Source organism: Pseudophryne corroboree, chromosome 11 (genome assembly GCF_028390025.1).
Source record: "Pseudophryne corroboree isolate aPseCor3 chromosome 11, aPseCor3.hap2, whole genome shotgun sequence".
Classification (NCBI taxonomy): Eukaryota; Metazoa; Chordata; class Amphibia; order Anura; family Myobatrachidae; genus Pseudophryne; species Pseudophryne corroboree.
The window spans coordinates 133,513,414-133,657,592 of NC_086454.1; the positions used below are offsets into that span (position 1 = coordinate 133,513,414).

Consider the following 144,179-nt stretch of genomic DNA (forward strand, 5'->3'; position numbering starts at 1 on the left):
TCTTATGGCACACTGACCATCTATTCTTATTACACAGATAATTCAGTGCATATAATCCAGCATGCAATTGTAGGTGTTTGTGTAATGATTCACTGAAACAGCCCATCCTACTTAAAGGTGGGTACACACTGGCTGATATATCACGGGTCCGTCGGCCAGTGTGTACGGCCGATATGTCTGTGAACTCCGCCATTCACAGACATATCGCGTCGGCCCCGCAGTACAGCCAACAGCCAATATATCTACCAGTTCATGACGTCAGTCCCCGACGGATCGGGCACTGTGTATGCTCAACACACTGCCCGATCAATCAATTGATCTATCAGATTCAGGCAAAAGATGTTCCCCCTAGAAAGCAGCAGAATGCTGGAATGTTAGGAAAGAGAATACAATGTGTCATTTACCACATAAAATGGTGCATTTATCACTGATGATAGTTCACTTATAAAACAAAGATTCTCTCAGTTCTGACATTTGTACAACTGGTAAATAAACAAAACTCTAGTAAATAAAAATCTGTGAACTCATTCTGCAAACAAACATCTCATTTCCTCTGGTGTCCAATACTTTGTCCAACTCAGATGCGGCAAGTAGTGAGAAAATACAACATACTTTGAAGGAAGCACATGATTGGAGGATCCATGGGCCACCTATATAGAGAAGATGCAAACAAATCCTTGTGTCTCGTATTGGTATATAAAGCATGGTGTGCAGTATCCCTCTTGTTACAGGTCCAATTCTGAATTAAAATAACAATTGAAAAAAACCTTTTACACAAGATCCAGCAACTTTTCTGTGCTCATTTGGGATCACTCTGTTTTCCCGCCTATGTGCTCTAGAAAGATTTTTTCCGCATGGTGGAGATATTCTGCTGTTCTGCGAGTCACAGCATCTCGTCTGTCCGGGCAAGGATCATCTGGCGGAAAAATATATATATATATACTGGGTAATGCAAAGAGCATATGATTAATGTTCTATTGAGCAATCAGTCAAGTCAGTCTGTTATAGATTCTAGAAATACATTTATAAAGACAATGGGTGTTCCACAGCTGGGAGATACATCACATGGAGCCCCTCTATATGCAGCAGGGAGATAAATCACATGGAATCCCTCTACACCCAGCAAGTAGAGACATCATATACGGAGCCCCTCTACCAGCAGCTGGGAGATACATCACATGGAGTCCCTCTACACACAGCTATGAGATGCATCCTGTATGGAGCCCCTCTACCAGCATCTGGGAGATGCATCACATGGAGCTACTCTACATGCAGCTGGGAGATACATCACATGGAGCCCCTCTATATGCAGCTGGGAGATAAATCACATGGAATCCCTCTACACCCAGCTAGGATATACATCATATACGGAGCCCCTCTACCAGCAGCTGGAAGTGGAGCCCCTCTACAGCAGCTGGGAGATGCATCACATGGAGTCCCTCTACACCCAGCTATGAGATGCATCATATATGGAGCCCCTCTACCAGCAGCTGGGAGATGCATCACATGGAGCCCCTGTACATGCAGCTGGGAGATACATCACATGGAGCCCCTCTACACCCAGCTTGGAGATGCATCATATATGGAGCCCCTCTATCAGCAGCTGGGAGTGGAGCCGCACTACACACAGCTGGGAGGTACATCACATGGAGCTACTCTACACGAAGCATCACATGGACACATGGAGCCCCTCTACCAGCAGCTTGGAGTGGAGCCACTCTACACGCAGCTGGGAGGTACATCACATGGTGCCCTTCTACCTTGATGGGCACGAAATACTTGTACACGACTAAACATACATGTGAGCACCCTCTGTGTTTGGATGTGTAAGGAAAAGAGATATCAGTCAAACCTGATTTAAATATTTTAAAGACACCATTAGATGTGTCGCAGCTGTTTGTGAATGTAAGCATACATGTGTGCAGAAATCTCTTCTGATATACACAAGGGTGAATCTGTATTGCTTAAAGATCCACACCCCATCCTTTGGAAGATTTTGACATCCACAAGGGGATTACGTTATCCATGTTGAAAGGTTCTGTCCAAATAGACGGACACACATTTTTGTCTGTTTTTCTCTTTTTATCTTTACAAGGATCAAAAAGGACAATAGCGCTACGGATTATGCCATTGACTCGGACGACTGTAAAGGATTTATCGTATGGTTGAGAGCTTTACATGAGACTGAATATCTAGTTGTGTGAGCGCAACAAAGGGTTATATCTATCTTTTTTTGCTTGTATTAACGACTGGATGTGAATGGCGACACATTTTTGAGTATTTACCCATTGTAGCTGCTCCTGAGTGCGCAGGTGTTTTATTCTCACTTTCTGTGTTTGTTAATACACTTAAAAGTACCATTACTTCTACTGTATATAAATATTTGTAGACTTTTTACATAATTCACACTGGCATAAATAGGAATTTTTGGTTACCTACCGTTAAATCCTTTTCTCGTAGTCGGTAAAGGATGCTGGGGTCCACATTAGTACCATGCGGTATAGACGGGTCTACCAGGAGCCATTGGCACTTTAAGACTTTGAGAGTGCAGGCTGGCTCCTCCCTCTATGCCCCTCCTACCAGACTCAGTCTAGAAACTGTGCCCGAGGAGACGGACATCTTCGAGAGAAGGATATAACACAGATAGTGGCGAGAGTCATACCAGCTCACACATACAAGGCACATCAAGCTAACTAGCTTGAAAAACTCAGCAACTGCTGAAACATTACTTACCAAGTAACAATGCAGTACACAACTAAACAAAGTTGTACTGAACCAGATAACGGTTGCAGGAAAACGAAGCGCTGGGCGGGCGCCCAGCATCCTCTACGGACTACGAGAAAAGGATTTACCGGTAGGTAACCAAAATCCTATTTTCTCTTACGTCCTAGAGGATGCTGGGGTCCACATTAGTACCATGGGGATGTACCAAAGCTCCCAGAACGGGAGGGAGAGCGCGGAGGCTCCTGCAGAACTGATTGACTGAACTTCAGATCATCAGAGGCCAAAGTATCGAACTTGTAGAACTTAGCAAACGTGTTCGACCCAGACCAAGTTGCAGCTCAGCAAAGTTGTAACGCCGAAACACCCCGGGCAGGCGCCCAGGAAGAACCCACCTTACGAGTAGAGTGGGCCTTAACAGATTTTGGACACGGCAATCCTGCCGTAGAATAAGCATGCTGGATAGTGAACCTAATCCAGCGAAATATAGTCTGCTTTGAAGCAGGACACCCAATTTTCTTGGGATCATACAGGACAAACAAAGAGTCCGATTTCCTGTGACGAGCAGTCCTCTTCACATAGATTCTCAAAGCCCTCACAATCAAGGACGTTGATGAAATTGAGGAGTCAGTAGCCACTGGCACCACAATAGGTTGGTTGATATGAAATGCTGATATGAAGAAACCGCTGACGTGTCCGGAGCTCAGCTCTATCTTCGTGGAATATCAAGTAAGGGCTTTTACAGGACAAAGCCCCCAATTCTGACACAAGTCTAGCAGAGGCTAAGGCCAACAACGTGACCGCCTTCCATGTAAGAAATTTGACCTCAACCTCCAGTAGAGGCTCAAACCAGTCCGACTGGAGAAACTGCTGTACAAAGGAAGGTTGGATGTGCAGAACTCCCTTCAAAAAGGTCTGAACCTCAGGGAGAGCAGCCAATTGTTTCTGGAAGAAAATGGACAGGGCCAAAATCTGGACCTTCACAGATCCCAACCTCAGGCCCATATCCACACCTGCTTGCAGGAAGAGGAGAAAACGTCCCAGTTGAAACTCCACCGCAGGAAACTTCTTGGACTCACACCAAGAGACATATGTCTTCCAAATATGATGGTAATATTTAGACGTTACCCCTTTCCTAGCCTGTATCAGGGCAGGAATGACCTTCTTCGGAATGCCCTTCCGATCTAGTATCAGGCGTTCAACCTCCATGCCATCAAACGTAGCTGTGGTAAGTCTTGATAGGCGAACGGCCCCTGCTGCAGCAGGTCCTCCCGAAGAGGAAGAGGCCTCGGCTCTTCCTGCAAGAGATTCAGAAGGTCCGTGTACCAAGCCCGCCTTGGCCAGTCTGGAGCAATGAGGATCGCTTGAACTCTTGTTCTCCTTTACGAGCTTTAGAACTCTTGGAATGAGTGGGAGTGGTGCACACGTACACCGACTCGAACACCCACGGAAACACCAGTGTGTCCACTGCCACTGCTTGTGGGTGCCTCGACCTGGAACAATAGCGCTGAAGCTTCTTGTTGAGACGAGAGGCCATCATGTCTATTTGGGGTAACCCCCAAAGGCCTGTTATTTCCTTGAACACCTCCGGATGGAGACCCCACTCCCCAGGATGGAGATCGTGTCTGCTGAGGAAGTCTGCTTCCCAGTTGTCCACTCCCGGAATGAAGATTGTAGAGAGCGCCAACGCGTGTTTTTCTGCCCAGAGGATGATTCTCGTCACCTCTGACATCGCAGCTCTGCTTTTCATTCCGCCCTGTTGGTTTATGTAAGCCACTGTCGTTACATTGTCCGGCTGTACTTGAATGACACGATTTCTTAGAAGATGGGCCGCCTGAAGAAGACTGTTGTAGACGGCTCTTAGTTCTAGGATGTTGATGGGCAGGCCGGCTTCCAGACTTGACCACCTTCCTTGGAAGGTTTATCCTTGAGTGACTGCGCCCCAGCCCCGGAGGCTCGCATCCGTGGTTAGAAGGACCCAGTCCTGAATCCCGAACCTGCGGCCCTCCAGAAGGTGAGGCAATTGGAGCCACCAGAGGAGTGAAATCCTGGCCTTTGGCGACAGACGAATTCTCTGGTGCATGTGTAGATGAGATCCTGACCACTTGTCCAGGAGATCCAGTTGGAAGGCCCGAGCATGGAACCTCCCGTACTGGAGAGCCTCGTAAGAGGCCACCATCTTCCCCAAAAGGCGAATGCATTGATGAACTGACACCCGGGCTGGCTTCTGGACATCCCGGACCATTGTTTGTATCACCAACGCCTTTTCCTGCGGAAGAAACTCCCTCTGCACTTCCGTGTCGAGGATCGTCCCCAGAACAGAGACAACCTCCGGGTTGGTTCCAAATAAGATTTTGGAAGGTTCAGAATCGAACCGTGGACTCTGAGTAGGCGGGTTGTGAGTACAATGGACTGCAACAGCTCCTCCTTGGACGATGCTTTTATCAGTAGATCGTCCAGATACGGAATGATGTTTACCCCCTGTTTTCGGAGTAGAACCATCATCTCCGCCATTACCTTGGTGAACACCCTTGGTGCTGTAGAGAGGCCGAATGGCAGGGCCTGGAACTGGAAATGACAGTCCAGTAATGCAAAACGGAGATAAGCCTGATGCGGTAGCCAAATCGGAATGTGGAGGTACGCATCCTTGATATCCAAGGATACTAGGAATTCCCCCTCTTCCAGACCTAATATCCCCGCCCTGAGAGACTCCATTTTGAACTTGAACTCCTTCAGAAAAGGGTTCATTGATTTTAGGTTCAGAATGGGCCTGACCGAACCATCCGGTTTCGGTACCACGAAAGGTTCGAATAGTAACCTGTGGCTTGCAAATGAGGAGGTACTGGCACAATGACCTGTGCCTCCACCAACTTCTGGGCCGCTGCTTGTAGGACAGTCCTGTCCGCCAGAACTGGCAAGCCTGATTTGAAAAATCGGTGAGGAGGGAGATTTTGAAATTCCAACCTGTATCCCTGGTCACAATATCTGTCACCTAGGGATCCAGGCCGGACGATACCCAGACGTGACTGAACTGTCTGAGCCTTGCTCCCACTGGCCCCACCTCCAGGCCACGCGGTCCACAGTCATGCGGAGGACTTTGGCATACTGGAAGCAGGCTTAGTTTCCTGGGAACCTGCCGCAGCAGGTTTCTTGGATTTAGCTCGACCTCCCCTAAAGAAGGTATTGGACGGTTTGGCCTTTCTAGGCTTGTTAGACCGAAAGGACTGTGATGCTGATGAAGAGAAGGATTTCTTCAGAGCAGGTGCAGCTGAGGGAAGGAACGGAGACTTACCCGCTGTAGCCGTGGATATCCACGCATCCAAAGCTTCTTCAAAGAGAGCCTGACCTGTGTAGGGTAGGGACTCCACACTTTTCCTGGATTCTGCGTCGGCCGACCACTTGCGCAGCCACAGTCCCCGACGAGCTGAAACAGACATGGAAGAGATCCCCGCAGCCATGGAACCCAGGTCTTTAATGGATTCTACCATAAAACCTGCTGAATTGTGAATGTTACGCAAAAACAATTCAACATCACCCTTATCCATTGTATCCAAATCCTTAAGTAAAGTGCCTGACCATTTTACTATAGCTTTTGCAATCCATACACTAGCAATAGTGGGACGTAATATGGGCCCTGAAGCTGTGTACATTGATTTAAGTGTATTATCAATTTTTCGATCAGCCGGCTCCTTTAAGGCGGTAGATCCCGGAACAGGTAAAACCACCTTTTTGGAGAGTCTGGACAGAGATGCGTCAACAATTGGCGGGATTTCCCATTTTTTCCTATCCTCCTCAGGGAAAGGAAACGCCACCTGTACCCTTTTAGGGATCTGGAATTTTTTCTCAGTGTTTTCCCATGCTTTCTCAAATATAGCATTTAATTTCTTTGACGCAGGAAAGGTTAGCGAGGCTTTCTTATTTTCAGTGAAAAAAGCCTCCTCAACCTGCTCAGGTGTTGTATCATTAATTTTCAATACATCCCTGATAGCCTCTATCATCAATTGCACCCCCTTCGCAAGAGAGGCAGACCCCCGCAACACATCCCCAGTACCGTCTGTGGTATCAGTATCGGTATCCGTGTCATCTTGCATGACATGAACAAGCGCACGTTTGTGGGGGTATATAGCGGAGCGTCCTGAGGTACCAGAATCGGGCCATACTGCCATAGAGTTCTGTAATACCTGGGTTGCGGATTCATCTATCTGAAATCTGAGAAATCCAAGATTTGATAGGAAAACCACTCAGGTTCCCTTGCTGGAATCTGTGCTAAACCAGTGCTATCCTGATTACATGGAATGGGATCATCCTGGGAGGACATATCCTCCGCAGCATATGACACAGTGTCCCTGGACATGGCTAAAGGAGACCACAAAACACCACACACACACACACACACACACACACACACACACGGGAGGGCAGACAGAGTTTGACCCCCAAGAATGGCAAGAGAGACACAGAGATTGGAGCCAACCCACACACAGAGCTTTTAACCAAAGGGAGACCCTTTGTCAGTGCTGACTGTGCACCTTAATAGGATACACAGTCATACTGCAGCCTTCCCCCCTTCTACAACCCCATGGTACCGTGAGAGATAGCTGGAGTTGCTGTGGAGGGACCTTCTTTCTCCTGATCAGCGCTGTGCAGGCAGGAAAATGGCGCTGTTGTGTCCCCTCTGAGGAGAAGCTCCGCCCCCAAAATGGTGCTGTCTTCCCGCTCTTCATCTGATTATACTGGCCGGAGGATTGATGCTGGCTGAGATCCTGGGATCCCGACAGGCTTTGTGACCAGTGTAGGGTGTAAGCGCTGGCCCAGGGCGCCCCTACAACGCGCCGCACTATGTACTGCTGAGCCATCCCGGAGCGCCCCTACCCTGCTGCCAACTTCACACCGGCCCTCCGCTTGCAAGGGGGGTTGGTGTCTTATTTGCCACAATCTTCAGCTCTGTAAGGGGGTGGCAGCATGCTGCTGGGGTGAGCGATCCCCTGTGGCGGGAAGCGATCTATCCCCTCAGGAGCTCAGTGTCCTGTCAGCGGAGTAAGTGGCTCAGACCCCGCAGGGAGGACACGACTCCCCCCCTTAGTCCCACGCTGCAGGGAGGCTGTTGCCAGCAGCCTCCCTGTAAAATAAAAAACTCTAAAATAACTTTTTTTCTAGAAAAGCTCTGGAGAGCTCCCCTAGCTGTGACCGGCTCCTCCGGGCACATTTTGAAACTCTTAAAGTGCCAATGGCTTCTGGTGGACCCGTCTATACCCCATGGTACTAATGTGGACCCCAGCATCCTCTAGGACGTAAGAGAAATTATAATTGACCTATATGTAAATTGATAAATAACTATAAGGCCCTCTTCTGTAACGGAGTAGGCAGGGAGCATGGGAAACAATAGGGAGCAATTAGCCAATAGGATTATGTTCCTGTTGGCTGTGTGACTGGGCATCCTAGATCTAGACTCCACCTCTAAAGCAAAAGTGATATAAAAAAAAGTTCAGAATGGTGGGATATTTGCCATTTAATATTAATGAGGGACAATCCAATCTCCTCAAAGAATAATCAACCTGAAATCATTAAAAATTTACCTTTCACTCCTTTTAATAAGATATCCACTGCATTTCGGAAAAGCCTGAAGGCTTCTGGGTAATCTTCAGCTAACTCTCTCTCCATTGCTCTCTGGACTTCGCATGTAGCTTCTGAGATGTAAGACCCTTCTTGTTCACCAAGAGAAAGGGAAGAAGTCAGCCCCTCCCCTTCACACTTCAGGGACAGCAGATTCAAAGAGGTATCCAATTCTGCAGATGCACCATCTATATTTGTAACAAAACATACTCTTAATGGAATCATACACAGTAACTATATGGTACATTAGAGGTAGGAAACCAGTCTTTCTCCAGCTCCTGTGGAGCTATGGAACAAGTAGGGCTATAACTAGGGTAGTGGAACCACCCAAGAACACGCCTAACTTCCTATCCAGCCCCCTCTTATGTGACAAAACCAACTGTGTATAAGATGCATACACACGCTGAGATATTGACTATGCCCAATTTTGACTATGCGATTTCCCTTGATCTCCCCAACAGCCCAGAAACACCAATATTGTCTATACACACAATGGAGGTAATTCCAAGTTGATCCCAGCAGGAATTTTTTTAGCAGTTGGGCAAAACCATGTGCACTGCAGGGGGGGCAGATATAACATTTGCAGAGAGTTGGATTTGGGTGGGTTATTTTGTTTCTGTGCAGGGTAAATACTGGCTGCTTTATTTTTACACTGCAATTTAGATTGCAGATTGAACTCACCACACCCAAATCTATCTCTCTCTGCACATGTTATATCTGCCTCCCCTGCAGTGCACATGGTTTTGCCCAACTGCTTAAATATTTCCTGCTGCGATCAACTTGGAATTACCCCCAATGTGATTTTGGCTATGTGTGATTTTGACTATGGCCGTTTTTGTCCACACCCGTTGAGGCTTTTCAACTGTGTGAACTGGCTCCTCCCTCTATGCCCCTCCTCCAGACCTCAGTTTAGAAAATGTGCCCAGGAGACTGGATGCACACTAGTGGAGCTCTACAGAGCTTTGCTGGAAAAAGACTTTCTTAGGTTTTAATTTTACAGGGAAGCTGCTGGCAACAGCTTCCCTGCTGCGTGGGACTTGGGGGGGGGGGGCTGGGGAGTAGGAACCAACAGAACACCATTAGCTCCTGAAGGGTACTGAACACAGCCCAAGCCTGGCCTGCGTTCACTCCCACAGCACTGCTGCCACCCCCTAACAGAGCCAGAAGTCAGAAGGCTGGTGAGTATATTACCGGAGTCCTGCAGAGAGGGGATCCCCCGGTCATCGTTGGCAGCATACAGGTACACGCGCAGTGGCGGGACACTGCGCGCCATGTCTCTCAGCACAAGGGTACAGAGCGCGGGGGGGGGGGGGGGGGGGGGGGGGGGGCGCGCTCTAAGGGCATGTTTTAAAACCTTACTCTCACTGGCAAAAAGGGTACATACATGTACAGCCGCTGATGTGTCATCCCCAGCCAGTATAAATATTACATTGCTGAGGCTGAAGGGCGGGGCTTCTCCTCAGACTTGCCAGAACACTCACTGGGTGCCATTTTCTTCTGCAGAAATTCCAGTGTGAAGCTCCTGAACGCTGTTTCTCCTCATGACAACGCTGATACAAGTACAGGGTGTTATAGAAGGGGCAGAGAGTGTTCATTATAATTAGGTCTGTGGGCCTATTATTGGTATATGCGCTGTAAGTGGGTAATATTTCCATAATTCACAATAAGGGTCTGTCCCCAATAGCGTGTGTGTGTGTGTGTGTGTGTGTGTAACATGTCAGACATGGTATCCGTTCACATGGTCGACCATGTTATGGTCGACAGTCATTAGGTCGACCACTATTGGTCGACATTGACATGGTCGACATGGACACATGGTCGACACATGAAAATGGTCGACACATGAAAGGTCGACATGAGTTTAACTTTTTTTTCTTTTGGGGAACTTTTCCATACTTTACGATCCACATGGACTACGCTTGGAACGGTAAAGTGTGCCGAGCGAAGCGAAGGCACCATGCCCGAAGCATGGCGAGCGAAGCGAGCCATGCGAGGGGATGCGGTGCACTAATTGGGGTTCCCAGTCACTTTATGCAAAAAACGACACCAAAAAAAGTAAAAAAAAAAAAAAACCTCATGTTGACATTTTCATGTGTCGACCATTTTCATGTGTCGACCATGTGTCAATGTCGACCATGTCAATGTCGACCAATAGTGGTCGACCTAATGACTGTCGACCATAACATGGTCGACCATTCATACCGGAACCGTCAGACATTGGGGAGGGTTCTTTCCAGGAAGAACACATTTAGATACACAAGAGGGTAATGTGGTGGCCCTTCCCTCTCAGAAGGAGCCGGAGTGGGTGAGAATGTTGCAAAAGAATATGTCAATGCTTGCAAAGAAATGCTCTGAATCTGAACAACAGGCTAAATATTGGAGGCAGTCTATGGAGGATGCACGGTTTACTGACCACTCCATATCATCCACTCGGGTCCCATCCAGTTCCCAGAAAAGGTCTCTTGCCCAGATAATGCAAGGGGACACAGACACAGATTCCGACTCTGATGTCGACACTGGGGATTTGATAGGGGTAGACCCCAAATTAGCCAAAAGCATACAATGTATGATAGTTGCTATAAAGGCAGTGTTGGAGTTTCCTGAAACAACATTGGTCCCTGAGGAAAAGGATTATTTTAAATTAAATAAAAAGCAGGTTGTGACTTTTTTCCTCCTTCAAAGGATTTGAATGCGTTCTTTGAAGAATCCTGGGGTAACCCAGAGAAGAAATGTACCCTTCCCAGAAGGATACGTGTAGTGTACCCTTTCCCTGAGGAAGACAGGCACAAATGGGAGACTCCCCCAATGATAAACACCTCAGTTTCTCGGCTGTCTAAGAAAATTGTTTTTCCTGCCCCTGGTTCAGCCCCTTTAAAAGATCCAGCTGACCGTAAATTAGAAACAACCCTAAAGTCCATATATACGGCTATACAGTGCTCAGGCCCACCATTGCTTGTGCGTGGGTAGGTAACGCTGTGGAAGAATGGTCTGACAACTTGCTTGTTAACATAGACACAGTTGACAGGGATGAAATAGTCCTAACTCTCGGCCATATCAAAGATGCTGCAGGTTACTTAGTTGAAGCTATGAAGGATATTAGGTTGCTGAGTTCAAGATCCTCCGTTATCGCGATTTCAGCCCACAGGGCGCTATGGATCCGCCAACGGAATGCTGATGCGGAATCAAAAAAGAACATTGTGGCGCTTCCTTACAATGGAGAAGCCCTCTTCGGAGACAAGCTGGATGCCATGATTTCAACAACTACATCAGGCAAGTCAGCATTTCTGCCTTCCGCAGCTGCTCCACCTAGGAAAGGATTTCATTCTCATATGATGCAATCCTTTCGGCCCAACAAGTCCAAAAAGGCAAAGGGTACCCCCTTCTTCGCAGGAAGAGGGTGAGGAAGGGGCAAAAAATCTACAACACCATCAGGCTCGCAGGAGCAGAAGTCAACAGCTACTTCTGCTAAAACCTCAGCATGACACTGGGGCTCCCCTGCGGGAGTACGATCGGGTGGGGGCACGTTTACTGTCTTTCAGCCAGGTCTGGGTTCACTCAGATCTGGATCCTTGGGTATTGCAGATAGTATCCCAAGGGTACCAATTGGAATTTCAGGACCTTCCCCCAGGCCGATTTTTCAAATCTGCCTTACCAGCTTCTGTTCAGGACAGAGCAAAAGTGCTGAACGCAATACAGAAATTATGTCAAGACAATGTAATTTCTTTAGTTCCTGTGTCACAACAGGAAAAAGGGGTTTTATTCAAGCCTGTTTGTAGTGCCGAAACCTGATGGCTCGGTCAGACCGATTTTAAACCTAAAGACTCTGAACCTTTATTTGAAAAGGTTCAAATTCAAGATGGAATCCCTGAGAGTGGTGATCTCCAGCTTGGAGGAAAAGGAATTTCTGGTATCAATGGACATCAAAGATGCTTATTTACATGTTCCCATCTACCCGCCGCATCAGGCATACCTGAGGTTTGCGGTGCAAGACTGCCACTACCAGTTCGAAACATTGCCTTTCGGGCTCTCCACGGCTCCGAGAATATTCACCAAGGTGATGGCGGAGATGATGGTTCTTCTTCGCAAGAAAGGAGTCAAAGTCATCCCATACTTGGACTATCTCCTCATAAAAGCGAGATCCAGGGAGAAACTAGTGCAGAACATTGCACTATCCCTGACGGTGCTTCAACAGCACGGTTGGATCATAAACCTTCCAAAATCACAATTGGAACCCACAATGAGGTTATCATTTCTGGGAATGATATTGGACACTGAAGCACAGAAAGTATTCCTACCGGTGGAAAAGGCTCTGGAGATCCAGAGGATGGTCAAACAAGTTTTAAATCCAGCACGCATATCGATTCATCAGTGCATCCGCCTGCTGGGGAAGATGGTAGCGGCCTACGAGACTCTACAATTTGGCCGATTCCACGCCAGGGTGTTCCAATTGGACCTACTGGACAGGTGGTCCGGATTGCACCTACACATGCACCGGAGGTTAATCCTGTCAACAAAAGCCAGAATTTCACTCTTGTGGTGGCTTCAAAGTTCTCACCTCCTGGAGGGACGCAGGTTCGGGATTCAGACTTGGATCCTGGTGTCCACAGATGCAAGCCTCCGAGGTTGGGGAGCAGCCACGCAAGGGGAAAGCTTCCAAGGACGATGGTCAAGTCAAGAAGTACTCCTTCACATAAACATTCTGGAATTGAGAGCTGTGTACAACAGCCTTCATCAAGCGGCACACCTTCTTCAAGGTCGTCCCATACAGATCCAGTCAGACAATGTAACGGCAGTAGCTTACATAAACCGCCAGGGCGGAACAAAAAGCAGAGCAGCAATGGCAGAGGTGACAAAGATACTCCTCTGGGCAGAAAGACATGCAAAAGCTCTGGCGGCAATTTTCTTTCCGGGAGTGGACAACTGGGAAGCAGACTTCCTCAGCAGACACGATCTCCATCCAGGAGAATGGGGCCTCCACCTAGAAGTCTTGGCAGAGGTAGCAGATCGTTGGGGCGTTCCTCAGTATAACCCACTGAGCACGGTGTCACATATTAAAGCATACATCCCAATTTTTCACATTTATCATTGCTACTATATGAACACACAATATAAACACATACAGGCATAATGGGGGTAATTCTGAGTTGATCGCAGCAGGAACTTTGCTAGCAGTTGGGCAAAACCATGTGCACTGCAGGGGTGGCAGATATAATATGTGCAGAGAGAGTTAGATTTGGGTGGGGTGTGTTCAATCTGCAATCTAAATTGCTGTGTAAAAATAAAGCAGCCAGTATTTACCCTGCACAGAAACAAAATAACCCACCCAAATCTAACTCTCTCTGCAAATGTTATATCTACCCCCCCTGCAGTGCACATGGTTTTGCTCATCTGCTAACAAAGTTCCTGCTGCGATCAACTCAGAATTACCCCCCATGTGCCTAAAAAATAAGATTTTACTTACCGGTAAATCTATTTCTCGTAGTCCGTAGTGGATGCTGGGGACTCCGTAAGGACCATGGGGAATAGACGGGCTCCGCAGGAGACATGGGCACTTTAAGAAAGAATTTAGATTCTGGTGTGCTCTGGCTCCTCCCTCTATGTCCCTCCTCCAGACCTCAGTTAGAGAAACTGTGCCCGGAAGAGCTGACAGTACAAGGAAAGGATTTTGGTAATCCAGGGCAAGATACATACCAGCCACACCAATCACACCTTATAACTTGTGATAAACTTACCCAGTCAACAGTATGAACAGCAACAGAGCATCAGTTCAACCCTGATGCAACAATAACATAGCCCTTATTGCAGCAATAACTATATACAAGTATTGCAGAAGAAGTCCGCACTTGGGACGGGCGCCCAGCATCCACTACGGACTACGAGAAATACATTTACCGGTAAGTAAAATCTTATTTTCTCTAACGTCCTAGTGGATGCTGGGGACTCCGTAAGGACCATGGGGATTATACCAAAGCTCCCAAAACGGGCGGGAGAGTGTGGATGACTCTGCAGCACCGATTGAGCAACAATAGGTCCTACTCAGCCAGGGTATCAAACTTGTAGAACTTTGCAAAAGTGTTTGAACCTGACCAAGTATCAGCTCGGCATAGTTGTAATGCCGAGACCCCTCGGGCAGCCGCCCAAGAAGAGCCCACGTTCCTAGTGGAATGGGCTTTAACTGATTTTGGCAGCGGCAATCCAGCCGCAGAATGAGCCTGCTGAATCGTGTTACAGATCCAGCGAGCAATAGTTTGCTTTGAAGCAGAAGCACCCAGCTTGTTGGATGCATACAGGATAAACAGCGACTCCGTTTTCCTGACTCTAGCCGTTCTGGCTACATAAACCTTCAAAGCCCTGACCACATCCAGTAACTCGGAATCCTCCAAGTCACGAGTAGCCACAGGCACCACAATAGGTTGGTTCATATGAAAAGATGACACCACTTTTGGCAGAAATTGTGGATGGGTCCGCAATTCTGCTCTATCCATATGGAAAACCAGATAGGGGCTTTTATGTGACAAAGCCGCTAATTCTGACCCACGCCTAGCCGAAGCCAAGGCTAATAGCATGACCACCTTCCACGTGAGATATTTTAACTCCACCGTTTTAAGTGGTTCAAACCAGTGTGATTTCAGGAAACTCAACACCACGTTAAGATCCCAAGGTGCCACTGGAGGCACAAAAGGAGACTGAATATGCAGCACTCCCTTTACAAACGTCTGAACTTCTGGTAGAGAAGCCAACTCTTTTTGAAAGAAAATGGATAGGGACGAAATCTGGACCTTTATGGAACCCAATTTTAGGCCCAAATTCACTCCGGACTGTAGGAAGTGGAGGAAACGGCCCAGCTGGAATTCCTCTGTAGGAGCATTCCTGGCCTCACACCAAGAAACATATTTTCGCCATATACGGTGATAATGTTTAGCTGTCACGTCCTTCCTAGCCTTTATCAGCGTAGGAATGACCTCGTCCGGAATGCCCTTTTCTGCTAGGATCCGGCGTTCTACCGCCATGCCGTCAAACGCAGCCGCGGTAAGTCTTGGAACAGACAGGGCCCCTGTTGCAACAGGTCCTGTCTTAGAGGAAGAGGCCACGGGTCCTCTGGGAGCATTTCTTGCAGATCTGGATACCAGGTCCTTCGTGGCCAATCTGGAACAATGAGGATTGTTCTCACTCCTCTTTTTCTTATTAGCCTCAGCACCTTGGTATGAGAGGAAGAGGAGGAAATACATAGACCGACTGGAACACCCACGGTGTCACCAGGGCGTCTACCGCTATTGCTTGAGGGTCTCTTGACCTGGCGCAATACCTCTGTAGTTTTTTGTTGAGGCGGGATGCCATCATGTCCACCTGTGGCAGTTCCCACCGATATGTGATCTGTGTGAAGATTTCCTGATGAAGTCCCCACTCACCCAGGTGGAGGTCGTGTCTGCTGAGGAAGTCTGCTTCCCAGTTGTCCACTCCCGGGATGAACACTGCTGACAGAGCGCTTACGTGATTCTCCGCCCAGCGAAGAATTCTGGTGGCTTCTGCCCTCGCCACTCTGCTCCTTGTGCCGCCTTGGCGGTTCACATGAGCCACTGCGGTGATGTTGTCTGACTGAATCAGAACCGGTTGGTTGCGAAGCAAGTGCTCCGCTTGACGTAGGGCGCTGTATACGGCCCTTAGTTCCAGGATGTTGATGTGAAGGCAAGTCTCTTGACTTGACCACAGACCTTGGAAATTTCTTCCCTGTGTGACTGCTCCCCACCCTCGGAGGCTAGCGTCCGTGGTCACCAGGATCCAGTCCTGAATTCCGAATCTGCGTCCCTCTAGAAGGTGAGAACTCTGCAGCCACCACAGGAGTGACACCCTGGCCCTGGGGGACAGGGTGATTAACCGATGCATCTGAAGATGTGATCCGAACCACTTGTCCAGTAAGTCCCATTGGAAGGTCCTCGCATGGAACCTGCCGAAGGGAATGGCCTCGTATGATGCCACCATCCTTCCCAGGACTCGAGTGCAGTGATGCACTGACACCTGTTTTGGTTTTAATAGATTCCTGACCAGTGTCATGAGCTCCTGAGCTCTCTCTATCGGGAGATAAACCCTTTTCTGGTCTGTGTCTAGGATCATGCCTAGGAGAGGCAGATGAGCTGTAGGAACCAACTGCGACTTTGGAATATATAGAATCCAGCCGTGTTGCCGTTACACTTCCAGAGAAAGTGATACGCTGTTCAGCAACTGCTCTCTTGATCTCGCTTTTATGAGGAGATCGTCCAAGTACGGGATAATAGTGACACCTTGCTTCCGCAGGAGCATCATCATTTCCGCCATTACCTTGGTGAATATTCTCGGGGCCGTGGAGAGACCAAACGGCAACGTCTGAAATTGGTAATGACAATCCCGTACCGCAATTCTGAGGTACGCCTGATGAGGTGGATAAATGGGGACATGAAGGTATGCATCCTTTATGTCCAGAGACACCATTAAATCTCCCCCTTTCAGGCTTGCGATGACCGCTCTTAGCGATTCCATCTTGAACTTGAACCTTTTCATGTATATGTTCAGGGATTTTAAATTCAATATGGGTCTGACCGAACCGTCCGGTTTCGGGACTACAACATGGTCGAATAATAACCCCCTCCTTGTTGAAGGAGGGGAACCTTGACCACCACCTGTTGAAGATACAATTTGTGAATTGCAGTTAACACTATTTCCCTCTCGTGGGGGGAAGCCGGCAGGGCCGTCGGTGAGGGGGCATCTCCTCAAAGTCCAGCTTGTATCCCTGAGACACAATATCTATTGCCCAGGGATCCAACAGGGAGTGAACCCACTTGTGGCTGAACTTACGAAGGCGTGCCCCCACCGGGCCTAGCTCCGCCTGTGGAGCCCCTGTGACATGCGGTGGATTTTGTAGAAGCCGGGGAGGACTTCTGTTCCTGGGAACTAGCTGTGTTGTGCAGCTTCTTTCCTCTGCCCCTGCCTCTGGCAAGAAAGGACGCACCTCGGACTTTGTTTCTTTGTGTTCGAAAGGCTGCATTTGATAATGTCGTGCTTTCCTAGGCTGTGCAGGAATATAAGGCAAAATATCAGAATTACCAGCTATAGCTGTGGAGACCAGGTCCGAGAACCCTTCTCCACACAATCCTCAGCCTTCCATATGCCTCTTAAGTCGGCATCATCTGTCCATTGCATATTCTACAGGACACGTCAAGCAGAAATCGACATAGCTTTGACTCTAGAACCCAGTAGACTAATGTCTCTTTGGGCATGTTTTATATATATATCTCTTAAGACAGCATCTTTAATATATATATATATATATATATATATATATATATATATATATATATATATATATAATATAAGAATTTACTTACCGATAATTCTATTTCTCATAGTCCGTAGTGGATGCTGGGAACTCCGTAAGGACCATGGGGAATAGCGGCTCCGCAGGAGACTGGGCACAAAAAGTAAAAGCTTTAGACTAGCTGGTGTGCACTGGCTCCTCCCCCTATGACCCTCCTCCAAGCCTCAGTTAAGATACTGTGCCCGGACGAGCGTACATAATAAGGAAGGAACTTGAATCCCGGGTAAGACTCATACCAGCCACACCAATCACACCGTACAACTCGTGATCTGAACCCAGTTAACAGTATGATAACCGTAGGAGCCTCTGAAAAGATGGCTTCCAACAATAAACAACCCGATTTGTTTGTAACAATAACTATATACAAGTATTGCAGACAATCCGCACTTGGGATGGGCGCCCAGCATCCACTACGGACTATGAGAAATAGAATTATCGGTAAGTAAATTCTTATTTTCTCTGACGTCCTAGTGGATGCTGGGAACTCCGTAAGGACCATGGGGATTATACCAAAGCTCCCAAACGGGCGGGAGAGTGCGGATGACTCTGCGGCACCGAATGAGAGAACTCCAGGTCCTCCTCAGCCAGGGTATCAAATTTGTAGAATTTAGCAAACGTGTTTGCCCCTGACCAAGTAGCTGCTCGGCAAAGTTGTAAAGCCGAGACCCCTCGGGCAGCCGCCCAAGATGAGCCCCCTTCCTTGTGGAATGGGCTTTTACAGATTTTGGCTGTGGCAGGCCTGCCACAGAATGTGCAAGTTGAATTGTACTACAAATCCAACGAGCAATCGTCTGCTTAGAAGCAGGAGCACCCAGCTTGTTGGGTGCATACAGTATAAACAGCGAGTCAGATTTTCTGACTCCAGCCGTCCTGGAAACATATATTTTCAGGGCCCTGACTACGTCCAGCAACTTGGAGTCCTCCAAGTCCCTAGTAGCCACAGGTACCACAATAGGTTGATTCATGTGAAACGCTGAAACCACCTTAGGGAGAAATTGAGGACGAGTCCTCAATTCCGCCCTATCCGAATGAAATATCAGGTAAGGGCTTTTATAGGATAAAGCCGCCAATTCTGATATGCGCCTGGCTGAAGCCAGGGCCAACAGCATTACCACTTTCCATGTGAGATATTTCAAATCCACTGTGGCAAGTGGTTCAAACCAATGTGATTTTAGGAACCCTAAAACTACATTGAGATCCCAAGGTGCCACTGGAGGCACAAAAGGGAGGCTGTATATGCAGTACCCCTTTGACAAACGTCTGAACTTCAGGCACTGAAGCCAGTTCTTTCTGGAAGAAGATCGACAGGGCCGAAATTTGAACCTTAATGGATCCTAATTTTAGGCCCATAGACAATCCTGCTTGCAGGAAATGTAGGAAACGACCCAGTTGAAATTCCTCCGTAGGGGCCTTCTTGGCCTCACACCACGCAACATATTTTCGCCAAATGCGATGATAATGTTTTGCAGTTACATCCTTCCTGGCCTTGATCAGGGTAGGGATGACTTCATCTGGAATGCCTTTTTCCTTCAGGATCCGGCGTTCAACCGCCATGCCGTCAAACGCAGCCGCGGTAAGTCTTGGAACAGACAAGGTCCCTGCTGGAGCAGGTCCTTCCTTAGAGGTAGAGGCCACGGGTCCTCCGTGAGCATCTCTTGCAGCTCCGGGTACCAAGTTCTTCTTGGCCAATCCGGAGCCACGAGTATCGTTCTTACTCCTCTCCTTCTTATGATTCTCAGTACTTTTGGTATGAGAGGAAGAGGAGGGAACACATATACCGACTGTCCAGTTTCTTGTTGAGACGGGACGCCATCATGTCCACCTTTGGTTTTTCCCAACGGTTTACAATCACTTGGAAGACTTCTGGATGAAGTCCCCACTCCCCCGGGTGGAGGTCGTGTCTGCTGAGGAAGTCTGCTTCCCAGTTGTCCACTCCCGGAATGAACACTGCTGACAGTGCTATCACATGATTTTCCGCCCAGCGGAGAATCCTTGCAGCTTCTGCCATTGCCCTCCTGCTTCTTGTGCCGCCCTGTCTGTTTACGTGGGCGACAGCCGTGATGTTGTCCGACTGGATCAATACCGGTTGACCCTGAAGCAGAGGCCTTGCTTGACTTAGGGCATTGTAAATGGCCCTTAGCTCTAGGATATTTATGTGAAGAGACGTTTCCATGCTTGACCACAAGCCCTGGAAATTTCTTCCCTGTGTGACTGCTCCCCAGCCTCTCAGGCTGGCATCCGTGGTTACCAGCATCCAATCCTGAATGCCGAATCTGCGGCCCTCTAGAAGATGAGCCTTCTGTAACCTACACAGGAGAGATACCCTTGTCCTTGGAGATAGGGTTATCCGCTGATGCATCTGAAGATGCGATCCGGACCATTTGTCCAGCAGATCCCACTGAAAAGTTCTTGCATGGAATCTTCCGAATGGAATCGCTTCGTAAGAAGCCACCATTTTTCCCAGGACTCTCGTGCACTGATGCACTGACACTTGTCCTGGTTTTAGGAGGTTCCTGACTAGCTCGGATAACTCCCTGGCCTTCTCCTCCGGGAGAAACACCTTTTTCTGGACTGTGTCCAGAATCATCCCTAGGAACAGTAGACGTGTTGTTGGAATCAGCTGTGATTTTGGGATATTTAGAATCCACCCGTGCTGACGTAGCACTACCTGAGATAGTGCTACTCCGACCTCTAACTGTTCCCTGGACCTTGCCCTTATCAGGAGATCGTCCAAGTAAGGGATAATTAATACGCCTTTTCTTCGAAGAAGAATCATCATTTCGGCCATTACCTTGGTAAAGACCCGTGGTGCCGTGGACAATCCAAACGGCAGCGTCTGAAACTGATAGACAGTTTTGTATCACAAACCTGAGGTACCCTTGGTGAGAAGGGTAGATTGGGACATGGAGATAAGCATCCTTGATGTCTAGAGATACCATATAGTCCCCTTCTTCCAGGTTCGCTATCACTGCTCTGAGTGACTCCATCTTGAATTTGAACCTTTTTATGTAAGTGTTCAAAGATTTTAGATTTAAAATTGGTCTCACCGAGCCGTCCGGCTTCGGTACCACAAACAGCGTGGAATAATACCCCTTTCCCTGTTGTAGGAGGGGTACCTTGATTATCACCTGCTGGGAATACAGCTTGTGAATAGCTTCCAATACTGCCTCCCTGTCGGAGGGAGACGTTGGTAGAGCAGACTTCAGGAACCGGCGAGGGGGAGACGTCTCGAATTCCAATTTGTACCCCTGTGATACTACTGGCAGGATCCAGGGGTCCACTTGCGAGTGAGCCCACTGCGCGCTTAAATTCTTGAGACGGCCCCCCACCGTGCCCGAGTCCGCTTGCAGAGCCCCAGCGTCATGCTGAGGACTTGGCAGAAGCGGGGGAGGGCTTCTGCTCCTGGGAAGAGGCTGCATGGTGCAGTCTTTTTCCCCTTCCTCTGCCCCGGGGCAGGAACGAGCGGCCTTTTTCCCTCTTGCCCTTATAGGGACGAAAGGACTGGGTTTGAAAAGACGGTGTCTTTTTCTGCTGAGAGGTGACCTGGGGTAAAAAGGTGGATTTTCCAGCCGTTGCCGTGGCCACCAGGTCCGATAGACCGACCCCAAATAACTCCTCCCCTTTATACGGCAATACTTCCATATGTCGTTTGGAATCCGCATCACCTGACCACTGTCGCGTCCATAACGTTCTTCTGGCAGAAATGGACATCGCACTTACTCTAGATGCCAGGGTGCAAATATCCCTCTGTGCATCTCGCATATATAGTAATGCATCCTTTAAATGCTCTATAGTTAATAATATACTGTCCCTATCCAGGGTATCAATATTTTCAGTCAGGGAATCCGACCAAGCCACTCCAGCGCTGCACATCCAGGCTGAGGCGATCGCTGGTCGCAGTATAACACCGGTATGTGTGTATATACCTTTTAAGATATTTTCCAGCCTTCTATCAGCTGGTTCCTTGAGAGCGGCCGTATCAGGAGACGGTAACGCCACTTGTTTTGATAAGCGTGTGAGCGCCTTATCTACCCTAGGGGGTGTTTCCCAACGTGCCCTAACCTCTGGCGGGAAAGGGTATAGTGCCAATAATTTATTAGAAATCAGCAGTTTTTTATCAGGGGAAACCCACGCTTTTTCACACACCTCATTTAATTCATCTGACTCAGGAAAAACCACTGGTAGTTTTTTCACACCCCACATAATACCCTTTTTTGTGGTACTTGTAGTGTCAGAAATGTTCAATGCCTCCTTCATTGCCGTGATCATGTAACGTGTGGCCCTACTGGACATTATGTTTGTCTCGTCACCGTCGACACTGGATTCAGTATCCGTGTCAGGGTCTGTGTCGACCATCTGAGGTAACGGGCGTTTTAGCGCCCCTGACGGTGTCTGAGACGCCTGAACAGGCACTAATTGATTTGTCGGCTGTCTCATGTCGTCAACAGTTTTTTGCAAAGTGCTGACATTGTCACGTAATTCTTTAATTACTACCATCCAGTCAGGTGTCGACTCCCTAGGGGGTGACATCACTAACACAGGCAATTGCTCTGCTTCCACATCATTTTCCTCCTCATACATGTCGACACAATCGTACCGACACCCAGCACACACACAGGGAATGCTCTGATAGAGGACAGGACCCCACTAGCCCTTTGGGGAGACAGAGGGAGAGTTTGCCAGCACACACCAGAGCGCTATATATATACAGGGATAACCTTATATAAGTGTTACTCCCTGTTATAGCTGCTGTATTTATATATTAGCTGCCAATAGTGCCCCCCTCTCTGTTTTACCCTGTTTCTGTAGTGCAGGACTGCAGGGGAGAGTCAGGGAGCCGTCCTTCCAGCGGAGCTGTGAAAGAAAATGGCGCTTGTGTGCTGAGGAGAAAGGCTCCGCCCACTTCACGGCGGCCTTTTCTCCCGCTTTTTTCAGGAAACTGGCAGGGGATAAATGCATCCATATAGCCCAGGAGCTATATGTGATGCATTTTTTTTAGCCATATAAGGTTTTTATATCGTTTTTATTGCGTCTCAGGGCGCTCCCCCCCAGCGCCCTGCACCCTCAGTGACCGGAGTGAGAAGTGTGCTGAGAGCAATGGCGCACAGCTGCAGTGCTGTGCGCTACCTTATTTGAAGACAGGAACGTCTTCTGCCGCCGCTTTCTCCGGACCTCTTCGCTCTTCTGGCTCTGTAAGGGGGCCGGCGGCGCGGCTCCGGGACCCATCCAGGCTGAACCTGTGATCGTCCCTCTGGAGCTAATGTCCAGTAGCCAAGAAGCCCAATCCACTCTGCAGTCAGGTGAGTTCGCTTCTTCTCCCCTTAGTCCCACGATGCAGTGAGCCTGTTGCCAGCAGGACTCACTGAAAATAAAAAACCTATTTAAACTTTTACTTCTAAGCAGCTCAGGAGAGCCACCTAGCTTGCACCCTTCTCGTTCGGGCACAAAAATCTAATTGAGGCTTGGAGGAGGGTCATAGGGGGAGGAGCCAGTGCACACCAGCTAGTCTAAAGCTTTTACTTTTTGTGCCCAGTCTCCTGCGGAGCCGCTATTCCCCATGGTCCTTACGGAGTTCCCAGCATCCACTAGGACGTCAGAGAAATATATATATATATATATACATATATATATATCTCTATCTATCTATCTATCTCTACATATATATATATATATATATATATATATCTCTCTCTCTATCTCTATCTACATATATATATATATATATATATATACATACATACATACATACTTACTAGGGTCTCAATCTCTGCTGATAAGGTACCTGACCACGCTGCCACAGCGCTATAAACCCATGCCGACACAATCGCCGGTCTGAGTAGTGTACCAGAATGTGCACGCTATCTGCAGGATCCATGAGGATAGCTGTTACGTCAGGGCTACCTTTTGGGCAAATGTGACACCCTAGGGGAAGATTCCCATCGTATCCTGGCCCTAGTAGGGAAAGGATACTCCCTGACAATTCTTTGTGGGAAACTGCAGTCTCTTGTCTGGAGATTCCCGCTCTTTTTCATCATGAGAGGAGGGAAATTTACCTCAGCTTTCTTCCCCTTAAACATGTGTACCCTTGCGTCAGGGACAGACGAGTCATCAGTGATATGCAAATCACCTTTTATTACAATAATCATATATTGAATACTTTTCTGCCATATTGGCTGTAACTTTGCATTATCGTAGTCAACACTGGAGTCAGACTCCGTGTCGATATCCGTGTCTATTATTTTGGATAGTGATCATTGAGAGACTCTGAAGGTCTCTGCGACATAGGGACAGACATGGGTAGATTCCCTGTCTGTTCTCTAATCTTTTGTGCAATAAATTCACCTTAGCACTTAATTACACATATCCAAACAGGTGTCGGCGTTGTCGACGGAGACACCCTCACACACACATTTGCTCCATCTCCTCCTTAGGGGAGCCTTTTACCTCAGACATGTCGACACACACGTACCGACACACCACACACTCAGGTAATGCTCATCTGAAGACAGTTCCCCCACAAGGCCCTTTGGAGAGACAGAGAGAGAGTATGCCAGCACACACCCCAGCGCTATTAACCCAGGAATAACACAGTAACTTAATGTTAACCCAGTAGTTGCTGTTTATATTGATTTTTGCGCCTAATTATGTGCCCCTCCCTCTCTTTTTACCCTCTTCTACCGTGTAACTGCAGGGGAGAGGCTGGGAAGCTTCCTCTCAGCGGTGCTGTGGAGAAAAAACATGACGCTGGTGAGTGCTGAGGAAGAAGCCCCGCCCCCTCGACGGCGGGCTTCTGTCCCGCTTAAATATACATTTTCTTGGCGGGGGCTCATACATATATACAGTGCCGCGCCTCCACCCCCCTGCCTCATGCCGTGAACATCTCAGCTTTGCTTGCATACTGCCATCAGGCTACCTCCCACTTACCTGCACTTCTTGTCATCTGTCTGTCGCCCCTCCCCAATAGATTGTTAGCTCTTCAGAGCAGGGCCCTCTTTCCTCTTGTTATCTAAGCCCTCGTCTCAACACATTTCACTCACAGCTCTCCCCTACTCAACGACCATCTTTATCCTGCTAGTAAAGGCTCATCTCCATCTATGGCCACCAGACTCTAGTAGTACGATGATCACTCCCTCAATACTTACATCTTAGCTGTATTATGTATTGAGAATGTGTGGTTCTCTGTTACCTGTACTTTATTTCTGTTATTTATCTACTGTAATGCAATGTTTTGTCCCCTGTACTGTCCTTTGTACGGCGCTGCGAAACACATGTGGCGCCTTATAAATAAAATGTAATAATAATAATAATAACAACTGTATATATGCACACTTTTGCCAAAGAGGTCTCCAATTGCTGCCCAGGGCGCCCCCCCCCCTTCGCCCTGCACCCTTACAGTGACCGCAGTATGTGGGTGTAGTGTGGGAGCAATGGCACACAGCTGCAGTGCTGTGCGCTACCTCAGTGAAGACTAGAGTCTTCTGCCGCCGATTTCGAAGTCTTCTTGCTTCTTTCACCCGGCTTCTGTCTTCCGGCTCTGCGAGGGGGACGGCGGCGCGGCTCCGGGATCGGACGACGAGGGTGAGATCCTGTGTACGATCCCTCTGGAGCTAATGGTGTCCAGTAGCCTAAGAAGCAGGACCTATCTGCAGAGAGTAGGACTGCTTCTCTCCCCTCAGTCCCACGATGCAGGGAGTCTGTTGCCAGCAGAGCTCCCTGAAAATAATAAAATTTAACAAAATACTTTTACAGCAAGCTCAGGAGAGCTCACTGAACAGCACCCAGCTCGTCCGGGCACAGATTCAAACTGAGGTCTGGAGGAGGGACATAGAGGGAGGAGCCAGAGCACACCAGAATCTAAATTCTTTCTTAAAGTGCCCATGTCTCCTGCGGAGCCCGTTTATTCCCCATGGTCCTTACGGAGTCCCCAGCATCCACTAGGACATTAGAGAAATGGGAAAAACTGTGATGTATGTTTTAATACGTGATGTAGTTTTCTGATATGCGATGTTGCCTACTAGATAAAGAATGAGCCCGGTAGAACGGAGGACACATTTTTATCATGTAGCTGGGAGGATGTATTACCACTACTATAAAAAGTACGGCTGTACAGGATGAGGCCACACCCCCTGACGAAGTCTATGATGAAATGCGTTGGGCGTGACTTACAGACGCTAGACGCGGTGATGTTGATCCGCTGATTCCTATGTGCGGGAAGTCTAACCAGCGACATTCGATATAAACAGTGAGGCAGCGTGTGGATGTATGCTATTCGGAGGCTGCACCAATACTATTCGCTTAGCAATCCATTACGGAGATGTATGTGTGCTTTTATTTAAACTAAATGTTTTTATGCTCTCCTACTCACAATTGTGTCTACTATCTGTATATATACAGTATATCTACACACACACTATATAGATATATATATATATAGATATATATATATATATATATATATATATAGATATATATATATATATATATATATATATATATACAAATATGTAATGTCCGCACTCACAGCAATCAAAGTCACCAGGGGGGTGCTCCTCAGGGAGGCCCAAATCAGGACATCCACATATATCAGGTGTTTTTCCAGACAACAAATCCAGAATAGAGGGCACTCACCAGTTCAATTTCAATATAAAGGATTTAATGGTACATCAGAGCCAATTCATACTGTCGACGTTTCGGCTTAAGCAAGCCTTTCTCAGGACAACCAAAGAGACATCTGCTCAGCACACCAAGAGTAAGTATACTGACAACCTCTCACGGGCTCCCCTATATACTGCACACAATCAAATAATTACCTTAATTACCGGAAATGAATTCACCCATTCACATACCATAAGTCTACCTTGTTGTATGACTCAATCACCAACCATCTATAAGATGCTCATCATGTAATAATGGTATTGGATACATGACTAGTGAATACGCATAATGCACATATACTGATAAGATACCAACCGTTGTATAATGGTTAGCAATAATCCACGAGGCATCATCCTTGCGTTCCACCCGCTTCCCGGAGTCTCTCTCCCCTTCACATGCGCAACGTCATATCCGTCGCGTCATAGCATATGACCGGAAGTGCGGTCCATGCGTGTCATAGCGGGGTTTTTTGCGTTCCAGCTAACGACAACCGGAGGGGCTTAACATATTACTTCTAATCTGTGCATCATACATAGGTAGAGATATCCGGAAGTATCCGAACCTACTGTAGAGTGTGTCTTACAAAATATAGAAGAGCCCATAAGCCATCACCACACCACATTAAAATACTCATCCACCTCCCATATTAGACTGTCAGTCACACCATCATGGACCCAATGGGACCAAAGCTGTGCGCCGGGCAATCAATATGGGGCAAACATTTAAAAAAACTATAAATAGTTAAATAGATTATTTATCTATACTATAATGTCAACTTACATAATACATCAAATAATATAATAATATAGTAGTATTTCAGTGTATCAATGCACTTCTCGTTAAAGATCAACCAAGATAGGACACCCTCTGTATGTGTCCAGATTTTTAATGTATAAAGGATTTTAATGGGTTGTTCTCATTTAACCCACGCGGTACGACAGTGTCCAATGTATAGATCCACCGCGCCTCAAGTTTCTTCAATGCAAGTACACGGTCGCCACCTCGCACCAATTCCGGGACTTGGTCAATGACCATACATCGTAAAGACGAGACCTGGTGGTTGTACTGGAGGAAATGCTTCGCCACTGGTTTATCGGTTTGTTTCGTATCAATTGCTGTCCTAATTGAGTATCTGTGGTTAGCCATTCTGTCCCTGAATGACCTGCTTGTCATTCCGATATAATATAAACCACAGGGGCAGATGACCACATAGATAACAAAGGCACTCGTACAAATCTCAAAGGGAGCGGCCCTCCAATGAGAGCTTACCGAAGGGGTCCAAATCTGCGCCAGTTGCTAATGCGACCTATGATGCAACCAACCAAGACCCCTGCACATTGGTTGAGATCAGGGAGAACTGGCTGCTTTAAATGCAAAGGTTGCACAACCTGTAACTCGATGATCAGTGGAAAGGACATCAGACATCCACATAAGGGAACCAAAATTAAAATCCGCTACAATCTCACTTGTACGAGTGCCTTTGTTATCTATGTGGTCATCTGCCCCTGTGGTTTATATTATATCGGAATGACAAGCAGGTCATTCAGGGACAGAATGGCTAACCACAGATACTCAATTAGGACAGCAATTGATACGAAACAAACCGATAAACCAGTGGCGAAGCATTTCCTCCAGTACAACCACCAGGTCTCGTCTTTACGATGTATGGTCATTGACCAAGTCCCGGAATTGGTGCGAGGTGGCGACCGTGTACTTGCATTGAAGAAACTTGAGGCGCGGTGGATCTATACATTGGACACTGTCGTACCGCGTGGGTTAAATGAGAACAACCCATTAAAATCCTTTATACATTAAAAATCTGGACACATACAGAGGGTGTCCTATCTTGGTTGATCTTTAACGAGAAGTGCATTGATACACTGAAATACTACTATATTATTATATTATTTGATGTATTATGTAAGTTGACATTATAGTATAGATAAATAATCTATTTAACTATTTATAGTTTTTTTAAATGTTTGCCCCATATTGATTGCCCGGCGCACAGCTTTGGTCCCATTGGGTCCATGATGGTGTGACTGACAGTCTAATATGGGAGGTGGATGAGTATTTTAATGTGGTGTGGTGATGGCTTATGGGCTCTTCTATATTTTGTAAGACACACTCTACAGTAGGTTCGGATACTTCCGGATATCTCTACCTATGTATGATGCACAGATTAGAAGTAATATGTTAAGCCCCTCCGGTTGTCGTTAGCTGGAACGCAAAAAACCCTGCTATGACACGCATGGACCGCACTTCCGGTCATATGCTATGACGCGACGGATATGACGTTGCGCATGTGAAGGGGAGAGAGACTCCGGGAAGCGGGTGGAACGCAAGGATGATGCCTCGTGGATTATTGCTAACCATTATACAACGGTTGGTATCTTATCAGTATATGTGCATTATGCGTATTCACTAGTCATGTATCCAATACCATTATTACATGATGAGCATCTTATAGATGGTTGGTGATTGAGTCATACAACAAGGTAGACTTATGGTATGTGAATGGGTGAATTCATTTCCGGTAATTATTTGATTGTGTGCAGTATATAGGGGAGCCCGTGAGAGGTTGTCAGTATACTTACTCTTGGTGTGCTGAGCAGATGTCTCTTTGGTTGTCCTGAGAAAGGCTTGCTTAAGCCGAAACGTCGACAGTATGAATTGGCTCTGATGTACCATTAAATCCTTTATATTGAAATTGAACTGGTGAGTGCCCTCTATTCTGGATTTGTTGTCTGGAAAAACACCTGATATATATATATATATATATATATATATATATATATATATATATATATACATATATAATGTACAGTGCATCCGAAGAGTATTCATAGCACTTCACTTTTTCCACATTTTGTTATGTTACAGCCTTATTCCAAAATAGAATAAATTCATTTTTGTCCTCAAAATTCTACTCAATACCCTATAAAGATAACGTGAAAAAAGTTTTTTTTTGAGATTTTTGCAAATTTATTAAAAATAAAAAACTAAGAAAACACATTCAATTAGGACACTTTCTACAGATCTTACACAGTTTACAATTCACATATACATCAACTGCCATAATGTAGGTGACCTTTAGGACTAGGCTTAGCTGCACAATTGTGACATCAGTGTTACTGCTGACATCACACAGCTACTTATACAGCTGCTGAAGCTCCTGTGTACCAGTCTTCAGACGCTCTAGTTTGAAAACACATCTTGTGTTATTTTCTCTGAGAGCCCTGTTCACGTCTTCTGACAAAACATGGGACATATGAGGAGAATGAAGACACTGGAAAAAAAAGGAGATTTATGGTAGATTTACCATTGTTAAATCTCTTTCTGCGAGGTACACTGGATTCCACAGGGAATAACATCGGGGTGTAGTGTTGGATCTTGATCCGAGGCACCAACAGACTAAAGCTTTGACTGTTCCCAGGATGTATTGCACCGCCTCCTCTATAGCCCCGCCTCCAGGCACTGGAGCTCAGTTTTTTAACCAGTCCAATGCAGTAGCAGGTAAGAGAGACGGTAAATGTTAGACACATAGAACCACATTCTCACGACAGAAGGGACTAGCGGCTAATGCCATACAAACCCAAAGAAGCTAAGTGTGTCAGGGTGGGCGCCCTGTGGAATCCAGTGTACCTCGCAGAAAGAGATTTAACAATGGTAAATCTACCATAAATCTCCTTTTCTGCAGCGGGGTACACTGGTATTCCAGAGGGAATAACATCGGTGATGTCCTAAAGCAGTTCCTCATGGGATGGGACGTACTGTAGCGGGCACAAGAAAAAGGTATGAAGTTTGCCCCATCTTTACCCCTAAATAAGTTTAGCACGTTCATAGACTTGCAGAAGTTTATCAGAAAATTAAGTTTAACATTTTTTTTTTTATTAGTAAGGGGACAAAGGATGTAATAGAAAAATAAGAATTTACTCACCGGTAATTCTATTTCTCGCAGTCCGTAGTGGATGCTGGGAACTCCGTAAGGACCATGGGGAATAGCGGGCTCCGAAGGAGACTGGGCACTCTAGAAAGATTTAGGACTACCTGGGGTGCACTGGCTCCTTCCACTATGACCCTCCTCCAAGCCTCAGTTAGGACACCGTGCCCGGACGAGCAGACATAATAAGGAAGGATTTAGAATCCCGGGTAAGACTCTTACCAGCCACACCAATCACACCGTACAACTCGTGATACTATATCCAGTTTGACAGTATGAAAACAACTGAGCCTCTCAACAGATGGCTCAACAATAACCCTTTTGTTAACAATAACTATTTACAAGTATTGCAGACAATCCGCACTTGGGATGGGCGCCCGGCATCCACTACGGACTACGAGAAATAGAATTACCGGTGAGTAAATTCTTATTTTCTCTAACGTCCTAGTGGATGCTGGGAACTCCGTAAGGACCATGGGGATTATACCAAAGATCCCAAACGGGCGGGAGAGTGCAGATGACTCTGTAGCACCGAATGAGAGAACTCCAGGTCCTCCTCAGCCAGGGTATCAAATTTGTAGAATTTTGCAAATGTGTTTGCCCCTGACCAAGTAGCTGCTCGGCAAAGTTGTAAAGCCGAGACCCCTCGGGCAGCCGCCCAAGATGAGCCCACCTTCCTTGTGGAATGGGCATTTACAGATTTTGGCTGTGGCATGCCTGCCACAGAATGTGCAAGCTGTATTGTACTACAAATCCAGCGAGCAATAGACTGCTTAGAAGCAGGAGCACCCAGCTTGTTGGGTGCATACAGGATAAACAGCGAGTCAGATTTTCTGACTCCAGCCGTCCTGGAAACATATATTTTCAGGGCCCTGACAACGTCTAGCAACTTGGAGTCCTCCAAATCCTTAGTAGCCGCAGGCACCACAATAGGCTGGTTCAGGTGAAACGCTGACACCACCTTAGGGAGAAACTGGGGACGAGTCCTCAATTCTGCCCTATCCATATGGAAAATCAGATAAGGGCTTTTACATGATAAAGCCGCCAATTCTGACACTCGCCTGGCTGAAGCCAAGGCCAATAACATGACCACTTTCCACGTGAGATATTTCAGATCCACGGTTTTTAGTGGCTCAAACCAATGTGATTTTAAGAAACTCAACATCACGTTGAGATCCCAAGGTGCCACAGGAGGCACAAATGGGGGCTGAATATGCAGCACTCCTTTCACAAATGTCTGAACTTCAGGTACTGAAGCTAGTTCTTTTTGAAAGAAAAATCGACAGAGCCGAGATCTGTACTTTAATGGAGCCTAGTTTTAGGCCCATATTCACTCCTGCTTGCAGGAAATGCAGAAAATCGACCTAGTTGAAATTCCTCTGTTGGGGCCTTTTTGGCCTCGCACCATGCAACATATTTCCGCCATATGCGGTGATAATGCTTTGCCGTAACATCTTTCCTGGCCTTAATAAGCGTAGGAATGACTTCTTCCGGAATACCCTTTTCCTTTAGGATCCGGTGTTCAACCGCCATGCCGTCAAACGCAGCCGCGGTAAGTCTTGGAACAGACAGGGCCCCTGTTGTAGCAGGTCCTGTCTGAGCGGTAGAGGCCACGGGTCCTCTGAGAGCATCTCTTGAAGTTCCGGGTACCACGCTCGTCTTGGCCAATCCGGAACCACGAGAATGGTGTTTACTCCTCGCTTTCTTATTATTCTCAATACCTTTGGTATGAGAGGCAGAGGAGGGAACACATAAACCGAGTGGTACACCCACGGTGTCACTAGAGCGTCCACAGCTATCGCCTGAGGGTCCCTTGACCTGGCGCAATATCTTTTTAACTTTTTGTTGAGGCGGGACGCCATCATGTCCACCTGTGGTTTTTCCCAACGGTTTACCAGCATCTGGAAGACTTATGGATGAAGTCCCCACTCTCCCGGGTGGAGGTCGTGTCTGCTGAGGAAGTCTGCTTCCCAGTTGTCCACTCCCGGAATGAACACTGCTGACAGTGCTAGTACATGATTCTCCGCCCATCGGAGAATTCTTGTGGCTTCCGCCATCGCCATCCTGCTTCTTGTGCCGCCCTGTCGATTTACATGGGCGACTGCCGTGATGTTGTCTGACTGGATCAGCACCGGCTGGTGTAGGAGCAGGGATTTTGCTTGACTTAGGGCATTGTAGATGGCCCTTAGTTCCAGAATATTTATGTGAAGGGAAGTCTCCTGACTCGACCATAGTCCTTGGAAGTTTCTTCCCTGTGTGACTGCCCCCCAGCCTCGAAGGCTGGCATCCGTGGTCACCAGGACCCAGTCCTGTATGCCGAACCTGCGGCCCTCTAGAAGATGGGCACTCTGCAGCCACCACAGTAGCGACACCCTGGTTCTTGGAGACAGGGTTATCAAGCGATGCATCTGAAGATGCGATCCGGACCACTGGTCCAACAGGTCCCACTGAAAGATTCTGGCATGGAACCTGCCGAAGGGAATTGCTTCGTAAGAAGCCACCATCTTTCCCAGGACCCGCGTGCAGCGATGCACTGATACCTGTTTTGGTTTCAGGAGGTCTCTGACTAGAGATGACAACTCCCTGGCTTTCTCCTCCGGGAGAAACACCTTTTTCTGGACTGTATCCAGAATCATACCCAGGAACAGTAGCCGTGTCGTCGGAACCAGCTGTGACTTTGGGATATTCAGAATCCAGCCGTGCTGGTGCAGCACCTCCTGAGATAGTGCTACTCCCACCAACAACTGTTCCTTGGACCTCGCTTTTATTAGGAGATCGTCCAAGTACGGGATAATTAAAACTTCCTTTCTTCGAAGGAGTATCATCATTTCCGCCATAACCTTGGTAAATACCCTCGGTGCCGTGGACAGTCCAAACGGCAGCGTCTGGAATTGGTAATGGCAATCCTGTACCACAAATCTGAGGTACTCCTGGTGAGGATGGTAAATGGGGACATGCAAGTAAGCATCCTTGATGTCCAGGGATACCATGTAATCCCCCTCGTCCAGGCTTGCAATAACCGCCCTGAGCGATTCCATCTTGAACTTGAATTTCTTTATGTATGTGTTCAAGGATTTCAAATTTAGAATGGGTCTCACCGAACCGTCCGGTTTCGGTACCACAAATAGTGTGGAATAATAACCCCGGCCTTGTTGAAGTAGGGGTACCTTGATTATCACCTGCTGAGAATACAGCTTGTGAATTGCCGTTAGCACCGCCTCCCTGTCTGAGGGAGCAATTGGCAAGGCAGATTTTAGGAACCGGTGAGGACGCCTCGAATTCCAGCTTGTACCCCTGAGATACTATTTGCAGGATCCAGGGATCCACCTGTGAGCGAACCCACTGATCGCTGAAATTTTTGAGGCGACCCCCCACCGTACCTGGCTCCGCCTGTGGAGCCCCACCGTCATGCGGCGGACTTGGAAGAAGAAGCGGGGGAGGACTTTTGCTCCTGGGAACCTGCTGTTTGTTGCAGCCTTTTTCCCCTACCTCTGCCTCTGGACAGAAAAGACCCGCCTTTTCCACGCCTGTTTTTCTGGGTCCGAAAGGACTGAACCTGATAAAACGGCGCCTTCTTAGGCTGTGAGGGGACATGGGGTAAAAATGCTGACTTCCCAGACGTTGCTGTGGAAACTAGGTCCGAGAGACCATCCCCAAATAATTCCTCACCCTTATAAGGCAACACTTCCATGTGCTTTTTAGAATCTGCATCTCCTGTCCACTGGCGAGTCCATAAGCCTCTCCTAGCAGAAATGGACAATGCACTTACTTTAGATGCCAGTCGGCAGATTTCCCTCTGTGCATCTCTCATATATAAGACTGAGTCTTTTATATGGTCTATGGTTAACAGGATCGTGTCTCTGTCTAATGTGTCAATATTTTCTGACAGTTTATCTGACCAAGCAGCGGCAGCACTGCACATCCAAGCTGACGCAATAGCTGGCCTAAGTATAATGCCTGTGTGTGTATATACAGACTTCAGTATCGCCTCCTGCTTTCTATCAGCAGGTTCCTTGAGGGCGGCCGTATCCTGAGACGGTAGTGCCACCTTTTTAGACAAACGTGTGAGCGCTTTATCCACTCTAGGAGGTGTTTCCCAACGTGACCTATCCTCTGGCGGGAAAGGGAACGCCATTAGTACCTTCTTAGGAATTACCAATTTTTTTTATCAGGGAAAGCCCACGCTTCTTCACACACTTCATTTAATTCATCTGATGGGGGAAAAACTACGGGTAGTTTTTTCTCTCCAAACATAATACCCTTTTTAGTGGTACCAGTAGTTATATCAGAAATGTTTAACACCTCTTTCATTGCCTCAATCATACAGTGAATGGCCTTAGTGGGCATCAGGTTTGACTCATCGTCGTCGACACTGGCGTCAGTATCAGTGTCGACATCTGGGTCTGCTTGAGGTAGCGGGCGTTTTAGAGCCCCTGACGACCCATGCGACGCCTGGGCAGGCACGAGCTGAGAAGACGGCTGTCCCACATTTGGCATGTCGTCGATTTTCTTATATAGGGAGTCTATACGTGCACTCATTACTTTCCAGAAGCCCATCCACTCAGGTGTCTGCCCCGCAGGGGGTGACATCCCTTCTAAAGGCATCTGCTCCGCCTCCACATCATTATCCTCATCAAACATGTCGACACAGCCGTACCGACACACCGCACACACACAAGGAATGCTCCGAATGAGGACAGGACCCACAAAAGCCCTTTGGGGGGACAGAGTGAGAGTATGCCAGCACACACCAGAGCGCTATATAATGCAGGGACTAACTGAGTTATGTCCCCTATAGCTGCTTTTTATATTATATGTATTGCGCCCAAATTTAGTGCCCCCCCTCTCTGTTTTTACCCTGTTCTGAAGTGTAGACTGCAGGGGAGAGCCAGGGAGCTTCCTTCCAGCGGATCTGTGAAGGAGAAATGGCGCCAGTGTGTCTGAGGGAGATAGCTCCGCCCCTTTTCCGCGGCCTATTCTCCCGCTTTTTTCTGGATTCTGGCAGGGGTATTTACCACATATATAGCCTCTAGGGCTATATATTGTGGTATTTTTGCCAGCCAAGGTGTTTTTATTGCAGCTCAGGGCGCCCCCCCCCAAGCGCCCTGCACCCTCAGTGACCGGAGTGTGAAGTGTGCATGAGGAGCAATGGCGCACAGCTGCAGTGCTGTGCGCTACCTTGGTGAAGACTGATGTCTTCTGCCGCCGTTTTTCCGGACCTCTTCTTGCTTCTGGCTCTGTAAGGGGGACGGCGGCACGGCTCCGGGACCGAACACCAAGGACTGGGCCTGCGGTCGATCCCTCTGGAGCTAATGGTGTCCAGTAGCCTAAGAAGCCCAATCCGGCTGCAAGCAGGCGAGTTCGCTTCTTCTCCCCTTAGTCCCTCGCTGCAGTGAGCCTGTTGCCAGCAGGTCTCACTGAAAATAAAAAACCTAAAACTATACTTTCTTTCTAAGGGCTCAGGAGAGCCCCTAGTGTGCATCCAACCTCGGCCGGGCACGAAATCTAACTGAGGCTTGGAGGAGGGTCATAGTGGGAGGAGCCAGTGCACACCAGGTAGTCCTAAATCTTTCTAGAGTGCCCAGCCTCCTTCGGAGTCCCCTATTCCCCATGGTCCTTACGGAGTTCCCAGCATCCACTAGGACGTTAGAGAAACAGGTGAAACTCCATTTAAACCAAAGTCTGTCTTTAATCCCACATTCATGAGAGAGAACTTTTTGGAGACTTTTCTGAAATTGGTGTCGGATGACATTAAAGAGATGGATAATAAGCTACCAAGGTATAACTTAACATTCAAAGAACGTCAAGCACTTAAGAAATTGCGTGAATGCGAGGATTTGATAATAAAGCCGTCCGATAAGGGGGCGGTATAGTCATTATGACAAAAGAGAACTATAATAAAGAAGTCCTCCACCAGTTAAATGATGGTATAACGTATCATAAATTAAATACTGACCCAACAGAAAGGATTTTACAGAAGTCGGAAAATCTGTTGGAGGAATATTTATTTTAATGGAACTTTGGTAGAGAGGGACACTAAATTCCTACGTATTGAGGAACCAATGATTCCAGTTTTATATATCCTGCCCAAAATTCACAAGGATCCAAAGAACCCCCCTGGTAGGCCCATAGTTTCGGGGATTGGCTCCGTGACCTCTAATCTATCGGAGTTCATAGATTACTACTTGCAACCCCTAGTAGTTAAATACCCATCGCACCTTAAAGACACAAGGGCCTTCCTAAATACATTAGAGACTATACAATGGGAAGACGGTAATATTATGGTGACAGCTGATGTACGTTCATTATACACTATTATCGAACATCAGATGGGTCTTGCAGTGGTCACTAAGGCTTTGGCAGATAGTGGATTAAAAGAATCCCTACAAGAGTTTATTTTAAAGGGTGTTGCATTTATTTTAGAAAATAATTATTTTTCTTTCGACGGCACATTCTACTTGCAGGACATTGGCACTGCCATGGGCACTAGGTTCGCTCAGAGTTATGCAAACATTTTTATGGGACAGTGGGAGGATTCCACGATTTGGAATCAATGTCCCTTCGGAGCAAACCTAATGTCCTGGAAAAGATATATAGACACCGTCTTTTTTATCTGGAGAGGTGATGAATATAATCTTAAATAATTTATTAATTATCTTAATTCTAATTCAGTTAATATATTTTTTACATTTGAAAGCAGCTGTGAAAGTATTTTTTTTTTTTTTAGACATTATTGTTTCTATTAAAAATAAAATAGAAACAAAAACTTTTATCAAACCCACTGTCAGAGACTGGGTGAGTGTCAGAGACTTGGTGCAGAATCTGGAACGTGGGGTCAGCTACCAAGTAGTTGACGTTACTCAGAACAGAGGCGTGGAGTCTAACACGCCGAGAGGTTTTCACCAGGGAACCCCACAAGGGATTATGGGCTTCGCGGCTCCCGACGTGCAGGTCGCGGCCCCCTGTCTGGGTCACTTGATACCTGAATTGGACTAGAATTATGTCAGAGGTGTTGTATGATAGTCCAGATGTATGTGACAAACCGCAGGGGTACGCAGGAACAAACAGGAACTGGAGAAGGTGGCAGGGTGCACACAGCCAGATGGTATACTGGGGCCGTGGAGATGGGACAACAGCAGGAACTCTAGGCGAGACACAGGAGGTAGCGGTACACGGACGTACTGGGGTACAGACACTTGGAGGCAGGGTAACGGTAGTCAGCAGACTAAGTTCGTCAGCAAGATGGTGAAGCTGGAATTCAATGCAGGAACAAGGCAAAACCCATTGGACAGATAGCTGGAACCAGAGACATGAACCATGGAGCTGAACACATGAAGCATGAGCTATAACTGGCAATTCATCTTGGGATTGAGAGGCTTAAAAGAACAAGCTGGACCAATTAGCTGAGAGCACCAGACAGGCCCCCCAGTAATTGATATATCATGCAGCTGCAGTGCACACTGAGCAGGCTGACAGACTGAATAGTAGGATTCAGGTGTCACAACTGAGGGCCTGAGCTGACGGGAGGCAGCCTCAGTTGTAGGGGCTGAGATGTACCGGAACCTGGGAGGTTGTATCAGACCCCTGGACATGTAAGTAACATGAATAATAACTGCCCGAAGGCGTGACCACGACAACTTAGATAAAAGTCAATGATGTTTATTATGACAACTCCGCAACACAGCAGCAGTAAAAGAAAACGTAAAAGTCAGCAAATAATAAATACAGTTCCTGGGTACTACAGGATGGCAGGAGCCACAGGGCACTGGTAGTGTGAGATAGTTCTTATGATCTTCTAGATGGAAAGTCCTTACCAGGCCCGACTGTAGCAATGGAGATAACCCAGGATTGTGCCAGCTGGTGTTCCAGGAAAAGCTGGGTTGCTGAAGGTAAAACAGCTGCTGTGGATACTGGCTGGAACCAGACTGTTGTTAGCACGGAGTGGATACTGGCTGGAACCAGTTAAATAATAAATGAACTTGGGAGCGATGAAATATGAACTGAAATGTAGAACTTGAGAGCGGAGAAATAATAATACCGGTGGAGAGTGGTAAAGTGTAGAAAGGACACCGGCCCTTTAAGGGAAGCTGTACTCTGCTGGAAGCTGAGCTGGAAGCAGGGATTGTTGTAGCTGGAAACAGATGAATCCACAATGGATTGGAGAGTCAGGCTACACCGCAGGTGGAATGCTGGTGCGGGTCTCTATGGTGGAAGTCTTGAGACAGGAGCTGGAACCTGGAAGACAATCACAGGAGAGAGACAAACAGGAACTAGGTTTGACAACCAAAGCACTGACGCCTTCCTTGCTCAGGCACAGTGTATTTATACCTGCAGCAAGGAAGGGATTGGCTAGGCAATTATGCAGATTAACAATACTGACAACAGATTGGAGGAAATGATCAGCTGACAGAATCCAAGATGGCTGCGCCCATGCAGACACTTGGAGGGAAGTTTGGTTTGTAATCCATGTGGTAATGAAAACAGTAATGGCGGCGCCGGCCACTGGAGACAGGAGACGCCAGGCTGACAAGTGCACATCCAACCACGCGGACACAGCGGAGGCCGCGGCTGACGTAATCGCCACTCTGACACTCTGCATGCAGAAGCTCAGGGACGGCGGCGGAGGCCGCGGGAGACGCCATGCCAGATGTAATAAGGCGTTACTGTGACAGCGTCTCAGAGAGACAGGAGAGGATGCAGGAATGTGAACATTAGGATAACAGATGGGATCCGGTCCTGGAGCGCTGAGCCAGCCTTAGGAGGCATCTGATGGGTAAGAAATGGCGTCCAGATACCCGGATCGTGACAGCACCCCCCCCTTTAGGAGTGGCCCCAGGACACTTCTTTGGCTTTTGAGGAAACTTGGAATGGAATCTCCGGACCAAGGCAGGAGCATGGACATCAGACGCATTGGTCCATGAACGTTCCTCAGGACCATAACCCTTCCAGTCAATAAGATATTGTAGTTGACCGTAACGGTGACGTGAGTCCAGGATCTTGGCCACTTCATACTCAACGCCTCGTTGAGTTTGGACTTTCGGAGTTGGAGGAAGTGAGGAATGAAACCGATTCAAGATCGGCGGTTTCAACAGGGAAACATGGAATGTCCTGGGTATTTTTAAGAAGGGAGGCAACTGGAGTCTGTAAGCAACAGGATTGATGACTTGTTCAATCTTGAAAGGACCGATATAGCGAGGTGCAAACTTCATACTGGGAACTCTTAACCTCAAATTCTTCGTGGATAACCATACCCGATCACCCACCTTGAGAGCAGGAACTGCTCGACGCTTCTTATCCGCAAACTTCTTGTACCTGAACGATGCCTTGAGCAGAGCTGATCGTACGCTCTTCCAGATATTGGCAAACTGATGCAAGGTGATATCCACTGCGGGAACAGAAGTTGCTGGAAGCGGTTGGAACTCAGGAACTTTAGGGTGGAATCCAAAGTTAGTGAAGAATGGTGTTGAAGCAGATGAAGAATGATACTGGTTGTTATGACAGAACTCGGCCCAGGGAAGTAATTGAACCCAGTCATCTTGAGAGGAGGACACATAGATGCGGAGGAAGGCCTCCAAGTCCTGATTCACCCTCTCGGTTTGACCATTGGTCTGAGGATGGTAAGCCGTGGAAAACTTTAGCTTGACTTGGAGGACTTGACATAAACTTCGCCAGAATTTGGCTGTGAATTGAACTCCTCGATCTGAGATAATTTCTTCAGGAAGACCGTGGAGTCGGAAGATCTCTTGTATGAATACTTGAGCCAACTTGGAAGCTGACGGAAGACCGGTGAGAGGAATGAAGTGTGCCATCTTGGTGAACCGGTCAACTACCACCCAGATGGTATTGAACTTGTTGCACATGGGTAAGTCTGTAATGAAATCCATCGACAAGTGGGTCCATGGTCGACGGGGAACGGATAGTGGAACCAGTTGCCCCGCAGGCGACTGGCGGGATACTTTATGTTGGGCACACTTTGGGCAAGATGCAATAAACTCCAAGACGTCCTTTTTCAGAGTTGGCCACCAATAGGACCTAGAGATAAACTCCAGGGTTTTTTGGATACCTGTATGTCCGGCAAAACGGGAAGCATGGGCCCAATGCATGAGCTTCTTCCTTAGCATCGGCTTCACAAAACTTTTCCCTGATGGGGGCGTAGAGTCCATCCCTACCGTGGAGAATGCCAACGGATTTATAATAGGATGCTTGTCTGAAGACTCTGACTCATTTTCTTGCTCCCATGAGCGGGAAAGGGCATCGGCCTTGCGATTCTGAGAGCCCGGACAGAACTGGAGTTTAAAGTCGAACCTGGAAAAGAAAAGTGCCCATCTGGCCTGACGAGGGTTGAGACATTGTGCGCCCTTCAGGTATAAAAGGTTCTTGTGGTCTGTAAGTATGGTGATTAAATGAGAAGCTCCCTCCAACAGATACCTCCACTCCTCTAGAGCGAGCTTGATGGCTAGCAACTCCTGGTCGCCAATGGCATAGTTGCGCTCAGCTGGGGAGAACTTCCGGGAGAAGAAACTGCAAGGATGTAAATGGCCATCTTTAGCCCTCTGAGATAACACCGCTCCTACTCCAACGGAGGAGGCATCCACCTCTAGGATGAAAGGAGAGTCGATGTCAGGCTGTTTCAGGACAGGCGCAGAGATGAACCTCTGTTTTAAAAGATGAAAAGCTTGCATGGCTTCTTCAGACCACTTGGACGGGTTAGCACCCTTCTCGGTGAAAGCAGTAATAGGCGCCACAATGGTGGAAAAGTCTCGTATAAACTTTCGGTAATAATTGGCGAACCCTAAGAACCTCTGGACCCCTTTGAGGGTTAAGGGTACCGGCCAATTCTGAATTGCTTGTAGTTTCTCAGGATCCATCTCTAGTCCGGAACCGGACACAATGTACCCTAGAAACGGAATGGACTTGACTTCAAAGACGCATTTTTCTAATTTGCAATAGAGATGATTGACACGGAGACGGGACAGAACCTCTTTAACCCAAAAACGATGTTCCTCTAAATCGTTGGCAAAAATGAGGATATCGTCTAGATAGACCACGACATGACGGTATAGAATGTCTCTGAAAATCTCATTGACAAAATGCTGGAAGACAGCTGGAGCATTGCTCAATCCGAAGGGCATGACGAGGTACTCATAATGTCCGTCACGGGTGTTAAAGGCGGTCTTCCACTCGTCACCCTCACGGATCCGGATGAGATTGTATGCACCTCGCAAGTCCAGCTTTGTAAAGATGGTAGCTCCGCTAACTCTGTCAAAGAGCTCAGTAATCAGGGGTAAAGGATAACGGTTCTTGATGGTAATGTCGTTCAAACCTCTGTAGTCGATGCACGGCCGCAGACCACCATCTTTCTTTTTTACAAAAAAGAAGCCTGCGCCGGCTGGGGAAGAAGAAGGTCGAATGAACCCCTTTGCTAGGTTCTCTTTAATGTATTCCTCCATAGAATGCGTCTCAGGCAGAGACAACGGATACGTTCGGCCTCGAGGTGGAACCTTCCCTGGAACGAGATCAATCGGGCAGTCCCATTCTCTATGAGGAGGAAGGATATCAGCAGAAGCTTTACTGAACACATCCGTGAAATCTTGATATGGAGGAGGTGGAACATCAGACGACCTGGGGGAGGAAGAACAGACAGGCAATACTTTAAACAAACATGTCTCTGCACAGGAGGAACCCCATGCCAGGATTTGCGTAGTCGTCCAATCAATTGTAGGATTGTGAAGACGGAGCCATGGAAGGCCCAGGACCACAGGATGTGTGGCTCTTGGAATCACTAAAAGTGAAATAAGTTCGGAATGAAGAACTCCCACTCTCAGACGAACTGGTAGAGTCCTTAGAGCAATAACAGTATCAAAAATTTTACTGCCATCCACGGCAGTTAAGGAAAAGGAGGAAGGAAGTCTCTCGGTGGGTAGGGACCACCGTTTAACATAGGCTTCAGTAATAAAGTTCCCAGCTGCTCCGGAATCAAGGAGAGCAATGACGTTCCGATAACGTTGAGCAACTTGAAGCAAGACTGGGAGATTACAATCATGAGGAGATGGAGAGGAGATCATTACTCCTAGCCGGCCCTCTCCTGGGCGAGCTAGGGTTTGGAGTTTTCCCGGACGTTCGGGACAGGCATTGATGGTGTGAGACGGAGCTGCACAGTAAAGACAAAGAGACTCAGAGAGACGTCTTCGGCGCTCAGCAGGAGTTAAACGGGAACGGCCAATTTGCATGGGCTCATCTTTAGATGGTGACAGTTGACGAGGAGGAGGAGCAGAAGATTTTGGAGCAGATGATCTTCCACGCTCAGTTGCTCTCTCTCTGAAACGTAAATCAACTTTCGTGCAGAGTGAGATTAGCTCATCTAACTTAGAAGGTAAGTCTCTGGTAGCTAACTCATCTTTAATAAGCTCAGATAAGCCATGCCAGAATGCAGCATACAGGGCCTCGTCGTTCCATGCCAGTTCGGATGCCAGGATCTGGAACTGTATCAGATATTGTCCTACAGTACGTGACCCCTGGCGTAAACGGAGAATCTCGGATGAAGCTGAGGTTACCCGGCCTGGCTCGTCGAAGATGCGCCTGAATGTTGACACGAATGCAGTGTAAGAAGATAGCAGGGTGTCGGACCTCTCCCATAACGGTGATGCCCAGTCAAGGGCGGAGCCACTGAGAAGAGAGATGATGTAGGCAATTTTTGTACGGTCACTGGGAAAATTGCCAGGTTGTAGCTCAAACTGAATCTCACACTGGTTGAGAAATCCCCTGCAGAATCTTGGAGATCCGTCAAATTTTGCTGGCGTTGGAAGATGAAGACGTGGAGCAGAAATGGGTAAGGTGGGTGGGGTTATAGCTGGAGTCACTGTGGTTGACGCACCAGATGCGCCTGATCCACGGAGAGTTGTCTGAATCCCATCCAGCCGAGTAGAGAGATCCTGGAGACAGCGGATGATGTGGCCCTGTGCAGCCTCCTGATGTTCTAGTCGGGCTGCCAGTTCTTGCATCGGCCTGGCCGCTTGATCCTGGTCTCCGGCTGGATTCATTAGGTCAGTGCTTACTGTCACAACTGAGGGCCTGAGCTGACGGGAGGCAGCCTCAGTTGTAGGGGCTGAGATGTACCGGAACCTGGGAGGTTGTATCAGACCCCTGGACATGTAAGTAACATGAATAATAACTGCCCGAAGGCGTGACCACGACAACTTAGATAAAAGTCAATGATGTTTATTATGACAACTCCGCAACACAGCAGCAGTAAAAGAAAACGTAAAAGTCAGCAAATAATAAATACAGTTCCTGGGTACTACAGGATGGCAGGAGCCACAGGGCACTGGTAGTGTGAGATAGTTCTTATGATCTTCTAGATGGAAAGTCCTTACCAGGCCCGACTGTAGCAATGGAGATAACCCAGGATTGTGCCAGCTGGTGTTCCAGGAAAAGCTGGGTTGCTGAAGGTAAAACAGCTGCTGTGGATACTGGCTGGAACCAGACTGTTGTTAGCACGGAGTGGATACTGGCTGGAACCAGTTAAATAATAAATGAACTTGGGAGCGATGAAATATGAACTGAAATGTAGAACTTGAGAGCGGAGAAATAATAATACCGGTGGAGAGTGGTAAAGTGTAGAAAGGACACCGGCCCTTTAAGGGAAGCTGTACTCTGCTGGAAGCTGAGCTGGAAGCAGGGAATGTTGTAGCTGGAAACAGATGAATCCACAATGGATTGGAGAGTCAGGCTACACCGCAGGTGGAATGCTGGTGCGGGTCTCTATGGTGGAAGTCTTGAGACAGGAGCTGGAACCTGGAAGACAATCACAGGAGAGAGACAAACAGGAACTAGGTTTGACAACCAAAGCACTGACGCCTTCCTTGCTCAGGGACAGTGTATTTATACCTGCAGCAAGGAAGGGATTGGCTAGGCAATTATGCAGATTAACAATACTGACAACAGATTGGAGGAAATGATCAGCTGACAGAATCCAAGATGGCTGCGCCCATGCAGACACTTGGAGGGAAGTTTGGTTTGTAATCCATGTGGTAATGAAAACAGTAATGGCGGCGCCGGCCACTGGAGACAGGAGACGCCAGGCTGACAAGTGCACATCCAACCACGCGGACACAGCGGAGGCCGCGGCTGACGTAATCGCCACTCTGACACTCTGCATGCAGAAGCTCAGGGACGGCGGCGGAGGCCGCGGGAGACGCCATGCCAGATGTAATAAGGCGTTACTGTGACAGCGTCTCAGAGAGACAGGAGAGGATGCAGGAATGTGAACATTAGGATAACAGATGGGATCCGGTCCTGGAGCGCTGAGCCAGCCTTAGGAGGCATCTGATGGGTAAGAAATGGCGTCCAGATACCCGGATCGTGACATCAGGTAACCAGCTGTAATTACAGAATGCAGACACCTGTGGAGTCAGTTGCTGAATGCAGGAGCTGAGGCAGTGGGAGAGAACTATGCAGGACCTAGCTGTGACCTGTAGTCCCACAAACTGCAGCAGAGGTAACTCATAAGAATAACCAGCAAAACATGAGTAATATTAGTTAACGAGTTACTCCACATAAGCTGTGCAGCTAGTATTCTAATTACCAGGAACAACCTGAAATACAAAGAAGAGAGAGCAGCAGCAGCATCATCCAGGTGCTTGATCAATGCTGAAAGCTGAACTGAAAGATTTGCTGATGCTGCACATGACACCCACAGACTCAGGTGCATACATTAATGCTAACAGTTGCCATCACCCAAATTGGCTTAGTTCTATTCCAGACGGCCAATTTATGCGTTTGAAATGCAACTGTACAAATGCAGAACTTTATGATATACAAGCGGAGGAAATGAAGTTAAAATTCATGGCTTCAGGCTATTCAGGAGACAAGATAGATGTTGTAAAAACAAATATTTCAAAGGTTGACCGCCGAGACTTATTACAGTCAAAACAGAAAGGAACTAATGATAGAGGAGCACAATTTGATTGGACGTTTATAACCTCTTTCAATAGTCAGCATAAAATGTTAGAAAAATCCCTGAATAAACACTGGGGGATCTTGCGTAAAGACCCCATCAATCGGCCAATTGTTGCCAGAAAGACCAAAATGTATCTTCAGGAAAGCCCCAAATCTGAAAAATAACTTGGCCAAAAGTGCACAGCCTGTAAAGAAAACAATGTGCACAGTAAAATCTAAAGGTTTCTTCTGGTGCGGAATGTGTGTGGGCTGTAGAAATATACCACATAGTAGTGGAAAGATACCGGAAATACAGATAAATAATAAATAATTTTAAAATACAGTATTTTATAACATGTAATAGTGCTAACGTCATTTATGCCATTGAATGTTCATGCAATTTGTGGTATATAGGACGCACCTCAAGGGCTCTAAAAATTAGAATCAGTGAGCATCTGAGAAACCTCAAAAAGGGATTGACGACCCATGCACTTTCGGAGCATTTTAGAGTCCACCATAATGCGAATATAGCAGGTATCAAACGTTTTTGTGGCATCAGACATATCAAAAACCAATGGAGAAGAAAATATGTTGTCAGCCAGCTAGCGAGAGCAGAAATGCAAGCAATACATTAACTGGGCACATTAAAACCAGGAGGCTTGAATGCCGACTTTGAAATAAAGTGGTTTTTGAATTAGTAATTTTTAATATGAGTATGGTTATCTTTATGTATGAGAAGCCACTCTGTTTAGAATTGATCACACCTGTCGTTTTATTCCGCTTTTCTTATATTAAGGATTCTCTATGAGCACTTGATTTTATAAGTATTTTTGATAAACTAATTTTGCCACTTGTTGTTCAGTTTTATTTCTATGGTATATACATTTTATTATTCTTTTTAGATCACGTCTGGGATCTCTATAGCAACCGCTTTGTGTACTCCATTACGTCACCGGAAGAGACGTGCCGCGATGTTCGGATCCGAAACTCCGGTCATTTTTACAAAGACGCATGACCATTAAAAGGTTGTTTACACAAAGACACCCATATGTGTCTCAGACAGTTAGAATTAATTACATTGGCAAGAGGTGACCGGACTGAGTTCGGGAACCCGACGTTGCCATGGTTCCCTGCTATGCCGGAAGTGACATAGCAGGAAGTCCCGTGCACAGCAGAGAACCTTGGGACTTGTAGGTTTTTGTGTATAATGGTTCAGCTGTGCACGTAGAGACACTATTGGACGCTGTTTATTTAAATAGAGGAAGGACTTCATTGGAGGCATATTCACACCTTGATAAAGACCCCAGTTTGGGGAAGAAACGCGTTGGTGGAGGAGGCGATCCAGTCCCTGAGATACAGGAAGATTTGATGTTTCTCATACAGGAAGATTTCACGTTGCCAGAAGTTCTGACGGTTTTTCAGTGGGACATTCCCGGGATCCCTAATATTAGCTGTATGAACGCAATTTGAACTGTCTAATCCACATTTCCAGCCTATCTGGTAAATACCCATTGTATCACTTGACTGGAAAGCCTCTGCCTTAGAGAAAGGAGTATGCCTTGCACTGCACTTTATGTTCATATTAGAACATTTTAATCCATTGTTTGTCATTTATGTTTAATAAAACTGTTACACTATATATCTTTTTATCTCCGTTATATATCTCATACTTTATACCGGGACGGTTTACGAGAACAAGTGATTAATTGGATCATCGAAAAAGCGCTGGTTAAGTTGATACTTAATTTTTTTCTGTTTGCACAAGAACCCGGCGTCCAAAGGAAGCATATTGGGAGGCGGAAGTATCAAAGGCATAGAACCTGATGAACGTGTTCACAGAGGACCACGTAGCCGCCTTGCACAATTGTTCAGCGGACGCGCCACAGCAGGCTGCCCAAGAAGGTCCAACCGACAGAGTAGAATGGGCCTTAAAAGCAGCAGGAGCTGGGAGCCCAGCCTGCGCATAAGCTTGTGCAATCACCATTCTAATCCATCTGGCCAAGGTCTGCTTATTTGCTGGCCAGCCACGTTTGTGAAAACCAGAAAGTACAAAAAGGGAATCTGACCTCCTGATAGAGGCAGTCCTTTCCACATAAACAGGGAGAGCCCATACCACATCCAAAGATCTTTCTTTGGAGGACAGACCAGAAGAGATGAAGGCCAGAACCACAATCTCCTGGTTAAGGTGAAAAGATGATACCACCTTAGGCAAACAACCAGGGCGATTTCGAAGAACAGCCCGGTCACGGTGAAAAATCAGCACCTAAGTCCGACACCCTCCTAGCAGAGGCAATAGCCAACAGAAATACGACCTTAAGTGTAAGGCATTTAAGGTCCATAGACTCAAGAAGTTCAAATGGAGACTCTTGCAGGGCATTTAGGATGACAGACAGATCCCATGGAGCCACAGGAGGGACATAAGGAGGCTGAATCCGTAGAACACCCTTAGTTAAAGTGTGAACGTCAGGTAGAGATGCAATTTTTCTCTGAAACCACACTGACAAGGCAGATATATGAACCGTGAGGGAGGCCAGACGAAGGCACAAGTCTAGGCCTTGTTGAAGAAAAGCCAAAAGTCTGGAAGTTTCGAAAGTATATGCATCATAACTCTTAGCAGCACACCATTTGAAGTAAGAATTCCAGACCCTGTAATAAATCCGAGCTGAAGCTGGTTTTACGGGCTTTCAACATACTGTAGTCTGAATGACCGCCTCAGAGAATCCTTTTGCTCTCAGGAGTGATGCTTCAAGAGTAACGCTGTCAAAGCCAGTCTGGCCAGGTCCTGGTAGACACAAGGGCCCTGAACGCGGAAGTCTGGGCATTGAGGAAATAGAAGAGGACACTCTATCGAGAGACCCTGCAGGTCTGAGAACCAATGCCGTTTTGGCCACACTGGAGCGACTAGAAGTAGTAGTCCTCCTTCTTGCTTGAACTTCCGTAGTACCTTGGGCAGAAGTGACACCAGAGGGAACATGTATGGCAGCCGAAAGTTCTATGGAATTGCCCAAAGACTGGAACCTTGTGATTGTGTCGAGACGCCATCAGGTCTACATCTGGTAGGCCCCACTTGTCCACTAGGAGTTGAAAGACTTCGGGATGAAGACTCCACTCACCGGCGTGTACGTCCTGGCGACTGAGGAAGTCCGCATCCCAGTTTAGGAACCCCAAAATGAACACTGCCGATATGGCTGGCAGATGGCGTTCCGCCCACTGAAGAATCCTTGATACTTCCCTCATTGCCATGCGGCTTCGAGTGCCGCCTTGATGATTTATGTACGCCACCGTGGTGGCGTTGTCTGAATGTACCTGAACAGGCTGGTTCTGTACTAGAGGCAGGGCTAGTGTCAACGCATTGAACACTGCCCGCAATTCCAGAATGTTTATCGGGAGGGGAGATTCCTCCCTGGTCCACCAGCCCTGAAAGTGATGCTCCAACACCGCGCCCCAACGCCGCAGACTGGCATCTTTTGTCAGAAGCACCCAGTTGGAGATGCAGAAGGGACGACCCCTGCCCAGTTGCTGGTCCTATAGCCACCAGCTCAGTGACAAGCGGACCTCCGGAGTCAATGAGATCATGTGGGTCCTGATCCGGTGAGGCAAGCCGTCCCTCTTGGAGAGCATCAACCTCTGCAGGGGGCGGGAATGAAATGGAGCGTACTCTACCATGTCGAAAGCAGACACCATGAGGCCTAGTACTTGCATAGTCAAATGTATTGACACACTTGAGCGAGAGAGGAAGCATCATATCTTGTCCTGAAGTTTCAGGATCTTTTCCAGGGACAAAAACAACCGCTGGTTGTGGGTGTCCAATCGTGTTCCCAGGTGCACCATGCTCTGAGAAGGGACCAGGGAAGAATTTGTCCAGTTGATGAGCCACCTGTGGGCTTGCAGGAATTGGACCGTCAGTTCCAGATGACAGAGGAGAACCTCTGGAGAGTTCGCCAGGATCAACAAGTCGTCCAGATACGGCAGGATCCCGATACCCTGACGGCGGAGTAGAGCCGTCATGACCGCCATGACCTTGGTGAAAATTTTGTGCCGTAGTCAGACCGAAAGGTAAGACCTGGAATTGAAAATGTAAGTTGCCAATAGCAAACCGCAGGTATTGCTGATGCGACACTGCAATAGGAATATGCAGGTAAGCTTCCTGTATGTCCAGGAATACCATATAGTCCTTGAAGTGTTTCCATACGAAATTTGGAAACTTTCACTTATTTGTTCAAAGACTTGAGATTGAGAATAGGCCGAGAGTACCCATTCGGTTTCGGGACTAGGAACAGCGTGGAATAGTGACCCCTGCCTCTCTGAGCCAGAGGCACCAGTACTATCACTCCTGTATCCAGGAGGATTGCACCACCAAATGGAGAGTTTTTGCTTTTACCTGATCCAAAGGGATGTTTGTTGAGCAAAACTGGCGAGCGGGACGTTTCTTGAAAAAGATGACGTATCCGTGAATGACTAAAAGGAAGAATTCTTAGCCTTCGGAGCCGAAGGGGAAGTACTATGCAGACATGCAGTCTTAGCTGAAGCTAAGTCAGAAACAATCTTGTTGAGATCTTCCCCAAAAAGAATGTTTCCCTTAAAAAGGATCACCTCCAAGGTCTTTGTAGAGTCCAGATCGATGGACCAGGACCGCAACCAGAGGATCCAATGAGCCAGAATAGACGTAGTAGACCCTTTGGCCACCAGGATACCTGCATCAGATGCCACCTCCCGAATATAATGAGAGGCTGTAATAATATATGAAAGACACTGTCTAGCATTATCAGGAAAATCAGACGGTAGTTCCACTTCCACTTCCTGGACCCAGGCCTCTATAGCCTTAGCAGCCCAAGAGGCTGCAAAAGTGGGCCTATGTACAGCTCCAGCAAGAGTGTAAATGGACTTCAAGCAACCCTCCACACGCTTATCCGTCGATACCTTCAGCAAGGCAACGGTAGTGACAGGCAGAGCAGAGGATACCACCAGACGTGCGACTTGTGAATCCACCAGCGGAGGTGTTTCCCAATTTTTACTTAACTCTGCAGCGAGGGGATAACGGGCTAGCAGCTTTTTAGACCGAGCAAATTTCTTTCCTGGATTCCTGATGAATGTCAACCAAGCGGTCAGAATGAGGTAAAACTAGTTTAGTAACCTTCTGACGTTTAAACATATCTGCTTTCTTAGAGGTAGCTGAAGGCTCTTCGTCTTTGAAGAATCAGCCTGATAGCCTCCAAGAGGTCAGGAACATCCACGTATGTCAGAGATTTCCCATCAGAAACATCTGCATCAGTGTCTGGTCAGTGTAAGCGCCATCTTCATTGATGAGGTATCCGAAACATGTGTAGATTGTGAGGAAGTAATGGCCCCGTTTAGAGGAACCCTTGATCTTAGACGGGCAAGAGTCAGAATTTTGCATAGCCAGAGACTGATTTAATTGCTGTAACTGAGAAGACAGAGTATCTGCCAATGGCAGATTAACTGCAGGGACAATATGTGGCTATAATGGCACAGGAGGTCCCATAGGGGGCGCAAGTCTAGTTACTAGCTGTCAAAGTCAAAAATATTACATAAAGAGAACATACAAACTACACACATTTAAGTCGCTATACTTGCAAATATGCGCAGCGAGCACAGCAATATATGGTAACACACGCATTTACACGGACATGCTACAGAGATGGATTCAACACTTATTTCATACAGTACATAATTATAATAATATCAAGTGCCAGATATCATGGTCATTTAAAATCACCTAATGAATTAATGTCATGAATGTGTATTATTTGAACGGAACCAGACACATCGGTCATATTTACTATTAAAACAACCAGCTTAATGTGTAGATTAATTTGATACTTGTTATTAAGTTGTAGGACATTGCAGCGGATAGTTATGATTGAATGTATAAAAGCTAAAATCACTTTGTTAGAACAATGAATGATACAGTGAACAGGGAACTCCGGCCGGCCCCTTTGGCAGTCTTCAGGGCTGAACCTGATCAGCATATACAAAGAGAATAGTGACTCAATCATAAATGAGAGAGAGACCCCTCCCCCAGGAACTAGTCACACAGGAAGGTAGTTTTTGTCTCTTGTGGTCTCAGGGTCAGTTGCTTTTGGTCTGAGAGGGAGATGGAGGACTTGCTGGCAGATCAGTTCCTGTATTTATTTACAGAGAGAGGGAGACAAACTACATTGGAGGGAATGGTAATTGTATCGCTGGCATGTAACTGAAATTGTATGTAATTGTATGTAACTATGTATTAACTGCTTACTGTATGAGTTGTAACTATAGGTATACTGTACTTTGTAATATATATTGAATCCATATCCTTTTTAATAACAAATATATACATCAATGAGCTTTGGAACTCAGATAATGTGTGGGTGTATTGTTTTCTCTTATGGGATGCAGTGTTGTGCGATGTACAGCGCACATTTATGGGATTTGGTAATAAGATGTGCAGGCACTTACAATATATATTAGAGCGGGCATTTTAAAGATTTGTGAGAAATCAATTTGGCATTCATATAGCGTAGTCAGTAAATTAGAGAAAGCAGCCCAAGGTGGGTCTTGATTTGCCCCCGTTGCTGCAGACTGACCAGGGGATATTGAACCCCCAGTACCTGAACCCTCAGCTGCTATGTTTTCCTCCGAGTAATCCATGGCATCAGCACTGCATGGTGCAGGATCAGCCATAGATCGACCACCTTGTTTAGCGGACATTATATGTAAGCGTAACCTTAGGGTGTAACAGTACAATATAAGCAGACAAATTACCTGAAAAAAAACCCTTGTATAGTGTGACTACAAGCAGAGCACAAACAGAGGATTTAAGAGGTATATGGTGACTGAAACACACAGAGAAAAATACCAAAGTAGTATATACTGTGAAACACTATATTTATGAGGACCCTCAGGGTACAGAATATAGGGATAGCAATATGTGTGGGATACATGAAATAGAGATCACACAGCAGCTATTGGCACACACTCAGTCACATATACAATGCAGAAATTATTACCAACAATAAAACTGCACTGGACTAGCAATACTAAGTACAACTGTACCACTAAGTAAAGCTATATAGGTATATAGATATAACAATGCACAGTAAAGACTGGATGTATATCACAGGGTACTTGTACTAAATATCCCTGTAGTAATGCACTTGTTCTTAACTAACACTGTCTAAATGACATGTAGAATACTTAAGTGTCCTGTAAATGCACAGCTGAAGATGCAGGCGGCTTTACAGAGGAGACATTGCCCAGCAGTCCCAGAATCAGCTCATCATGTTGTGATGGCGCCAAAAGCTGACAGTGAGTGAGGGAGACAGAGATGCAGCTCCAGGGTGGGAGCATTTAATGTAAATGGCGCCCAGGGGCTAGGGGAGGGTCTACAGGTCAGAGCCTTATCCCCTTGCTGGACTTCACCACTGGGTACTGCGGGCCTCAATAAAATGGATTATATGAGAATCCGACCTGTGCCCTTGCCCTGGTGGTCTAGTGGGGTCCCTGTACCAACACAGTGTCCACGCCAGCGCGCGCGGCTCGTCTCCTAATGGCCGCGCCGGATCGTGATTTGCAGCGGGTCCCGCCTGGGGGACCCTCTTACCTCCTCCCTTGATGTGACCACGCGATCCCGGAGAGCTGCGGTGAATGTGTGTGTGCCTGATGCGAAAAAACGGAGCCCTCCGCTGTAAGTACCCGGCAACCAGGGCGCGAGAGTATACAGCGCCGCCGGGGGACGTGATGGAGCTGTAGCATGGAGTGCCTATGCTGCAGCCCTTGAAGTCTTCTATCTTCTTATAAAAGCTCTTTTCAGGGCTGCCTGTTAGTATCCTGCCTGCAGGGCTCCAACTTACAAACTGAGCTCCTATGCACGGAGGCGGGGTTATAGAGGAGGCAGCGCTGTGCATCTTGGGAACAGTCAAAGCTTTTAGCCTGTTGGTGCCTCGGATCAAGATCCAACTCTACACCATGATGTTATTCCCTGTGGAACCCCAGTGTACCCCGCTGCAGAAATAAAAATCTTATCGAAAATAGAAGTGTGGAGAATCCTCAACGTGTGCCATCTCGGCAAGGCACAAAAAAACACTGAGGTACCTTTGAGAGTATGGAGGGGATGGAGGGTTACTAATTTAAATATTTAAATGTGCCTATCCCTGCTAACGCCCCGTCCATATCCCAAGAGTACTCCAGTGACCCCTAGTGGATGAAAAAGAAACATTGGTTTATTTAATTATCCCTTTCGGAGAGGGGCAACACACTCCACTCAAGGCCCCATTGTAAATTGCTGAGGAGGCAGCGATGCAGCCCATCCTCCTGCAGTTCCATTCTGCTCTTTTCAGAGGTGACTGTACTTGCTACTAATGCCTGCGCCAGTAATAGGCCCCTGTCACCTCAAGCCCTGTTGTCACTTCATCCCCTGCAATGATGGTAATTCCGCCCACTGACTAGAGAGAACAATTGTATCCTACCCACTAATGTAACTAATACATGCTTACCTTCTGTATAACAAGGGTCAAACAGTGCCAAGTCATTGGGATCCAGTGATTTTGTGGATGGAAGTGGTTGGTGGATCTCTTCAGCTTCTATCTGGCACACATCTTCACTCAGATCAAAGAGTAAATCAAACGCAGTTGGTTCTGCAGAAAGTAACAACTGTGTCACTAAATACTGCAGTGTACATAAGCTCTTCTCATCCATGCCGCTAGATTTAAATGGCAATATTTTAAAAGGCAAAACCAGGCTGGTTTTGCCCATTAAAATATTGCAGCTTAAAAAATAGCTCGTACATTTTCAAAATCTCCTTGCTGCCTGTAGCTCACTGGCCATTACATGTGCCCCATTCAGCTCAAATGTTACAGAGTGACTTTACAGAACTAATAAAAACAATATATATGTTGTCTCGTGTTGGGTATGAAATACCGGCAGTCGGATCCCGACAGTAAGGAGAACACCATGGGGTCCCAAGGGTCATAATCCCGACACATCCTGGTAATATTACCCCACTCCTACCCCAAACCTTAACTCATCCCTCCTGCACCCTAACCCTAACTGTTCCCTCCCACAGCCTAACACAATGCATGCCTAACACCCACCCAAACCCGCCCCCTAGTGCCTAACCTTAACCCCTGTACTTACCTATGGGATGTGTCGGGATTCTGGCCGTCAGGATCCCGCTGTCTGTCTTCTGACTGTCAAGTTCCCGACTGACGGTATTTTGACTGCATCCCATTTGTCTCCACCATGTCATAAGGCTGGTGTCACATGAGCAGTATATTTTTGCAGCCAGACTAGCAATATATTCTAATGTTCTTCTAGTGATGCATTGCATTAAATAAGCAGCATGCAAAGTAGTAAGAAGCACTTCCTACAGTATTTAGCTGCTTTGCTCCATCCACGCAACACCAACATTAGGTTACAATGTTAAGGAAAGAAATTAAATAGAAACAAAGTTTAAGAAGCAATGAGAGTGAAAAAAAAAATATATATATATAAAAAAAAAATAAAAAAAAATTGAATTTTAATTACCTACTGGTAAATCCTTTTCTCGTGGTCTGTAGAGGATACTGGGGTTCCATTTAGTACCATGGGGTATAGACGGGTCTACTAGGAGCCATGGGCACTTTAAGAATTTGATAGTGTGGGCTGGCTCCTCCCTCTATGCCCCTCCTACCAGACTCAGGCTAGGAAACTGTGCCCGAGGAGACGGACATACTTTGAGAGAAGGCTAGATAAAGATAATGGCGAGATTCCGAACCAGCACACACAAACAGAGGAAAGCTATGCTAACCCAACTTTAAAAAGGAACAGCAACAGCTGAACCATCAATACTTAACCAAGTAACAGTGCAGGAAGAACGAAGCACTGGGCGAGCACCCAGTATTCTCTACGGACTATGAGAAAAAGATTTACCGGTAGGTAATTAAAATCCTATTTTCTCTTGCGTCATAGAGGATACTGGGGTTCCATTTAGTACCATGGGGATGTACCAAAGCTCCCAAACCGGGTGGGAGAGTGCTGAGGTTCCTGCAGAACTGATTGATCAAGCTGAAGATCCTCAGAGGCCAAAGTATCGAACTTGTAGAACTTAGCAAACATGTTCGAACCTGACCAAGTAGCCGCTCAGCAGAGCTGTAAAGCCAAGACACCCTGGGCAGCCGCCCCAGAAGAACCCACCGAGCTAGTAGAGTGGGCCTGTACAGATTCTGGAACCAGCAAACCTGCCGTGGAATAAGCATGCTGGATAGTGAGCCTGATCCAGGGTGCAATGGACTGCTTTGAAGCTGGACACCCAATTTTATTGGGATCACAGGGAACGAACAGAGAGTCAGATTTTCTGTGATGAGCTGTCCTCTTTATGTATACCTGCAAAGCCCTCACAACATCCAAAGAGTTTGAAGTAGCAGAAGTGTTGGTGATAACAGGAACCACAATAGGTTGGTTGATGTGAAACGCAGAGACCACTTTCGGAAGAAATTACTGACGAGTTCTGAGTTCAGCTCTGTCCTCATGGAAATTAAAATAGGGGCTTTTGTGAGACAAAGACCCCAGCTCGGACACACGTCTTGCTGAAGCCGATGCCAACAGTGTGACGGTCTTCCAAGTAAGATATTTTACGTCCACCTCCTGTAAATGGTTCAAACCAGTCCGATTGGAGGAACTGCAGCACCAAATTGAGATCCCAAGGTGCCATGGGAGGCACAAAGGGAGGTTGGATGCGCAGAACACCTTTCAAAACGTCTGGACCTCAGGGAGAGAAGCCAATTGTCTTTGAAAGAAAATGGACAAGGCCGAAATCTGGATTTTTAGGGAGCTCAGACGTAGGCCCACATCCACACCTGCCTGCAGAAAAAGCAGGAAACGTCCCATGTGAAATTCCGCCGCAGAATAAGTTCTGCTCTCACAACGAGAGACGTATTTCTTCCAAATACGGTGGTAAAGTTTAGACGTTACCCCCTTTCTGGCTTGGATCATAGTCGGGATAACTTTGTTAGGGATCCCTCTTCCAGCCAGAATCAGCCGTTCAACTTCCATGTGATCAAACGTAGCTGCGGTAAGTCCTGATAGACAAACGGGCCCTGTTACAGAAGATCCTCGCGAAAGAGGTAGAGGCCACCGATCTTCGAGGAGCATCTCCAGAAGGTCCGCGTACCAGGCCCTTCTTGGCCAGTACAGAGCAATGAGTATTGCTTGAACCTTTTCCGTTTTTATTCCATTTAGAATTCTTGGGATCAGAGGAAGTGGAGGAAACACGTACACCATCCGATAGACCCATGACGTCGTCAGAGCGTCCACTGCCTGTGGGTCTCTCAACCTGGAACAATACCGCTTGAGCTTCTCGTTGAGAGAGGCCATCCTGTTGAATTGTGGAGATCCACATCGACGTGTCAAGCACCTGAACACTTCTGGGTGAAGGCCCCACTCCACCGGGTGCAGGTCGGGTCTGCTGAGGAAGTCTGCTACCCAGTTGTGTAGCCACTGCAGAAGGAAGATCCTGGCTTTTGGCGACAGACTAATCCTCTGGCGCATGTGAAGACGCGATCCGGACAATTTGTCCAATAGATAGAGCTGGAAGGGTCTTGCTTGAAACCTACCGTATTGAAGCGCCTCGTAAGAGGCCACCATTTTCCCCAGAATGCGAATGCATAGATGCACGGATATCTGGGTTGGCTTCAGGACATCCCGGACCATCGACTGGATTACCAATGTCTTTTCCAACGGAAGGAACACCTTCTGCGACTCAGTGTCCGGTATCATTCCCAGGAATGGAAGCCTCTGTGTTGGCTCTAGGTGAGATTTCGGAAGGTTCAGAATCCACCCGTGATCCTGGAGAAGTTTGGTTTAGAGACCAATGCTGTCCAGCAACCTCTCCCTGGACGGTGCCTTTATCAGAAGATCGTCCAGGTACAGAATTATATTCACTCCCTGTTTGCGGAGTAGAAACATCATCTCTGCCAACACTTTGGTGAACACCCTCGGTGTTGTGGAGAGACCAAATAGCAGGGCCTGGAATTGTTAGTGACAGTCCTGCAGTGTAAACCGAAGATAAGCCTGATGAGGCAGCAAGATCGGAATGTGAAGGTATGCATCCTTGATATCCAGAGACACTAGGAATTCCCCTTCCTCCAGACCTGAAATCACCGCTCTCAAAGACTCCATCTTGAACTTGAACACTCGTAAGAACGGGTTCAAGGACTTGAGGTTCAGAATCGTCCGTACCGAACTGTCCGGATTCGGTACTACAAACAAGTTGGAACAGTACCCCTTGTTTTGTAGATGAGGTGGAACTGGAACAATGACGTGAGTCTGTACCAGTTTTTGGATGGCCTGCTGTAAAGTTATACTTGCCTCTTGTGAAACTAGTAAGCCCGATTCGAAGAATCTGTGAGGTGGGAGCTCTTGGAACTCCAGTCTGTAGCCCTGGGAAATAAGATCTATGACCCAGGGATCCAGTCACAATCTTGACCAGATGTGACTGAAGAAGTTTAGTCGGGCTCCCACCTGACAGCCTTCCAGGCATCGCGGTCCACCATCATGCTGAAGGCTTTAAGGAATCAGAGCCTGAGCTCTGTTCCTGGACACCTGCAGTTGTTGGTTTGTGTGGTTTACCTCTTGAGCCTCTGGAGGCCGTAGAAGCACCTCTGGATTCTCCCTTAAACTTGGCTGTCCGAAAGGACTGTAAATTTGAAGCTGAATAAGTTTTCCTGGATGGGGAGGCTGCGGAAGGAAGATACGTAGACTTACCCGCAGTAGCTTTGGAGATCCATTTGTCTAGTTCATCTCCAAACAAGGCCTCTCCTGTGAATTGTAGGCCTTCCACGCCTTTCCTGTAGTCTGCATCAGCAGTTCACTGGCATAGCCACAAGCCCTTGTGTGCGGACACTGCCATAGCGGTGGTGCATGCATTATGCAAGCCTATCTCTTTTATGGCTTCCACAATAAAGTTTGCAGAGTCCTGTATATGCTGCAGAAGTAAAACAACATCCCCCCTAGACAAGGAATCTACCCCCTCAATTAGGTTACCTGACCATTTAGCAATGGCTTTTTGTGATCCACGCACATGCAATAGTGGGTCTGGGCTACCCCTGCAGCTGTGTACAATGATTTGAGTGTAGTCTCAATATTACGATCAGCTGCGTCTTTTAGGGAGGCTGCACCAGGGACAGGCAATACAATTTTTCGTGAGAGCCTAGAGACTGATGCGTCCACTACCGATGGATTTTCCCATTTTTTTCCTATCCTCCAGAGGAAAATGAAAAGATGAGAGCAACCTTTTAGGGATTTGAAATTTCTTATCAGGATTAACCCACGGTTCTTTAAACAGGGTATTCAATTCCATTGACACAGGAAAAGTGACTGAGGACTTCTTTTTTACATTAAAATAAGATTCCTCATACTCCTCTGACACCTTATCAGGAATTTGCAGAACATCTCTGATAGCCTCTATAAGAGCTTCTATTCCCTGTGACAGAGTAGCATCCCCCCCTCCAAGTTCACCTCACCCTCCTCCATGTCTGACCCGTCAGCCTCAGACTGCAGGATATGGGCCAGAGAATGTTTTTGCAGACAAATGGGAGGGGATTGAGACGCTGGTTTGGGGAGTCTCTATTCATAAACTCATCTACAGTTTGTCTTAAGTATTGCATCTCTTTCTCATTGCGGGATCATTTTGTAGAAATATCAGAGATAATTCCTTTAATGGAATTAACCCACTCCGGTTCAGCCCCACTATTCTGGGAAGGTGCACCACCCTGAGTACCCAGTCGTGAACCTCCTGGTGAAGAGGAACACTCCGCTGTACAAGATACACACTCTTTGCCTGACATAATGTAAATGTGACCGCACACACACACACACACACACACACACACACACACACACGAAAAGGTTAAGCACAATTAACTCACAAAGAGCCCTTCAGGGAGACAGAGTTATTTGGAGCCAACCCCCCACCACGCCCTTATCGCTAATGTCAAGCTTAGCTGGGTCGCAGACTAAGTATCTTGATAGGGTACTTACTTAGTACACTAATAATCGCTCCCCTCCTGCTATGACCCCCTGGTACCGCTGAGGTAATTCGGAGTCACTCCAGAGGAGCTGCACGTCCCTGTCAGTCAGCGTCTGTGTCCACTGCAGTGGGAAAATGGCGCTGATGAGCTGCTGGATCCTCTCATAGTAAAGGCCCCGCCCCTTCAATGACACGCGGTTTTCCCGCTTTTTTATACTGGCTGAGGTAAACTGGTGCTTAAAATGGAGAGAAAACCGTTTTGAGGCTGTTTTTGCCAGTGTGGGTACTGTGTACAGTGTACTGAGACACAGCTGTGTACGGTGTCTGGAGACGCATTCCGCCCCGGTTAGAAGCCGTGCGTCTCCGTACCCTCCTGCCGCCATAATGGCTAGCGACCCGCTAGCCGGGACGCCGGCTTAGTACTCACCACTCTTCATTCTTCTGGTTCGGTTAGGGATGGCGGCGTGCTGCGGGAATGTACGCTCGCTGTGATGGGGCTTGCAAATAGTTCCCTCAGGAGCTCAGTGTCCTGTCAGCGGGTAACGGGGCAATTGACCCTTCAAGAGGTTGCCCCCCCCCCCCCCCCCAAGTCCCACGAAGCAGGCAGGCTGGTGCCAACCAGCCCTGCCTGAAAATAACAAACATTTTAATAAATGCAGAAAACTTTTCAGGAGCTTCCATAAGCGTGACCGGCTCCTCCGAGTACATTTTCTAAACTGAGTCTGGTAGGAGGGGCATAGAGGGAGGAGCCAGCCCACACGATCAAATTCTTAAAGTGCCCATGGCTCCTAGTGGACCCGTCTATACCCCATGGTACTAAATGAAACCCCAGTATCCTCTAGGACATAAGAGAAAATAATTATGTATGTAAGGATACTATAAATACTGTGGGGATGAGCACAAGTTGCTATGATGAACATATCGATTTTAAAATGTTGACATAGTATGTCAACAGAGTACATGTCGACTTGTAAAATGTCAACTCCATCCCTAATTTAGACATTTTTTCCCCATGTTGTCATTTCCTTTGTGGACATTTTGTTCATGTTTACATTTTGCAGAGGTCAACATTTTAACCATGTTGACATCATAACATTAGACATTCTGAATGTGGTGGTGAGTGCATACCCTTGCATTCTTCTCTGCATCAGTCCCAGTGTGATATACTACTGGTATAGAAAGTCTTTTTACAAATGGAGATGGAAAACCAAGGCAGAGTAATGGAAGAAGTGACAGGAGAATTGACAGTGTGAGGTTACGGCTTTGCACAGGTCACTTTACATATACACTTTATTTTGCGAGCTGATTTTCTGATTTAATTCCACGTCTCTTCCTTGTCAATGCAGTAACTTACCATTACTGATCCCGTCCTCAATAAGTTCCGTCATAGCTTCCGACACTGTCACATCGGCACCATTTACCTCTTCTTTTATTTCAATAGAAGAGCATCTAGCTGGTTCTGGGATTAATGGCGGAGGCAAGACAAGTACATCTGCAGGGTCCGGACCATCTGATCGCGGTGTAGCTTCTCCTGTCTGCTGATATCATACACACAACACCATTCAATAACATATGTGCAGGCAGAAGAGGAGCAAATCTCTGTCCTAGATTCATTCCCCCTCCCCATGTGTCTTACCCTGAAGAACTCCTTTAGCTGTGGGCTGTTATTGAGAGCTGGGATAGTCACAGTGAACCTCAGCATATCCTCTGCAGCTTGTCTCCGTTCCTCTATAACGTGAGCCTCAAAACGTCCTGGCAAAAGGGAAATGCTTGAATAAGATAGAGCTCAACATGTTATCATTGTATATGTATAATAAATGGGATCCGGTCTGAAGATCGACAGTGTCTAGGTCGACAATGTTTAGGTCGACCACTATAGGTCGACAGTCACTGGGTCGACCGGGTCAGAAGGTCGACAGGTCAAAAGGTCGACATGAGTTTTTCAAAAAAAATTCCTTTTTTTTTTACTTTTTCATACTTAACGATCCACGTGGACTACGATTGGAACGGTGATCTGTGCCGAGCGAAGCGGTAGTGGAGCGAGGCACCTTGCCCGAAGCATGATGAGCGAAGCGAGCCATGCGAAGGGACACGGTGCACTAATTGGGGTTCCCGGTCACTCTACAAAGAAAACTACACCAAAAAAAAACTCATGTCGACCTTCTGACCCTGTCAACCTTCTGACCCTGTCGACCTAGTGACTGTCGATCTATTGTGGTCGACCTAAATATTGTCGACCTAGACACTGTCGATCTAATGATCCACACCCATAATAAATATAATATAAGATATATGTTTTTTATCATAATATGCTGTATGTAAAAATAGGTACACACCAATGGATAGAAGAGGAGTAAGTTTGGGTAGGCAAAGTCAATTCCATATCAAATATATATGTTCTATACTGGAACAATTAAGTGGGGAATAAGTTGAAATGTTAGCATTTAACAGTATTCGTAAATAGCCACTAAGTCCTTGGTTTACGCGCTTCTGTGCTGTTAGGGGACCTGTAGGCACTGGAGAAGAAGTTAGGTGAGGTGTAGGTCAGCTGAACTGTATTACCGTTTGGAGTCTCTATTTTTCTAAAGTCTATTTACTTTTGCAATTTTGGGGGGAATATTTTTCACATTTGAATGTAGATAGCAGGGTTTTCTCATTTGGCGTAACATTCTGGATGGCATGACCATATTACAATTGTGACATCGGTAGCAGTCTAGTGAATGTACGTTTAGGTATCAGGGAGACAGTTCAAGGTCTCCGTACTAAAACATTGAGGGAGATTTCTAATGTAGGCAAGCAACTGTAGTACTAAAATTTGTGTACTTACTGTATATGCATTGTAGTACACAGGTAGGTTTCTCTATTTGCATTTCACATTACTGGAACAGCGTGCATTCAAGCAGTAGACAATGACATAATGTCAACATTTACAATGCTGACATTCTAGAAGTGTCTCTACATGTCGATATTCAGACCATGCCCACATTCTGAAAGCTCGACTTAATATACCACGCCAACTTTTTCTTATTACAGAGACATTGCAGTGGTTACTAGTGGGTGGTGTTAGTTTTCAGGAAACAAAGAACAGATTTAGGGGTCAGATGTATGACGCAATGAAAAGAATGGAGGAATGGGTCAGGGGAGAAGTTGGCCATGGCAACTAATCAGCTTTGAAGTAACATTTATCAAGTGCATTCTATGGACAACTTATCTGCGCTCTCACTGCTTCATACATCTACCCCTCAATTTTAAAACAATTTTAGGTTGCTAATAAAAGAAGGTGATCTGGCATTAAACACAGAGGGGTAAATTTACTAAGATGGAAGTTCTGTTTAAGATGGGATGTTGCCCATAGCAACCAATCAGATTCTACTTCTTATTTATTTAGCACCTTCTAGAAGATAATACCTGGAATCTGATTGGTTGCTATAGGCAACATCCCATCTTAAATAGAACTCCCATCTTAGTAAATTAACCCCAGAGAGTCTGATTCACATGAGTCACAGGCATCTAGCGAGCTGTGCATATGCCGCACCATGCTTATGCATCTCACTGGAGGCTCCATTCGCAGCCGGTCTATGTCCATGAATTGGGCATTCTGGGTGACAACTTGCGAGCATGCACAAGAGATCCATTTCATGTGAGCGCAGTGGGCAAGTAGCCAGGCCTCTGTGCTATTATACAGTGCCTTGCTGAAGTATTCACCCCCCTTGGCTTTTTACCTATTTTGTTACATTACAACCTGTAATTTACATTTTTATTTTTTTTTAAATTTGAATTTGATGTGATGGATCTGCACAAAATAGTCTAAGTTGGTGAAGTGAAATGAGAAAAAAAAACCCGTATATAAAAATAATTTTTTGGAATAAAAATCTGAAAATTGGCATGTGTATATGCATTCATCCCCTTTGCTATGAAGCCCCTCAAAAGTTCTGGTACAACCAATTACCTTCAGAAGTCACATACTTAGTGAAATGAAGTCCACCTGTGTGCAATCAAAGTGTCACATGATCTTTTGTGAAAGGCCCCGAGGCTGCAACACCACTAAGCAAGAGGCATCACACCATGAAGGAGCTCTCCAAACAAGTCAGGGACAAAGTTGTTGAGAAGAACAAGTCAGGGATGGGTTATAAAAAAAATATCCAAATCTTTTGATGATACCCCGGAGCACCATTAAATCCATCATCTTCAAATGGAACATGGTACCATAACAAACCTGCCAAGAGAGGGCCGGCCACCAAAACTCACAGACCGGGCAAGGAGGGCATTAATCAGAGAGGCAGCACAGAGACCAAAGGTAACCCTTTGCAGAGTTCCACAGCAGAGACTGGTGTATCTGCGCATGTGACCACAATAAGCCGTACATTCCATAGAGCTGGGCTTTATGGAAGAGTGGTCAGAAAGAAACCATTACTTTGTGTTAAAAATAAGAAGGCACGTTTTGAGTTTGCCAAAAGGCATGTGGATGACTCCCCAAATGTATGGAGGAAGGTGCTCTGGTCAGAGGAGACTAAAATTGAACTTTTCGGCCACCAAGGAAAACGCTATGTCTGGCGCAAACCCAACACATCCCATCACCCCAAGAACATCATCCCCACAGCGAAACATGGTGGTGGCAGCATCATGCTGTGGGAATGTTTTTCAGCAGCAGGGATTGGGAAACGGTTTTAAGTCGAGGGAAAGATGGATGGTGCTAAATACAGGGATATTCTTGAGCAAAACCTGTTTCAGTCTGCCTGTGATTTGAGACTGGGACGGAGGTTCACCTTCCAGCAGGACAATGACCCAAAGCATACTGCTAAAGCAACACTTGAGTGGTTTAAGGGGAAACATTTAAATGTGTTGGACTGGCCTAGTCAAAGCCCAGATCTCAATCCAATTGAGAATCTGTGGTCAGACTTGAAGATTGCTGTTCACAAGCGGAAACCATCCAACATGAAGGAGTTGGAGCAGTTTTGCCTTGAGGAATGGGCAAAAATCCCAGTGGCAAGATCATAGAGATATATCCAAAGCGACTTGCAGCTGTAATTGCCGCAAACGGTGGCTCTACAAAGTACTGACTTTAGGGGGTTGAACAGTTGTGCACGCTGAAGTTTTCTGTTATGTTATCCTATTTGTTATTTGCTTCACAATAAAAAAAAAACCATCTTCAAAGTTGTAGCCATGTTCTGTAAATTAAATTATGCAAACCTTCAAACAATCCATTTTAATTCCAGGTTGTGAGGCAACAAAACATGAAAAATTCCAAGGGGGGTGAACACTTTAGCAAGGCACTGTAAATCATAGCTAAGCTGACAGTACGGTTTTTTCAGATGGATCTTTCTCACCCGGCATAGGGTATGTGTAATTTCCGGGATTAATGACCGATGCGGCTGTGGACCCTAAAACAGTGAGTGGTGCAACTATACGCATGAAGCCCTATAGGTACTCGCATTAGCATAAGGTAGTAAATGTGACTGCCGCGGCTGTTAGATCTTACACACAATTTGCCTGCGACTCAGAATCAGGCCAAGATGGTCTATAAAAATAAAACGCCAAGCAAATAAAACGTCTTCTCATGAACAGCCTTTTCCCCCAATTAGTGTTTCTGCATAAAGATTAAACACTTTCATCTCGTATATGGTAAAAGGTGAGCAGTAGAACTGAAAGTTGGTGCTCACGATGGGTGTCATGGATTCTGTAACACAAAAATACATAATGATGGAAAAAATTGATGGCAATCCTAAATATGCAGGTACACATTAAAATTCACCTGCCAATATCCACTACTAACCATTCCATCAATGACAGCACATGGGAAATTCACCAGTGTGCACTACAGAAGACTAATCATGATATGCTGCACAGGAAGCTCCATGCTTCCCTGAAACCTGTAGTCCTTTAGCAGAGCACGCGATGCAGAGACTGAGGGGGTGATTCAGACCTGATCACTGGGCTGCTAATTTTGCCGTCCTGCATTCAGATAGTTGCCGCCTCCAGGGGGAGTTTATATTCGCCGTGCAAGTGTGCGATCCTATGTGTACACCGAGCTGTTAAAATCCACTGTGTGCAGTCTCTGCGCAGCCCAGGACTTACTCCTACAGTGCAATCACATCAGGCTGATTGGGGCCGGAGCGGACGTCAGACACACTCCCTGAAAACGCTTTGGCACGCCTGCATTTTTCCGGACACTCCCAGTAAACGGTCAGTTACCACCCACAAATGGCTTCCTCCTTTCAAACACCTTGCAAACGGATTTTTCGCACCATCCCGTCGCTGACCAGCTATGCCCTTTGATGCTGTCCGACGCGCATGCGCAGTTAGTACCTGATAGCCCGCTGTGCGAAAACGCACAGCAGCGATCAGGTCTGAATCACCCCCTGAGTTTTTATGTGCTGGCTACCAAGCACATAACAAGCGGCAGTTTGATGAAGAAACAAGAATTTTATTAAAGAAACTGACGTTTTAGCAATTCTGCAAATCTTTAGTTAAGATAACGAAGAAATGCAGCTCAGCTTTGGAGGGTGGTGGAATATTAGTTTTGTAGCTAGTTAAGGGTTCTCTATGCTTCTAAAAAAAAAAATAAAGGATTGAGAATCACTGCACAAGAAGACTGAATGTAAACAGTGTTGTATAAGGTAGGCAGCCAAAAGGACAAGTAGCAGTAGCACTGTTTAGGTTTCTCAATATGGCCAACTCTGGTGGTCATTCAGAGTTGTTCGCTCGTTGACGATTTTCGCTATGCTGCGATTTGTTTCTAAATGCACATGCGCATGGTACGCAGAGCGCATGCGCTAAGTTATTTAATACAAAAGTAGATTTGCTGGTGTTCCTGCAACGCTTTTCAGTCGCACTGCTGATCGTGAATGATTGACGGAAAAGGGGCGTTTCTGGGTGGTAACTGAGCGTTTTCCGGGAGTGTGCTAAAAAACGCAGGCGTGTCAGGGGAAAACGTGGGAGTGTCTGGAGAAACGAGGGAGTGGCTGGCTGAACGCAGGGCGTGTTTGTGACGTCAAACCAGGAACTAAACGGACTGAGCTGATCACAATCTTTCGTTCGCTATTCTGCTAAGCTAAGATACACTCCCAGAGGGCGGCGGCCTAGCGTTTGCAATGCTGCGAAAAGCAGCTAGCGAGCGAACAACTCGGAATGACCACCTCTGAACAGATCACTGCATGACGGCATGGATGGAGCTTATGAAGGACAAGGTGGAAGACTAGCTTACCTGATGTTCTTGTGCGAAGAGTTTCAGCAGACTTAGGGGTATATTCAATGAAAGTCGAAAGCTGCAGTCTGTCGAAAAGACGGCAGTTTTCGACTTTTTAAGGTCGAATCATGATTCGACCTATTCAATATATCCCAAAATTTTTCGTCAAGTCGATGAATTCGTGGATCAGCGGAATAGCTGCCGATTCAAGTGCTTGTGTCGAAAATGGGTTTTGGCCCCCTTTTCGACCATCTCAGTCAGACATAAAAAAAATGTCAGACTGAGATGAGGGATTATAGCAGGAGAGGGGGGTGGGGAGAGAAGCCGCAGGGAGACAGTCGCGGGCATATAGAGATCATCGCTACAGCACAGCACTAGGATGTCACACAGCCGCGCTGCTCACAGCAGCTTCCACCCAGCACCCGGACACTGCCGTGAGGTCGGGCAGCTGTGACATCCTCCTGTAGCGCTACTAATCTCCTCCGTCTGCCGGCGGCTGTCCCTGCTGGTCTCCTCGCGCCCCCCCTTCCCCCCTCATCTCAATTCGACTTGAAAAAGTCGAATTGAGATTAGATTTGAATAGGGGTTGTCGGAATGGATCCGCTGCTAATTGAATATACCCCTTAATGGCACAATTTATGACAACATTACTATGTTACTCTCTTTTTTCACTGCATGACGGCATGGTTGGAGCTTAGGAAGGACACAGTGGAAGACTAGCTTACCTGATGTTCTTGTGGCTAAGAGTTTCAGCAGACGTAATGGCACAATTTATGACAACATTACTATGTTACTCTCTTTTCTCAATGAATCAATAACAAGTAAAGGAAACATTTCTGAATCACTCACCAAAAACCTGAGCACGGGGAAATGCTGGGAATTCCTGAGTGCGCTGGAAGAGATTTCTGTGTGTATAGGAGAGCTCTCCATGAAGTTTCTTAAAGTCGCTGTAACGTTTCCAAACAACGATCTGAATGATATTCAATTATATATGGTAAGAAACAAGTAGCTTAAGTTACCCTATAAATCCACTTTCTCTATCGTCCTAAGTGGATGCTGGGGTTCCTGAAAGGACCATGGGGAATAGCGGCTCCGCAGGAGACAGGGCACAAAAAAGTAAAGCTTTACTAGGTCAGGTGGTGTGCACTGGCTTCTCCCCCCATGACCCTCCTCCAGACTCCAGTTAGATTTTGTGCCCGAACGAGAAGGGTGCAATCTAGGTGGCTCTCCTAAAGAGCTGCTTAGAGAAAGTTTAGTTTAGGTTTTTTTCTTTACAGTGAGTCCTGCTGGCAACAGGATCACTGCAACGTGGGACTTAGGGGGAAAGTAGTAAACTCACCTGCATGCAGAGTGGATTTGCTGCTTGGCTACTGGACACCATTAGCTCCAGAGGGATCGAACACAGGCCCAGCCGTGGAGTCCGGTCCCGGAGCCGCGCCGCCGACCCCCTTGCAGATGCTGAAGCGTGAAGAGGTCCGGAAACCGGCGGCTGAAGACTCCTCAGTCTTCATAAGGTAGCGCACAGCACTGCAGCTGTGCGCCATTTTCCTCTCAGCACACTTCACTGGGCAGTCACTGAGGGTGCAGAGCGCTGGGGGGGGGCGCTCTGAGAGGCAAATATAAACCTTATACAAGGCTAAAAATACCTCACATATAGCCCATAGGGGCTATATGGAGATATTTAACCCCTGCCTGACTGGAAAAATAGCGGGAGAAGAACCCGCCGAAAAAGGGGCGGGGCCTATCTCCTCAGCACACGGCGCCATTTTCTGTCACAGCTCCGCTGGTCAGAACGGCTCCCAGGTCTCTCCCCTGCACTGCACTACAGAAACAGGGTAAAACAGAGAGGGGGGGCACATTAATGGCTATATATATATATATTAAAGCAGCTATAAGGGAGCACTTAATATAAGGATATCCCTTGTATATATAGCGCTTTGTGGTGTGTGCTGGCAGACTCTCCCTCTGTCTCCCCAAAAGGGCTAGTGGGTCCTGTCTTCATTAGAGCATTCCCTGTGAGTTTGCGGTGTGTGTCGGTACGTGGTGTCGACATGTATGAGGACGATATTGGTGTGGAGGCGGAGCAATTGCCAAATATGCAGATGTCACCCCCCAGGGGGTCGACACCAGAATGGATGCCTTTATTTGTGGAATTACGTGATGGTTTATCTTCCCTTAAACAGTCAGTGGAGGACATGAGGCGGCCGGACAATCAATTAATGCCTGTCCAGGCGCCTCAAACACCGTCAGGGGCTGTAAAACGCCCTTTGCCTCAGTCGGTCGACACAGACCCAGACACGGGCACTGATTCCAGTGACGACGGTAGAAATTCAAACGTATTTTCCAGTAGGGCCACACGTTATATGATTTTGGCAATGAAGGAGACGTTACATTTAACAGATACCGTAAAACAGGGTATTATGTATGGTGTGAAAAAACTACAAACAGTTTTTCCTGAATCAGAAGAATTAAATGACGTGTGTGATGAAGCGTGGGTTGCTCCTGATAAAAAGTTGATAATTTCAAAAAAGTTATTGGCATTATACCCTTTCCCGCCAGAGGTTAGGGCGCGCTGGGAAACACCCCCTAAGGTGGACAAGGCGCTCACACGCTTATCCAAACAAGTGGCGTTACCCTCTCCTGAGACGGCCGCACTTAAGGATCCATCAGATAGAAAGATGGAAGTTATTCAAAAGAATATATACACACATGCAGGTGTTATACTACGACCAGCTATAGCAACTGCCTGGATGTGCAGTGCTGGAGTAGTTTGGTCAGAATCCCTGATTGAAAATATTGATACCCTAGATAGGGACAATGTTTTACTGTCGTTAGAACAAATAAAGGATGCATTTATCTATATGCGTGATGCACAGAGGGATATTTGCACACTGGCATCTCGGGTGAGTGCTATGTCCATTTCAGCCAGAAGAGCCTTATGGACACGACAGTGGACAGGCGATGCGGATTCAAAACGTCACATGGAGGTTTTGCCGTATAAAGGGGAGGAGTTATTTGGAGTTGGTCTATCAGACTTGGTGGCCACGGCTACTGCCGGGAAATCCACTTTTTTACCTCAAGTCACTCCCCAACAGAGAAAGGCACCGACTTTTCAACCGCAGCCTTTTCGCTCCTACAAAAATAAGAGAGCAAAGGGCTTGTCGTACCTGCCACGAGGCAGAGGAAGAGGGAAGAGACACCAACAGGCAGCTCCTTCCCAGGAACAGAAGCCCTCCCCGGCTCCTGCAAAAACCTCAGCATGACGCTGGGGCCTCTCAAGCGGACTCGGGGACAGTGGGGGGCCGTCTCAAAAATTACAGCGCGCAGTGGGCTCACTCGCAGGTAGACCCCTGGATCCTGCAGATAATATCTCAGGGGTACAGGTTGGAATTAGAGACGGATCCTCCTCATCGTTTCCTGAAGTCTGCCTTACCAACCGTCTCTTCCGAAAGGGAGAGGGTGTTGGAAGCCATTCACAAGCTGTACGCTCAGCAGGTGATAGTCAAAGTACCCCTATTACAACAAGGAAAGGGGTATTATTCCACTCTATTTGTGGTACCGAAGCCGGATGGCTCGGTAAGGCCTATTCTAAATCTGAAGTCCTTGAACCTCTACATAAAAAAGTTCAAGTTCAAGATGGAGTCACTCAGAGCAGTGATAGCGAACCTGGAAGAAGGGGACTTTATGGTATCCTTGGACATCAAGGATGCGTATCTACACGTTCCGATTTACCCCGCACACCAGGGGTACCTCAGGTTCATTGTTCAAAACTGTCACTATCAGTTTCAGACGCTGCCGTTCGGATTGTCCACGGCGCCTCGGGTCTTTACCAAGGTAATGGCCGAGATGATGATTCTTCTTCGAAGAAAAGGCGTATTAGTTATCCCATACTTGGACGATCTCCTAATAAGGGCAAGGTCCAGAGAACAGCTGGAGACAGCTTTAGCACTATCTCAAGAGGTGCTAAGACAACACGGGTGGATTCTGAATATTCCAAAATCCCATTTAATCCCGACAACTCGTCTGCTGTTCCTAGGAATGATTCTGGACACGGTTCAGAAAAAGGTTTTCCTTCCAGAGGAAAAAGCCAAGGAGTTATCCGATCTGGTCAGGAACCTCCTAAAACCAGGAAAAGTGTCAGTACATCAATGCACAAGAGTCCTGGGAAAAATGGTGGCTTCTTACGAAGCAATTCCATTCGGCAGATTCCATGCAAGAATATTCCAAAGGGATCTGTTGGACAAATGGTCAGGGTCGCATCTGCAGATGCACCTGCGAATAACCCTGTCACCAAAGACAAGGGTGTCACTTCTGTGGTGGTTGCAGAAGGCTCACCTATTAGAAGGCCGCAGATTCGGCATTCAGGATTGGATCCTGGTGACCACGGACGCCAGCCTGAGAGGCTGGGGAGCAGTCACACAAGGAAGAAACTTCCAGGGAGTATGGACGAGTCTGGAAAAGTCTCTTCACATAAACATTCTGGAACTAAGAGCAATCTACAATGCTCTAAGCCAGGCGGAACTTCTCCTGCAAGGAAAGCCGGTGTTGATTCAGTCGGACAACATCACGGCGGTCGCCCATGTAAACAGGCAGGGCGGCACAAGAAGCAGGAGTGCAATGGCAGAAGCTGCCAAGATTCTTCGCTGGGCGGAGAATCACGTGATAGCACTGTCAGCAGTGTTCATCCCGGGCGTGGACAACTGGGAAGCAGACTTCCTCAGCAGACACGATCTTCATCCGGGAGAGTGGGGTCTACATCCAGAAGTCTTCAACATGTTAATAGACCGTTGGGAAAGACCAATTGTAGACATGATGGCGTCTCGCCTCAACAAGAAACTGGACAAATATTGCGCCAGGTCAAGAGATCCACAGGCAATAGCTGTGGACGCACTGGTAACTCCTTGGGTGTACCAGTCAGTGTATGTGTTTCCTCCTCTGCCGCTCATACCAAAGGTATTGAAGATCATACGGCAAAGAAGAGTAAGAACAATACTAGTGGTTCCGGATTGGCCGAGAAGGACTTGGTATCCGGAACTTCAAGAGATGCTCACGGACGAACCGTGGCCTCTACCTCTGAGAAGGGACCTGCTACAGCAGGGTCCCTGTCTTTTTCAAGACTTACCGCGGCTGCGTTTGACGGCATGGCGGTTGAACGCCAGATCCTAAAAGGGAAAGGCATTCCAGAAGAAGTCATTCCTACCTTGATTAAGGCACGGAAGGAAGTCACCGTGAAACATTATCACCGCATTTGGCGAAAATATGTAGCGTGGTGCGAGGATCGGTAGGTTCCGACGGAGGAATTCCAACTGGGTCGTTTCCTACATTTCCTGCAATCAGGATTATCTATGGGTCTCAAATTGGGATCCATTAAGGTTCAAATTTCGGCCCTGTCAATATTCTTCCAAAAAGAATTGGCCTCTGTCCCTGAGGTCCAGACTTTTGTCAAGGGAGTACTGCATATACAGCCTCCTGTGGTGCCTCCGGTGGCACCGTGGGATCTAAATGTAGTTTTAGATTTCCTCAAATCCCATTGGTTTGAACCATTGAAAAAGGTGGATTTGAAATATCTCACATTGAAAGTGACTATGTTACTAGCCCTGGCCTCTGCCAGGAGAGTATCTGAATTGGCGGCTTTATCTTATAAAAGTCCTTATCTAATCTTCCATTCGGATAGGGCAGAACTGCGGACTCGTCCGCATTTTCTCCCTAAAGTGGTATCAGCATTTCATCTGAACCAACCTATTGTGGTGCCTGCGGCCACTAGCGACTTGGAGGACTCCAAGTTGTTGGACGTTGTCAGAGCCTTAAAAATATACATTGCAAGGACGGCTGGAGTCAGAAAATCTGACTCGCTGTTTATATTGTATGCACCCAACAAGTTGGGCGCACCTGCTTCTAAGCAGTCGATTGCTCGTTGGATTTGTAACACAATTCAACTTGCACATTCTGTGGCAGGCCTGCCACAGCCTAAAACTGTAAAAGCCCACTCCACAAGGAAGGTGGGCTCATCTTGGGCGGCTGCCCGAGGGGTCTCGGCATTACAACTCTGCCGAGCAGCTACGTGGTCGGGGGAGAACACGTTTGTAAAATTTTACAAATTTGATACCCTGGCAAAGGAGGACCTGGAGTTCTCTCATTCGGTGCTGCAGAGTCATCCGCACTCTCCCGCCCGTTTGGGAGCTTTGGTATAATCCCCATGGTCCTTTCAGGAACCCCAGCATCCACTTAGGACGATAGAGAAAATAAGAATTTACTTACCGATAATTCTATTTCTCGGAGTCCGTAGTGGATGCTGGGCGCCCATCCCAAGTGCGGATTATCTGCAATACTTGTACATAGTTATTGTTAACTAATTCGGGTTATTGTTAAGGAGCCATCTTTAAGAGGCCCTTTCTGTTGTCATACTGTTAACTGGGTTTAGATCACAAGTTGTACGGTGTGATTGGTGTGGCTGGTATGAGTCTTACCCGGGATTCAAAATGCCTCCCTTATTGTGTATGCTCGTCCGGGCACAGTACCTAACTGGAGTCTGGAGGAGGGTCATGGGGGGAGGAGCCAGTGCACACCACCTGACCTAGTAAAGCTTTACTTTTTTGTGCCCTGTCTCCTGCGGAGCCGCTATTCCCCATGGTCCTTTCAGGAACCCCAGCATCCACTACGGACTCCGAGAAATAGAATTATCGGTAAGTAAATTCTTATTTTAAGACCCACTGGTTTTCAAATGAGGTTTCTTAGTAGAGTCTTTTTAAATTACGGTCTAAAGAATGTGAAAAGCAGAACTTAATCTTTCCAGTGAGACCAAATCTATTGTATTTTTCAGGTGCGCTTTATACAGACTGCTTTTTGTTCCATCAATGCTGCTTCCTATTTTCAGATAGAAAGCTTGTGTACAGGAAAGGGTATTAGCATGACGTCAAGAAACTAATCAATGCCACATAAGTACACCAAGATATATACAATAACAACTCTATATAGAGGAGCTTATGTAAATTAGGCGTGAGTGCATTTTATATTTCTTAATGCAAATTGTAATATTTTAAACTGCAAAAACTATTTTGCAACCATCCCTATGTAGATTTGCACAAGTTTTGCAACCACGCCTCTTTACGCTTAAAGTGGTGGAATATAGGACGAAGGGGTAGTTGAAGTATTGTCTACCCCATGCAGACCTCAATAATGGTTCATACACCAAAACTTCAGTGCAAATGAGCCAGCTGGCTTGGCAAGAAGCTCAAACAGACGTCATTTGTTGTAACTATTTTACACCCCTGACAAAGTCCTACAGTAGACGAAATGCATAGGGCCTGGACTGCTACAACTTCCCCTTCTGTATGTTGCTAGCATTGTATGGACTATGGACACTGGAATTACTTACTTGCTCTATCTCCTTGGATTTGCTACTTTTGGATCAATCCACCAAATCCTAAGGACTGCCTGTATACTGGCAATAGAGGCACATATAACCACCATTTCTATCTTTATTGTATGCTTTTGTTTTTACTTTGTTTTACGGTGTCTTGATAAATAAATGTATAATTCATATAACATATTACACATCGTGGATTTGTCTCTTACACCCACTCGAACTGCTGTGAAGCTGATCCATTTGTGAGGTGGGGTGATAAGCTTTAAAGATTATTTTTTTTAGGGTACACACATTGGCACTTTTTCAGCACGCCAGCACATCATAGTATCACACCCCTCTCTCTTGCCCTAATAGGTATTTGGCATTATTACACTATTGTGATTCTCATTGTTTAATGGAATACCCTCTACTATGAGTGAATGACCTACCATCCACTAAGTGGTTATCACACGTGGGTGTCCGCTGACTGACACTGGAAGGGAGAAGGCCCTATTATCAACAGATGGCGCTATTATCAACAGATAAACTGACGTTAGCATATTTCTGGTATGCATGCACTACTTGCACTGTTTTTCTTCACAATAGTAACCTAAGGCTACAACATTATTAGGTGCCTGTTTCATCTCGCTCTTTTCAAAGATTCCTAATTGCCTGTCAGGTGGCGTATCACTTGCAGGTGCTCGACCCCTTGTGCAAAATAATGTCAAACAGTTAGCACTTAGATCATAGACTGTTTCCATGTTGTTGCCTCACACGGATGCTATTAGAAGTGTGGTTACTGACATCTATTCAAATTTTTTATTTGCAATCAGTCCATGGCAGGGAAGCAGATTGCCATTTGATTTTTTAAAGGGATGTTTACAAAGAGGTTTGTATTTTATTGAATTTAAAGATGTTTTCCGGTATGTAATCAAATGCATTTTACACAGTAAATGCGACTACGTATTTTAATAGCACAGACCACACCGTAGGCATTCAAGTAGCCGGCTGCCTAAACCCAACCCCCCATTCCCACAGCCTAACCCTCCCATGCAGTGTATCTTTCAGGCGTGGCTGTGGATAAGCGTTTGGGATCTTGGCTGTCGGAATTCCGGTGCCGGGCTGGAGACCTCATTCGGCATGCTGGGGTTGGCATTCCGAATAGTGTCGGGATTCCAGCGCGGGATTTTGACTACCGGAATCCCGTCATCAGCATATGGAACAGAGTTGTGGGTTAAAATCTTGGAGCCGGACAAGACGCTTGATAATAATTTGTAAACAAAAACATTTTTAGAGGCAAATAATCCTTTTAGAACTGACAACAATAGAAATAATGCTAATACAACCATACTAGACATACAGTACATGCTGAAGAGAATAAAAGGAGAGAAGGAGGGGAAAGGGGGAGAAGGGGAGCATATGAGGAAAAACTGACTGAAACCTGAAAAAGGCACCATCATGGATATACACAAAAACATCATCTTTTTTATGATTGGGAAGTCATTAGAGATTACCCAAGATCCATACCAGCTTGGATCCTGGAATCAGAATTTAAATTTGTGATTTTGTTTCCAAAGGCAAAGTATCTATAAAGCTCTCCCACACTTCAAAGGATTGGACTAAAGAGTTTATGAAGGGAAAACTCCAATCAATACATGTAAATATGTAGAACAATTTTTCATGAAGAAGCGCTAAGGATTGAGTGCTAACATGAATCCTCTGCTGCAATATGCACTACTTTGCTACTGCAGAGATTACGTCTTACTGCCCAGTGTAGTCCTAGATAGTGTGGAAGGAATCCACGGACTAGCCCACTCTGAAGATTGGGGGAGAAAATTTAGGAGGTGTTCTAAAGCATGCCATTTAACTTGGAGCCAAAAATTCTTGATGAGTGGACAATTCAAAAGACAATGGTATAAAGTAAGGATGAACATAGGAAGCCTATCATCAAATGATGGCTGAATATTTCAATGCAATGGTAAATGACCATAAAGAATCCAATAGAAAAAAAAATAAGAATTTACTCACCGGTAATTCTATTTCTCGTAGTCCGTAGTGGATGCTGGGACTCCGTAAGGACCATGGGGAATAGCGGCTCCGCAGGAGACTGGGCACAACTATAAAGAAAGCTTTAGGTCTAACTGGTGTGCACTGGCTCCTCCCACCATGACCCTCCTCCAGACCTCAGTTAGGACACTGTGCCCGGAAGAGCTGACACAAGAAGGAAGGATTTTGAATCCCGGGTAAGACTCATACCAGCCACACCAATCACACCGTATAACTCGTGATACAATACCCAGTTAACAGTATGATAACAACTGAGCCTCTCAACAGATGGCTCAACAATAACCCTGTAGTTAAACTATATACAAGTATTGCAGACAATCCACACTTGGGATGGGCGCCCAGCATCCACTACGGACTACGAGAAATAGAATTACCGGTGAGTAAATTCTTATTTTCTCTGACGTCCTAAGTGGATGCTGGGACTCCGTAAGGACCATGGGGATTATACCAAAGCTCCCAAACGGGCGGGAGAGTGCGGATGACTCTGCAGCACCGAATGGGCAAACTCTAGGTCCTCCTCAGCCAGGGTGTCAAACTTGTAGAATTTTGCAAATGTGTTTGACCCCGACCAAGTAGCTGCTCGGCAAAGTTGTAGAGCTGAGACCCCTCGGGCAGCCGCCCAAGAAGAGCCCACCTTCCTCGTGGAATGGGCTTTCACTGATTTAGGATGCGGCAGTCCAGCCGCAGAATGTGCAAGCTGAATCGTACTACAGATCCAGCGAGCAATAGTCTGCTTTGAAGCAGGTGCACCCAACTTGTTGGGCGCATACAGGATAAATAGCGAGTCAGTTTTCCTGACTCCAGCCGTCCTGGAAACATATATTTTCAGGGCCCTGACTACGTCCAACAACTTGGAAACCTCCAAGTCTTTTGTAGCCGCAGGCACCACAATAGGTTGGTTCAGATGAAACGCTGATACCACTTTAGGGAGAAACTGGGGACGAGTCCTCAATTCTGCCCTATCCATATGGAAAATCAGATAAGGGCTTTTACATGACAAAGCTGCCAACTCTGATAGACGCCTGGCCGAAGCCAAGGCCAACAACATGACCACTTTCCACGTGAGATATTTCAAATCCACGGTTTTCAGTGGCTCAAACTAATGTGACTTTAGGAAATCCAACACCACGTTGAGATCCCAAGGTGCCACTGGAGGCACAAAAGGCGGCTGAATATGCAGCACTCCCTTAACAAAAGTCTGAACTTCAGGAAGTGAAGCCAGTTCTCTCTGGAAGAAAAATCGATAGAGCCGAAATCTGGACCTTAATGGAACCCAATTTAAGGCCCATAGTCACCCCTGACTGTAGGAAGTGCAGGAAACGGCCCAGCTGAAATTCCTCCGTTGGGGCTTTCCTGGCCTCACACCACGCAACATAGTTTCGCCATATGCGGTGATAATGGTTTGCGGTTACTTCTTTCCTAGCCTTAATCAGCGTAGGAATGACTTCCTCCGGAATGCCCTTTTCCTTCAGGATCCGGTGTTCAACCGCAGCCGCGGTAAGTCTTGGAACAGACAGGGCCCCTGCAGCAGCAGGTCTTGTCTGAGCGGTAGAGGCCATGGGTCCTCTGAGATCATTTCTTGAAGTTCCGGGTACCAAGCCCTTCTTGGCCAATCCGGAACAATGAGTATAGTTCTTACTCCTCTTCTCCGTATTATCCTCAGTACCTTTGGTATGAGAGGAAGAGGAGGGAAGACATAAACCGACCGGTACACCCACGGTGTCACTAGAGCGTCCACAGCTATCGCCTGCGGGTCTCTTAACCTGGCGCAATACTTTTCTAGCTTTTTGTTTAGGCGGAATGCCATCATGTCCACCTGTGGCCTTTCCCAACGGTTTACAATCATTTGGAAGACTTCTGGATGAAGTCCCCACTCTCCCGGGTGGAGGTCGTACCTGCTGAGGAAGTCTGCTTCCCAGTTGTCCACTCCCGGAATGAACACTGCTGACAGTGCTAACACGTGATTATCCGCCCATCGGAGAATCCTTGTGGCTTCTGCCATCGCCGTCCTGCTTCTCGTGCCGCCCTGTCGGTTTACATGGGCGACCGCCGTGATGTTGTCTGACTGGATCAGTACCGGCTGGTTTTGAAGCAGGGGTTTTACCTGACTTAGGGCATTGTAAATGGCCCTTAGTTCCAGAATATTTATGTGCAGGGAAGTCTCCTGACTTGACCATAGTCCTTGGAAGTTTCTTCCCTGTGTGACTGCCCCCCAGCCTCGAAGGCTGGCATCCGTGGTCACCAGGACCCAGTCCTGTATGCCGAATCTGCGGCCCTCTTGAAGATGAGCACTCTGCAGCCACCACAGCAGAGACACCCTTGTCCTTGGAGACAGGGTTATCAGACGATGCATCTGAAGATGCAATCCGGACCACTTGTCTAACAGGTCCCACTGAAAGGTTCTTGCATGAAACCTGCCGAATGGAATCGCTTCGTAGGAAGCTACCATTTTTCCCTGGATCCGCGTGCAGTGATGCACCGACACCTGTTTTGGTTTTAGGAGGCCTCTGACTAGAGATGACAGCTCCTTGGCCTACTCCTCCGGGAGAAACACTTTTTTCTGTTCTGTGTCCAGAACCATCCCCAGGAACAGTAGACGTGTCGTAGGGACCAGCTATGACTTTGGAATGTTTAGAATCCAGCCGTGCTGTTGTAGCACTTCCCGAGATAGTGCTACCCCGACCAACAACTGCTCTCTGGACCTCGCCTTTATCAGGAGATCGTCCAAGTACGGGATAATTAAAACTCCCTTCTTTCGAAGGAGTATCATCATTTCGGCCATTACCTTGGTAAAGACCCTCGGAGCCGTGGATAGACCGAACGGCAACGTCTGGAATTGGTAATGACAATCCTGTACCACAAATCTGAGGTACTCCTGGTGAGGATGGTAAATGGGGACATGCAGGTAAGCATCCTTGATGTCCAGTGATACCATCTATTCCCCCTCGTCCAGGCTTGCAATAACCGCCCTGAGCGATTCCATCTTGAACTTGAATTATTTTATATATGTGTTCAAGGATTTCAAATTTAAAATGGGTCTCACCGAACCGTCCGGTTTCGGTACCACAAACATTGTGGAATAGTAACCCCTTCCTTGTTGAAGTAGGGGCACCTTTACTATCACTTGTTGTGAATACAGCTTGTGAATTGCCTGTAACACTGCCTCCCTGCCTGAGGGAGTGGTTGGCAAGGCAGATTTGAGGAAACGGCGGGGAGGAGACGTCTCGAATTCCAGCTTGTATCCCTGAGATACTATCTGAAAAATCCAGGGATCCACCCGTGAGCGAGCCCACTGATTGCTGAAATATTTGAGACGGGCCCCCACCATACCTGGCTCCGCCTGTGGAGCCCCAGCGTCATGCTGTGGACTTAGAGGAAGCGGGGGAGGACTTTTGCTCCTGGGAACTGGCTGTATGCTGCAGCTTCTTTCCCCTACCTCTGTCTCTGGGCAGAAAGGACGCGCCTTTAACCCGCTTGCCCCTATTGGGCCGAAAGGACTGTACCTGATAATACGGTGCTTTCTTTGGTTGTGAGGGAACATGGGGTAAAAATGTAGACTTCCCAGCTGTTGCTGTGGAAACGAGGTCCGAGAGACCATCCCCGAACAACTCCTCACCCTTATAAGGCAGAACTTCCATGTGTCGTTTGGAATCTGCATCTCCTGTCCACTGCCGAGTCCATAACCCTCTCCTGGCAGAAATGGACATTGCACTAATTTTGGATGCCAGCCGGCAAATATCCCTCTGTGCATCTCTTCGTGCTTCTGGCTCTGTAAGGGGGACGGCGGCGCGGCTCCGGGAACGAACACCAAGGTTGGGTCCTGCGGTCGATCCCTCTGGAGCGAATGGTGTCCAGTAGCCTAAGAAGCCCAAACTACCACCTGTTAGGTAGGTTCGCTTCTTCTCCCCTTAGTCCCTCGCTGCAGTGAGTCTGTTGCCAGCAGATCTCACTGTAAAATAAAAAACCTAAATATACTTTCTTTCTAGGAGCTCAGGAGAGCCCCTAGTGTGCATCCAGCTCAGCCGGGCACAAGATTCTAACTGGAGGAGGGACATGGTGGGAGGAGCCACTGCACACCAGTTAGACCTAAAGCTTTCTTTATAGTTGTGCCCAGTCTCCTGCAGAGCCGCTATTCCCCATGGTCCTTACGGAGTCCTAGCATCCACTTAGGACGTCAGAGAAATCATATGATTTGCGCATGCGCAAAATAAACCCCCATTTAACTTGGAGCCAAAAATTCTTGATGAGTGGACAATTCAAAAGACAATGGTATAAAGTAAGGATGAACATAGGAAGCCTATCATCAAATGATGGCCGAATATTTCAATGCAATGGTAAAATGACCATAAAGAATCCAATAGAAAAAAAATCATATGATTTGCGCATGCGCAAAATAAACCCGTTTGTGCATGTGCATACCTCTGCAGCGCAGCCACGCATGTGCAAAACATTTGCAGTGTGGCCAGCCAGGGCTGTGACTGGCGACGGGACCATCGGGACACCATCAAATGTTTACCATTCGATGGCAGCAAATATCAGAATGCCAACATCGAATGGTAATACCACTGCCATCGCAGCGAAACCGTCAGTGGTTGTGAACCATCGCAATGCGATGTCCATCCCTAGTGTAAAGTGGCATCAGGGCACATAGGAGGACTGCGAGAAGGAGAAAGATAACCCTTATAATACACATGGAAGTGAATTTCCTGATACATACCTGCTAAAGAGGACAAGTAGAGGAGTTGGCCATAGCACTAATCACATTCCAGCTATCTAGTACATTCTTTAAAATGACAGCTAGACTTTCAACTCCTTTAGAAGGTTTCTAGTAATCATTTCGCTAGGACCAGATCGGAGACATGCCTGAATGATGCCACTGATAGGCTGCACTTTTATGAATATTTATTTGACGCACAAAATGGCTGCCTCCAGTGTGTTTCAGTACACTTGAAAATAGTTGATAAATTTACTTTCTCTGACGTCCTAGTGGATGCTGGGAACTCCGTAAGGACCATGGGGAATAGCGGCTCCGCAGGAGACTGGGCACAACTAAAAGAAAGCTTTTAGACTACCTGGTGTGCACTGGCTCCTCCCACTATGACCCTCCTCCAAGCCTCAGTTAGATTTCTGTGCCCGGCCGAGCTGGATGCACACTAGAGGCTCTCCTGAGCTCCTAGAAAGAAAGTTTATTTTAGGGTTTTTATTTTACAGTGAGACCTGCTGGCAACAGGCTCACTGCATCGAGGGACTAAGGGGAGAAGAAGCGAACCTACCTGCTTGCAGCTAGCTTGGGCTTCTTAGGCTACTGGACACCATTAGCTCCAGAGGGATCGACCGCATGGAACTGGCCTTGGTGTTCGTTCCCGGAGCCGCGCCGCCGTCCCCCTTACAGAGCCAGAAGCAAGAAGAGGTCCGGAAAATCGGCGGCAGAAGACATCAGTCTTCACCAAGGTAGCGCACAGCACTGCAGCTGTGCGCCATTGCTCCTCATACACACTTCACACTCCGGTCACTGAGGGTGCAGGGCGCTGGGGGGGGGGGCGCCCTGAGCAGCAATAAAAACACCTTGGCTGGCAAATATATCACAATACATAGCCCCAGAGGCTATATATGTGATAAATATCCCTGCCAGAATCCATAAAAAAGCAGGAGAAAAGTCCGCGAAAAAGGGGCGGAGCTATCTCCCTCAGCACACTGGCACCATTTTCTCTTCACAGTGCAGCTGGAAGACAGCTCCCCAGGCTCTCCCCTGTAGTTTGCAGGCTCAAAGGGTTAAAAAGAGGGGGGGGGGGGGGGGGCACTAAATTTAGGCGCAATATTGTATATACAAGCAGCTATTGGGAAAAATTCACTCAATATAGTGTTAATCCCTAAATTATATAGCGCTCTGGTGTGTGCTGGCATACTCTCTCTCTGTCTCCCCAAAGGGCTGTGTGGGGTCCTGTCCTCAGTCAGAGCATTCCCTGTGTGTGTGTGCGGTGTGTCGGTACGGCTGTGTCGACACGTTTGATGAGGAGGCTTATGTGGTGGCAGAGCAGATGCCGATAAATGTGATGTCGCCCCCTGTGGGGCCGACACCAGAGTGGATGGATAGGTGGAAGGTATAAACCGACAGTGTCAATTCCTTACATAAAAGGCTGGATGACGTAACAGCTGTGGGACAGCCGGCTTCTCAGCCGCGCCTGCCCAGGCGTCTCAAAAGTCATCAGGGGCTCAAAAAACGCCCGCTCCCTCAGATGGCAGACACAGATGTCGACACGGAGTCTGACTCCAGTGTCGACGAGGTTGAGACATATGCACAATCCACTAGGAACATCCGTTACATGATCCCGGCAATAAAAAATGTGTTACACATTTCTGACATTAACCCAAGTACCACTAAAAAAGGGATTTATGTGTGGGGAGAAAAAGCAGGCAGTGTTTTGTTCCCCCATCAAATGAGTGAATGAAGTGTGAAAAAGCGTGGGTTCCCCCGATAAGAAACTGGTAATTTCTAAAAAGTTACTGATGGCGTAACCCTTTCCCGCCAGAGGATAAGTTACGCTGGGAGATATCCCCTAGGGTGGATAAAGCGCTCACACGTTTGTCAAAAAAGGTGGCACTGCCGTCTTAGGATACGGCCACTTTGAAGGTACCTGCTGATAAAAAGCAGGAGGCTATCCTGAAGTCTGTATTTACACACTCAGGTACTAGACTGAGACCTGCAGATAGTGCTGCTGCAGCGTGGTCTGTGACCCTGTCAAACAGGGATACTATTTTGCGAACATAAGAGCATATTAAAGACGTCATCTTATATATGAGGGATGCACAGAGGGATATTTTGCCGGCTGGCATCCAGAATTAATGCAATGTCCATTCTGTCAGGAGGGTATTAGAGACCCGACACTGGACAGGTGATGCTGACTTTAAAAGGCACATAGAGCCTTATAAGGGGGAGGAATTGTTTGGGGATGGTCTCTGAGACCTCGTATCCACAGCAACAGCTGGGAAGAAAATTTTTTACCTCAGGTTTCCTCACAGCCTAAGAAAGTACTGCATTATCAGGTACGGTCCTTTCGGCTTCAGAAAAGCAAGCGGGTCAAAGGCGCTTCCTTTCTGCACAGAGACGAGGGAAGAGGGAAAAAGCTGCACCAGTCAGCCAGTTCCCAGAATCAAAATTCTTCCCCCGCTTCCTCTGAGTCCACCGCATGACGCGGGGGCTCTACAGGCGTAGCCAGTTACGGTGGGGGGCCGCCTCAAAAATTTCAGCGATCAGTGGGCTCGCTCACAGGTGGATCCCTGGATCCTTCAAGTAGTATCTCAGGGGTACAAGCTGGAATTCGAGGCGTCTCCCCCCCGCCGTTTCCTCAAATCTGCCTTGCCGACAACTCCCTCAGGCAGGGAGGCTGTGCTAGAGGCAATTCACAAGCTGTATTCCCAGCAGGTGATAGTCAAGGTGCCCCTACTTCAACAAGGACGGGGTTACTATTCCACACTGTTTGTGGTACCGAAACCGGACGGTTCGGTGAGACCCATGTTAAATTTGAAATCCTTGAACACATACATAAAAAAATTCAAGTTCAAGATGGAATCGCTCAGGGCGGTTATTGCAAGCCTGGAGGACGGGGATTACATGGTATCCCTGGACATCAAGGATGCTTACCTACATGTCCCCATTTACCATCCGCACCAGGAGTACCTCAAATTTGTGGTACAGGATTGCCATTACCAATTCCAAACACTGCCGTTTGGACTGTCCACGGCACCGAGGGTCTTTACCAAGGTAATGGCAGAAATGATGATACTCCTTCGAAAAAAGGGAGTTTTAATTATCCCGTACTTGGACGATCTCCTTATAAAGGCGAGGTCCAAGGAGCAGTTGTTGGTCGGAGTAGCACTATCTCGGGAAGTGCTACAACAGCACGGATGGATTCTATACATTCCAAAGTCACAGCTGGTTCCTACCACACGCCTACTGTTCCTGGGGATGGTTCTGGACACAGAACAGAAAAAAGTATTTCTCCCGCAGGAGAAAGCCAAGGAGCTGTCATCTCTAGTCAGAGACCTCCTGAAACCAAAACAGGTATCGGTGCATCACTGCACACGAGTCCTGGGAAAAATGATAGCTTCTTACGAAGCAGAATTCCATTCGGCAGGTTCCATGCAAGAACCTTTCAGTGGAACCTCTTGGACAAGTGGTCGGGATCGCATCTTCAGATGCATCGGCTGATACCCTGGTCCTTGGAGACAGGGTTATCTCTACTGTGGTGGCTGCAGAGTGCTCATCTTCAAGAGGGCCGCAGATTCGGCATACAGGACTGGGTCCTGGTAACCACGGATGCCAGCCTTCGAGGCTGGGGGGCAGTCACACAGGGAAGAAATTTCCAAGGACTTTGGTCAAGTCAGGAGTCGCCCCTACACATAAATATTCTGGAGCTGAGGGTCATTTACAATGCCCTAAGTCTGGCAAGGCCTCTGCTTCAAAACCAGCCGGTACTGATCCAATCAGACAACATCACGGCAGTCGCCCATGTAAACCGACAGGGCGGCACAAGAAGCAGGATGGCGATGGCAGAAGCCACAAGGATTCTCCGATGGGCGGAAAATCACGTCTTAGCACTGTCAGCAGTAAAAATAGATATGTATGAGTTCTGGCGCAATGAAGTTAGCAGCCCAATCCTAACCTTCCTATGATCCGCCCAAATCCAGATCACACAAGAAACAAGTGAAAAAACAATAAATGGAAGGAAGATCAAAGGCGCTACTTTACAAAGAAGTAATATATCAAAAAGAAAAATATAATATACATCACATGCAATCTTCGTAGTCCTTCATTAATTTCTTTCTATTGTTCCAATGATTACCGGATGTCTACATGCAAAAAAACAAAATTGAACAACAAATGTATAGTAATGTTTGTAATAAGGTCAATTTCTGTGAGTTCTCCAGCAAAACAGAACCCTATGTTGTGAAGATTTCTTGATAGTAGGCAAGGATAGTTCTCACCACCAGCAGTCAGCAGTGTTCATTCCGAGAGTGGTCAACTGGGAAGCAGACTTCCTCAGCAGATACGACCTACACCCGGGAGAGTGGGGACTTCATCCAGAAGTCTTCCAACTGTTGGTAAACTGTTGGGAAAGACCACAGGTGGACATGATGGCGTCCCGCCTAAACAAAAAACTAGATATTGCGCCAGGTCAAGGGACCCTCAGGCGATAGCTGTGAACGCTCTAGTGACACCGTGGGTGTACCAGTCGGTTTATGTATTCCCTCCTCTGCCTCTCATACCAAAAGGTACTGAGAATAATAAGAAGACGAGGAGTAAGAACGGTACTCTTGGTTCCGGATGGGCCAAGAAGAGCTTGGTACCCAGAACTTCAAGAAATGATATCAGAGGACCCATGGCCTCTACCGCTTAGACAGGATCTGCTACAGCAGGGGCTCTGTCTGTTCCAAGACTTACCGCGGCTGCGTTTGACGGCATGGCGGTTGAATTCCGGATCCTAAAGGAAAAGGGCATTCCGGAGGAAGTCATTCCTACGCTGATAAAAGCCAGGAAAGAAGTAACCGCAAACCATTATCACCGTATTTGGTGAAAATATGTTGCGTGGTGTGAGGCCAGGAAGGCCCCAACAGAGGAATTTCAGCTGGGTCGTTTTCTGCACTTCCTACAGTCAGGAGTGACTATGGGCCTAAACTTGGGTTCCATTAAGGTCCAGATTTCGGCTCTGTCGATTTTCTTCCAGAAAGAACTGGCTTCACTGCCTGGAGTTCAGACATTTGTAAAGGGAGTGCTACATATTCAGCCCCCTTTTGTGCCTCCTGTGGCACCTTGGGATCTCAACGTGGTGTTGAGTTTCCTAAAATCACATTGGTTTGAGCCACTTAAAACTGTGGATTTGAAATATCTCACGTGGAAAGTGGTCATGTTATTGGCCTTGGCTTCGGCCAGGCGTGTGTCAGAATTGGCGGCTTTGTCATGTAAAAGCCCTTATCTGATTTTCCATATGGATAGGGCAGAATTGAGGACTCGTCCCCAGTTTCTCCCTAAGGTGGTATCAGCTTTTCACTTAAACCAACCTATTGTAGTGCCTGCGGCTACTAGGGACTTGGAAGATTCCAAGTTACTGGACGTAGTCAGGGCCTTAAAAATTTATATTTCCAGGACGGCTTGAGTCAGGAAAATTGACTCGCTTTTTATCCTGTAGGCACCCAACAAAATAGGTGCCCCTGCTTCTAAGCAGACTATTGCTCGCTGAATTTGTAGCACAATTCAGCTGGAGCATTCTGCGGCTGGATTGCCGCATCCTAAATCAGTAAAAGCCCATTCCACGAGGAAAGTGGGCTCATCTTGGGCGGCTGCCCGAGGGGTCTCGGCTTTACAACTTTGCCGAGCTGCAACTTGGTCAGGGGCAAACACGTTTGCAAAATTCTACAAATTTGATACCCTGGCTAAGGAGGACCTTGAGTTCTCTCATTCGGTGCTGCAGAGTCATCCGCACTCTCCCGCCCGTTTGGGAGCTTTGGTATAATCCCCATGGTCCTTACGGAGTTCCCAGCATCCACTAGGACGTCAGAGAAAATAAGATTTTACTCACCGGTAAATCTATTTCTCGTAGTCCGTAGTGGATGCTGGGCGCCCATCCCAAGTGCGGATTGTCTGCAATACTTGTATGTAGTTATTGCCTAACTAAGGGTTATTGTTGAGCCATCTGTTGAGAGGCTCAGTTATATTTCATACTGTTAACTGGGTATAGTATCACAAGTTATACGGTGTGATTGGTGTGGCTGGTATGAGTCTTACCCGGGATTCAAAATCCTTCCTTATTGTGTCAGCTCTTCCGGGCACAGTATCCTAACTGAGGCTCGGAGGAGGGTCATAGTGGGAGGAGCCAGTGCACACCAGGTAGTCTAAAAGCTTTCTTTTAGTTGTGCCCAGTCTCCTGCGGAGCCGCTATTCCCCATGGTCCTTACGGAGTTCCCAGCATCCACTACGGACTACGAGAAATAGATTTACCGGTGAGTAAAATCTTATTTTGCTACATAAACTAAAAGTTACAAATCTTGGGTTATGTCTCAATATGAGCAAAACATTGGAATGTATTTTTTCTTTTTACATTAATCCGTCACTATTACTTGGCTTTAAGCAGCAGCTTTAAGCACCAACTTTATATAAAACATATTAATGATAAAATTACCTCTTTAACATCCTGGGGGTTCTTCTTTGGTATAAACTGCAGAAAAAAATAAAAATAAAAACACAGTATATCAATAGACTCAATTAACAAGAAAACCAATAAAACGAAAACATTATCAAAATTACTTTTAGTTTGGCCAAATGGCACCTTATTTAATATACAGTATCAAACCATAGTCTTTTAATTTAAACCATTGAATTGACACGACCATCTTTGTGATAGGGTCTTGGGCAGCGAAACTGTGCATTAATTTATCATAAAAAGAAACTCCTTAATTCAAGGGCGATATAAAGAAAAACACACACACACCTGCATATAAAAAAAGGGGGGGGGAAATGTGTTTCAGTGAGAATGTAATAGAATCACTTTCTGAATGTCATCTTAAAGATAATAGTTTGTATCAATTGTCAGTATAGCTGACAGCTTCCACAAAATAAAAGTTTATTTGCCACTGCTGCAGTAACCTGGCTTACTGCTGGGTCTACTGAAGTCGTGGCTCAGTGTAAAAGGGTTCTTCAAACATAACCCGGGTCGAGTGACCTGGGAATCCGATGACCCTGGTTGCTTAAAAGCTGCTGATTGGCTGTGTATAGATGTGTCCTCTTACATCTTTGCTTCAAGCGCTACAAGTCACATAATGTGTGAGTGCTGTGTGACTCGGTAGCGCTGAGCATCTTTTTTGCGGTTTTCCCATAAAATGTGTCTTGTTCACAAAGTAATGCAATAAGACGCACAAGCGGCTTCTGCTGATTAAAATGACATGCAACATACCTATATTCTGTGTGTAACTGTGCATACAAAATGCTAAGCTACAGTGTTTTTCTGGAAAACACTAACGTGGCATTTCGGATGCAGAAAAAAAAAAATGCAAAAATAGACGCTCTGCGCCACCGAGTCCCGCCACGGCATGGCGCAACTTCAAAGGCTGTTTAGGGTGACTGCAGCAAGGATGTAAGAGGACATATCTGCATGCAGAGGTCCTCCTCAAGGGAGTGTCTGTGAGTGACAAGCTGGACAGCCATGCAGTTCAGTGCAACAGGGGATGAACCGGAAATAACCTGGGTCCAAGGTGCATTGTAAACAGTCTGGCCCATCTGACCTGAATTTTTGGTTGAAAAGTGATATTAGTGATCTCTAGCACTACAATAACATAATCCAACAGACTACTGGATCGGCCAGCTTGCCCAGCATCTATCACCCCTCACCTAAAAAAAAAATGTACTCTTATAATGTCTTAGTTGCTAAGGACGAGTGATACGCATTTGAAGCACAGCAGATGTTCAAATGGTGATGGAAACTTACCTTAGAGTCCCCATCCCTACTCTGTTCTAATTTGCTGGCATTAAATCCATGTTTTTCCATTACCTTAGGCTAACAGATCCTGGTTTCCTTGTATAAAGCGGATTAGCTCTGCTGCCTGCTAGAAGCCGTTATAGTTGAATTAATTAAAAAAATAAGATTTTAAACCTACCGGTAAATCTTTTTCTCCTAGTCCGTAGAGGATGCTGGGGACTCCGTAAGGACCATGGGGTATAGACGGGCTCCGCAGGAGACATGGGCACTCTAAAGACTTTAGATGGGTGTGCACTGGCTCCTCACTCTATGTCCCTCCTCCAGACCTCAGTTAGAGAACTGTGCCCAGAGGAGACGGACAGTACGAGGAAAGGATTTTTGTTAATCTAAGGGCAAGATACATACCAGCCCACACCATCCACACTGTACAACTAGGAACATACGAACCAGTTAACAGTATGAAACAAAACAGCATCAGCCAGAGACTGATCAAAACTGTAACATAACCCTTATGTAAGCAATAACTATATACAAGTCTTGCAGAATTCAGTCCGCACTGGGACGGGCGCCTAGCATCCTCTACGGACTAGGAGAAAAAGATTTACCAGTAGGTTTAAAATCTTATTTTCTCTTACGTCCTAGAGGATGCTGGGGACTCCGTAAGGACCATAGGGATTATACCAAAGCTCCAGACCGTGCGGGAGGGTGCGGATGACTCTGCAGCACCGATTGAGCAAACATGAGGTCCTCCTCAGCCAAGGTATCAAACTTGTAGAATTTAGCAAAAAAGTGTTTGAACCCAACCAAGTAGCCGCTCGGCAAAGTTGCAATGCCGAGACACCTCGGGCAGCCGCCCAAGAAGAGCCCACCTTCCTAGTGGAAAGAGCCTTTACCAAATTTGGTACCGGCAATCCAGCCGTAGAATGAGCCTGCTGGATCATGTTACAGATCCAGCAAGCAATAGTCTGCTTAGAAGCAGGAGCGCCAACTTTCCGAACTCGAGCCGTCCTGGATACATACATTTTTAAGGCCCTGACTACATCAAGGGACTTGGAATCCTCTAAGTCCCCCGTAGCCACAGGCACCACAATAGGTTGGTTCATATGAAATTATGAAACCACCTTAAGCAGAAATTGAGGACAAGTTCTCAACTCTGCTCGATCCACATGGAAAATCAGATATGGGCTCTTGTGAGACAGCCGCCAATTCGGACACCCGCCTTGCAGATGCCAAGGCCAGCAACATGACCACTTTCCAAGTGAGAAATTTTAATTCAACAGTTTGAAGAGGTTCAAACCAGTGTGATTTTAGGAACTGTAACACCACGTTAAGGTCCCATGGTGCAACTGGGGGCACAAAAGGAGGCTGGATGTGCAGTACTCCCTTCACAAAAGTTTGGACTTCCGGGAGAGAAGCCAATTCCTTCTGAAAGAATATTGATAAGGCCGAAATCTGTACCTTAATGGAGCCTAACTTTAGGCCCATATCCACTCCTGTTTGTAGAAAGTGGAGAAAACGGCCCAGGTGGAAATCTTCCGTAGGAGCATTCTTGGCTTCACACCAAGATACATACTTCCTCCAGATACGGTGATAGTGTTTCGCCGTCACCTCCTTCTTAGCCTTTATCAGAGTAGGGATGACTTCCTCCGGAATACCTTTCCCAGCTAGGATTCGGTGTTCAACTACCATGCCGTCAAACATAACCGCGGTAAGTCTTGGAACACGCAGGGCCCCTGCTGCAACAGGTCCTCCCCGAGAGGAAGAGGCCATGGATCTTCTGTGAGCATGTCCTGAAGATCTGAATACCAGGCCCTTCGAGGCCAATCTGGAACAATGAGTATTTTCTGCACTCTTTTTCGTCTTATGATTTCCAATATTTTTGAGATGAGAGGAAGAGGAGGGAACACATAGACCGACTGGAACACCCATGGTGTCACCAGGGCGTCTACTGCTACTGCCTAAGGGTCCCTTGACCTGGCACAATATCTCCGAAGCTTCTTGTTGAGGCGTGACGCCATCATGTCTACTTGAGGAATTCCCCAACGACTTGTTATCTCTGCAAAAACTTCTTGATGAAGTCCCCACTCTCCTGGATGGAGATCGTGTCTGCTGAGGAAGTCTGCTTCCCAGTTGTCCACTCCCGGAATGAAGACTGCTGACAGAGAGCTTACGTGATTTTCCGCCCAGCGAAGAATCCTGGTTGCTTCCACCATTGCCACTCTGCTCCTTGTCCCGCCTTGGTGGTTTACATGAGCCACGGCTGTGACGTTGTCTGATTGAATCAGCACCGGTAGGCCGCGAAGAAGATTCACCGCTTGTCGTAGGTCGTTGTATATGGCCCTCAATTCCAGTACGTTGATGTGTAGACAAGCCTCCTGGCTTGACCATAGTCCCTGAAAATTTCTTCCTTGTGTGACTGCTCCCCAACCACGGAGGCTCGCGTCCGTTGTCACCAGAACCCAGTCTTGAATGCCGAACCTGCGACCCTCGAGAAGGTGAGTACTCTGCAGCCACCACAGGAGAGACACACCCTGGCCCTGGGGGACAGGCTTATTTTCTGATGTATTTGTAGATGGGACCCCGACCACTTGTCCAGAAGGTCCCACTAAAACGTCCTTGCATGGAACCTGCCGAAGGGGATGCCTCGTAGGTCGCCACCATTTTTCCCAGTACTCGAGTGCATTGATGGACTGACACTCTTTTTGGTTTTAGCAGGTCTCTGACCATGTTCTGGAGTTCCTGGGCTTTTTCCATTGGGAGAAAAACCCTCTTCTGTTCCGTGTCCAGAATCATGCCTAAGAAAGATAGCCGATAGTCGTTGGAATCAACTGTGACTTTGGTAGATTTAGAATCCAGCCATGCTGCTGCAGCACTCTCAGGGAGAGCGACATGCTTTTCAGTAACTGATCTCTCGATCTCGCTTTTATCAGGAGATCGTTCAAGTACGGGATAATTGCCAGCGCAGCAGCACCATCATTTCCGCCATTACCTTGGTGAAAATCCTCGGGGCCGTGGAGAGCCCAAACGGCAACGTCTGAAACTGGTAATGACAGTCCTGTACAGCGAATCTCAGGTACGCCTGATGAGGGGGATATATGGGGACATGAAGGTATGCATCCTTTATGTCTAGAGACACCATAAAATCCCCCCCTTCCAGGCTGGAGATAACTGCTTGGAGCGATTCCAACTTGAACTTTTTCAAGTACAGGTTTAGGGATTTTAGATTCAGAATGGGTCTGACCGAGCCATCCGGTTTCTTGACCACAAACAGAGTTGAATAGTACCCCTTCCCCTGTTGGACTAGGGGAACCTTGATAATCACTTGCTGTTGACACAGTGTTTGAATTGCAGCTAAAACTATCTCCCTCTCTGGGGGAGAAGCTGGTAAAGCCGATTTGAAAAATCGGCGAGGAGGCACCTCTTCGAATTCCAGCTTGTAGCCTTGGGATACAATTTCCATAGCCCAAGGATCCACGTCTGACTGAACCCAGACCTGGCTGAAGAGCCGAAGACGTGCCCCCACCGGCGCGGACTCCCGCAGCGGAGCCCCAGCGTAATGCGGTGGATTTAGTAGAAGCCGGGGAGGACTTCTGCTTCTGGGAACTAGCCGTAGCAGGCACTCTTTTCCCTCTACCTTTACCTCTGGCGAGGAAGGAAGAGCCCCGACCTCTTCTGGACTTATGCGACCGAAAGGACTGCATCTGATATTGTGGTGTTTTCTTTTGCTGTGGGGGAACATAAGGTAAAAAAGTAGATTTACCCGCAGTAGCTGTGGAAACCAGGTCCGCGAGACCCTCCCCAAATAAAACCTCACCCTTGTAAGGCAAAACTTCCATATGTCTCTTTGAGTCGGCATCACCCGTCCATTGGCGGGTCCACAGGGCTCGCCTAGCAGAAATTGCCATGGCGTTGGCTCTTGAACCTAACAGCCCCACGTCTCTCGCAGCGTCTCTCATATATAAGGCTGCATCTTTAATGTGACCCAAGGTCAATAAAATGCTATCCCTATCTAGGGTATCAATGTCAGATGACAAGTTATCTGCCCATGCTGCTACTGCGCTACATACCCAAGCCGACGCTATTGCCGGTCTGAGCAAGGCACCCGTATGTGCATAAATTGATTTTAAGGTAGTTTCCTGTCTGCGATCAGCAGGATCCTTGAGGGCTGCCGTGTCTGGAGATGGTAGCGCCACCTTTTTGGACAAGCGCGTCAAAGCCTTGTCCACCCTGGGCGAGGATTCCCACTGTAAACTGTCCAGTGCGGGGAAAGGATACGCCATAAGAATTCTCTTGGGAATCTGCAGTTTCTTGTCTGGAGTTTCCCAAGCCTTTTCAAATAACGCGTTCAGCTCATGAGATGGGGGAAAGGTTACCTCAGGTTTCTTTTCCTTAAACATGCATACCCTAGTGTCAGGGACAGAGGGGTCATCTGTGATATGCAAAACATCTTTTATTGCAATAATCATATAATGAATACTTTTGGCCACCCTTGGGTGTAACCTCGCATCATCGTAGTCGACATTGGAGTCAGAATCCGTGTCGGTATCTGTGTCTGCTACTTGGGACAGGGGACGTTTCTGAGACCCTGGAGGGCCCTGTGATACAGCCAAAGCCATGGATTGACTCCCTGTTTTTTCTCTGGACTCTGCTTTGTCCATTCTCCTATGTAATAAAGACACATTTGCATTTAAAACATTCCACATATCCAACCAATCAGGTGTCGGCGTCGCCTGCTTTACCTCCTCCTTAGATGAGCCTTCCGCTTCAGACATGCCGACACACACGTACCGACACCCCCGCACACTCAGGGATATATATATATATATATATATATATATATATATATATATATATATATATATCCCTGAGTGGAGAGACAGAGAGAGAGTATGCCAGCACACACCCAGCGCCACCGGACACTGGAATGAAATCCCAGTCAGTACAGCTCTTTTATATAAATATACTCAAATAAATGTGCCCCCCCCCCCCCTTTTTTGCCCTCTGTACATGTGTTCAGCAGGGGAGAGTCCGGGGAGCCAGCTTCTCTGCAGCGTGCTGTGGAGAAAATGGCGCTGGTTAGTGCTGTGGGATCAAGCTCCACCCCCTCAACGACGGGCTTCGGTCCCTCTCAAATACTTATACTGGCGGGGTTTTTTGCAATATACAGCCTCCGCAGTATATACCTATGCCAGTGCCCCTAGAGGTTTCATAATTGCTGCCCAGGGCGCCCCCCTGCGCCCTGCACCCATACAGTGCCACCAGTGTGTGTGTAAATGCGGGAGCAATGGCGCGCAGCATTACCGCTGCGCGGTGCCTCAATGAAGATCTGAAGTCTTCAGCCGCCTTTGAAGTCTTCTTTCTTCTCATACTCACCCGGCTTCTATCGTCCGGCTCTGTGAGGAGGACGGCGGCGCGGCTCCGGGACGAACGGCGAGGGTGAGACCTGCGTTCCGACTCCCTCTGGAGCTAATGATGTCCTGTAGCCTAAGAAGCAGAGCCTATCAGTATAGTAGGTCTGCTTCTCTCCCCTCTGTCCCACGATGCAGGGAGCCTGTTGCCAGCAGTGCTCCCTGAAAATAAAAAACCTCTCAAAAGTCTTTTACAGACAAACTCAGTAGAGCTCACCTGCAGTGCACCCAGTCTCCTCTGGGCACAGGATCTAACTGAGGTCTGGAGGAGGGGCATAAAGGGAGGAGCCAGTGCACACCCATCTAAAGTCTTTAGAGTGCCCATGTCTCCTGCGGAGCCAGTCTATACCCCATGGTCCTTACGGAGTCCCCAGCATCCTCTAGGACGTAAGAGAAAGTATGTGGTATGTCATTCACTTTGCTACATACAGTATCTCCCCACCTAGTGTCACCCTACAGGGGGGTACACACGGAGCGATTTTTGCTTGATTTCTAAGCAATCTGACTAGATTGCTTAGAAAAGAAGCATACATCGCTCGGTGTGTATGCCCCATAGCGATAGCAATGTGCGGCCATGCGCGCCGATATCGCTGACACTAGATTGTGTCTACATGTCAGGTCGCTCACTTCACCGCTGTGTGAAGTGAGCGGCCCCCCCTCCTACGCTCCCGCTGTTGAGCGGGGGGAGAGATGTGTGCTGAGCGGTCTGTGCTAGATCACTCAGCACACATCGCCCCGTGTGTACCCCCCTTGCCACGTTGCACAGATTCCACAAGGAGAGCACTCATTATTTTCATTCTTTTATATAATAAAACCACTAAACTGGTGCACCAATTAACAGAAGATAAGGCACCTAGCCTCCAGCATACCATTCTAACCACTTGGTCTCTTTGACTCAAAACCAAACCTATTGGGATTCTCAGGTTCCCTGACGCCTCTAACCATCTTGCCAGTGCTTCAGTAGATTACCATGAGACAGCTGTTAATTTTCCTCAGATAACTTACTCCAACTATAGGCTCTGTTATCTCTTAAGGCTCTTACAAGAGAGCAAAAAATTTGCCATTTTTGTGGAAACCAAGAACCATGCCGGCCAAACTTGGACGAATTTTTAAAGGGGCCCCTTTAAAAAAAAGTTCTGCTCACATATTTTGTCTTCCAAAAGAAGTTTCCCCTATAAATAAAATTTGCCTTTTCTAGTACCATCAGAACATCCAGTTGTGGAATCATTATTTGTTTTAGCCACTCTCCTTATAAGATACTAACTCAGTACAACAGACCAATTGACCTATAAAATACATGGAATTCCTAGCAGTCTATTCATTATTTTGGAAAGCTGCATTTACGAGGGGTGTGCAATAAGTTTCCGGAAGTGCAATGCGTAGGTAGAGTAGACACAATCTGACGGTCTGGTTGTGAACTACAATCTCAGAGCAAAATTCTTATAAAATTTCAGGCACAAAAACGTACATAAGCAGCACTGCACAACAGAGTCAGCATGTTCACTTCCTTCACCAACTCATTATAGAGCTCAGCAGAGGCCACTGGATCGTCTATGACTACGGGCCTGTGTCAGAGTTTCTGGTAACTGGAGTAGTGTTCTGATGGAAGCTATGTGGCCTGATATTGGGGGTCATTCCGAGTTGTTCGCTCGCAAGTGAATTTTAGCAGATTTGCTCATGCTAAGCCGCCGCCTACTGGGAGTGAATCTTAGCATCTTAAAATTGCGAACGATGTATTTGCAATATTGCGATTACACACCTCGTAGCAGTTTCTGAGTAGCTCCAGACTTACTCGGCATCTGCGATCAGTTCAGTGCTTGTCGTTCCTGGTTTGACGTCACAAACACACCCAGCGTTCGCCCAGACACTCCCCCGTTTCTCCAGCCACTCCTGCGTTTTTTCCGGAAACGGTAGCGTTTTTTCCCACACGCCCATAAAACGGCCTGTTTCCGCCCAGTAACACCCATTTCCTGTCAATCACATTACGATCGCCAGAACGATGAAAATGCCGTGAGTAAAATTCCTAAGTGCATAGCAAATTTACTTGGCGCAGTCGCAGTGCGGACATTGCGCATGCGCATTAAGCGGAAAATCGCTGCGATGCGAAGATTTTTACCGAGCGAACAACTCGGAATGACCCCCATAGTTCCTTCTCATAGAATTGGAAGAAGCTCTATCCTCAGAGTCAGAAAGTTATGGAAACTAGCACAAGGTAGTTGACTTCACCCAGAGCAGGGGCGCAGAGTCTTACACTGTCAGTGGTCTTCTCCAGGGAACCCGTAAGGGGATTTGGGTTTCGCTGCACCTGACTGGCCGGTCGTGGCCCCTTGTCTGGGTTACCTGAGCTGGTGTAACAGTATCCGTGATAATGAATAGGAACTGATGTCCAATGGAGTCTATATATATGATATCGGACTGGAACCGATGGGAGGCTGTGGATGATATCGGACAGGAAACGAAGGAGACTGTGGATGATATCGGACTAAAACCTATGGAGACTGTGGATGATATACACCCAGAGTAAATGCAGGTACTAGTGCAGTGTCTGGAAACACTGAAGAGTGCAGCTTCAAAGCACACACACAGAGCTGTGTGACTTATGGCACTGGCAAACTGAGCACTGGAAAGCAGGAATCTTTATACCCCTGGTCATTACAGGATTGGCTGAAAATGTCAGCTGACTGGGGCTGAAAGGAACTGGTCAGAGACTGATCAGCTGACATTGTGCAAGATGGCGCCATCCATGCTGCCGGGCCAGCGAGAACAACGCCACGTGGAATGCAGCCACAGTACCCTGGCTTCCGCCATACTGTAGTACTGTGCATCGCACCCCACAGGCCTAGCCACATCCAAATGAATCACCGAGGCTGTGGGGGCAGCATGCCGCCAATCCACCTGAGCATACCAGACCCTTACATGCGGCCAGACGGGTAAGAAACGGGGACTGGACTGCACCACACTCCATGAAGCCGTGACAAGTGGTCTGCAACAGAAGGAAGGTTTTGACAGACTGCAAGCTATTTTTGAGGAGGAAGCACCATCCCAAACCACTGCGTTTGAGTGGTTTGCAGAATTTAAGCGCAGGAGACGGTCCCTGGAAGACAAAGAGCACTGTGGCCGATCTGTGGCCGCCATCACTAAGGCAACATTGTTGCCATGCGGGCTATAGTTCAGATGGGCACCAGGATGACTGATACTCCATGAAAGCATTGCCTGAGCAAGGTTTCTGCAAGCTGGGTGCCCAATCAGCTGATTTCGAGAGCACAAGGAGGCTCGGGTGACTTGGTGCTAGGGTCGGACTGCCCATCTGGCACATGCCAGAAGGGCCGATGGTCTGGTGGGCCAGTCCAGTCACTCAGAACGCCGGGAATGCCGCACGCAGCGTAGCTTCTGACTCTCAGTTTTGCCCCCGCCCAAAGTGCCTGCTCCAAAAGAAAGATGGGGAAGTGCCGCGAGTCCACTCCCCTTGACTCTCGTCACGCCCCCGCGAGCAGAGTCCACATCCCCTTTCAAGTGCGCGGCATGCATGCATGCACATAAGTGCCGGGGCTGAAAAGCTGCCCCAGTCCGTCCCTGCTTGGTGCTGCAACATGCTGGCCATGTTTAATGCGGTTGTTCAAAATCTGTCTGGGAGATAAACAGCGGCAATGAATCCTGGATCTAGTTTTGACCCCTGTCCTTAGCAAACAGCAAACTAAGGGCCTAATTCAGATCTGATCGCAGCAGCACATTTGTTAGCTAATGGGCAAAACCATGTGCACTGCAGGGGGGGCAGATATAACATTTGCAGAGAGCGTTAGATTTGGGTGGGTTATTTTGTTTATGTGCAAGGTAAATACTGGCTGCTTTATTTTTACACTGCAATTTAGATTTCAGTTTGAATACACCACACCTAAATCTAATGGGCCCTACACACTGGTAGATCTCACTGCACAATATGAACGTTCTCGTTCATTAATGAACGAGAACTCGTTCATATTGTGCAGTGTGTAGGCATTAATTGTTGGTGCCCCGTCACTTATGCATGCAGGCCAATATGGACAATCTCGTCCATATTAGCATGCAGTGCTATGGAGCCGGGTGACGGGGGGAGTGAAGAAATTTCTCTCCCCCTGCCGCCGGGTAGCCAGTCGGCTGTATCCTCCGTCGGGCAGCTCAGCGGTGGATCGCCTAGTGTGTAGGGCCCTTAACGCTGCCTGTACATGTTATATCTTCCCCCCCTGCAGTGCACATGGTTTTGCCCATTAGCTAACAAATTTGCTGCTGCGATCAGATCTGAATTAGGCCCTAAATATGCTACCATACACCGAACGATTATTGTTCCTGTTTAGTTGGCAATTTGGAACGATAATTGCTCGGTATACAGCCATCTTAACACAGATATGCTTACTTGCAGGCTTATGATCAGCACATGGTAATTTGCAGATGATCCTAATGATGCTAGAATGATCATAAAACAGAACATTTACTAGTTCTATGAATGAGAAGCTTTCATGGGTCATGTGATAGGTCATGGGTTAGTAATGATTTCCCTACAGCAAAATATTCATGTACAGTAATAGAACAGAGATGGTGAAAATAATGTAGGAATCTAGAGCCCTTCATAACTTAAAGCAGTGGTTCTCAATCTGTGTGCCGTGGCACCCCGATATGCCTCAGGGTACTTGCAGGGGTGCCTTGGATTGGTGGTCCAGGACCAACTAAAATTATTTATGGTCAATGTAATAAGCAAAACCAGTGCTGGTTGCTGTCAATCATAAAATATGTGGACAAACAGAAGCAAGTCCTGTCTCTCACCATATAACTGACCCTAAGGATAACATATAAACACAATTTACTTAATTTAATATTTCTTCTAAATTTCTCAATAAGAGACTTTTAACCTAGGGTTGCCGTTAAAAAAATTCTGATACTCTAGGGCGTCCTGATTCAAAAAATATGTGCAGTGCACATGGGCCCCTGGGACCAGACCGCACACATTGCACCCATATTTTCATACTCACCTCTTCGAAGTCCACCGCCGGGCGCTGCAGCGTCAGCCGTCGCGACAAAAAAAACATAAAAAATGGCCGCCGCACATGCGCAGTTCGACTTTTGTCTCCAAAACACGGCAGGCGCCATGTTTCGGGAGACCTACGCATGCGCAGTAGACTCCGGCACATTGCCGGAGCCTACGGCGTCGTGAAGAGGAGGGAGCCCACCTGGAGTGTGCACATGGGCCCCCTACTCTCTTAAGACGCCCCTGATCACTACGTTATCTAAAAACTCTTACTGGTCAACACCACTCACAAGTCCAGTTAGTGTTTGAAAGCTGCACATTAAAAATCCATGTTATGGGCCCTACACATTAGGCGATAACACTGAACGATATGAACGTTCTCGAACTCGTTCATATCGTTCAGTGTGTATGCACCAACGATGCGCGGCCCCGCGCTCGTCCATCATTGGTGTCGGGTCGCTTATGCATGCAGACCAATATGGACAATCTTGTCCATATTAGCATGCAGTGCTATGTAGCCGGATGAAGGGGGGAGTGAAGAAACTTCACTCCCCTGTCACCTCACCCTCGCTGCCGGGTCTGCCGTATCGGCCGTCGGGCAGCTCGGCGGTGGGTCGCCTAATGTATAGGGGGCATTACACTGTACACGTCATACAGACATCATTATCCATCTTACGGTTGACATTATGCCATAACTCTTAAGGTGCGTACACACTGGCTGATGAACGGATGATATATCGGGGGTCCATCGGCCAGTGTGTACAAGCGATATGTCTGCGAACGCTGTCATTCACAGACATATCACGTCAGCCCTGCAGCACAGCCGACGGCCAATAAATCGTTAGATATATTCGCACATCAGTGTGTGTGTGTAGGGGCGGTCGTACACAAGCTGCAGCAGCCGGCGGTGACTGACAGCTGAACTGGGCGGGTGTGTGTAAATGCCCACCAAGTTCATGTCGTCAGTCCCCGACGGATCGGCACAGCACACTGCCCGATCCGTACATAGGGGGTAATTCCAAGTTGATCGCAGCAGGAACTTTGTTAGTAGTTGGACAAAACCATGTGCACTGCAGGGGAGGCAGATTTAACATGTGCAGAGAGAGTTAGATTTGTGTGTGGTGTGTTCAATGTGCAATCTAAATTGCAATGTAAAAATAAAGCAGCCAGTATTTACCCTGCACAGAAACAAAAAAAACACCCAAATCTAACTCTCTCTGCACGTTATATCTGCCCCCCCCCCCCCCCCCCTGCAGTGCACATGGTTTTGCCCAACTGCTAACAAAGTTCCTGCTGCGATCAACTCAGAATTACCCCCATAGATATATCTGCAGATCAATTTATCTACAGATATATCTATAGGTGTGTACCCAGCATTACACACTCAGGGCTATTCCTTGCTGATTAAATATACTGAATTCATGTAAATTATTGATAGCAAATGGGTATTTTAAAAACAAAATGTAAATGTCCCTAGGGATAATAATAAAACACACAATGGGGGTAATTCCAAGTTGATCGCAGCAGGAAATTTTTTAGCAGTTGGGCAAAACCATGTGCACTGCAGGGGAGGCAGATATAACATGTGCAGAGAGAGTTAGATTTGGGTGTGGTGTGTTCAATCTGCAATCTAAATTACAGTCTAAAAATAAAGCAGCCAGTATTTACCCTGCACAGAAACAAAATAACCCACCCAAATCTAACTCTCTCTGCACATGTTATATCTGCCTCCCCTGCAGTGCACATGGTTTTGGCCATTTGCTAACAAAAATCCTGCTGCGATCAACTCAGAATTACCCCCATTAGGTACTGGTGTTTGATAATTAACAACACATGAATTATCTAAACAACCCATTACATACGTAAGCTGGTACAAGGGGTGGTCTTCAGTATGCCGGCGATCGGGATCCCGAGTGCACAGTATACCAGCGCCGGAATCCTGACAGCCGGCATACCGACACTTATTCTCCCTCGTGGGGGTCCACGACCCCCCTGGAGGGAGAATAAAATAGCGTGGCGCGCTACCGTGCCCGCAAGGGGCTCATTTGCGCTCACCACACTGTCGGTATGCCGGCGGTCAGGCTCCCGGCACCGGTATGCTGGTCGCCGGGAGCCCGACCGCAGGCATACCATACTACACCAGGTACAAGACAGAGTACAGATGTGTGTTACAATGCCCTCACTACACAATACCTAGAGATATATTATGTTTATATACATATCTGATCCATTGTCACTTTAGGGTACTTTAGAAATAAAGGGGTCTATTTACTAAGCCTTGGATGAAGATAAAGTACCAGCCAATCAGCTCATAAATGTCATTTTGCAAACATAGTCTGTGAAATGGCAGTTAGGAGCTGATTGGCTGTACTTTATCTCCGTCCAAGCCTTAGTAAATAGACCCCACAAAAACACATACCCTGACAGATCTAATACACCCACCCACGTATAACTACTGCCCTATTGAAGGCTGACACCAGTGACTTACCTCAGCATTGACTTTGTACTCTGTAAAACCTTTGGGATTAGTCCGGGTCTCGGTCACGTGATACATCCGGTCATACTGGTCCCGAACACCCCGGGACATTATCGGAGCTGTCTCTGTCGCTTAGTATCGCAGCTATCCCTTTAAGACATCACTAGTTTCAGGACAGGTGATTGTTGTGAGCAGGCGCAGTACACTCCTATCGCCAACCAACGCCTAATTATACAGCGACATCCGCAAACAGGAAGACTACAGCCTGCCAACCGCTGTGCGCATGCGCACCGATGATAACAGACTAATATAAGTAGTAAATGTCACGTTACGTTGCTCTTTTCCCCATGCTGGTTCCTAGGCGAGTCGTCAGCTATTACCATCAAATTGTGAACATCAAATGACAGTATTGTATGTTATAGTAATTTAGATGAGAGTTAACACTCTGTCTCGCCAGCTGTTGCAAAACAACTAGTAGCTTTGGCTGGCAGTGAATGCTAGAGCCACACTACAGCTGTGTAATGCCACAGGTGGTCTAATTCTGATTATACCATTTCTCTGACGTCCTAGTGGATGCTGGGAACTCCGAAAGGACCATGGGGAATAGCGGGCTCCGAAGGAGGCTGGGCACTCTAGAAAGATTTATGACTACCTGGTGTGCACTGGCTCCTCCCACTATGACCCTCCTCCAAGCCTCAGTTAGATTTTGTGCCCGGCCGAGGTTGGATGCACACTAGGGGCTCTCCTGAGCTCTTAGAAAAAAAGATAGACTTAGGTTTTTTATTTTCAGTGAGACCTGCTGGCAACAGGCTCACTGCAGCGAGGGACTAAGGGGAGAAGAAGCGAACTCGCCTGCTTGCAGCCGGATTGGGCTTCTTAGGCTACTGGACACCATTAGCTCCAGAGGGATCGACCGCAGGCCCAGCCTTGATGTTCGGTCCCGGAGCCGCGCCGCCGTCCCCCTTACAGAGCCAGAAGCAAGAAGATGGTCCGGAAAATCGGCGGCATGAAGACATCAGTCTTCACCAAGGTAGCGCACAGCACTGCAGCTGTGCGCCATTGCTCCTCTCACACACTTCACACTCCGGTCACTGAGGGTGCAGGGCGCTGGGGGGGGCGCCCTGAGGCAGCCATAAAAACACCTTGGCTGGCACAAATACCTCAATATATAGCCCCAGGGGCTATATATGAGGTAAATACCCCTGCCAGATTCCATAAAAAAGCGTGAGAATAGGCCGCGGAAAAGGGGCAGAGCTATCTCCCTCAGCACACTGGCGCCATTTTTCCCTCACAGCTCCGCTGGAAGGAAGCTCCCTAGCTCTCCCCTGCAGTCTACACTACAGAAAAGGGTTAAAAAAGAGAGGGGGGGCACTAAATTTAGGCGCAGTATACATTATATAGAAACAGCAGCTATAGGGGACATAACTCAGTTAGTCCCTGCATTATATAGCGCTCTGGTGTGTGCTGGCATACTCTCACTCTGTCCCCCCAAAGGGCTTTTGTGGGTCCTGTCCTCGTTTAGAGCATTCCCTGTGTGTCTACGGTGTGTCGGTACGGCTGTGTCGACATGTTGAATGAGGAGGCTTATATGGTGACGGAGCAGAGGCCGATATATGTGATGTCGCCCCCTGTGGGGCCGACACCAGAGTGGATGGATAGCTGAAAGGTATTAACCGACAGTGTCAACTCCTTACATAAAAGGGTGGATGACGTAACAGCTGTGGGACAGCCGGATTCTCAGCCCGCGCCTGCCCAGGCGTCTCAAAGGCCATCAGGGGCTCAAAAACGCCCGCTCTCTCAGATGGCAGACACAGATGTCGACAAGGAGTCTGACTCCAGTGTCGACAAGGTTGAGACATATACACAATCCACTAGGAACATCCGTGACTTGATCCCGGCAATAAGAAATGTGTTATACATTTCTGACATTAACCCAAGCACCTCTAAAAATGGGTTTTAGGTTGGGGAGAAAAAACAGGCAGTGTTTTGTTCCCCCATCAGATGAATAAATGAAGTGTGTGAAAAGCGTGGGTTCCCCCGTTAAGAAACTGGTAATTTCTAAAAAGTTACTGATGGCGTACCCTTTCCCGCCAGGAGGATAAGTTACGCTGGGAGATATCCCCTAGGGTGGATAAGGCGCTCACACGGTTGTCAAAAAAAGGTGGCACTGCTGTTTTAGGAACGGCCACTTTGAAGGTACCTGTTGATAAAAAGCAGGAGGCTATCCTGAAGTCTGTATTTACACACTCAGGTACTAGACTGAGACCTGCAGATCGTGCTGCTGCAGCGTGGTCGGTGACCCTGTCAAGCATACTAGTTTGCTAATATGAGAACATATTAAAGACGTCGTCTTATATATGAGGGATGCACAGAGGGATATTTTGCCGGCTGGCATCCAAAATGAATGTAATGTCCATTCTGTCAGGAGGGTATTAGAGACCTGTCAATGGACAGGTGATGCTGACTTAAAAGGCGCATAGAGCCTTATAAGGGTGAGGAATTATTTGGGGATGGTCTCTGGGACCTCGTATCCACAGCAACTGCTGGGAAGAAATATTTTTACCTCAGGTTTCCTCACAGACTAAGAAAGCACTGTATTATCAGGTACAGTCCTTTCGGCTTCAGAAAAGCAAGCGGGTCAAATGGCGCTTCCTTTCTGTACAGAGACAAGGGAAGAGGGAAAAAGCTGCACCAGTCAGCCTGTTCCCAGAATCAAAATTCTTCCCCCGCTTCCTGTGAGTCCACAGCATGACGCGGGGGCTCCACAGGTGTAGCCAGGTACGGTGGGGGGCCGTCTCAAAAATTTCAGCAATTAGTGGGCTCGCTCACACGTGGATCCCTGTTTCTTTCAAGTAGTATTTCAGGGGTACAAGCTGGAATTCGAGATGTCTCCCCCCCGCCGTTTCCTCAAATATGCCTTGCCGACAACTCCCTCAGGCAGGGAGGCTGTGCTAGAGGCGATTAATAAGCGGTATTCCCAGCAGGTAATACTCAAGGTGTCCCTACTTCAACAAGGACGGGGTTACTATTCCACACGGTTGGGGTACCGAAACCGCATGGTTCGGTGTGACCCATTTTATATTTAAAATCCTTGAACACATACATAAAAAAATTCAAGTTCAAGATGGAATCGCTCAGGGCGGTTATTGCAAGCCTGGACGAGGGGGATTACATGGTATCCCGGGACATCAAGGATGCTTACCTGCTTGTCCCCATTTACCATCCTCGCCAGGAGTACCTCAGATTTGTGGTACAGGTTTGCCATTACCAAGTCCAGACACGGCCGTTTGGACTGTACATGGCACCGAGGGTGTTTACCAAGGTAATGGCCGAAATGATGATACTCTTTTAAAAAAAAGGGAGTTTTAATTAAAAAAATCCCGTACTTGGACGATCTCCTAATAAAGGCACGGTCCAAGGAACAGTTGTTGGTGGGAGTAGCACTATCTCAGGAAGTGCTGCGCCAGCACGGCTGGATTCTGAATATCCCAAAGTCACAGCTGGTTCCGACTACACGTATACTGTTCCTGGGTATGATTCTGGACACAGTCCAGAAAAAAGTGTTTCTCCCGGAGGAGAAAGCCAGGGAGTTGTCTTCTCTAGTCAGAGACCTCCTGAAACCAAAACAGGTATCGGTGCATCACTGCACGCGGGTCCTGGGAAAGATGGTAGCTTCTTACGAGGCAATTCCATTCGGCAGGTTCCATGCCAGAATCGCATATTCAGATGCATCGTTTAATAACCCTGTCTCCAAGAACCTGGGTGTCTCTTCTGTGGTGGCTGCACGGTGCTCATCTTCTAGAGGGCCGCAGATTCGGCATACAGGACTGGGTCCTGGTGACCACGGATGCCAGCCTTCGAGGCTGGGGGGCAGTCACAAGGGGAAGAAACTTCCAAGGAATATAGTCAAGTCAGGAGACTTCCCTTCACATAAATATTCTGGAACTAAGGGCCATGTACAATGCCCTAAGTCAAGCAAAATCCCTGCTCCTACACCAGCCGGTGCTGATCCAGTCAGACAACGTCACGGCAGTCGCCCATGTGAATCGACAGGGCGGCACAAGAAGCAGGATGGCAATGGCAGAAGCCACAAGAATTCTCCGATGGGCGGAAAATCACAAATGATTGTAAATCAGTGGGATTGTCCACAGGTGGACATGATGGCGTCCCGCCTAAACAAAAAACTAGAGAGGTGTTGCGTCAGGTCAAGAGACCCTCAGGCGATAGCTGTGGACGCTCTAGTGACACCGTGGGTGTATCAGTCAGTTTATGTGTTCCCTCCTCTGCCTCTCATACCAAAGGTATTGAGAATAATATGAAGGCGAGGAGTAAACACAATTCTCGGGGTTCCGGATTGGCCAAGACGAGCGTGGTATCCGGAACTTCAAGAGATGATCTCAGAGGACCCGTGGCCTCTGCCGCTCAGACAAGACCTGCTACAGCAAGGGCCCTGTCTGTTCCAAGACTTACCGTGGCTGCGTTTGACGGCATGGTGGTTGAACGCCGGATCCTAAAGGAAAAGGGCATTCCGGAAGAAGTCATTCCTACGCTTATTAAAGCCAGGAAAGAGGTTACAGCAAATCATTATCACCGCATATGGCGGAAATATGTTGCATGGTGTGAGGCCGAAAGGGCCCCAACAGAGGAATTTCAACTAGGTCGATTTCTGCATTTCCTGCAAGCAGGAGTGAATATGGGCCTAAAATTAGGTTCCATTAAGGTACAGGTCTCGGCTCTGTCGATTTTCTTTCAAAAAGAACTAGCTTCAGTACCTGAAGTTCAGACATTTGTAAAAGGAGTGCTGCATATTCAGCCCCCATTTGTGCCTCCTGTGGCACCTTGGGATCTCAACGTGGTGTTGAGTTTTCTTAAAATCACATTGGTTTGAGCCACTAAAGACCGTGGATCTGAAATATCTCACGTGGAAAGTGGTCATGTTATTGGCCTTGGCTTCGGCCAGGCGAGTATCAGAATTGGCAGCTTTATCATGTAAAAGCCCTTATCTGATTTTCCATATGGATAGGGCAGAATTGAGGACTCGTCCCCAGTTTCTCCCTAAGGTGGTGTCAGCGTTTCACCTGAACCAGCCTATTGTGGTGCCTGCGGCTACTAAGGACTTGTAGGACTCCAAGTTGCTAGACGTTGTCAGGACCCTGAAAATATATGGCCCTCATTCCGAGTTGTTCGCTCGCAAGGCGATTTTAGCAGAGTTGCTCACGCTAAGCCGCCGCCTACTGGGAGTGAATCTTAGCTTAGCAAAATTGCGAACGAAAGATTCTCAAAATTGCAAATAGAAATTTCTTTGCAGTTTCTGAGTAGCTCGACACTTACTCTGCCACTGCGATCAGTTCAGTCAGTTTCGTTCCTGGTTTGACGTCACAAACACACCCAGCGTTCGCCCAGATACTCCCCCGTTTCTCCAGCCACTCCCGCGTTTTTCCCAGAAACGGCAGCGTTTTTTCACACACACCCATAAAACGACCAGTTTCCGCCCAGAAACACCCACTTCCTGTCAATCACACTACGATCACCAGAACGAAGAAAAAAACCTTGTAATGCCGTGAGTAAAATACCAAACTTCTTAGCAAATTTACTTGGCGCAGTCGCAGTGCGAACATTGCGCATGCGCAGTTTGCGGAAAATCGCTGCGATGCGATGAAAAAGAACGAGCGAACAACTCGGAATGAGGGCCAATGGCTTACCCCACTTAGACTCTCCTGGGGATTTCTGATATCTGACAACGCCACCAATATTGTGCGAGAATTAAATCTGGGCAAATTCTAGCATGTCCCATGTTTTGCTCATACAATTAATTTGGTGGTGCAGAATTTTTTGAAAAATGACGGGCATGCAGAAGATACTGTCGGTGGGCAAAAAAATTGCGGGCCACTTACAACATTCAGCAACTGCAAGCCGAAGACTGGAGCACCAGCAAACACTCTTGAACCTGCCCTGCCATCACCTAAACTCCTAAAGCAAGAGGTAGTAATGAGGTAGAATTCGACCCTCTATATGCTTCAGAGGATTGAGGAGCAGCAAAAGGCCATTCAAACCTATACATCCACCTATGACATAGACAAAGGAGGGGGAATGCACATGAATCAAGCACAGTGGAGAATGATTTCCGTGTTGTGCAAGGTTCTTCAACCCAGTGGCGTGCGGTGAGGTCAGTGGCTGGTGAAGCACTGCAAGCATAATGTTCGCCGAGTCCCGCTGATGACACCTACCGCCACCGAGCTCATGCCTGCTACCACCCCCAAGCCGATGCCAGTTACTGATGTCCCTGATGTGGCAGCTTGTGCAGGTGAGGTATCTTTTCACCGTTTCACAGCTCTACAGGACAGAGGATGCAGGGAGAAAATAGAGGGGTCAGGAGACAGGAGTGACAGGGACAGATCAGAGGTAATGGCAGGACAGAACAGGGAGGTCGGAAGACAGAAGTGACAGAGGTAACAGCACCAGGGCAGTGGGAACAGGGACAGGACAGTGAAGACAGGACAGAGGTAACAGCACCAGGACAGTGGGAACAGGGACAGGACAGTGAAGACAGGACAGAGGTAATAGCACCAGAACAGTAGGTACAGGGACAGGACAGCGGTAATAGAACCAGAACAGTGGGGACAGGACAGAGGTGATAGTGCCAGGACAGAGAGGACAGGACAGAACAGAGGAGTCAGTACACAGGAGTGACAGGGAAAGTACAAAGGTGAAAGCGCTATTACAGAGGGGACAGGGACAGGACGGAGGTCATAGGACCAGGAAAGAGGTGACAGGACAGAATGGAGGAGTCAGTAGACAGGAGTGACATTGAAAATACAAGGGTGATAGCACCATTACAGAGGAGATATGGTCACGACAGTGGGAACAGAGACAGGACAGTGAGGACTGGACAGTGAGGACTGGACAGTGAGGACAGGACAGTGAGGACAGAACAGAGGAGTCAGGAGACGGGACATGATTGAGATATATATATAGCAAATGTGGAGAGATAAAGCTGTGTGCAATCACTTGAAGGTGGAATACCCTTTTTAAATATTTAACTACTGTAATTCAGAATGTCCACTAGTAATTATGTCTATCCTCTTCACAATATGAACTGTTGGGTAGATAAGGCGATATGGTTGACTAATGGTGTGTACACACGGCGAGATTTTTTTTTTACGATTTTGACTATGTAGTCAAAATCGTAAGAAAAGTTAGTGCAGATCGCAAGGCGAAAGTCACCTTGCGATCCCGATTCGATGCCTTTGTGCGGTCCTGCGCGGTCGGCATCGCAAGAATAGACTTTGTCAATATTGACACTTAGCCAAAATCGCACAATGGCCCTCATTCCGAGTTGATTGCTAGCTGCTTTCATTCGCAGCGCAGTGATCAGGCAAAAAATCGTCACTTCTACGCATGCATATGGTGCGCACTGCGCACGCGTGACGTACTTTCACAAAAGCCAATGCAGTTTTACACAAGCTCTAGCTATGCTTTTCAGTTGCACTGCTGATCGTTGAGTGATTGACAGGAAGTGGGTGTTTCTGGGTGGTAACTGACCGTTTTCGGGGAGTGTGTGTAAAAACGCAGGCATGCCAGATAAAAACGCAGGAGTGGCTGGAGAAACGGGGGAGTGGCTGGTCGAACGTAGGGTGTGTTTGTGACGTCAAAACAGGAACTAAACAGTCTGAAGTGATCGCAAGGTAGGAGTAGGTCTGCAGCTACTCAGAAACTGCACAATCTTTTTTCGTAGCAGCGCTGCGATCCTTTCGTTCGCACTTCTGCTAAGCAAAGATACACTCCCAGAGGGTTGCGGCTTAGCGTTTGCACTGCTGCCAAAAGCAGCTAGCGAGCGATCAACTCGGAATGAGGGCCATAGTCAATATCGCAAGCACATAATGAGTGTGCTTGCGATACTGACTGTGCTGACCTAGCCCCTGTCGCATAGTGAGAATCGGGCATAGTGAGAATCGGGCCTGAATCTCATTGTGTGTATGGGCCAATACTTGTGAAAGACAGACAGAAGATGACGGGACGGCAGAAAAATAGACACAGAGGAAAGAGACAGACAGGCAAACAGACAGGGGATATAAGATGATGGTGGAAAGAGACAGACCAGCAGATAGAGGATGTGAGAGGACAGAGGAAAGAGACAGACAGGCAGACAGATGACGTGAGAGGATAGCGAAAAGACACACAGCGGAAAGAGACAGACAGATAGACAGAGTATGTGAGAGGATGGTGGAAAGACACACAGAGGTAAGATACAGACAGACAGAGGATGTGAGAGGATGGTGGAAAGAGACACACAGAGGAAAGTGACAGACAGACAGAGGATGTGAGAGGATGGTGGAAAGAGACACACAGAGGAAAGTGACAGACAGGCAGAGGATGTGAGAGGATGGTGGAAAGAGACACACAGAGGAAAGTGACAGACAGGCAGAGAATGTGAGAGGATGGTGGAAAGAGACACACAGATGAAAATGACAGACAGTGGATGTGAGAGGATGGTGGGAAGTTAGACACAGAGGAAAGAGACAGGTAGAATGAAGAGGCAGGTGGCAGAGAGTAACAGCGAGATAGATGTACAGCAGAGAGACAAACAGAATGAGGGGACAGTCAGACCCTCTCCCCTGAAGCCATTACCTTGCTATATATGCCCATACATGACACCTCAGGCTGCTCCTCACTGGCACACCTCTACACCTACCACATGGGAGCTATTGCACAGCCAGGAAGGATCAGGAAGTGAACACAGCATCCTGCTCTGCAGAGGAATGGGGGCAGGTGCTGTAGGGGAGGAGCCCCGGAGACAGAGCAAAAACATAGTGTCACTCTCACAGCACAGTGGAGGGTAGGGGGCTGTAATTGGCCTCACAACCCCTAGTTCAAATATAAAACGTATGGGGAGAGACTTATGAGCACCTGTGCAGCCTTCCCCTGTATGTGAGTCACTTACCCGGCTTCCTGTTATGGGCTGTTGCTGCTGGAGTTCCGTGGGGGAGCTCTCCCGCAGCCATTTTACTGTGGCCAGTGACTACAGAAGGACCAGTAACCACTACCTGATCAGACACCGATCGCGGTATTGGCCATCTGGTCCTGCGCACAGTGTGAACCGGATCAGAAGAAGGGGGGGGGGGGGCATGCAGACATGCGGAGGGGGGAAGGAGGGGGGAGGGGCTGCAGACATGCCCCCTTCCTCACAGAGAACATTCCTTTCTCATGCTGCCACAGCGATCGCTCTCCTTGTAAGAGCGTCCTCTCGCCCCGCGGTGCTCCCAGCAGCTGTAGAGATCCCTCCTGTCACAGAGTCTGACCATGGATTTATGATCCTCCACTCCCGGCTCACCTGGACCCCCCTGTACAGAGAGGATCTGGGTAGGGTGCGGGAACACCGGGCTGTGCAAAGCTTCGTACCACTTCCAGGAGTAATGATGGGGCCGGCCCTGCCCACTGTCCAATCGCAGAGGCCTCAGGGACAGGGGTGTGCTTTCATATGAGCTGAAAGCACGCCCCTGTCAAAGCGGCACTTCTGTAAGGTGCCGCTTCTGCTGCTTTTTTTTTAACAGGCATTCACTGCCCAACGCTTGGCCCTGCCCCCTCTTCTGGCCCTTTCACACTGGCAGTGGGAGGCACCGAGAGCGGTGCCTCCAAAACACATTTAAAACAGTGATTTACCAGGTAAAAATTATTAAAATAATATCAAGGCTAAAGCAGATACTTATGACACAGAATATGTGTCATAAGCATCTTCTATGTATTATTTGAATAATCAATGACAGGGGAGGCACTGCCTCCCCTGACTGCACGACCCTGCTTCAACCCTTTGAACTTGCCACACGTGAAGTCAGTTCAGACACTGCCAGCTTGAGTCAGGTCATTCTCCTCATCAGGCTTTGCAGAAGCAGCTGGAGAAATTGAAGGAGGAGCTAAAACTGAGCGATTCTGCTAAGTATGTGGGACTTGTGGATGGAGCCCATCATTCACTTTGCCAGGATTCAAGGGTGGTCAACCTGTTGAAATCAGATCACTACATTTTGGCCACCGTGCTCGATTCCATGTTTAACGCCTACATTGTATCTCTCTTTCCGGCACACACAAGTCTGCAGGGGTGCAAAGACCTGCTGGTGAGAAATTGTCAGCCCAAGCGGAACGTGACACGCCAACAGTTCCTCCTTCATTTTCTCCCACAACTGGGGCTGTGAGGGAAAAAAAATAAAATTTTCTAGCCAACCCACTGGCGGTGATGCAGGGCAGTCAGGAGCAAGTTTTGACATCTGGTACGGACTGAAAGAACTGCCAACAATTACTGACATGTCTACTGTGACTGCATATAATGCTGCCACTGTTGAAAGAATAGTGGAGGCTTATATTGATGACAGCATCCAAATAGGCATGTAAGACAGTCTGTACATATATTGGCCGGAGAAAGAGGCAATTTGGAGGCCCTTGCACAAACTGGATTTATTTTACTTATGTTGCCCCCCCTCCAGTGTGAAGAATGTTTAGTGCAGCTGGTAATCTTGTCAGCGATCGGCGTAGGAGGTTACTTCCACAAAATGTGGAGAAGATGATGTTTATAAGAATTAATTATAAAGTCCTCCAGAAATACCTTTACTAGCAAGTGCCTCCAGGAAGTACACAGGGATCTGTGATGGTGGATTCCAGCAGGGACGAATTAATACTCTGTGAGGATGAGGATGTAAACACTGAAGGGGGTGAGGAATTGGAGGATGAGGGCATCTTGCCTCTGTAGAGCCAGTTTGTGCAAGGAGAGATTAATTGCTTCTGTTTTGGTGGGTCCCCAAACAAACCAATAATTTCAGCCAGAGTCGTGTGGCAGAACCTGTAGCTGAAATGATTGGTTTGTTAAAATGTGCATCTCCTGTTTATACAACATAAGGGCAGGGCCACCATCAAAGGGGGACTATGGGTACCGCAGCCCCGGGCCCGGACATAACAAAGGGCCCACCCCTGGCTCCTACTGCAGTGACCTTAGAGGAAGCAGTTGCTGACTAAACCTGTTGGTGACATCATCACTGCATACACTCTGCCAGAGGCAGAGGTGGGAGAGAGTGCCGGAACATCCAAAGGCTCTGCTGGAAGGGGTAGGTTTGGAGGAGGAGTCCCATGACTGCAGAGGAATAGCCGGAAGTGGTGGGCGCAGGTAGGAAGTTCCTTGATTGAAGAGGGATAACCAGAAGGGATGGGTGCGGTGGGGGAAGTCCGGTGACTGCAGAGGGATAGCCAGAAGGGATGGGTGTGGTGGGGGAAGTTCCGTGACTGCAGAGGGATAGCCAGAAAGGATGGGTGTGGTGGGGAAAGTCCCGTGACTGTGTAGCAATAGCTGGGGACATCATGCACACTGATGGGCAGCTGCTGCTGTGTCATGGGTTCCTGAGCCCTGCCATGGAGAAGAAGGCTAAGGAGGATGACTGTAAAAACTTGGGAACAGAGACGGAGGGGTAGGTACCAAATACCAGGCTTATGTCTAGTGGTCACCTCCTTCTTCCCTCACCACAGTCCAGTGCTGGGACCTGCAGCTTTGTCGTCCCTTGTCATCCTGCCAGGTCTGAGGTCAGAGGTTCTGCACCTGGCCAGTAGCAACAGGTATATATATATATATATATATATATATATTTAGGAAGTGAAGAAAAGGGCGCCTACTAGTGTCTAATAAGATTATATAAAATATAAAGTATAAAACTGGTGTGATTGAGAACAGGACGCTACTTATCTGGCATATAAAAGACTTTTCCTTCAGTCATAGGACCAGTATAGGTACATGAAAAAAGAAAGAACAAAATAACATAGCGCGTACTGTTTTTACGCAATTTTCAATCCACAAATCAAATGAACCAATTGTGTGTATAAAAAACTTTCTGGGTAAAGGCAAATCCCACAATTTAAAATCCACAGCCAGGGATTTTTAAAAGTTTTTCACAATATTTAATACAACACATAAAACATAAAAGGTAGAAGTAATGCGAGCATACAAGCAGGGCCAAAACTAGGATTTTTGTCACCCGGGGCAAGGTAGTCATTTGACCCCCCCCCCCCCCCCCCCCCCCCCCTAAAAAAAAAAAAAAAAAAGATTTTTTTTTACAATAAATAAAAAAATAAAAAAATAAATAAACATTTTAAAATAAATAAATAAATGAATAAAAATATTATATATATATATATATATATATCTCTTTCAGAACTTTTTTACCTGAAAAATTGCCTTTTCTAACATAAATTTTATATCCAGGAAAAAGTGTCCCCATTTTACACAGTATGACAGGCAAGTGTCCCCATTTTACACATTGCGGCAGACAGGTGACCCCATTTTACACATTGCGGCAGACAGGTGTCCCCATTTTACACATTGCGGCAGGAAAAAGTGTCCCCATTTTACACATTGCGGCAGGCACGTGTCCCCATTTTACACAGTACGACAGGCAAGTGTCCCCATTTTACACATTGCGGCAGGAAAAAGTGTCCCCATTTTACACATTGCGGCAGGAAAAAGTGTCCCCATTTTACACATTGCGGCAGACAGGTCCCCATTTTACACATTCCGGCAGGTGGTGGGGAGAGGGAGGGAGAGAGAGAGAGGGAGGGAGAGGGGCTGACTTACATTTGAAGCGGTTCTTGCCGCTCTTCAGCCGCCTCTCCCTCCTCGTCTGCGCGGCTCCCCCTTCTCCCTCCTCCCAAGTGCCCAGCTCGGGGGGCGGGGTTTCGTGGAATGACGCGTTTGCGTCGTGACGTCACGACGCAATCGCGTCATTCCGCGAAACCCCACTCCCCCGAGCTGGGCACTCGGGAGGAGGGAGAAGGGGGTTTCAAAGTACAAAGAAGTGCCGCGGCGGGCGCCCCGTGCGGTTGCACGGCTCGCCCGCCGCAAGAAACTGCACTGGCGCATAGGGAGAGGGTGTTAGGGGGTCTCGGCGCCCCCTCCAATCCGGCGCCCAGGTCGCCTGCCCCCCTAGCCCCCCCCTAGTTTCGGCCCTGGTACAAGATAAAATATATGACAAGCTTATCTGTCCATATCAGGAATGGGATACATCAGATTTTCCATAAACATCCAAAATAGATAGTAAAAATTCAAACGTACAAAAAATAAATATTAAAACAGCTTATCTGCCCATAAGGGAAGTTCAGGTGCATCAGTTCCAACGCGTTTCGTCGTTAATTAGACTTCATCATGGGGATAAGGTCAGTGAGCAAAGATGCTCCATTTATACCTAAGGAGATAATGTGAGCCCAGCACATGGCCAGGTAATTGATGACATCACTTCCTGTTGGGTGATATCGATTTTTGCTGGTAAAAAACATTATATTTTTAATTACAGACATGGTAGCTATATGCAGTGTATACGTAGGGCACAACCAAATGATGAGGCAGGAAAGAATTGTTAAACGAAGCTTAAAAACTTCGTATGGCGCTGTATAGCGCGGTGGAACGCACGCTGGAACGCACAGCTAGTTCCTGGCGTGGTCCGCCGCGCGTCACTTCCGGTCTTGCGGGAGATACTTCCGCCGGCCGGTGGAACGCACTGTGGAACGCATCGTCATCTCAATGACGATGCGCTCTGTACAGCGGAGCTTGACAGCAGTTACTACACTGCTGCTGGAGACAAAAGGGCAGTGACGGAGGGATGAAGTGGGCAAAGTAATAAGTATATAATGGGCACATAAATATAAAAAGCATATCAGGAATAGTCCAACTTAAAAAATAGAAATAAAAAATATAAACAATATATATACAAAATATATATATAAAAATGATGCACAGAGTGGTGTGGTTCTTTTTCCATGTGTAGGTGTATATCCCATCTTATTAGGTTTTCATGAATTCCAACACAGAGTCCATAGCAGTTCACACGTAGTGGTCGTAAAACTTAAAAAACGTCCAAACTAAAGCTGGACGGAGCTGGTTTTTCACCAATAGGCTGGAACATTAAGAGGATAAATTAATTTAATATATGATGACTGGAGTATTTAAAAACCAGTGCAATATTGCATGCAGAAATGTAAGATGTGCAATTAAATGAACTGAATTGCAAGTAATTAAGTGACGTGATGACTCAAGATCATAATAAAGATGACTATGGTGCAATAATATAGTGCAGTTGTGGACTAAAAAAGTGTACGTGAACATAATAATTGAATACTTAAAAATTTTTTAATTTAAAAAAAAAAAAAAAAATTATATTATTTATTAAAAGGTGATGAGTCTCTTATAAAAAAAGGGGCAATTTCAAACGCTTCGTTGAAGCCCAGAGGTGCCATAGTTTGAAGTTCGAAGATCCAGAACATCTCTCTTTTCGATAATTTGTTCAATATATCTCCCCCTCTTTCTCCTGATTTGATTTGCTCAATAGCTTTGAATGTCAGATCTTCGGGATTGGACTTGTGTTTTTCCTTGAAGTGTTTGGAAACTGCGTGATTCTCAACCTTGTTTTTTATATTGCGGACATGTTCCTGTAGTCGAATTTTAAGTAGTCGTTTAGTTTTGCCCACATATTTTAGGCCACATGTGATTGTGCATTCTAAAAGGTATATGACCATGGTTGAATTACAGTTCATGAAGTCCTTAATTAAATATTCTTTCGAGTTGTTATGGTTGGAGAAATATCTTCTAACTGGATGTACAAACCTACACATGTTGCAATTTCCGCATTTATAATTTCCTTTGCACTTAGGCATCCCGATTTTGTTTGTAGGCTCTTCCTTTTTCAAGAGACTTGGGGCTAGAATGTCTTTGAGACTTTTAGTCTTTCTAAAGACAATTTTTGGTCGTTCTGGAATGATATCTTTGAGGACGGGATCAAGTAAAAGGAGGTTCCAGTGTTTGTTAAATGATTTCTTAATGGACTGTTCCTGACAGTTATAGGTGGTGATGAAGGGGATGAATTTCTCATCTGATTTCTCTTTGTTGGATACGGTCGCCATATTGGCATCACAAACTTTTTCAAGTGCCTTCTTAATGGTAGTCTCTGGATATCTGGACCACGCCAGGAACTAGCTGTGCGTTCCAGCGTGCGTTCCACCGCGCTATACAGCACCATACAAAGTTTTTAAGCTTCGTTTAACAATTCTTTCCTGCCTCATCATTTGGTTGTGCCCTACGTATACACTGCATATAGCTACCATGTCTGTAATTAAAAATATAATGTTTTTTACCAGCAAAAATCGATATCACCCAACAGGAAGTGATGTCATCAATTACCTGGCCATGTGCTGGGCTCACATTATCTCCTTAGGTATAAATGGAGCATCTTTGCTCACTGACCTTATCCCCATGATGAAGTCTAATTAACGACGAAACGCGTTGGGACTGATGCACCTGAACTTCCCTTATGGGCAGATAAGCTGTTTTAATATTTATTTTTTGTACGTTTGAATTTTTACAATCTATTTTGGATGTTTATGGAAAATCTGATGTATCCCATTCCTGATATGGACAGATAAGCTTGTCATATATTTTATCTTGTACGCTCGCATTACTTCTACCTTTTATGTTTTATGTGTTGTATTAAATATTGTGAAAAACTTTTAAAAATCCCTGGCTGTTGATTTTAAATTGTGGGATTTGCCTTTACCCAGAAAGTTTTTTATACACACAACTGGTTCATTTGATTTGTGGATTGAAAATTGCATAAAAACAGTACGCGCTATGTTATTTTGTTCTTTCTTTTTTCATGTACCTATACTGGTCCTATGACTGAAGGAAAAGTCTTTTATATGCCAGATAAGTAGCGTCCTGTTCTCAATCACACCAGTTTTATACTTTATATTTTATATAATCTTATTAGACACTAGTAGGCGCCCTTTTCTTCACTTCCTAAAAATCTCTCTTTATGTGTTTTCCAAGCACATATTTATTGCTTAAGGTTGCAGCCACTCTCACTCTAGAGGAAGTGTCACGTATTGTATACACTCGATTTTGTATTTATTACTGGTAGTGCACTGTGACATCTGAGCGCCCCCGTTTCTATTTGTTCGACTACATTTTTTTTTTGGTTTCTCTCGGAGGCAGCTAGACACATTGTACACCATAATGTTTAGGAATAGAGGTTTAGAAAAAAGAAACAACCTCTGTCAACAGATTTTTAATGAAGAAAATCCAAGTACAACTCAAGTGACTGTTAATGATGAGGACATGGATTCACTTTTCTGGGAAACAGAAAGACTCTTAACTAAAGAGATCAAAGCATGGTGGGAGATCAAAGGTTTGGAACAGTATATCTCAGTAAATAGAATCCCAAGAGGGTTACGTCTTATCAAAAGACCCACCTTTGGTCAGGATAAACAGGATTTTATAAAGAAATGGGATGAAATACTCCATAACTGTTCACTAGACCTAATGAGGTTAATCATCTCAGAGAAAAAGAATATTCTCACCACCATCGAGGAGGACATTAAGAAAAAAGAACAAATACTAGTGCGACATCAGGATAAGGAGGAATTCAAAGCCAACAATGCCACCTTAACCAAAAAAATAGAACGTATAGAAGAAGAGGTGATCAAAGGTAAACAAAAGAAATACTTGAGAGATAAAGAAGATTATGCGCACAACCAAGTGAATAACTGGAGCAGATTCCAAGAAAAGAATTACAATCGTATCCCTGTCTTTCAAGATCGAAGGACTAAAAGATGGAAGACAACTCCATATCAAAAGAGAGGTAATCCGGAAAGATGGAGAACTACAAATCATCATGTTTCCCCATATATGAAACCTATACTTCTGAAGAACAGATTCTCTGCCCTGCAACTCCTGGACTCCAATAGTGACTCGGATTTTTTGTCACCGGACCCGGACACAGACAATCCATCAACTACAAAGGAGACGTTCTTCAGAGAGAGATTCAAGGCTCAAGCCCCCACAAAAAGAAGCTACCCAGAAGAAGAGGCACAAGGGGCAGCGGCAGGACAAAACACCAAAAAAAGATATCTACAATAGATCCTCAGGAGAAAGGAATATTCAATTTGTCAAAACAGATCTTAAGTACGGCGGAAATTTCTTTACTTGGTAAAGGATTAAAATTCGCACCGTCAAATCAGATTAATAAATTTGAGACTTTTATCGATCTCAACAAGTTTGTTAGGGCATTGACACTCAAGAGACATTTCGCAAGAAAAGACAAAGAAACCACACTGTCTCAACCAACCAAATCTGGTTTAAAAAGAAAATCTAAATTTTATCCCTTGGAGTCCAAAGGCAACTACATTAATGTATTCTACGAGCAAGTAAGAAAAGATTTATGTGAAGATGACCTTGAAAAAAGCAAATTCTCAAACTTGAAAAATGCTGAAAAAGAAGCTCTGAAAAAGTTACAAGAAAACAGAAACATTGTCATTAAGCAGGCGGACAAAGGAGGAGGCCTCGTAATAATGGACAGAGATGCGTATGTGACAGAAGCCATCCGTCTTCTCAGTGACGATATCTCATACAGAAAACTTCCAAACGACCCTACAAATACATTCGTTGAAGAATTGAGAGTGTTACTAGTACATTATCTTCATAACCAAATTTTGGAAAAAGAAGAATTCCAATATCTGATGACATCAAATCCGGTCATACCCATCTTCTACTTCCTACCAAAGATACACAAGACACTTGTCAACCCACCAGGTAGACCAATTATTGCTGGAATTGACTCATTGACAGCACATTTGTCCGAGTACATAGATATCTTTCTTCAGAAGTATGTGGTGCAACTTCCATCATATCTCAAAGACATGAAGAACGTATTGGACATACTATCGATGGTACAGTGGAAGAACTCCTACATATGGATAACCATAGATGTCCAGAGTCTCTACACCTGTATTGTACATGAAAAAGGGATTGAAGCATGTCGGAGGTTTCTAGACAGGGATTCAGATCTCTCCATACCCCATAAAGATGCCATTTGTGAGTTCATTAAGTTCATTCTCCATCACAATTACTTTAAATTCCAGGACACCTTTTATCTTCAGACATGTGGGACAGCTATGGGGACGATTTTTGCGCCCAGCTTCGCAAACCTTCTCATGGGAAGCTGGGAGGAGGACCATATTCATTCTAATAATCCATGTATCGATCAGCTGATACTATACAAACGTTACATTGATGATATTCTCATAATCTGGGAAGGTCAAGAGGAAGACTTCATGGTTTTCTTTAACCAACTATCTACTAATAATTATAACTTGAAATTCACACATCATATGGACAAAGTGAAAATAGACTTTCTGGGCCTGACTTTATCAAGTACTAATCAAAAAATCAACACCTGCAACTTTATAAAAAAAAAGTGGATACCAACAGTTACCTACACTACAAAAGCTGTCATGCAAAGGGTTGGAAAAACAACATCCCGTACTCTCAGTTTCATCGGATCAGACGTAACTGCAGCAATCCAGATGAGTGCGCCAAACAACTTGAACTATATGCAGGAAAGTTTAAAGAGAGACAATATCCAGAGACTACCATTAAGAAGGCACTTGAAAAAGTTTGTGATGCCAATATGGCGACCGTATCCAACAAAGAGAAATCAGATGAGAAATTCATCCCCTTCATCACCACCTGTAACTGTCAGGAACAGTCCATTAAGAAATCATTTAACAAACACTGGAACCTCCTTTTACTTGATCCCGTCCTCAAAGATATCATTCCAGAATGACCAAAAATTGTCTTTAGAAAGACTAAAAGTCTCAAAGACATTCTAGCCCCAAGTCTCTTGAAAAAGGAAGAGCCTACAAACAAAATCGGGATGCCTAAGTGCAAAGGAAATTATAAATGCGGAAATTGCAACATGTGTAGGTTTGTACATCCAGTTAGAAGATATTTCTCCAACCATAACAACTCGAAAGAATATTTAATTAAGGACTTCATGAACTGTAATTCAACCATGGTCATATACCTTATAGAATGCACATGTGGCCTAAAATATGTGGGCAAAACTAAACGACTACTTAAAATTCGACTACAGGAACATGTCCGCAATATAAAAAACAAGGTTGAGAATCACGCAGTTTCCAAACACTTCAAGGAAAAACACAAGTCCAATCCCGAAGATCTGACATTCAAAGCTATTGAGCAAATCAAATCAGGAGAAAGAGGGGGAGATATATTGAACAAATTATCGAAAAGAGAGATGTTCTGGATCTTCGAACTTCAAACTATGGCACCTCTGGGCTTCAACGAAGCGTTTGAAATTGCCCCTTTTTTATAAGAGACTCATCACCTTTTAATAAATAATATTTAAAAAAAAAAAAATGTTATTAAATTTTTTTTAAGTATTCAATTATTATGTTCACGTACACTTTTTTAGTCCACAACTGCACTAAATTATTGCACCATAGTCATCTTTATTATGATCTTGAGTCATCACGTCACTTAATTACTTGCAATTCAGTTCATTTAATTGCACATCTTACATTTCTGCATGCAATATTGCACTGGTTTTTAAATACTCCAGTCATCATATATTAAATTAATTTATCCTCTTAATGTTCCAGCCTATTGGTGAAAAACCAGCTCCGTCCAGCTTTAGTTTGGACGTTTTTTAAGTTTTACGACCACTACGTGTGAACTGCTATGGACTCTGTGTTGGAATTCATGAAAACCTAATAAGATGGGATATACACCTACACATGGAAAAAGAACCACACCACTCTGTGCATCATTTTTATATATATATTTTGTATATATATTGTTTATATTTTTTATTTCTATTTTTTAAGTTGGACTATTCCTGATATGCTTTTTATATTTATGTGCCCATTATATACTTATTACTTTGCCCACTTCATCCCTCCGTCACTGCCCTTTTGTCTCCAGCAGCAGTGTAGTAACTGCTGTCAAGCTCCGCTGTACAGAGCGCATCGTCATTGAGATGACGATACGTTCCACAGTGCGTTCCACCGGCCGGCGGAAGTATCTCCCGCAAGACCGGAAGTGACGCGCGGCGGACTACGCCAGAAACTAGCTGTGTGTTCCAGCGTGCGTTCCACCGCGCTATACAGCGCCACACAAAGTTTTTAAGCTTTGTTTAACAATTCTTTCCTGCCTCATCATTTGGTTGTGCCCTACGTATACACTGCATATAGCTACCATGTCTGTAATTAAAAATATAATGTTTTTTACCAGCAAAAATCGATATCACCCAACAGGAAGTGATGTCATCAATTACCTGGCCATGTGCTGGGCTCACATTATCTCCTTAGGTATAAATGGAGCATCTTTGCTCACTGACCTTATCCCCATGATGAAGTCTAATTAACGACGAAACGCGTTGGGACTGATGCACCTGAACTTCCCTTATGGGCAGATAAGCTGTTTTAATATTTATTTTTTGTACGTTTGAATTTTTACTATCTATTTTGGATGTTTATGGAAAATCTGATGTATCCCATTCCTGATATGGACAGATAAGCTTGTCATATATTTTATCTTGTACGCTCGCATTACTTCTACCTTTTATGTTTTATGTGTTGTATTAAATATTGTGAAAAACTTTTAAAAATCCCTGGCTGTGGATTTTAAATTGTGGGATTTGCCTTTACCCAGAAAGTTTTTTATACACACAATTGGTTCATTTGATTTGTGGATTGAAAATTGCGTAAAAACAGTACGCGCTATGTTATTTTGTTCTTTCTTTTTTCATGTACCTATACTGGTCCTATGACTGAAGGAAAAGTCTTTTATATGCCAGATAAGTAGCGTCCTGTTCTCAATCACACCAGTTTTATACTTTATATTTTATATAATCTTATTAGACACTAGTAGGCGCCCTTTTCTTCACTTCCTAAAAATCTCTCTTTATGTGTTTTCCAAGCACATATTTATTGCTTAATGTTGCAGCCACTCTCACTCTAGAGGAAGTGTCACGTATTGTATACACTCGATTTTGTATTTATTACTGGTAGTGCACTGTGACATCTGAGCGCCCCCGTTTCTATTTGTTCGCATATATATATATATATATTTATATATATATATATTTCAAAATAAGGCGGCACTCTGGAGTCTTTATGGTGATAAATAAACCTCGTCTTCAGTTGTATGTCCTGAAGACGGGGCCTGGAGCCTCTAAAGGGTGACTTTAATACACTATCGGTTTATTTATCACCATTAAGACTCCAGAGTGCCGCCTTATTTTGAAGCGTATACTGCATACCCGGGGAACCAGGTGATGGAGGGAGGGCACCGGAGCACATTCATTTGACAAAAAGAGTGCCGGACCAGCACAGCAAAAAAATATAAAAAAATATAAAAAAATATATATATATATATATATATGTATATATGTATAAGTTCCAGAGGTGCGGCATTCGAGCTGATTAAAGAAAACAGACTACAATCCTGTGCATTTCAATGTTTCAATTTTTTCGTCCAAATTGTCATCAGGAAATAACAAAAACGTGGAACCACATCCATTTTTATACACACAGCACAAAGAAATCTGGAAAAAGTCAGGCAGGAAAGACGCCCACGCCATGGATATGTGGAACATACTGACGTCATTACTAATTGACCTAAGCCGATCAGAACAAACACAGCATGTGTACCATTACCATAGAAACTATACACAATAGTGTACATGTTTATAGTGACATGTTAGTGACCAACCCGTAGCGCGTCACTTTGTAGAACATCGCCATCCACTTACTAGCCTACGGTACCGTATGATTGATACTGTATTGCCTAATATATGTGGTGGTAATAGATCATTACAGTTATTACGTTTTGAGGCAAGTTGGATCCATCGTTTAAATGTAATTGCGCCCAGGGGGTTAAACGAAAACATTTCCTTCTCTAGTTTATGGTGAACAATTGCCAGACAGTTAATACTGTAACTAGTTACTGAAGTAGCTAATATATTGTAACATTGTATTATTTTTTGCTTTAAAGTATCTGATTCTGCCTCTATGTTATTATGCCTGCTGTCTAAGGGGTATATTCAATTAGCAGCAATTATGGACTTTTCGCGTGAAAAGTCCGGTTTTCGCGCGAAAAACCGGACTTTTCCCGCGAAACGCAATTACAGCCTATTCAATTTTCCTGGAAAATTTATCGGTGATCATTTTTTCACTAATTTCACTTCACCTACTCTGAAGCAGGTGAAACGTTGGGAAAAGTCACTATTTTAAGGTAAAAATGTTTGGATATGGTACAGAACTCCTGGGACACCCCCCTCAATGACTAATTAGGCACCTTGAGGTTTTTAATTATTTTTAATTGGCCAATAATGACATGTCATTTTTGGGGTGAAAAAGTACAAAGTGATGGAAATTGGGGTTCAAGATATGGGACAGGTATATTGGGGTGCTTTATGAGTGGGACAGGTGTTTTTAGGCTTGCAGATGGGAGTAATCGGTCTGTTTCCACTTTTTTTTTAAAGTACCCTAAAATGACCCAAATATATATTTATACCCATTTTCATGTACCCCAAGTTACCCAAAGTGTGGTAACTTCCCTTTCCCATTTTTCGTAATGCTTATGAATATTTTTATTTTTATGAACGGTGTACACAGCCATGGTTAGGAGGGTAATTTATGTGTAGTGTTTTATGATGTGAGCACTTGATGTTTTTATTGTTATATAACTTGTGTTGTATAAACAGGTTTACTATTGTGTATAGTTTCTATGGTAATGGTACACATGCTGTGTTCGTTCTGATCGGCTTAGGTCAATTAGTAATGACATCAGCATGTTTCATACGTCTGTGGCGTGGGCGTCTTTCATGCCTGGCTTTTTCCAGATTTCTTTGTGCTGTGTGTATAAAAAGGTATGTGGTTGCACGTTATTGTTATTACCTGATGACAGTTTGAATGAAAAATTTGAAACCCTGAAATACACAGGATTGTAGTCTGTTTTCTTTAATCAGCTCAAGTGCAGCACCTCTGGAACTTTTATTGATTATTGTTTGTGAGGGCACCAGCGCAGATACTGGAAGGCTAACTGGGAGTGCCGGACCTTGGTCGATATATATATATATATATATATATATATATACAAACAGAAAGTTCAGCACTCACCAAAGCAAGCTCACTTATATTCACAACATCAATAAACAAATGATGGGGGTTTAGTTAGTGAATTGGCCAATGCACGGAAGCCTGCAAACCGCTCGCCAAGGTACCCCATCTTCATGCAGGTCCTACACTATCACAGAGTCTCAAAAATTAAAACCTAGCAACTGTATCACATAATATAACTGCAAATATGCCCACTTGGTTTACTGTGTATCTGCCAAATACTCCATGGCTTTTAAAGGTACACTAGTCACCTGACACTGGCTGATAAATTACTAAAGAACAGCTGACTCAGGTTTAAGATAATTGGGCTTGCATAGGGATGCATGAACAAAGCTTGTGGCCACAGTTAATATGTGTCTAATAAGAAGATCCACCTCGACTCACATTGTAGCAACATTTTAGACCTATTACCACCCCTGATGGTGGGGGGATATGATCTATAATCTTGTGTTTCAGAGAGGTAGGAGAGTGGCCAGCTAAGGCGAAATGTCTCGCCACTGGCTGATCACTATTGCCAGATAGAACTGCCTCACGTATGGCATATCTATGTTGGCCCATTCTGACTTTGAATGAGCACTCTGTCTTACCAATATAATACTTGCCGCATGGGCAGACAAGGATGTATATAACAAATTTGAACATACAAGACAGTCTATGCCTAATCTTAAATATTTTACCTGTGTATGGATTTTTTATTGTGTCACCAGTCAGCATGTAGCCACACTTGACACACCCTGTACACTTGAAGCATCCATTTTTAGGCAGTCCAAGAAAAGTAGTGGTCACCTTCTTACCAAAATTCGTAATATCATTATACACGACATAATCGCGTACATTCCTACCTCTAGAATAACAACACATTATTTGTTTATTTTGTATTTGGCAACATTGAAACGATTAGGCCATATAATTTTATCTATTCCCAGGGAGAACACACTTAAATCGAAGCCTAAGAAATCTACAGCCAATAAAATTATATGGCCTAATTGTTACAATATTGCCAGAAATAAGATCAGAAAAGCAATTCTGTCCAATTGGCCTATTGTAGTAACTGATAGAGATCTGCCGAGCATACAAAATAAACAAATAATGTGTTGTTATTCTAGAGGTAGGAATGTACGCGATTATGTCGTGCATAATGATATTACGAAATTTGGTAAGAAGGTGACCAATACTTTTCTTGGACTGCCTAAAAATGGATGCTTCAAGTGTACAGGGTGTGTGACTGGTGACACAATAAAAAATCCGTACACAGGTAAAATATTTAAGATTAGGCATAGACTGTCTTGTATGTCCAAATTTGTTATATACGTCCTTGTCTGCCCATGCGGCAAGTATTATATTGGTAAGACAGAGTGCTCATTCAAAGTCAGAATGGGCCAACATAGATATGCCATACATGAGGCAGTTCTATCTGGCAATAGCGATCAGCCAGTGGCGAGACATTTCGCCTTAGCTGGCCACTCTCCTACCTCTCTGAAACACAAGATTATAGATCATATCCCCCCACCATCAGGGGTGGTAATAGGTCTAAAATGTTGCTACAATGTGAGTCGAGGTGGATCTTCTTATTAGACACATTGAATCCCCGTGGTTTGAATGAACAGATAGGTTTCAATAGCTTTCTTTACGCATGCAATTAAGCTTTCCAATATTTAGTCTTTTAGATTGAATGTTGTATATCTGTACTTATATAGCACATTTGTCATATGTTACTGATATATCATGCTGTAAAGCATACTCTGTATGTCATTAGTGTATCATCTGTCTCCTTGGTGATGGGCGCACTGGGTGATGTCATCAGGAAGCGCTTGCCTACCTAAGTGGAGCCGGCGGTGCGGTCTTTGGCGGTGAGGGGAGCACATTTAATGGTGAGTGTTTTTAATGTTTGTTACTGCCCTGACGAAAATGCTCCTGCATTGAAATGTTGATTTGCTTAAGTGGCTGCGTTTGTGTATTTCTTGTCCTGAGTGCCACCGAAATCTCCTTTAAATATATATATATATATATATATATATATATATATTCCGTGAATAACGGCACTGGAGACTGTCAGCAAATCACAAATCTTGTATTAAAGGGTAGACGTTTCGGAGCTTACACTCCGTCCTCAGTACCAAATACAATCAACTAACATAACACATACAAACATTTAAATACCTGTACACTGCCGCGCTGTCCTCGCACACCGGGTCCTCTCTTCCGGTCATCATCTCACACTTCCCCCATTTCCGCTGACGTCACAGTTGCCATGGTCACGCACAGCGTGCGTGTCACCGGCCCCGCCGCCCGGAACTGCAGGGGATTGGATGTGGGACCGGCTACAGGAAGCCCTCTGTGCCAGTTAACCTAAGCAGATTGCAGCTGAAAATGTCAAAACATACAAACAGCATATATTACAGACACAAATATAATGATAAAAATCGAAAGCAGCATCAGGAAATATATTGGCCGAAAGTGCCTAAATGGGGGATATCAACATAACTCTCCGGTGTATCCGCCCATGATAACACAATGATAGCCTCAAAAATAGTTTAAGTACATATATTATGAATACTATAGTGCCCTCAGGTACCCAAACTAATACTTTATTAACTATAGCTGACCTGGCTATAACGCTTTCCAATTGATTTTGTCATTTAGCCCACGTGGGGCAAATGTGTTAAGCCGCATAATCCATCTGGACTCCCTTTCCAATAGCGCCCTAGCTCTATCCCCTCCTCTAAGTGTCAAAGGCATATGATCAATTCCAAAATACTGGATTTGTTGTGGGGGAAATAGCGCACTGAGCTACCTGTCTATTGGTATGTTATATATAAAAACCGGAATACAAAAATTTTTTCTTAAATTTAATGTTGCAGAAGCGCATTTTTTAGAATTTCCAAGGACGGAAAGGGGTCGGTACAAAAAACAGGGAGGAGGACGAGGAGAAGTAAAAAGAAGAGGAAGAAACCAAGACAACTGGGGAACACCACTCCCACAGAGACAATCCCCGAGATTCAGGAAATAACTCCCTATAGTGTATGTGACTCTCTCCAAGTCATAAACTTGACTGATAGAATTTTAACTGAAGACCATAAGTCAGTCCTGAGTAAAGGACTCTCCTTCTCCCCTGTTTCAAGAATGAATAGATTCAAATGGGAAAAGGACCTTAATCTGTTCTGTAGAAAGCTTTTACTTATTAAGTTTCATGAACAGAGAAAGAACTTAGACCAGGAGATGTTATCTCCGGCAACAAGGGAAGAAGATATTTGTGAATGGACTGACTTGGAATTGAGGGCATTGTCAGATCTGGAGGAATTGTCCGACCCTGTGGATCAGATACTGGCGGATGATGCTCAGGAAGGTAGCCAAAGTCGCCCGACCTGTACAAAGAAATCGACCTTTTATCCACAAGAGACTTTATGCCCAGCCGTCAAGATCTTCAGAGAAATGGTATCCAAGGACTTGGACACTTTGGAATTGTCACATAAAAGAAGACCTATTTTGGGAGATAATCTTACTAGAAGAGAGAAGGAAGCCCTTAGGGACATACGAACTTGGGATTATACGATTATAAAACAATCTGATAAGGAAGGAAATGTAGTTCTCTGGTCTAAGGACAAATATACCAAAGAGGCCTTGAGACAATTACAGGATACCTCATGCTACACGCGTCTTACCTTCAATCCCACTGATAACTATCTCTACTTCTATAAGAGAATGATTGAAAAAGCATTAAAAGAAGGCACTATTACTAAACAAGAACATATATTCTTAACAGTTGAAAATCCAAAAGTCCCAACGTTTTATATGCTCCCAAAGATCCATAAGAACAGGGATCTTCCATCAGGTCGACCTATAGTCTCTGGAATAGGCGGACTGGGTGAACAAGCCAGTGTCTTTTTGGATCTTCATCTAAGAGAACACGTGGTTAGCCTACCATCCTATGTTCAGGATACATCGGATGTCCTACGTAAGATACAAGGCATTAAAGTGGAACAGGGACATCTCCTAGTTTCCCTTGATGTAGAGTCGTTATATACGAGTATCAACCATCAGGACGGTTTGGCAGCAGTACAATATTTTCTAGAGATGAAGGATACTGAGGACTTCAATATTTTTCTAATTGACTTACTGAGATTCGTCCTTACAAAAAACTATTTTACCTTTGCAGACGCCTTCTATTTACAAACTCGTGGAACTGCGATGGGTGCGGCCTGCGCACCCACGTACGCGAACATCTATTTAGGATGGTGGGAACGTGAGGTCGTGTTCACAGAAGACAATGAAAAGTACACGCAATTCATTATAGTCTGGCTCAGGTATATTGACGATGTCCTGATGATTTGGAATAATACAGAGGTATTGTTGAGAGAATTCATTGGACATCTCAATAATAACCAGTTGAACCTGAGACTAACGTTGGATGTTAGTAAGGATTCAATCACGTTTTTGGATCTAAAAATTAACAGAAATGAAGAAGGGGAATTGACTACGGACCTCTATAGAAAGACCACAGCAACAAATAGTGTTCTTCATAGAAATAGTAGCCATTTTCCACCAACGATTAAAAATCTACCGAAAGGTGAATTTTTGAGGTTACGCCGGAACTGTTCTAGTATGGAAACCTTCAAGAGTAGGAGCAAAGAGTTGGGTATGCGCCTAAGAGAAAGGGGATATAGCAACAGAAGTATAAAAAAGGCAATATACATAACATCCAAAATCCCAAGAGAGGAGTTAATCTTCCCCAAGAATAAAGTGAAACCCAGTACAACAAACCAGGTTAGATTTGTAGGCGACTTCTGCCACGAATGGCAAGAGATAGTGAATATCACACAACAGCATTGGCCAGTTCTACATACTGATAGAGACCTGAGTAAAAAACTTGCCTTAAAACCAATTATGAGCTGGAGGAGGTCTCAAAATTTGAGAGACATTCTGGTAGATAGCCATTTCGAAAGAACATCGAGAAAAACACCTACAATTAATGGGTCCTTCCCATGTGGAAATTGTAAGGCATGCCAATATATGGCCAAGACGAAATATACCTATGACAGGCAAGGGAATAAGGTGGAAATTAGATCTTTCATCAATTGTAATGCCATGGGAGTCATATACTGCTTACAATGTGAATGTGGAATGAAATATGTTGGAATGACATCAAGAGCACTTAAGCAGAGAGTCTTGGAACATATTGGCAACATAAGGAATATCACTTCAGACCTAAACAAGATGAAAAAACTGTCTCCTGTAGCGAGACATATGCATAGTAAACATGGAGACTGTAGCAAGAATCTGAAGGTCTTTGGTCTGGAAAAAATCCATCTGGGTATTAGGGGAGGAAATCTTAATAGGACTCTTCTTCAGCAGGAGAGCAAATGGATATTCAGACTGGGAACTTTAAGTCCGGATGGGCTTAATGAGAGTCAAAATTTTGGAGCATTTCTTTGAATGTACATTTACCTGCCTTCTATATTCCATTCTTTTTTCCTTTTTTCTTTGCCTCTGCCTTCTTCTCCTCTTTCTCTTTCTTTCTTTCTTCTTTCTTTTTTCTTCTTCTCCTTTTTCCTCTCTCCCCCCCCCCTTTTTTTTCTCCCTGCCCATGCCCCCTCTTATGATAATCATTATCTTCATATGCAGGTGGTTATGCAAATATACATGTATGTGCATATGCATGTAGGTGGGTGTGCATATAGGAGAATTTTTATATATATGTCTATGTTTTTTCGGTGCACTATGCGCATATATATCCCCCCCTTTTTTTGCATATCTCTTTTTTACATGTCTCTCTATTTTTCGCTTACCTACCTAGTAATATCTCTAACATTATATAGACGATCGTCTAGTAGGCTGATATAGCGTGGGAGTATACGCATGAATGATGTTAACATATAAAACATTCAAGCTCAATTTGGTCTACAATTATTGATACCATCTACGAGTGCACGCATTGCAATTAGGGTTAATGTTAATTTGTTAATTTGTTAAAATGTGCAACTTCAGATGCGACCTATATACTAAATGGGGTGTCTAAGAATAGAGATTCTAGTATCTATAGATTGAGCGGATCACACAATGTAATTATGAATCATAGGTTATATGTTAATTGCTTTGTTTTCATTCAATTGCTGTAGAATTGTCCTCTTGGTATATTTGGTCAGTATGCAAATTTATATATTTATATAAAACTATTTTTGAGGCTATCATTGTGTTATCATGGGCGGATACACCGGAGAGTTATGTTGATATCCCCCATTTAGGCACTTTCGGACAGTATATTTCCTGATGCTGCTTTCGATTTTTTTTATCATTATATTTGTGTCTGTAATATATGCTGTTTGTATGTTTTGACATTTTCAGCTGCAATCTGCCTCGGTTAACTGGCACAGAGGGCTTCCTGTAGCCGGTCCCACATCCAATCCCCTGCAGTTCCGGGCGGCGGGGCCGGTGACATGCACGCTGTGCGTGACCATGGCAACGGTGACGTCAGCGGAAATGGGGGAAGTGTGAGATGATGACCGGAAGAGAGGACCCGGTGTGCGGCGGCGAGGACAGCGCGGCAGTGTACAGGTATTTAAATGTTTGTATGTGTTATGTTAGTTGATTGTATTTGGTACTGAGGACGGAGTGTAAGCTCCGAAACGTCTACCCTTTAATACAAGATTTGTGATTTGCTGACAGTCTCCAGTGCCATTATTCACGGAATCTATGTTGTTTTTTATCTGGCACGGAGAGAAGTTGTACCATTTGTCGAGGAGTGCCGTCTGCTATGGATTGTTTGTATATATATATATATATATCTCAGTGCCACAACTAGACATTTTAGTGCTGTGTGCAAGAAACAGCATCGGCGCCCCAACCCCATATACAAAACAGGCCAGTGCGCTCCAAAAATATAGGGGTGTGACTTCATGGGGAAGGGGTGTGCCCACAGAGCTCCCTTTTACACATTATGGCAGCAGAGCCCCCCTTTTTTACACATTAGGCAGGCAGAGTCCACCTTTTTTACACATAAAGCAGGCAGAGTCCCCTTTTTACACAATAAGCAGCAGAGTCCCCCTTTTTAACACATTATGGCAGCAGAACCCACCTTTTTTTTTTTACACATTAGGAAGGCAGAGTCCCCCTTTTTATACATTAAGCAGAGTCTCCTTTTTACACCTTAGGCAGCGGAGTCCCCCTTTTTTCACATGAGAGAGAGTGAGAGTGTGTATGTGTAAGTATTCTACTGACCTGTGACCAGCTGGCAGGCCTCTCTTCTTACTAACATAGTAACATAGTAACTAAGGTTGAAAAAAACACAATTGTCCATCGAGTTCAACCTATTTGTGGTCTCCTATGCAGTCTTATTATAGTTATTTTTATGTTAGGACAAGTTATATTAACTATAATGCGTGCCTACGCACCATAACCCTAAATATCTTAATCCAATAGGAATTTATCTAACCCATTCTTAAAGGTGTTGACTGAGTCCGCCATTACTACTCTCTCAGACAGGGAATTCCAAACACGTATTGTCCTTACTGTGAAAAAACCTTTCCGCCTCCTCTCCTCTAACCTAAGCGAGTGACCACGTGTCCTCTGTGCTGATCTCATAGAAAACAGATCCCTCCCAAGCTCTGTGTATTGACCCCTTATATATTTGTAGATGTTGATCATGTCCCCTCTTAGTCTCCTCTTTTCCAATGTAAACATGCCTAGCCTTGCAAGCCTTTCCTCGGATTCCAGCGTCTCCATGCCCTTGATTAGTTTGGTCGCCCGCCTCTGAACCTTTTCTAGCTCCAGGATATCCTTTTTGTAATATGGTGCCCAAAATTGCACACAGTATTCAAGATGTGGCCTCACTAGTGATTTATATAATGGGAGTATAATACTCTCGTCCCTTGCATCAATTCCCCGTTTTATGCATGCTAATATCTTATTTGCCTTCTTTGCTACAATCCTACTTTGGGTACTGCTGCTTAATTTGTTATCTATGCGAACCCCTAAGTCTTTTTCCAGTACAGAATCCCCTAATATTACTCCATTTAGTATGTAGGTGTTATTTTTGGTCTTGCCCCCACAGTGCATTACCTTACACTTGTCTGTGTTGAATCTCATTCTACATTTTGCTGCCCATGCTTCCAGTTTAGTTAAGTCGTTCTGAAGAGACTCAGTATCCCCCTTCGTATTTATAACCTTACATAATTTGGAAAATTGACACCATGCTCTCTAGACCTACTGTTAGGTCGTTGATGAAAATGTTGAACAAAAGTGGTCCAAGTACAGACCCTTGTGGCACACTACAGACCCTTGTGGCTCCTTCCTGCCCTCCTCCGCGTCCCCCAGCTATCAGCTCCTCGCAGTGCAGGGCAGGGTCCAGGGCAATGTGGGAGACTGAGTAAGCTGGGAGAGAAATCTGACGTCAGCACGTTTCTCCCGAGTTGCGGGGGGTGGCGATCCGGTATCCAGAGGCGGATGCTCATGTCCCAGGAGCCAGAGTTGACCATAGCCAATTTGATGCCCCAGGCAAGATTTTGGATGGTGCCCCCTAGCACTGCCGCTAGTTCCGCCTCTAACCCAGCACCCCTCTCCCTGCACAGCACCCATCACCTGGCAGCACAGATCACTGCAGCATAACATGCCCCCCTGTTCATCACTCTAGTGGGTATGCCCAGCAGAAAAGTGATGTTGCTCCATCCTCTCCCACGGACGCTCCCAAAAAGCCAACTTGCGAGTAGTGCCCTATACAAATTATTGCCACAGAGTAATGCCCTTTAGCACATAATATAAGTTTACACATAAGTATTTCTCCTTTATATATAGATAATGCCCCTATAAACAGAATCACCCAGACTCACCGCCCCTGTATCCCTCCAGCAGCAGGGCTCTGAGGCAGGCAGGATGGCTGGTTCAGTCTGCAGCACACAGGTGAGGGGGGCTGCTGCTCCTCCATCCATTCCTCTCTCCGCCGCGGCCGCTCCCATGATGCCATGCGTGAAGGTCATGCGGCGTGATGCCGTTGCTGCCGACATTCACAGTCCCGAATCAGGTCTGGGACACCCAGGAGGAAGGTGAGGGAGCCATCGTCGCAACTGAGGACAGCCCGCTGCCGCTACTGATCAGTGCAGAGGCTGGGACACTGCGGAGTGAAGCAGCGGAGACCAGACGGGCAGCAAAGTCTGATTGTAAAGAGATGAGAGGATGCTGAGGAGTTGTTGGTAGTGGCAAGCGGGCGCTGTCAGATTAGATTGCGCTGGCGGGGCGATCACCCTGATTGCCCGCCGCTGCCCGCATACTGAGCTGGCCCTAGGCAGCACTCTTGAGTCCCTTGCAGCAACAGAGATATGGGAGACAAGCGCTAGTGGGAGTGAGTTGGATTGGAGATAGCGGCTGTGCGGGTTAGGGGTGTGCTGTCAGATGGTGACCCTCAGTGCATTTGCGCTGTGGGCAAGGCACCATTGGCACACACCTAGTTATGGCCCTGATATCTATATACAGTATATATATATATATATATATATATATACATACACACACATACACAGTATATATATATATATTTATATATTATATAACATTGGAGGTCATTTAATTGTGGTCTTAAATGCTTATAAACATTTAAAGAAGAGTATATAAGAGATTTTGTATTTTGGGATTTATTTTTTAACTTCTTTGGTGTGGGTGATAAAACACTTATTAGAGCTTGCGCACAAGCACACCAAATTAATTTTTATGTTCCTAGTCTAGATCTTTTAGTCTGCAAACAAACATTACCTAGACATCAACAGTGACATCTACAGATTAAAAAAGTTAGCTCCATGTGATATGAATGAAGGCAAAGCAAAAATAACTGTCACTTTCATACAAAGGTCATAGGGGGTAATTCCAAGTTGATCGCAGCAGTACATTTGTTAGCAGTTGGGCAAAACCATGTTCACTGCATGGGAAGCAGATATAACATGTGCAGAAAGAGTTAGATTTGGGTGTGTTATTTTGTTTCTGTGCAATACTGGCTGCTTTATTTTTACACTGCAAATTAGATTGCAGATTGAACACACCACACCCAAATCTAACTCTCTCTGCACATGTTAAATCTGCCTCCCCTGCAGTGCACATGGTTTTGGCCAACTGCTAACAAAATTCCTGCTGCGATCAACTTGGAATTACCCCCATTGTTCCATATAGATAAAGTGGCTAATTCAGTAAGGATCGTAAAAAGTACAAATTAGCAAAAACTGCGACCAATCCCAAAATTGCAAAAGCACGCCCAAACGGAAAATCTGCAACACTAATTTAATGTTACAAAAAAAAGGTGGACCTGTCAAATTTGCAAATTTTGCGATTAGATTTAAAAATCCAAATTTTTTGCAAAAAAATGTACACTTAGTCGCATTTTTTGCGTAAAGGTTTCTGATGTCACAATTTAACATCAGCCACACATAACATTGAGCCAACCATGCCTACTGAGAGGATACGTCGAACAACAAGATGAGCTATTTCCGCTGGTGAATCCACAAAGGCAGGCGGAAAAAGGAAAAAAAAATAGTTTTTTTTATGTTGAAAGTTTACATACATGACATATTAATGTTTCTTTGTTATTATTAACATTCCTTATGTTATTGTTTAATGTGAAAATATATAAAAATAAAAAAAGTGGTGCCTCAGCTTTTAAACAAAAAGCCATTAACCAAACAAAAAATAAAAAAACTTGCTTGTAAATGTTATTGTACATGTTTGTAGGAAAACAAGTGTGTTCTTGACAAATCCGCATTGTTATTAACTTAAAGAATTATTAGGTTACTACTAACATATATTTTAGAGTAATGGGTCCTACACATTTAACGAGGTGCCGCCGAGATGCCCGACGGCCGATACGGCCGACGGGCGACCCGGTGGCGGGGGGGCAGTGACGGGGGGAGTGAAGTTTCTTCACTCCCCCCGTCACCCGGCTCCGTAGACTTGCAGGCAAATATGGACGATCTCGTCCATATTGGCCTGCATGCACAGCCGACATGTCCCCAGCGATGAACGAGCGCGGGGCCGCGCATCGTTCATCGCTGGTGACTCCACACTGCACGATATGAACGTTATCTCGTTCATTAATGAACGAGATCGTTCATATCGTGCAGAAAGATCGGCATGTGTGTAGGGCCTATAATACATGTTTTAAATAGTTTAAAGCTCCCTTACATGTTAAGTTTCAATGCAGCTGAATAAACTGAATTGTGGTCAGCAGTGTGAGCTGCTTCAGCTGGGTGTAATGAAGCAATGATTGCAGTATACATCGAAGATTCTACAACTGAGGTCAGCTTGTGCAGATTTTAAGGTAGACCTGTAGTCACTGAGAAACTGCACACCATAAATGTGCGTTCAGTTGCAAAAAATGCGTATGCTCCACCTATCTAAAATCTGCATACGCCCACAACACACCTCGGCTCGTAGTTTTTGCGAGTCCAGCCCTTGAGTATGCCCCCTACATGCCTCGTTTTCGTAGTGCATACGCAGTTTTTGCTATGTCTCAGAAGTTGTATTTTTTGTCTAATAAATTTTATTTTTTGTCTCATATTTTACGTATTTTCGCAATTTTTTGCGATTTTTGCAGTTTTGCGTTCCTAGTTTAATTAGCTCCAATATCTTTTGTAATGCTGGATATATGTTTCCCGTACACGGTGAACTGACTGCTTTGGCTGATACTGTACCTTCTCATTTTTAAAACACTTTCCAATGTAATACAAATTTAGTATAGTTATTATCACTAAAATGATTGTAATGTAACATTTAAAGGTATTGCCTAAGTTTTTGCCACCAAATCACTATTTACTTAGGGCCCCATTTAACAACAAGGCACTTGCGAAAGGGGTTATGCCCTCCTTTTAGTATTAGTATTTAACAAACAGATGTATCACTGTTTGTCACTGGCAATGGGAATCCAGCAACAGGCTTTCCGCTTCAGTGAAAATAAGTATGGTGCTGACATGACGGTATTTATGTACAGTATCATACCGGGGTGGCTGAGGCATATTAGATTGACTTGTTATAATAACACCTACCCCCACAGCCCAAACTTTGACAATTTTAAAAAAAAAATGGTTTACTCACCAATTGATGCCCCACCTCTACTGTAGCTCCACCCACATTCTCCACAGCTCCACCACCAGGGGGGCCCTGTCTATTTTTTTCAGTCCCGGGACCCACAATTTCTGCTGGCAGCCCTGCATAAGGGTGGGTGGGAGGGTCCAAGGACAATTCCATCTTGCACCTCTTTTTTTACTTTGCAGAATGTGCTCTTTGGGGACTAGTTTTAAAAACTGCCATCATGTCTGCCACTGTAGTGCCACTCGTAGATAGGCCACATGTTTGTGCCATCCACTTGTATCGCTTAGCTTAGTCATCCAGCTAACTCGGTCTAACCTTTTGGCCTAAAAACAATGGGGGTCATTCTGACCCGTTCGCTCGCTGCGTTTTAACGCAGCAGAGTGAACGGGTCCCTGCTGCGCATGCGGCGGTGCCGTAGTGATTGACAGGCAGAGGCGATCGATGGGCGGGAGGGGGCGAAACGGGTGCGTTTGGCTGCCGTTTCGTAGGCGCGGTCCGGCCAACGAAGGTGTGGCTGGACCGAACGGGGGGCGGGCCGCAGCGGCTGCGTGACGTCATACGTCATACGCAGCCGCTGTGGGCCAGGGAGCTAGGAGTAGCTCCCGGGCCAGCACGTTAAAGCTGCGCTGGTCGGGAGCTACTCCTGAAATGCAAAGGCATCGCCGCTGTGCGATGCCTTTGCACTTCTGCGAGGGGGGGCCGGACTGACATGCGGGACGGACTAGCTCCGTGCTGGGCGTCCCCCCGCATGTCAGGAAAGATGGTCGTAGCTGTGCTAAATTTAGCACAGCTACGATCAACTCGGACTGACCCTCAATATATGTTCAGAATAGACTGGAAATGAGTGGAAATTAATGTTATTGAGGTTAATAATACTGTAGGAACATAAAACACCCCCCAAATTCTGTGATTTCAGCTGTTTTTATGTTGTTTTTTAAAAATCCAGACCCAAAACCCGAAAGAGTGTTTTTGGCAAAACCAATCCAGATCCAAAACATGAAATGAGATCCAGATCCAAAATCAAAACACAAAACCCAAAAAATGTCCGGTGCACCTCTCTAGTCTTACAAACTCATTGCTGATCATACAGTCAGTGCTGCAAACCTACAGTATGCCAGTGTGTGGGCAGCATGGTCCTCAGAGTCTTCACCTGTGGCCCCAGCTCCATCCTGCTTTATGGCCAGTTTTGCTTGTTATAGCTTGCAACATTTGTTTAAAATGCCTGTTGAGATGTTGTTACAGACTGTAATCTCTTGTCAGGGGCGCATCTAGAGAAAAGGAGGCAGTGTGCAGGCTCCGTCTGGGCCCCCTCCTCCCTAGCCGGCAGCGCTGTTGCTCAGGGCATTTGGGTCACTAGGGGACCCTAGCGCTGTCCCACAATCTAGTGCACATGCACAAACCTCCGGGAAAATGGAGTGGCAGCCATTTTCCTAGTGATCTTCCTACTGCACATGTGCAAAACACAGGGATAATGGCTGCCACGCCATTTCCCCAGTGATTGGTTCCAAAATATTGCAACCCATTCACGGCTTCCCTTTTGGTCAGTCCCTACTCTGACTTTCAAAAATATGAGCATTGATCTGAGGCATCTTTTGGATTTTAACCACTTGCCTGGCATGGTCGCATCAGATGTGACCATGCCTGCAAGTGCTCTATCTGACCTTGTCGCACAGGATGCGACCAGTCAGATAGAGAATGTTAGCAGCGACAGGGAAGATAAACTTCCCTCCGCTGCTGCCCCCAAGCCATCCCCAGACTGTATACCTGCAGGCTGTCCCAGCTTTCACAATGAAAGCCGCAATGGTCGTGATGTTCCAGATGTTCCGATGGTCGCGATGTTCCCGATCGATATTTCGATGTTTGGGGGGGGATATTTAAAAAAAATCATTTTATTCATGTTCTTCACCTAATTCTCTCATAAAAAAAACCCCGCCAATTTCGGAGTGGTTATATGCGAAATAAATCGTCAGTTAAGTGGTTAAATACACTGTATGCTTCTAGCATGGGTTTAGGCCCTGTTTCGCTCTTTTAAAGACACAGGAACCACACCCAAGCATATCCGTTAAAAAACACCTGGGGAATTTCTTAACATTTAATTTACATATGGACAATAGGGATGCAAGAAATAATGTTACCACAAAAATGTTATATAAACAATAGGCTAGAATCCACAGCACTCATACATTTGCGGTGCCAGTGGAATTTGTGACCACACCATTTAAATAAAAAAATCATACAAATTCAGCACTCACCTAACCCCATGAGCACCTATCCTTGTGTACCTATGACTATTTCCCTATAGATTGTAAGCTTGCGTGCAGGGCCTTCCTACCAGTTTTGTTCTATAATTGTTGTTCCAGTTGTAAAATGCAACAGAATATGCTGCGCTATATAAGAAACAGTAATAATAAATAAGTTGTGTATCTATAATGGGTGCAGTGTGTACGGTGCACACAGACCCCTAGGTCCAGAGGTGTCTCCACGCCGCACACCCTGCACCCATTTTTTCAATACTTACTGCAGTGCCCAGCTTCTATCGGAATGGGCATGATTCAAATTTGTATTATTCTGATTGATGTATCCATGTACACTATAATAGGATTTTAATTACCTACCGGTAAATCCTTTTCTCGTAGTCCGTAGAGGATGCTGGGGTCCATTTTAGTACCATGGGGCATAGACGGTTCCGCCGGAGCCTTCAGCACTTTAAGAAATTTCAACAGTGTGAACTGGCTCCTCCCTCTATGCCTCTCCTCCAGACCTCAGTATAGGAACTGTGCCTGAGGAGACAGACAACTTCGAGAGAAGAATTTACATTAAACTAGTGGCGAGATTCACACCAGCTCACACCATACCAAAAACATGTCGCCTAACATGGCCTTTAACATAACCCATGCTAACGTGCATGCATAACGTAACAGCAACAGCTGTGAACATCTTAACACATGAGAACCTGTGTAAAACGACAAAACGTAATTTGCAGGAAAAATGAGCACTGGGCGGGCGCCCAGCATCCTCTACGGACTACGAGAAAAGGATTTACCGGCAGGTAATTAAAATCCTATTTTCTCTTACATCCTAGAGGATGCTGAGGTCCATTTTAGTACCATGGGGATGTACCAAAGCCCCCAGTACGGGTGGGAAAGTGCTAATGTTCCTGTAGAACTGACTGACCAAACTGAAGGTCATCAGCAGCCAAGGTGTCAAACCTGTAAAACTTAGCAAACGTGTTTGCCCCTGAACAAGTAGCTGCTCTGCAAATTTGCAACGCCGAGACACCCAGGGCAGCCGCCAAGGAAGAACCCACTTTCCTTGTAGAGTGGGCCTTTACCGATCTCGGTAACGGCAATCCTGCCGTGGAATAAGCGTGCTGAATGGTACCTCTGATCCAGCGCGCAATAGTCTGCTTAGAAGCAGGACCCCCAATCTTGTTGGGGTCATAGAGGACAAACAAAGATTCTGTTTTCCTTATCCGAGCCGTTCTTGCAACATAAGTCCTCAACGCTGTGACGACACGGTCTGACAGCTGAGGTGTCAGAAGCCACTGGCACCACCACAGGTTGGTTGATATGGAAATAATTAGTGATGTGCACTGGACATTTTTCGGGTTTTGTGTTTTGGTTTTGGATTCGGTTCCGCGGCCGTGTTTTGGATTCCGACGCGTTTTGGCAAAACCTCCCTGAAAATTTTTTGTCGGATTCGGGTGTTTTTTTACAAAAACCCCTCAAAAACAGCTTAAATCATAGAATTTGGGGGTCATTTTGATCCCATAGTATTAACCTCAATAACCATAATTTCCACTCATTTTCAGTCTATTCTGAACACCTCACACCTTACAATATTATTTTTAGTCCTAAAATTTGCACCGAGGTCGCTGGATGACTAAGCTAAGCAACCCAAGTGGCCGACACAAACACCTGGACCATCTAGGAGTGGCACTGCAGTGTCAGACAGGATGGCACTTCAAAAAAATAGTCCCCAAACAGCACATGATGCAAAGAAAAAAAAGAGGTGCACCAAGGTCGCTGGATGGCTAAGCTAAGCGACACAAGTGGCCGACACAAATACCTGGCCCATCTAGGAGTGGCACTGCAGTGTCAGGCAGGATGGCACTTCAAAAAAATAGTCCCCAAACAGCACATGATGCAAAGAAAAATGAAAGAAAAAAAGAGGTGCAAGATGGAATTGTCCATGGGCCCTCCCACCCACCTTTATGTTGTATAAACAGGACATGCACACTTTAACAAACCCATCATTTCAGCGACAGGGTCTGCCACACAACTGTGACTGAAATGACTGGTTGGTTTGGGCCCCCACCAAAAAAGAAGCAATCAATCTCTCCTTGCACAAACTGGCTCTACAGAGGCAAGATGTCCACCTCCTCCTCATCGTCCGATTCCTCACCCCTTTCACTGTGTACATCCTGTGTACGTCCCCACTGGAATCCACCATCTCAGGTGGTCCCTGTGTACTTTCTGGAGGCAATTGCTGGTGAATGTCTTCACGGAGGAATTGATTATAATTCATTTTGATGAACATCATCTTCTCCACATTTTCTGGAAGTAACCTCGTACGCCAATTGCTGACAAGGTGAGCGGCTGCACTAAACACTCTGTCGGAGTACACACTGGAGGGTGGGCAACTTAGGTAAAATAAAGCCAGTTTCTGCAAGGGCCTCCAAATTGCCTCTTTTTCCTGCCAGTATACGTACGGACTGTCTGACGTGCCTACTTGGATGCGGTCACTCATATAATCCTCCACCATTCTTTCAATGGTGAGAGAATCATATGCAGTGACAGTAGACGACATGTCAGTATTCGTTGGCAGGTCCTTCAGTCCGGACCAGATGTCAGCACTCGCTCCAGACTGCCCTGCATCACCGCCAGCGGGTGGGCTCGGAATTCTTAGCCTTTTCCTCGCTCCCCCAGTTGCGGGAGAATGTGAAGGAGGAGCTGTTGACGGTGTCACGATCCGGGTATCTGGACGCCATTTCTTACCTATCAGATGCCTCCTAAGGCTGACTCAGCGCTCCAGGACCGGATCCCATCTGTTATCCTGATGTGCACATTCCCGCATCCTCTCCTGTTTCTCTGGACGCAGTCACAGTAACGCCTTATACATCTGGCATGGCGTCTCCCGCGGCCTCCGCCGCCGTCCCTGAGCTTCTGCATTCAGAGTGGCGTTTACGTCAGCCGCGGCCTCCGCTGTGTCCGCGTGGTCGGATGTGCATCTGTCAGCCTGGCGTCTCCTGTCTCCGGTGGCCGGCGCCGCCATTACTGTTTTCCAGACCACATGGATTACAATCCAAACTTCCCTCCAAGTGTCTGCATGGGCGCAGCCATCTTGGATTCTGTCAGCTGATCTTTCCTACCAATCCGTTGTCAGTATTATTAATTTGCATAATTGCCTAGCCAATGCCTTCCTTGCTGCAGGTATAAATAGGTTGTGCCTGAGCAAGGAAGGCGTCAGTGCTTTGGTTGTCAAACCTAGTTCCAGTTTGTCTCTCTCCTGTGATTGTCTTCCAGGTTCCAGCTCCTGTCTCCAGACTTCTGCTATAGTGACCCGCACCAGCATTCCATCTGCGGTGTAGCCTGACTCTCCGATCCATTCTGGACTCACCTGTTTCCAGCTACAACAATCACCTGCTTCCAGCCCAGCTTCCAGCAGTGTACAGCTTCTCTTAAAGGGCCGGTGTACCAGCATTCCATCTGCGGTGTAGCCTGACTCTCCGATCCATTCTGGACTCACCTGTTTCCAGCTACAACAATCACCTGCTTCCAGCCCAGCTTCCAGCAGTGTACAGCTTCTCTTAAAGGGCCAGTGTCCTTTCTGCAGTTTACCTCTCTCCACCGGTCTTATTATTTCTCCGTTCTCAAATTCTACATTTCATCTATATTGCATCGCTCTCAAGCTTTATTTACTATTTAACTGGTTCCAGCCAGTATCCACTCCGTGCCAACACCTGTCTGGTTCTAACCAGTACCCACAGCAGCATTTTATCTACAGCAGTCCAGCTCTCCCTGGAACACCAGCTGGTACGACCCTGGGCTTTCCTCATTGCTACAGTTGAGCCTGGTAAGGACTTTCCAACTTGCAGATAATAAGAACTGTCTCATACCACCAGAGCTCTGTGGCCCCTGCCACCCTGTAGTACCCAGGAACTGTATTATTATTTTTCTGCTGATTTTTTTGTTCTTTTACTGCTACTGTGATGCATGGAGTTTGTCATAAATAAACATCATTGACTTTTATTCCTGGTTGTCGTGGTCACGCCTTCGGGCAATTCTTCTATATGTCTAGGGGTCTGATACAACCGGTCAGGTTCCATTACACCTCAGCCCCTACAACTGAGGCTGCCTCCCGTCAGCTCAGGCCCTCAGTTGTGACAGTAAGCACTGACCTAATGAATCCAGCCGGGGACCAGGATCAAGCGGCCAGGCCAATGCAAGAACTGGCAGCCCGACTTGAACATCAGGAGGCTGCACAGGGCCACATCATCCGCTGTCTCCAGGATCTCTCTACTCGGCTGGATGGGATTCAGACAACCCTCCGTGGATCAGACGCGTCCGGTGCGTCAACCACAGTGACTCCAACTATAACCCCACCCACCTTACCCGTTTCTGCTCCACGTCTTCATCTTCCAACGCCAGCAAAATTTGACGGATCTCCAAGATTCTGCAGGGGATTTCTCAACCAGTGTGAGATTCAGTTTGAGCTACAACCTGGCAATTTTCCCAGTGACCGTACAAAAATTGCCTACATCATCTCTCTTCTCAGTGGCTCAGCCCTTGACTGGGCATCACCGTTATGGGAGAGGTCCGACACCCTGCTATCTTCTTACACTGCATTCGTGTCAACATTCAGGCGCATCTTCGACGAGCCAGGCCGGGTAACTTCAGCTTCGTCTGAGATTCTCCGTTTATGCCAGGGATCACGTACTGTAGGACAATATCTTATACAGTTTCAGATCCTGGCATCTGAACTGGCATGGAACGACGAGGCCCTGTATGCTGCATTCTGGCATGGTTTATCCGAGCGTATTAAAGATGAGTTAGCTACCAGAGACTTACCTTCCAAGTTAGATGAGCTAATCTCACTTTGTACGAAAGTTGACTTACGTTTCAGAGAGAGAGCAACTGAGCGTGGAAGATCATCTGCTCCAAAATCTTCTGCTCCTCCTCCTCGCCAACTGTCACCAACTAAAGATGAACCCATGCAAATTGGCCGTTCCCGTTTAACTCCTGCTGAGCGCCGAAGACGTCTCTCTGAGTCTCTCTGTCTGTATTGTGCAGCTCCGTCTCACACTATTAATGCCTGTCCCAAACGTTCGGGAAAACTCCAAATCCTAGCTCGCCAAGGAGAGGGCCGGCTAGGAGTAATGATCTCCTCTCCATCTCCTCAAGATTGTAATCTCCCAGTCTCGCTTCAAGTTGCTCAACGTTATCAAAACGTCATTGCCCTCCTGGATTCCGGAGCAGCTGGGAACTTTATTACCGAAGCCTATGTTAAACGGTGGTCCCTACCCACCGAGAGACTTCCTTCCTCCTTTTCCTTAACTGCCGTGGATGGCAGTAAAATTTTTGATACAGTTATTGCTCTAAGGACTCTACCAGTTCGTCTGAGAGTGGGAGTTCTTCATTCTGAACTTATTTCACTTTTAGTGATTCCAAGAGCCACACATCCTGTGGTCCTGGGCCTTCCATGGCTCCGTCTTCACAATCCTACAATTGATTGGACGACTACGCAAATTCTGGCATGGGGTCCCTCCTGTGCTGAGACATGTTTGTTTAAAGTGTTGCCTGTCTGTTCTTCCTCCCCCAGGTCGTCTGATGTTCCACCTCCTCCATATCAAGATTTCACGGATGTGTTCAGTAAAGCTTCTGCTGATATCCTTCCTCCTCATAGAGAATGGGACTGCCCGATTGATCTCGTTCCAGGGAAGGTTCC

At 46.3% G+C, this 144,179-nt stretch overlaps 1 protein-coding gene across 4 annotated transcripts; it reads right to left on the minus strand.

Moving 5' to 3' along the window:
• Positions 1 to 396: 396 nt before the first annotated feature.
• On the minus strand, positions 397 to 109,835 carry SNX15 (sorting nexin 15). 4 transcript variants are annotated; one of them, XM_063944827.1, is made up of 9 exons: positions 109,803 to 109,820; positions 101,187 to 101,324; positions 86,999 to 87,034; positions 67,259 to 67,379; positions 60,860 to 60,975; positions 60,578 to 60,761; positions 53,714 to 53,854; positions 8,298 to 8,522; positions 397 to 916 (listed from the first exon to the last, which is right to left on the minus strand). In XM_063944827.1, exons 2-9 carry the CDS (start codon positions 101,283 to 101,285, stop codon positions 810 to 812), a joined length of 1,029 nt encoding a protein of 342 aa, XP_063800897.1. In that variant the 5' UTR covers positions 101,286 to 101,324; positions 109,803 to 109,820; the 3' UTR covers positions 397 to 809. The 4 variants fall into 4 exon arrangements, with proteins under 4 accessions (XP_063800897.1, XP_063800899.1, XP_063800896.1 ...); XM_063944829.1 differs by lacking the exon at positions 101,187 to 101,324 and having other exon boundaries at positions 109,803 to 109,835; XM_063944826.1 differs by lacking the exon at positions 109,803 to 109,820 and having other exon boundaries at positions 101,187 to 101,434.
• Positions 109,836 to 144,179: the final 34,344 nt, after the last annotated feature.

What these genes read in the sequence shown, in the direction of transcription:
- SNX15 (XM_063944827.1), bottom strand. Translation starts at nt 101,285, where the DNA reads ATGTCCCGGGGTGTTCGGGACCAGTATGACCGGATGTATCACGTGACC. An exon ending in TCCCCGTGCTCAGGTTTTTG is followed by an intron (nt 60,976 to 67,258) that starts GTGAGTGATTCA and finishes CCCTTTTGCCAG; the next exon opens with GACGTTTTGAGGCTCACGTT. An exon ending in CTTATTAAAAGGAGTGAAAG is followed by an intron (nt 917 to 8,297) that starts GTAAATTTTTAA and finishes TTTTTCCGCCAG; the next exon opens with ATGATCCTTGCCCGGACAGA.